This window comes from Bombina bombina, chromosome 1 (genome assembly GCF_027579735.1).
Source record: "Bombina bombina isolate aBomBom1 chromosome 1, aBomBom1.pri, whole genome shotgun sequence".
NCBI lineage: Eukaryota > Metazoa > Chordata > Amphibia > Anura > Bombinatoridae > Bombina > Bombina bombina.
The window spans coordinates 1,096,541,722-1,096,670,810 of NC_069499.1; the positions used below are offsets into that span (position 1 = coordinate 1,096,541,722).

At 39.5% G+C, this 129,089-nt stretch overlaps 1 protein-coding gene across 3 annotated transcripts; it reads right to left on the minus strand.

Annotated features, from left to right (window-relative positions):
• Nucleotides 1-42,646: 42,646 nt before the first annotated feature.
• Nucleotides 42,647-121,612, minus strand: CENPQ (centromere protein Q). 3 transcript variants are annotated; one of them, XM_053693782.1, is made up of 9 exons: nt 121,432-121,612; nt 120,906-120,999; nt 119,059-119,161; nt 92,849-92,957; nt 86,729-86,797; nt 59,801-59,930; nt 43,089-43,202; nt 42,945-43,010; nt 42,647-42,854 (listed from the first exon to the last, which is right to left on the minus strand). In XM_053693782.1, the coding sequence occupies exons 2-9, from the start codon at nt 120,969-120,971 to the stop codon at nt 42,726-42,728; spliced, it is 786 nt and encodes a 261-aa protein (XP_053549757.1). In that variant the 5' UTR covers nt 120,972-120,999; nt 121,432-121,612; the 3' UTR covers nt 42,647-42,725. The 3 variants fall into 3 exon arrangements, with proteins under 3 accessions (XP_053549757.1, XP_053549775.1, XP_053549767.1); XM_053693800.1 differs by lacking the exon at nt 121,432-121,612 and adding an exon at nt 121,316-121,355; XM_053693792.1 differs by lacking the exon at nt 121,432-121,612 and adding an exon at nt 121,199-121,250.
• Between the last annotated feature and the right edge of the window lie 7,477 nt (nt 121,613-129,089).

Genomic DNA, 129,089 nt, shown 5'->3' on the forward strand with positions numbered 1-129,089 from the left:
AAATATACATACATATCAGCCTGATACCAGTCGCTATTACTGCATTTAAGGCTGCACTTACATTACATCGGTATCAGCAGTATTTTCTCAGTCAATTCCATTCCTTAGAAAATAATATACTGCAACATACCTCCTTGCAGGTGAACCCTGCCCGCTGTCCCCTGTTCTGAAGTACCTCACTCCTCAGAATGGCCGAGAAACAGCAAATGGATCTTAGTTACGACCGCTAAGATTATATACAAACTCAGGCAGATTCTTCTTCTAATGCTGCCTGAGAAAGAACAACACACTCCGGTGCTGTTTAAAATAACAAACTTTTGATTGAAGAAATAAAAACTAAGTATAACAACCACAGTCCTCTCACACGTCCTATCTATTAGTTAGGTGCAAGAGAATGACTGGGTATGACGTAGAGGGGAGGAGCTATATAGCAGCTCTGCTTGGGTGATCCTCTTGCACTTCCTGTTAGGGAGGAGACATAATCCCATAAGTAATGGATGACCCGTGGACTGACTACACTTAACAGGAGAAATAGTACGCACCGGTACCATTTAAAATAAAAAACTTCTTGATTGAAGAAACTAAAACTAACACCTCACTTTACCATGTCTTCCTAGTATAACACAGGCAAAGAGAATGACTGAAGGGTGGAGGGGAAGGGGAGGGGCTATATATACAGCTCTGCTGTGGTGCTCTTTGCCACTTCCTGTTAGCAGGAGGTTAATATCCCACAAGTAAGGATGAAATCCGTGGACTCGTCATATCTTTGTAAAAGAAATTATACTTTATAAATACAAATTTGAATAACAGATAGGAACTAAAAAAATATATTGATCTTGGCCCCTGTAAGATTTGCAATTATAATGGCACATATATAATACAAAAATATTTTAATAGTTTATAAAATTCATGAACATCAATAATTTTATATAACAATTTCTACACATTTGATGCTAGATTTAATGTGATATAAAATATATTCAATAAAAGTTAATGACACCGGTGTCCAGATATTATAAATCTATTAAAACACCTATTAAAAATACATTCCTAAACTTGCAATATAAATTATAAGCGGAATTTCATATCCAACCGCAAATACACATTCCCAATTGGTTAAATCCTGGGCGGCTAATAATGACACTGTAAAACCTTAGACTTTATTTAGAAGCAGTAACTTAGCGCTATATTATATAGTCTCTAAATGCGTAATTCGTGAATTCATCCGTTGGTAAGAGTGATAGTTAACAAGTGTATAAATCTCTCTTAATAATGGGTACGTTGATATATTCAACCCTGCTTTTTAAAAATTATTTAGGGTATACGCTATGTCTTGATTATCAAACCAATTTGAGTTTTGCAGCAATCTTTAGCTTATACAGTCCTCTGATATTGGACCATTTCTTCCAATATGAGCAGTGTTAATATCCGATTGTAGTTTATGGATACGAAGTTACTGATGTGTTCGCAATAGTTACAGACCTCAAGTGTCTCTTCTGAAAGTGTTACAATTGTTGTAGTCACCCCTCTGGGTGCAAGTGATGTGACTTGTATTCACACTGAATAGTACTCACTGTTTCTTCGGCGTCCTCGCCGGACCGATAACTCTCTTCAGTCAGTGGATGATGCGTGTATCTTTTGCCCAATCAAGATCGCTGCAAAACTCAAATTGGTTTGATAATCAAGACATAGCGTATACCCTAAATAATTTAAAAAAAGGACTGCTCAAATAAAAGGGTTGAATATATCAACTTACCCATTATTAAGAGATTTACACACTTGCTAACTATCACTCTTACCACACATTTAGAGACTATATAATATAGCGCTAAGCTTGGGGGTGGAGCCGGCAGCTGCAGAGATGGCAGCATAACTCCGGAGCTCCGCTGTAAAGGCCCTTATATCATTAAGAATCCTCATCATCCTTGCTCCTAAACTCTCCTACAACATTCCCCAGCACCTTTCCCACCATGCCTATCTCATCCTCTTCCCCCTTCCCACCTATCCTTTCTCCTTCCTACCCACCCCTCTGACCTACCTACCTCACCTTCCCCACTTCAGGATTCCTAATCAATATCATTTAAAATATGTCAAATTTACAGGGCACTTTATGGTACTGCCCCCAACTTACTCTCAGTTATGACCTATGATAGGCAGAGAGATTTTTTGTTTTTTGTTAATATGTTAATGTTTTTCATGGTTTACAATGTTATAACGTATGTTATGAGATACTGTTTAAGTTATCACCTGTCAAATGAATGTTTTTCTCCTGCAGAGATGTGCTCACATATTTGTAAGATACATATATGTAATGGGCTCTATATGACCTCATACACACAACCAGACAACATACCCCAGCAAACACACCATGTCGCCCAAAATTAAGAACGATGAAACTCGTAAACTAACCCTTCTCACACAAAATACTAAGGGACTCAGCTCACCCCACAAATGATCTAAAGCCCTTTTAGACCTTTCAAAAAGACAGGTAGACATCTTATTCCTACAAGAGACTCATTTTAAGAAAAACAAGGAACCCAAATATTTTGGGAAAACATTCACCACTCACTATCACAGCTCCAACACCTCAAAAAGAGTTGGAGTTAGTATTCTACTGCATAAGTCTCTTCCCTTCACCCATATCCAAACCTCTAGAGACACTGAAGGCCGATTTATTGGCCTAGTGGATCTACTTTATGTCAGACCTATCACCCTGGTAAATATTTACGCCCCAAATGTAAAGCAAGCCCCTTTCTTTAAACAAATATTTAACCGCATTGTAGACATCGCAAAAGGACCTATCTTTGTTGCGGGGGATTTTAATGTCCCCATTCACCCTACTAAGGACAGCTCCAACCCCACAATAGTGATATCAAAAAAGGTCACTAATGTATTATGGACAGGTTTGAGAAACCTTAACCTCCACGACACCTGGCGTTTTATCCACCAGGACGCCCGAGACTATACCTTCTTTTCCCATCCTAACAGAACATATAGTCGCATAGACTACATTTTCACCAATCAACCAGCCCTAGCCTTAGTCAATAGATGCGTTATTTCCCCCACATCATGGTCAGACCATTCGGCGGTAAAACTAAACATATCATGGACAAACACCCCACTAACATCATATACGTGGAAATGAGATAACTCCCTTCTTAACAACCCAGACACAATTAAGAAACTCACTAGCACCATTGAAGAATATTTTAGACTGAATATCCCCTCAACGATCAACAAATATATAATATGGGAAGCACATAAGTGCGTGCTCAGGGGCGAATTAATTAAATTAAAGGCTCATTTCCAAAAACTACACCGACAACAATATAATGAGCTATTAGATACCTTTGCCCGACTGGACTTGGCCCACAAACAATCTCCTACAAACCCTGATATACTGACTGACTTACAAAACGCTAAACAAGCATTAGATGGCTTCCTACAAATAGAATACCAGATGCTTCGCGCAAAAACTAACAGCATGTTTTATTACGAAAGCAACAGGTCGGGCAAGTTATTAGCAAGAGCCTTGAAAAAAAAGAGATTGAAATCCTATATTAACGAAATACAAACACCTAATTGCCCCCACACCCTAAAAACTACTAAAGAAATTCTACAATCCTTCCATGACTATTATTCCACCCTATATAATATTCAAAGAAATGCACCCTCTCAAGGCGCTACCCCAGATCTGATCTCTTATATCTCCAGTGCACATCTGCCCACTATAACAACTGATCAACTTAACACCCTCAACAAACCCATTACCCAAACTGAACTCCTCACGGCCATAAAATCACTTAACAATGGGAAAAGCCCAGGGCCGGATGGTTTCACTGGAAAGTACTATCACACCTTCTCTTCTCAACTCTCCCCTTATCTCACTCAACTATTCAACAAGGTAACGGACACTAATCCATTCCCCCAATCCATGCTAGAAGCGCAAGTAGTAGTGATCCCAAAGCCAGGTAAACCCCCTACAACGTACGCTGATTTTCGCCCAATCTCCCTTCTTAACAGACATCAAACTTTATGCAAAAATATTGGCCACCCGCATCAACTTAATACTCTCAACAATTGTACATATTAATCAGCCCGGTTTCACTCCTCTTAGAGAGGCTAAAGATAATACGACCAAGATTCTATTACTAATGGAACACGCAGTTCACAACCATATCCCCTCCATGTTCATTTCTATGGACGCGGAGAAAGCCTTTGATAGGCTAAACTGGCAATTTCTGAAGGAGACACTTACACAATTCGGCTTTGACTCAATCTTCACTGGAAAAATATTCTCCCTTTATAACAGCCCCCAAGCCAAAATAAAGTTGAACGATACCTTGTCCCAACCATTTTCAATCACAAACGGAACAAGACATGGATGCCCCCTCTCCCCTATATTATTTATCCTTGCAATGGAGGTTCTAGCATCACATATTAGACACAATACAGACATACAGGAGTTCACAATTGCTCACCAGGAATATAAAGCTACCTTATACGCTGATGACCTCTTTCTCACACTAACGCGACCCCATAACTCCCTTCCCCCCCTTATTCAAACACTACACTTGTACGGCAATTTTTCAAACTTCAAAATAAATATTACCAAATCAGAATTGCTCCCACTTGGATTACAGATGGAGGAAATCACTGCAATACAAGTACTCGTACGCATACAACCGACCGCTATAAAATACCTCGGTGTGTATATCTCCCACCATACACAAGTCACACTGGACACCAATTACAAAGCCATAGCCGACTCAATCCAAAATACACTGCGCTCCTGGAGCAATAAACCACTCTCATGGTTAGGCAGAATTAATTCAGTCAAAATGATTCTTCTCCCCAAATTACTATACCTCTTCCAAACCCTACCGATCCCAATCCCCAAATCTGTAATACACAACCTTCAAAAATCCTTTATCTCCTATATATGGCAACACAAAAGACCTCGGATAGCTACTGCCACTCTCTATCGCCCCAAAGAATTGGGCGGCCTCGGGATCCCAAACCTTACCCAATATAGACTGGCTAGCTTCTACACCAGAATAATACACTGGTGCAGACATTCTGTTCACAAAGAATGGGTTCTTTTAGAACACTCGTTATCGCATACTTCACATCTTGGCAGCAAGTGCTGGCTACATCCCTCCAAAAGAAACTTACCTACATATCTACCAACAATCACTAGAGAAACTTTAAAATTATGGGACACATCCATAAAACAATATAACCATATCTCAACTGTACCCTCTCCACTAACACCCCTTTGTGAAAATCCAGATTCTCCAATACCATTCCCCACCCTCACAACTCAAACACCTCACATTATAAACTCCTCTCCCTGCCTTACAGTCATTCAAAACGGGAAAATCAAACCCTTAACCGAACTCGCCCCCATCCTGGCTTAAATACCATCAACTAACAGACTTCCTTGTCAAACACCCACATAAGCTACTACTTTTTCGCTCCCATACGGGTTTCGAAAGCAGCTGCATTTATGACACCCTACACAGGGGCTTTCTATCTTTTACATACCAATTACTTATGCAGCCGAGCAGCATGTCCCTCCCCTCGTACACACAAAAGTGGGAAACAGAGATTGGCATTACACAAACCCCTAAGGAATGGCAAAAAATCTTCTCCTGCATGACAAAATCTTCCTCATCCATATATGTAATGGAAATGAATGTTAAGTTACTATATAGATGGTACTACACACCCCACTGGCTTCACACCATTTTCCCTACACACTCACCGGAGTGTTGGAGAGGTTGCCAAAACATTGGCACCCCCACACACATCTGGTGGACGTGCCCAACAGCCCAAACATATTGGGAAGCTATCAGAGTCGAATTCGAAAAAGTTTTATCTCTAAGTCTCAAGCTCGACATCTGGTTTTTCATCTTTTTAAAAATTTACCAAAATAACTTGCAAACTCCGACTAGCTCTACTGACTATCATGACAAACTCAGCAAAACGACTAATTCCCAAAAACTGGAAATGCAATACATTTCCATCTATCCAGGTCTGGAGAGAAACAACCACTCAGTCTCTCCAACTAGAAAAATATCGCTTTACTCGTAACAAACAAATAGCCGACTATCACTCGATATACTTTTTGTGGGAAGAATATCTTAATCAGACAACCCCCCACACTCAAAACCACCACCCGAACATCCACTTCTTAAACTCACACTCACTGACTAGCCCTTAGCTGACAGACTAGACGCCTTCTCTTATTACCTTAACTTGGACAGAAAGTAATTTCAAGAGCCCGATAATCACTGACACAACAGTTTACGCCTCTGCAGGAACCATGTACGTATGAATATGTATTTATACATCCATTTGAATTGTTTATTGTATTTTCTCATTCACTTAATTGAATTAATTTCTCTCTTACCTAGTTTAAATAACTTACCTATGCAATCTAAATTAGTTCATTGAACGATAAATATACCCACAACTCATATATGTCGAAAAAATGTATCATGTATATGGAATCATTGTTACCACACTGTTGCATATGTAACTGTTTTAATTCTGCGTTGTATGCAGTGATTTTATGTTCAATAAAGCTTTTGAAAACAAACAAAAAAAAAATAAAAAAAAATAATATAGCGCTAAGCTACAGCTTCTAAATAAAGTCTAAGGTTTTACAGTTTCATTATTAGCCGCCCAGGATTTAACCAATTGGGAATGTGTAATTGCGGTTAGATATGAAATTCCGCTTATAATTTATATTGCAAGTTTAGGATTGTATTTTTAATAGATTTATAATATCTGGACACCGGTGTCATTAACATTTATTGAATATATTTTATATCACATAAAATCTAGCATCAAATGTGTAGAAATTGTTATATGAATTATTAATGTTCATGAATTTATAAACTATTAAAATATTTTTGTATTATATATGTGCCATTATAATTGCAAATCTTACAGGGGCCAAGATCAATATCTTTTTTAGTTCCTAGCTGTTATTCAAATCTTTATTTATAAAGTATCATTTTTCACACAGTAGGCCATAAGGCGCCACCCACACCCTACATATTAGCAATTCTTTGTTTTTTTGATTGCACACTGTGAGAAGTACGATCAGTGGGTAGGCCAATACTGTGCTCTTATAGTTCAGTAGACACAACCGTTGTTTACTAATGCGTTATACACAAGCAATAGCGTAATAATAAAATGCACTTTTGTGTTATACATAAGCAGTAGAGTAATAATAAAATGCACTAATGTGTTATACACAAGCAATAGAGCAATAATAAAATGCACTAGTGTGTTATACACAAGCAATAGAGCAATAATAAAATTCACTATTGTGTTACAGTATACACAAGCAATAGAACAATAATAAAAGGCTGCTAACTAGATGTTTCATCCTGCAAAGGGGTTATAGTTAAAGTCCGCTTCAGAACAGCAATAAAATACTGGGACCTAGATGAACACAATGGCAAAAGGTATGTGCCTAGTCACCAGCTAGCTCCTAGCAACAGCTTTGGTTGCATTTTTGTTTTGCTGTTCCTGAGCCTACCTAGGTATGCTGTTAAACTAAGGACATAAAACAGGTTGTGATCTGTGCATATCATAAAAAAGGGCTAATTAAGTAAAAATAGTTTGCTTAAAAAAAATGTTTAAAAATTGCTGGCAAGTATTTTAAAATAATTTTAATAAATAAGCAAATTAATTACATAGATAAGCTGCCAGGGGCAGCCATCTCCACCCCCCCTCCCCACATATCAGTGTTTAGACACAGGCATTTTATTTCAACTGAGTTCACAGCTTCTAGGCATGCTCCAGCAGATAATCACTATTCACTTTTGCATTCTACCAAAACAATAGATATAGAGACAGCCATAAAAGGAAAGTGTGGGGGGAGTTAGAGCTTTAAAATTCAGAAAAAGAAAGGGTTAATGGTGAGGCACTGCAGTATAAATTTGCAAGTAAAGTAATTCCATTACATATTATTATATTTTGTCTCTATCCCAACTTGTTTTATGTTCTTTTAAGTTTCATGTCCCTTTAATGTTTAGAGTCATCTTCTACTGACCATAGTTTAGCTCTGGTTTTGTGCTGCAATGTACCCACATAGGAACTACAAGCTGATTGATTTGCAATTTCGAATAGGCTAAATAAATCTAGTAAGTACTTCATATGTTATATTGCGTTAATTGCAAGGTAAATTTGCTACAAATAGTATGTTTTAACAATATTTTGACATAGTGCACAAGACACATGCACACTCCAGAACATGTCTCAAAATGGTCTTGGGAATACCAAGTGATCAAAAAAAAAAAAGGTGTTTAAAGGGACAGTCTAAGCCAAAATAAACTTTCATGATTCAGATAGAGCATGTAATTTTAAACAATTTTCCAATTTACTTTTATCACCAATTTTGCTTTGTTCTCTTGGTATTCTTATTTGAAAGCTTATCCTGGGAGGTTCATATGCTAATTTCTTAGACCTTGAGGCCCACCTCTTTCAGATTGCATTTTAACAGTTTTTCACCACTACAGGGTGTTAGTTCACGTATTTCATATAGATAACACTGTGCTTGTGCACGAGAAGTTATCTGGGAGCAGGCACTGATTGGCTAGACTGCAAGTCTGTCAAAAGAACTGAAAAAAGGGGCAGTTTGCAGAGGCTTAGATACAAGATAATCACAGAGGTTAAAAGTATATTATTATAAATGTGTTGGTTATGCAAAACTGGGAAATGGGTAATAAAGGGATTATCTATCTTTTAAAACAATAAAAATTCTGGTGTAGACTGTCCCTTTAACATTGAATGCTCTATATGAATTATGAAGTGTTATTTTGACTTTACTGTTCATTTAAATAAATTACAAATATATGGGACAGATAATCTAAACATCTGCGGCTCAGACGTGTTTTTTCTCGCTGACCCTCACATGGGCTGCCCTGGTGAAATTATATTTAAATACGAGTTCGTTCCTGTGAGTGGGGAGATGTCTCCTATAGAAATTAATGGAGCTTCCTGGAAAGGGAAACCTTGTTGGGTAGAGCGAAGCTAGCACTGAGAAGGGGGTGCATTTTAAAAATTAAATCCTGTATAAAAAACAAATCACCTTATGCTGCTTTCTACATATAGCATCTTACAATCACCTCTTTTTCAAATGCATGTGTTTTACTATTAAGCTATTAAGTATTTTGTCACTAGTTTGCGAGACAAAACAGATAGATCTTTTGGGTGGAAATGTTTAGATTATTACACTGGGATTTGAGAGAAAAAATTCATATACTCCAATGTTCAGCCCTTTTTACGATAAAACAACAATTACGCTTTGTCTTTTGTACATATAAATTTTGTATGTTTTTTGCACATCCAGTTTACTTAAATTGTGATTTACGAGCTGCATATTTAATATAGTTTATACCTGTGTAATTTACATACAAATTTTTAACATTTCTGTTAAAGGGACAGTACACTGTAAAATTGTTTTTCCATAAATGTATTTTAAATGACTTGTTATACCAACTGCAGAGTATAAAATATTTGAGAAATTGCATTTTTGGATTTTTTGTGTGTATCTGAAGTAGCTGTTTTTTTGCTTTGAAACCACAGCCTATTACAATGGGTTGAGCTTCAGGTAATATCAGATCTCATTATGTTATCACTTTTATGTACACAGACTTGCTTCCTTATCTTATATTTGTCTGAAACACCAACTCAATACATAGAGAGAACAATGGAAAATTATCATTTTATTACTTAACTATCATGCCCCCCACTGAGGGTGTAATCTCTTCTGCTGGCTGTGTTTACTTAGGCTTGTCAATAGCGTATACGCCAGTATCAAAACTTTCAGTATAGGTTGGGAAACCACAAGCTAAATCAGCTATTTCAAATGCTGAAATATGAGTAAAGGAGCTACTTGCAACCAATTTAATACACTCTAGCAGGTAAAAAGGATCATTGGGAATAATTTAAAGGGGAGAAAGTTTTTGGGTGAACTGTCCCTTTAAATACGATTTTTGGTGAACAATTTTGTCACTATTTTTCATGCACCTTAACAATACAATTTTGCATATTTTTTTTAATGGTTCAGTCACTCGTTTTGTATGTTTTTTTTTTTTTAATTACGATTTTCATTGTGCACTTTTGTAATGTCTGCATCTGCTTCCCATATGAAAATGCAGTATACGCCCCTTAATTAGACACCTTGTTTTCACAGTAAAAAGTGGCTTTAGATCATTCCACCAGGGAAGATAATCTCACCAGCATTGGGCACTATGAAACTAATTTTTATGATCATGAAAAACAGAATTTATGCTTACCTGATAAATTACTTTCTCTTGCGGTGTATCCAGTCCACGGCTTCATCCTTTACTTGTGGGATATTCTCATTCCCTACAGGAAGTGGCAAAGAGAGCACACAGCAAAGCTGTCCATATAGCTCCCCCTCTAGCTCCGCCCCCCAGTCATTCGATCGAAGGTTAGGAGAAAAAGGAGGAACCATAGGGTGCAGTGGTGACTGTAGTTTAAACAAAAAAAAAAAAAAATAGTTACCTGACTTAATTGTCAGGGCGGGCCGTGACCTGGATACACCGCAAGAGAAAGTAATTTATCAGGTAAGCATAAATTCTGTTTTCTCTTGCAAGGTGTATCCAGTCCACGGCTTCATCCTTTACTTGTGGGATACCAATACCAAAGCTTTAGGACACGGATGAAGGGAGGGAACAAGACAGGTACCTTAAAAGGAAAGCACCACTGCTTGTAAAACCTTTCTCCCAAAAATAGCCTCTGAAGAAGCAAAAGTATCGAATTTGTAAAATTTGGCAAAAGTATGCAGTGAAGACCAAGTCGCTGCCTTACAAATCTGTTCAACAGAAGCCTCATTCTTGAAAGCCCATGTGGAAGCCACAGCTCTGGTAGAATGAGCAGTAATTCGTTCAGGAGGCTGCTGGCCAGCAGTCTCGTAAGCCAACCTGATGATGCTTTTTAGCCAGAAGGAAAGGGAGGTAGCAGTCGCTTTCTGACCTCTCCTCTTACCAGAATAAATGACAAACAAAGATGATGTTTGTCTAAAGTCTTTAGTTGCTTGTAAATAGAATTTTAAAGCACAAACTACATCAAGATTGTGTAGCAGGCGTTCCTTCTTTGAAGATGGGTTAGGACACAGAGAAGGAACTATTATTTCCTGGTTAATATTCTTGTTAGAAACAACCTTAGGAAGAAAACCAGGTTTGGTACGCAAAACAACCTTATCTGCGTGAAACACCAAGTAAGGTGAATCACACTGTAAGGCAGATAATTCTGAAACTCTTCGGGCAGAAGATATAGCTACCAAAAACAAAACTTTCCAAGATAATAACTTAATATCTATGGAATGTAAAGGTTCAAACGGAACCCCTTGAAGAAGTGAAATAACTAGATTGAGACTCCATGGCGGAGCCACAGGTTTATAAACAGGCTTGATTCTGACTAGAGCCTGAGCAAACGCTTGAACGTCTGGTACCTCTGCCAGACGCTTGTGTAAGAGAATAGAGAGAGCAGATATCTGTCCCTTTAAGGAACTAGCCGACAATCCTTTCTCCAGTCCTTCTTGGAGAAAAGACAATATTCTGGGAATCCTAATCTTACTCCATGAGTAACCCTTGGATTCACACCAACAAAGATATTTACGCCATATCTTATGGTAGATTTTCCTAGTGACAGGCTTTCTAGCCTGAATCAGAGTATCAATAACTGACTCAGAGAAACCACGCTTTGATAGAATTAAGCGTTCAATCTGCAAGCAGTCAGACGCAGGGAAACTAGATTTGGATGCTTGAATGGACCCTGTATTAGAAGGTCCTGCCTCAATGGCAGTGTCCATGGTGGAACAGATGACATGTCCACTAGGTCTGCATACCAAGTCCTGCGTGGCCACGCAGGCGCTATCAGAATCACCAAAGCCTTCTCCTGCTTGTTTCTGTCGACCAGACAAGGGAGAAGAGGAAATTGAAGGACCAAGGCGCTGCTAGAGCATCTATCAATACCGCCTTGGGGTCCCTGGACCTGGATCCGTAGAGAGGAAGTTTGGTGTTCTGACGGGACGCCATCAGATCCAATTCCGAAGTGCCCCATAGCTGAGTCAGCTGAGCAAAAACCTCCGGGTGGAGTTCCCACTCCCCCGGGTGGAAAGTCTGACGACTTAGAAAATCCGCTTCCCAGTTGTCCACTCCTGGGATGTGAATTGCTGAGAGATGGCAGGAGTGATCCTCCGCCCACCTGATTATTTTGTAGACTTCCTTCATCGCTAAGGAACTCTTCGTCCCCCCCTGATGATTGATGTAAGCTACAGTCGTGATGTTGTCCGACTGAAATCTGATGAATTTGGCCGCAGCTAGTTGAGGCCATGCCTGAAGCGCATTGAATATCACTCTCAGTTCCAAAATGTTTATCGGGAGAAGAGACTCTTCCCGAGACCATAGACCCTGAGCTTTCAGGGAGTCCCAGACTGTACCCCAGCCTAACAGACTGGCATCGGTTGTTACAATGATCCATTTTGGTCTGCGGAAACATGTTCCCTGAGACAGATGATCCTGAGACAACCACCAGAGAAGAGAGTCTCTGGTCCTCTGGTCCAATTGTATCTGAGGAGACAAGTCTGCGTAATCCCCATTCCACTGTTTGAGCATGCACAGTTGCAGTGGTCTGAGATGTATTCGAGCAAAAGGGACTATGTCCATTGCCGCTACCATTAATCCGATTGCCTCCATGCACTGAGCTATAGATGGCTGAGGAGTGGAATGAAGTACTCGGCAAGTAGCTAAAAGCTTTAACTTTCTGACCTCCGTCAGAAATATTTTCATTTCTACCGAATCTATTAGTGTTCCCAGGAAGGGAACCCTTGTGGACGGGGACAGAGAACTCTTTTCGATGTTCACCTTCCACCCGTGAGACCTTAAAAAGGCCAGTACAATCTCCGTGTGAGCCTTGTCTCTGGGAAAAGACGATGCCTGAATTAGGATGTCGTCTAGATAAGGTGCTACTGCTATGCCCCGCGGTCTTAGCACCGCCAGAGGGGAACCTAGCACCTTTGTGAAAATTTTGGGAGCAGTGGCCAAACCAAAGGGAAGAGCCACGAATTGGTAATGCTTGTCCAGAAAAGCGAACCTGAGAAACTGGTGATGATCTTTGTGGATAGGGATATGTAGGTACGCATCCTTTAAATCCACGGTAGTCATATATTGACCTTCCTGGATCATTGGTAAGATCATTCGAATTGTTTCCATCTTGAAAGATGGTACTCTGAGAAATTTGTTTAGAATTTTTAGATCCAGGATTGGTCTGAAAGTTCCCTCTTTTTTGGGAACCACAAACAGGTTTGAGTAAAAGCCCGTTCCTTGTTCTGCAACTGGAACTGAACATATCACTCCCATCGTGAGTAGATCTTCTACACAGTGTAAGAACGCCTCTTTCTTTGTCTGGTCTGAAGACAGACGAGAAATGTGAAACCTTCCCATTGGAGGGGAGTCCTTGAATTCTAGAAGATATCCCTGGGTAACAATCTCTTCTGCCCAGGGATCGTGAACATCTCTTGCCCAAGCCTCAGCGAAGAGAGAGAGTCTGCCCCCTACCAGATCCGGTCCCGGATTGGGGGCTACCCGTTCATGCTGTCTTGGTAGCAGCTGCAGGCTTTTTGGCCTGTTTACCCTTGTTCCAGCCCTGGTAAGGCTTCCAGGTTGCCTTGGGCTGTGAAGCGTTACCCTCTTGCTTTGCAGCTGTAGAGGCTGAAGCCGGACCGCTCCTGAAGTTACGAAAGAAACGAAAATTAGCTTTGTTTCTAGCCTTAAAGGGTTTGTCCTAAGGAAGAGCATGGCCCTTTCCCCCGGTGATTTCTGAAATAATCTCTTTCAATTCTGGCCCGAAAAGGGTCTTCCCCTTGAAAGGGATATTTAACAATTTAGATTTTGACGACACATCGGCCGACCATGACTTGAGCCAAAGCGCTCTGCGTGCCATAATGGCGAAACCTGATTATTTTGCCGCTAACTTAGCTAATTGCAAAGCGGCATCCGTGATAAAAGAATTAGCCAGCTTCAGAGCCTTAATTCTATCCATAATTTCGTCGTATGAGGTCTCCATCTGGAGCGACTCCTCCAGTGCCTCAAACCAGAAAGCCGCTGCAGTAGTTACAGGAATAATGCAGGCAATAGGTTGTAGAAGGAAACCTTGTTGAACAAAAATTTTCTTAAGTAAACCTTCTAATTTTTTTATCCATCGGATCTTTAAAGGCACAGCTGTCTTCAATTGGTATGGTTGTGCGCTTAGCAAGAGGGGGGGACAAAAGGGACACCTGGTCTATCCTACTCCCTAGTAACAATATCCGCAACCCTTTTAGGGATCGGAAACGCATCAGTGTATACAGGGACCTCTAGGTACTTGTCCATTTTACACAATTTCTCTGGGACCACCATAGGATCACAATCATCCAGAGTGGCTAATACCTCCCTAAGCAATACGCGGAGGTGTTCCAGTTTAAATGTAAACGCTAATGAATCTGATTCTGCCCGCTGAGAAACCTTTCCTGAGTCAGAAATTTCTCCTTCAGACATCAAATCCCTCACCGCCACTTCAGAGTGTTGTGAGGGTACATCAGATAAACCTCCCAAAGCCTCTGACTGCTCATAATCTGTTCTTAAAACAGAGCTATCGCGCTTTGAAGGAAAAACTGGCAGTTTGGATAGATATGTCGCAAGGGAATTATCCATTACTGTCACTAATTGTTGTAATGTAATAGGGGCCAATGCACTAGAGATACTAGGCATCGCTTGCGCGGGCGTAACTGGTGGCGACACATGGGGAGAGGAAGGTGGCTATCCTCGTTACCTTCCGTCAAAGAATCATCTAGGGCTTCATTTTTAAGTGACACAATATGATCTTTAAAGTGTATAGACACATTAGTGCACTTGGAACAAAATTGTAGAGGGGGTTCCACCATGGCTTCTAAACACATAGAGCAAGGTCTCTCTTTAGTGTCAGACATGTTTAACAGACTAGTATTATTCACAAGCAGGCTTGGAAACACTTTATTCAAATAAAATTTACAATTTGAAAAAAACGGTACTGTGCCTTTAAGAAATAAAAAGCGCACACAATTTTACCAAACCGTGAAAAATGATCCAATTTTTACCACATGAGCCTAAGGCTTTGAAATGATTGCACAACAATTTTCAGCCCAATTAACCCCTTAATGCCCTTAATGCCCAAACCGGAGCAACTTAAAGCTGACAACCGGTTAATAAACTACAGCACCTTGCCACAGCTTACTGCTGTGGCCCTACCTGCCCCTTGGGATTAGTTTTGTGGAAAACAAGCCTCTTTGAAGTCCTCAAGCAGTGTTTGGACCCTCCACGTGAAGCTGCATGAACTGTCTGCAATATTAACTGCGCAACTGAGGCGCAAAATTTAGGCCCCCTCCTCCTCCACTCCGGAGTTGTGGGACCTTCAAAATCCCAAATAGGTGTCTAAACATATGCCATGTGGAAGATAACCCCATAAAACACACCAAAGTGCATAAAAAACGTCTATAATGAGTATTTTTTCCTATTAAATAATTGATTGCCCTGTAACAGTGTCCACCAGCCTATTGAGCCCTGTTAAGTAAGCCTTCCTTCTATACTGAGTCTCAGAACATAGCTTACCTTCCCCACATGGGGATTCTTGTCAGTCTACTAGCATTACTGAGTCTTGTCTAGAAAAAGATGACTGAACATACCTTACAGCAGTTAAGCCTGCAAACTGTTCCCCCCAACTGAAGTTTTCTGGTACTCCTCAGTCCTGTGTGGGAACAGCAATGGATTTTAGTTACAAAATGCTAAAATCATTTTCCTCTCAGCAGAATTCTTCATCACATTTCTGCTATAGAGTAAATAGTGCAAACAGGCACTATATAAAAATAACAAACTCTTGATTGAAGATATAAAACTACAAATCTAACACCACATTCACTTTACCCTTCCGCAGAGTGGCCCTGCTGTCAGAGCCGGCAAAGAGAATGACTGGGGGGCGGAGCTAGAGGGGGAGCTATATGGACAGCTCTGCTGTGTGCTCTCTTTGCCACTTCCTGTAGGGAATGAGAATATCCCACAAGTAAAGGATGAAGCCGTGGACTGGATACACCTTGCAAGAGAAATGTTCTTTTTTTCTTTCAAAATGTATTACATTATTTCCTATGTTGAGTAACCTTGTTTTATTTAAATATATTTTTGCATGAAAAAAAATAAAAAATTAATTGGTTTAATTGTTCTTCAGATGCATGAGGGTTTCACAGTCACACTGCTCAGCATTGAAAAAAGATTAAAGAACATAAATGTAATTATTCTCTAATTTAACCACCTTCATCCATTCTTGAATTATTCTATTCTATGCAGATGATTCACTAAAGCTCACTCAAACCAGAGAAGGTAACAATTCTTTTATTGGCTAGAATTTCAGATTAGGGCCTTGATCGAAATCTATCAGCAGCAGGTTTTTCAGCTTGAAATGGTTACTTTTCAATTCAACACAATCACAATAGCCCTTCCAGATGGTTAAAGGGACAGTCTACACCAGAATTTTTATTGTTTAAAAAGATAGATAATCCCTTTTTTACCCATTCCCCAGTTTTGCATAACCAACACAGTTATATTTATATATTTTTTACCTCTGTGATTATCTTGTATCTGAGCCTCTGCAAACAGCCCCTTTTTTCAGTTCTTTTGACAGACTTGCAGTTTAGCCAATCGGTGATAGCTCCCAGGTAACTTCACGTGCATGAGCACAGTGTTATCTATATGAAATTCATGAACTAACACCCTCTAGTGGTGAAAAACCTGTTAAAATGCATTCTTAAGAGGCGGCCTTCAAGGTCTAAGAAATTAGCATATGAACCTCCTAGGTTAAGCTTTCAACTAAGAATACCAAGAGAACAAAGCAAAATTGGTGATAAAAGTAAATTGGAAAATTGTTTAACCCCTTAATGACCGGACCATTTTTCAATTTTCTTACCCTTAATGACAATGGCTATTTTTACATTTCTGCAGTGTTTGCGTTTAGCTGTAATTTTCCTCTTACTCGTTTACTGTACCCACACATATTATATACCGTTTTTCTCGCCATTAAATGGACTTTCTAAAGATACCATTATTTTCATCATATCTTATAATTTACTAAACAAAAATGATAAAATATGAGGAAAAAATGGAAAAAAACACACTTTTTCTAACTTTGACCCCCAAAATCTGTTACACATCTACAATCACCAAAAAACACTGATGCTAAATAGTTTATAAATTTTGTCCTGAGTTTAGAAATACCCAATGTTTGCACGTTCTTTGCTTTTTTTGCAATTTATGGGGCAATAAATACAAGTAGCACTTTACTATTTCCAAACCACTTTTTTTCAAAATTAGCGCTAGTTACTTTGGAACCCTGATATCTGTCAGGAATACCTGAATATCCCTTGACATGTATATATTTTTTTTAGAAGACATCCCAAAGTATTGATCTAGGCCCATTTTGGTATATTTCATGCCACCATTTCACCGCCAAATGCGATAAAAAAAAAAAAAAGTTCACTTTTTCACAAATTTTGTCACAAACTTTAGGTTTCCCACTGAAATTATTTATAAACAGCTTCTGCAATTATGGCACAAATGGTTGTAAATTCTTCTCTGGGATCCCCTTTTTCAGAAATAACAGACTTATATGGCTTTGTGGTTGCGTTTTGGTAATTAGAAGGCCGCTAAATGCCGCTGCGCACCACACGTGTTTTATGTCCAGGAGTGAAGGGGTTAATTAGGGAGCTTGTAGGGAGCTTGTAGTGTTAATTTTAGCTTTAGTGTAGTGTAGTAGACAACCCCAAGTATTGATCTAGGCCCATTTTGGTATATTTTATGCCACCATTTCACCGCCAAATGCGAGCAAATAAAAAAAAAACTTTACATTTTTCACAATTTTAGGTTTCTCACTGAAATTATTTACAAACAGCTTGTGTTATTATGGCAGAAATTGTTGTAAAAGCTTCTCTGGGATCCCCTTTGTTCAGAAATAGCAGACTTATATGGCTTTGGCGTTGCTTTTTGGTAATTAGAAGGCCGCTAAATGCTGCTGCGCACCACACGTGAATTATGCCCAGCAGTGAAGGGGTTAAATTAGGTAGCTTGTAAGGAGCTTGCAGGGTTAATTTTAGAGATCAGCCTCCCACCTGACACATCCCACCCCCTGATCCCTCCCAAACAGCTCTCTTCCCTCCCCCACCCCACAATTGTTCCCGCCATCTTAAGTACTGGCAGAAAGTCTGCCAGTACTAAATAAAAGTTTTTTTTTTTTTTTAATAAAAATAATAAAATATTTTAGTTGTGATGAACCCCTTCCTTAGCACCAACCTCCCTGACCCCCCCCCTCCAGCTCTCTAACCCTTTCCCCTACTTAATTACCGCCATCTTGGGTACTGGCAGCTGTCTGCCAGTACCCAGTTTGGCCCCACAAACCAAAGTATTTTAATTTTATTTTTAACTTTTATTTTTAATTATTTCTGTAGTGTAGCAGCCCCCCCACAATACCCCCACCGCCTCCCCCTCCCAGATCCTTTTATATGGAAAAAAAAATTTTTTTACTTTTTTTCCCCCTTCCTAACTTCATTGGTGTCAGTGTGGCTAATGCGTGCACGTGCACACCCCCGTGCACGCGCGCACACGCTCCCTCCTCCCACCCGGTCAAACGGCACCATCGGCACCATCGCTACCAGTGCAGAGAGGGCCACAGAGTGGCTCTCTCTGCATCGGAAGCTTGTAAAGGGGTATTGCAGGATGCCTCCATATCGAGGCATCACTGCAATACCCTCAGAGCTGCTGGAAGTGGTTGTGATCACTTCCAGCACTCTGTTAGACAACTGACGTACCAGGTACGTCCATTGTCATTAACTGCTTGTTAATGCATGACGTACCTGGTACGTCAGTTGTCATTAAGGGGTTAAAATTACATGATCTATCTGAATCATGAAAGTTTATTTTGGACTAGACTGTCCCTTTAACCACACTTGTAAACAGGTTTTCAGATCCACAATAAAGTGCTATTTCTCCTATGGAGCTTAAAATTTCTTGGCGATCACTACACTTTTTTTATTTCACTTTCAACAGTTTTTCTCTCAAGTCCAAACTCGTTCATGAGAGCGCCTTTCAAAGTGCCTGCACCTACATTAATGAAACTGTAAACTAGAACATACACTTGTCACCGTGAGTTCCATAATGTAGGCACAAGAACTATGAAACACACTCATGTGAACGAGATTGGACTTTGCCTGCAAGAAGGAACATCCCCTATAAAAAGCATTCAATAAGGCACAATCTCATTTACGGATTTCTTAGTAAGATACAATGTAGCAAGGAAGCAAGAAGAAGTGTTTTGCACAAAAACTCAGTCACCGTTTTATCAGTTTTTTAAAATAATGTTGAATAAAAAAAAGAAAAAAAAAAAAAAAGATGCATTTAGATTGATTAGCAGTGGTGCGGATGGAAACGGATTGCAATAGTTAAGTATGAAAATCGCAATTAAACTATCTCTTGTAAAAAAAATGGATTTTAATAACACCATTACTGTTAGTGACAAACACAATAGTGCTAGTGGGACTTTTAATCAAAAGTTAAAAATAAAAACAAGCCATGTATAGATGTTGGGTACTGCCTATACCTATGGCATTCGTATGGTTACTGAGTGTTAAGAATGTATTGTAGGGCTGCAACTAACGATCAGGGATAGGCAAGGTGTCCGTACACGGACACTGGTGTCAGTGACTGGCCCTTGCAGTGTCCGCCACCCATTTTGGGGAGGGAGGAGTAGGACAGATGAATGCTGGTCCTCACTCCTCCTTGACCCAAGCGGCGCCATGCTTAGTAGCAGGAAATTGAAGGAAGAAGCAAGCTGCCTGCAGTCAACTAACCATGAGTCGTGACCCATCCCAATTCCTTGATCTGTGCGACAGCGTGGTGCTGTTGTCTGTGTGTAGAAGATCGCTGCCTACTCTGACAAACCTTACGTAAGTAACCTACCATGATGATCATGCAATTAACATCAAGGTAGGTGGGTTTGGTCAGGAGTTGCAGACTCAATATAACCACAAAAAATAAAAGGTAATACCTCAAGCAGTCTTTATATAAATGTTATTTTAAACTTGTTTGATTAGATGATTAATTTGACAGCAAAGTTTCGCTCTCCTGACTTATAGAAACATAGAATATTTTTCTGAAGATAGGAACCATTCGGCCTACCTAGTCTGCCCAATTCTCTGAATACTTTCATTAGTTTCTGGCCTTATATCTAGCATAACCTTATGCCTATCCCATGCCTGTTTAAACTACTTCACTGTCTCTACCACTTCTGCTGGATGGCTATTACACCATGTATTCACTACCCTCTGTATAAACAGAGTGTTTTTTGATGTTTTTAATTTGAAATGTACCTTGGTGTCCTTCACTAACGTCTGTACTTTGGAAAATGTCCGCCACAGCCTTGGTCCGTGCCTTTCCCTGCTAACGATTATTTTCATAAATGAACATTATACCATTTGTAAAAAAGTATAATTTTGATGAACAAACATACTCTGTTTGGTTTAACAGAGTATTAAAAAAACCTGCCTTACTGCAGAAATACAATAGTTAAACTTTTTATCTTACCAGTTCACTGTACAACTGTACAGTACACAACACAAACTACTTTAAATTACACAACAACTTACAAACTTTTAAAAACTTAGCAGAGCACATGTATTCTGAAAAAAAGTGGAGTATCACTGTTCCAGAAACGCTGCATTAGAATACAAAAATGTTAACGTCCACGTGATCTGGACTAAGGCTGGCTCTCTTTTTAGAAGTTATGTTGCCTGCTGCAAAGAAGAGTCGCTCTGATTGTGTGGAGGTGCCTGGTATACACAAGTAGGATTTTGCTAGTTTTGCCAAGGCAGGATATTTTTCTTCGTTACCTTTCCACCAACTCAAAGGGTTTCCTTCCTTGGCAAGGGGCTTCTCTGCAAAATAAGCTTGGACTTCAATCCTAACTTGTATATTAATGTCCTCCTCATGTTGCCCCTCAATAGCCTCCTCTTCACTGCTGCCCCCAGACTCAAGGAGTGAGTCAAGTAGAGATGCTGCAGATGTTGATGGCTCAGCAACTGTACTTCCAGGCATAGTGGTATTTTGCTGGCACACCATCTCTCTTCTTACAGCAAGCGCCTCTGTCTGCACTTTTGCATGTACAGTTATAATTTGCTCTGTTGTTAAAAATTTCAGTCGTCTAAATCTTGGGTCCAGGGTAGAGGCAAGGATTACAGAATTTGGGACCTGTTGAAAAAGGATCCCCTTCCATCTGGTTTGGCGCTGGTCTGCTGCAGTGGCTTGGAAGTTCTTCAGTGCATGTGACTCAAAAGAAGCCCCTTCACAAGCACAGGCACAGAAGACAGAGTGACATATTCTTGGCCACTCATGTATACAGTAGCACACTCAAATGGCTTGAGAGCAGTGGAGAGTTCTTCTAGGATACTCCACTGATCTGGTTTTAGGTCCAGATAGTGTTTGACTCTTTGAGTGACTGATGGATCTGATAAAGCTGCCGTTACCGGCCACCTTTGCTCAATGAGTCTCTCGACCATATAGTAAGTGCTATTCCACCTTGTGCTAACATCTTGAAGAAGCTTGTGCTCAGATGTTCCCATTTGCTTCTGCTTCTCCTTCAACTTGCTGCTGGCGAGTTCACTTTTTTAAAAATGTTCTACTAGTCCTCTTGCAGCACTGACGGCTCTCTCGATTCCAGAATTTTTTAATGCAGCATTGATTACCAGCTGCAAGGTGTGACCAGTGCAGCGGATACTGGTCCATCCATGCTTCTCTCCTAGGATGTTTGCAGCAGCCACAATATTTAAACCATTGTCATGCACAATGGCAATAATTTTTTGTGCTGGAATTTGAAATTTTGCAGCAACCTCCTCCAACCATTCTGCAATGTTTTTTGCAGTATGCCTGTCTTCTAAAGGCATGGTAGTGAGGCAGATAGAATGCATTTGATAGTCATCCCCAATGTAATGGCATGTAATGCCAAGGTAAGCCTCAGTTGCTATGCTTGTCCATATGTCCGCAGTTAGGGCAATTCTGCTTTCATTAACAGCAGCGCTGATGGCACCCTTTACAATTTTAAGTGCCTCCTGGTACTTCCTCTCCACCAGTTTTGTAAAATGAGTTCTTGACGGAAGCGTATATCCAGGGTTTAGTACACTGACCATGTTTTTAAAACCTTTGTCTTCGACCATGGACAGTGGCCGCATGTCAGTGAATAGCATTTTAAAAAAAGAGTCTGTTATAACTGATGCTTGTTGTGGAGTGAACGGGGGGTTTTGCTGCACAAACTCTGTCATGGTGCGCTGTTTCTTTCTGAAAAAATCATAGATATGTATGAATATCATATGATCATCATGATTATTGACTGTCAGTAACTGTCTATGCAGAAAAAGCTAGTTCTGTCATTGTGTAACTAATTATAACTCAATATCATTTTGGTTTAACTTACTGTCCTGATGTTTCGCCTTCCTCAGTGAAACCCACGTGTTTTCTTTTCATGTGTTCATGCATCACTGTGGTGCTTCCGTGCCACATAAGCTCTGTTTTGCAAATTCTGCAGGTGACCACCTTCTTTGCGGCATTAAGCGTAAAATGCTCCCATGCTTTAGAAGACTTGGGTCTCACACTTTTTTTCCCACTGTCACAGCACACTCTGCCATATTTTTTTTTTTTTTTGGGCAGCTGGAGGAAAAAGGGAAGTAAATGTGACGGTCGGTCTGCAATTTAATTAAGTTGTATAATAAATATATTATTATATTAATAAAAAAAAACACTTTTTTTTTTAGAGGGTCACTAAAGTCAAAAAGTAAAAGTAAACTTAACTTTAGATAGAGCATGTTGAGAGTGCCATAAAACATGTAGAGATCTGTGCATATCTTAAAAAGGGCTAATTAAGTTAGTAAAAATACTAGTAGTTTGCATATAATGTTTAATTGTTGGGAACTTGGAAGTAAAAACAATTTATAAATAAATTAAATAATTTTCAAAAATAAGCAAAAAAATACTTAAAAATAGGCTAGCCATGCTGTCTAGACACTAGTGTGCTCCACCCCTCTTATCAGTGACTGTTGACACAGGCATTGTATTAATTCAACTGTCAGTTTAGGCATGTGCTGGAGCAGATAATCCCTTCATTTGTGTATAGTAACAAAACTATAACAATAGCAATACTAATAATTTAAAATAGTAAATACAGCCATAAAATGAATTGTCACTTGTGTGGGGTGTGTGTGGGGAGTTAGAGGCTAGAGCTCAGCTCAGCTGTATTCCAGTTTGAAATTAAAAGAAAGGGTTATGTCGACTTGGCGAGGCACTATAAAATTTGCAGCGCAGGTAAAGTAATTAATCATTTTGTATAACAAACTAACTAATGCATTGCAGTCACAATGTCATATATTTTTTTCTCTATCCCATTCACAACTTCTTTGTTTTATGTCCCGTTAAGACACTTATTTGTGGTTTGTTTCCGTGTACTACTTCTTCTAACACTTTCAGTTTTCACACTTAGGCCTAGATTTGGAGTTCGGCGGTAGATGGGCTGTTAACGCTCCGCGGGCTTTTTTCTGGCCGCACCATAAATTTAACTCTGGTATCGAGAGTTCAAACAAATGCTGCGTTAGGCTCCAAAAAAGGAGCGTAGAGCATTTTTACCGCAAATGCAACTCTCGATACCAGAGTTGCTTACGGACGCGGCCAGCCTCAAAAACGTGCTCGTGCACGATTCTCCCATAGGAAACAATGGGACTGTTTGAGCTGAAAAAAAACCTAACACCTGCAAAAAAGCAGCGTTCAGCTCCTAACGCAGCCCCATTGTTTCCTATGGGGAAACACTTCCTACGTCTGCACCTAACACTCTAACATGTACCCCGAGTCTAAACACCCCTACCCTTACACTTATTAACCCCTAATCTGCCGCTCCCGCTATCGCTGACCCCTGCATATTTGTTTTAACCCCTAATCTGCCGCTCCGTAAACCGCCGCAACCTACGTTATCCCTATGTACCCCTAATCTGCTGCCCTAACATCGCCGACCCCTATATTATATTTATTAACCCCTAATCTGCCCCCCTCAACGTCGCCGACACCTGCCTACACTTATTAACCCCTAATCTGCCGAGCGAACCTGAGCGCTACTATAATAAAGTTATTAACCCCTAATCCGCCTCACTAACCCTATCATAAATAGTATTAACCCCTAATCTGCCCTCCCTAACATCGCCGACACCTACCTTCAATTATTAACCCCTAATCTGCCGAGCGGACCTCACCGCTATTCTAATAAATGTATTAACCCCTAAAGCTAAGTCTAACCCTAACACTAACACCCCCCTAACAAATATAATTTACATCTAACGAAATAAATTAACTCTTATTAAATAAATTATTCCTATTTAAAGCTAAATACTTACCTGTAAAATAAATCCTAATATAGCTACAATATAAATTATAATTATATTATAGCTATTTTAGGATTAATATTTATTTTACAGGCAACTTTGTAATTATTTTAACCAGGTACAATAGCTATTAAATAGTTAAGAACTATTTAATAGTTACCTAGTTAAAATAATAACAAATTTACCTGTAAAATAAATCCTAACCTAAGATATAATTAAACCTAACACTACCCTATCAATACATTAATTAAATAAACTACCTACAATTACCTACAATTAACCTAACACTACACTATCAATAAATTAAACACAATTCCTACAAATAAATACAATTAAATAAACTAGCTAAAGTACAAAAAATAAAAAAGAACTAAGTTACAAAAAATAAAAAAATATTTACAAACATAAGAAAAATATTACAACAATTTTAAACTAATTACACCTACTCTAAGCCCCCTAATAAAATAACAAAGCCCCCCAAAATAAAAAATTCCCTACCCTATTCTAAATTAAAAAAGTTACAAGCTCTTTTACCTTACCAGCCCTGAACAGGGCCCTTTGCGGGGCATGCCCCAAGAAGTTCAGCTCTTTTGCCTGTAAAAAAAAACATACCATACCCCCCCCCCAACATTACAACCCACCACCCACATACCCCTAATCTAACCCAAACCCCCCTTAAAGAAACCTAACACTAAGCCCCTGAAGATCTTCCTACCTTGTCTTCACCATCCAGGTATCACCGATCCGTCCTGGCTCCAACATCTTCATCCAACCCAAGCGGGGGTTGGCGATCCATCATCCGGTGGCTGAAGAGGTCCAGAAGAGGCTCCAAAGTCTTCCTCCTATCCGGCAAGAAGAGGACATCCGGACCGGCAAACATCTTCTCCAAGCGGCATCTTCGATCTTCTTCCATCCGGTGCGGAGCGGGTCCATCTTGAAGCAGGCGACGCGGATCCATCCTCTTCTTCCGTTGTCTCCCGACGAATGACGGTTCCTTTAAGGGACGTCATCCAAGATGGCGTCCCTCGAATTCCGATTGGCTGATAGGATTCTATCAGCCAATCGGAATTAAGGTAGGAATTTTCTGATTGGCTGATGGAATCAGCCAATCAGAATCAAGTTCAATCCGATTGGCTGATCCAATCAGCCAATCAGATTGAGCTTGCATTCTATTGGCTGTTCCGATCAGCCAATAGAATGCGAGCTCAATCTGATTGGCTGATTGGATCAGCCAATCGGATTGAACTTGATTCTGATTGGCTGATTCCATCAGCCAATCAGAAAATTCCTACCTTAATTCCGATTGGCTGATAGAATCCTATCAGCCAATCGGAATTCGAGGGACGCCATCTTGGATGACGTCCCTTAAAGGAACCGTCATTCGTCGGGAGACAACGGAAGAAGAGGATGGATCCGCGTCGCCTGCTTCAAGATGGACCCGCTCCGCACCGGATGGAAGAAGATCGAAGATGCCGCTTGGAGAAGATGTTTGCCGGTCCGGATGTCCTCTTCTTGCCGGATAGGAGGAAGACTTTGGAGCCTCTTCTGGACCTCTTCAGCCACCGGATGATGGATCGCCAACCCCCGCTTGGGTTGGATGAAGATGTTGGAGCCAGGACGGATCGGTGATACCTGGATGGTGAAGACAAGGTAGGAAGATCTTCAGGGGCTTAGTGTTAGGTTTCTTTAAGGGGGGTTTGGGTTAGATTAGGGGTATGTGGGTGGTGGGTTGTAATGTTGGGGGGGGGGGGTATGGTATGTTTTTTTTTTACAGGCAAAAGAGATGAAATTATTGGGGCATGCCCCGCAAAGGGCCCTGTTCAGGGCTGGTAAGGTAAAAGAGCTTGTAACTTTTTTAATTTAGAATAGGGTAGGGAATTTTTTATTTTGGGGGGCTTTGTTATTTTATTAGGGGGCTTAGAGTAGGTGTAATTAGTTTAAAATTGTTGTAATATTTTTCTTATGTTTGTAAATATTTTTTTATTTTTTGTAACTTAGTTCTTTTTTATTTTTTGTACTTTAGCTAGTTTATTTAATTGTATTTATTTGTAGGAATTGTGTTTAATTAATTTATTGATAGTGTAGTGTTAGGTTAATTGTAGGTAATTGTAGGTAGTTTATTTAATTAATGTATTGATAGGGTAGTGTTAGGTTTAATTATATCTTAGGTTAGGATTTATTTTACAGGTAAATTTGTTATTATTTTAACTAGGTAACTATTAAATAGTTCTTAACTATTTAATAGCTATTGTACCTGGTTAAAATAATTACAAAGTTGCCTGTAAAATAAATATTAATCCTAAAATAGCTATAATATAATTATAATTTATATTGTAGCTATATTAGGATTTATTTTACAGGTAAGTATTTAGCTTTAAATAGGAATCATTTATTTAATAAGAGTTAATTTATTTCGTTAGATGTAAATTATATTTAAGTTAGGGGGGTGTTAGTGTTAGGGTTAGACTTAGCTTTAGGGGTTAATCCATTTATTATAGTAGCGATGAGCTCCGGTCGTCAGATTAGGGGTTAATAATTGAAGGTAGGTGTCGGCGATGTTAGGGAGGGCAGATTAGGGGTTAATACTATTTATGATAGGGTTAGTGAGGCGGGTTAGGGGTTAATAACTTTATTATAGTAGCGGTGCGGTCCGCTCGGCAGATTAGGGGTTAATAAGTGTAGGCAGGTGTCGGCGACGTTGAGGGGGGCAGATTAGGGGTTAATAAATATAATATAGGGGTCGGCGGTGTTAGGGGCAGCAGATTAGGGGTACATAGGGATAACGTAGGTGGCGGCGCTTTGCGGTCGGAAGATTAGGGGTTAATTATTTTAAGTAGCTGGCGGCGACGTTGTGGGGGGCAGGTTAGGGGTTAATAAATGTAATACAGGGGTCGGCGGGGTTAGGGGCAGCAGATTAGGGGTACATAAGTATAACGTAGGTGGCGGTCGGCAGACTAGGGGTTAAAATATTTTAATCGAGTGGCGGCGATGTGGGGGGAGCTCGGTTTAGGGGTACATAGGTAGTTTATGAGTGTTAGTGTACTTTAGGGTACAGTAGTTAAGAGCTTTATGAACCGGCGTTAGCCCAGAAAGCTCTTAACTCCTGCTATTTTCAGGCGGCTGGAGTTTTGTCGTTAGAGCTCTAACGCTCACTTCAGAAACGACTCTAAATACCGGCGTTAGGAAGATCCCATTGAAAAGATAGGATACGCAAATGGCGTAGGGGGATCTGCGGTATGGAAAAGTTGCGGCTGAAAAGTGAGCGTTAGACCCTTTAATCACTGACTCCAAATACCAGCGGGCGGCCAAAACCAGCGTTAGGAGCCTCTAACGCTGGTTTTGACGGCTTCCGCCGAACTCCAAATCTAGGCCTTAGTTTCTGGGGAACAAGATCAGACTAACAATGAATGTGCACAGGTGGGCACTGGGTAGGAGTAGGTGTTTATTTAATAATCAATCATGACTGCAAGGTGGGAGGGATTTAATTGGATGAGATTTTCAAATTAGATTTTTTTCTGTTAATATTTAATATTAATTATTATATAATGTCATCATGATCATAACATAATTTAATTAATATTAACTCAGCTGCAGCTGGCTGCCAAGTTGACATTACATGATGATATTACAGTTCAGTTTTTTTTTTTTTTTTATTACAGTTGCAGTGCTAACAGACATAACCTCTGGTGGTCTCACTGTTTGATTTTACAACACTTCCTGTGACTGCTTCTGTAACAGGTGTTAGGAAGGATAGCACAGGGGTGTGAGGACTGAGGAGATCGCAGGCACCGGGTGGCATGGAATGGGAGGGGCTAAGGTGAGGGTCCGGATCAAGTAACTTGCTGGGAGGCGGAGCCAAGAGTATTAAGACATAAGCTCTGGTCTCAGTGTTTTTGTATGATTGTGCTTCTCTTGGCTAAGTTGGCTTTGAGATTGTTAGTTAGAAAAAAAAAAACACACAGTGAGACCAGAGCTTATGTCTTATCTCCCCTTCCCTCCCAGCAAGTTACTTGATCCGGACCCTCACCTTAGCCCCTTCCATGCGACACAGTGCCTGCGATCTCCTCACAGCTCACACCCCTGTGCTATCCTTCCTAACAGTTATGGAAGCTAGCAGGCACAGGAAGGAGTGTTGTAAAATAAAACAGTAAGACCAGCCACCAGAGGTTATATATTATTATTTTAGCAAGCAAGTTTTACTTGATCCGGAGTCGGACCCTCACCTTAGCCCCTCCCCTTCCATGACCCAGTGCCCGCGATCTCCTCCTGTGCTATCCTGAATCCCTTCCTAACCTAACAGTTACAGAAGCAGTCACAGGAAGGAGTGTTCTGTAAAAAGTTAACAAATAGTGAGACCACCAGAGCTTATGTCTAAATCCCCTTGGCTCCCAGCAAGTTACTAACTTGATCCGAAGTTACCCTCACCTTAGCCCCTCCCCTTCCATGCAACCAGTGCCCATGATCTGCTCACACCCCTGTGCTATCCTAATCCTTATCCTTCCTAACAGAAGCAGTCACCGTGACAGCAGTGATCTTTTCTTTTAAGTACTATAGCAGCTGTGGTTGTCTGTTAAGATTAGATCTCATAGGGTGTGAGGAGATCGTGGGCACTGGGTCGCATGGAAGGGGAGGGGCTAAGGATCAAATAACTTGCTGGGAGCCAAGGGCAGAAAAGAAATAAGCTCTGGTGGTCTCACTCTACAATTTTACTGTGTTTCGTAGAAAAGCATAAAACAGGCAAAAATAACACATGACGTGACATTCATTCAAACCGCTGCCTGTAATAAACAACTAACTTTAAGCAGCCAGCCGATAATATCTCCCTCCTCCATCGCCCCTCTCATCAGTGTGCATTGCAATTGTCTGCGCTACAGCTGCCTGTAAAAAAAACAAAATTTATGCCTACCTGATAAATTTCTTTCTCTTGTGGTGTATCCAGTCCACGGGTTGATTAATTACTTGTGGGATATTCTCCTTCCCAACAGGAAGTTGCAAAGAGGACACCCACAGCAGAGCTGTCTATATAGCTCCTCCCCTAACCCCCACCTCCAGTCATTTGACCGAAGACAAGTAAGAAAAAGGAGAAACTATAGGGTGCAGTTAAAGTGCCTTAAAGTGATAGGGCGGGCCGTGGACTGGATACACCACAAGAGAAAGAAATTTATCAGGTAAGCATAAATTTTGTTTTCTCTTGTAAGGTGTATCTAGTAGAATGAGCTGTAATTCTTTCAAGAGGCTGCTGGCAAGCAGTCTCATAAGCTAACCGGATTATGCTTCTCAGCCAAAAAGAAAGAGAAGTTGCCGAAGCCTTTTGGCCTCTCCTCCTCCCAAAGTAGACAACAAACAATGCAGATGTTTGACAAAAATCCTTAGTAGCTTGTAAATAAAACTTTAAAGCACGAACCACGTCAAGATTGTGTAACAGACGTTCCTTCTTTGAATGAACAACAATTTCCTGATTGATATTCTTATTAGATACTACCTTAGGAAGAAACCCAAGTTTGGTACGCAAAACTACCTTATCTGCATGGAAGATCAGATAAGGGGAATCACACTGTAAGGCAGATAGCTCAGAAACTCTTCAAGCCGAAGAGATAGCTACTAAGAACAGAACTTTCCAAGATAAAAGCTTGATATCTATGGAATGCAAAGGTTCAAACGGAACCCCTTGAAGAACTTTAAGAACTAAATTTAAACTTCATGGCGGAGCAACAGGTTTAAACACAGGCTTGATTCTAACTAAAGCCTGATAAAACACCTGAACGTCTGGAACATCTGCCAGACGCTTGTGCAAAAGAATAGAAAGAGCAGAAATCTGCCCCTTTAAGGAACTAGCTGATAATCCCTTTTCCAATCCTTCTTGGAGAAAAGATAAAATCCTAGGAATCCTGACCTTACTCCATGAGTAACCCTTGGATTCACACCAATGAAGATATTTACACCATATCTTATTATAGATTTTCCTGGTGACAGGCTTTCGAGCCTGAATCAAGGTATCAATGACCGACTCGGAGAAACCACGTTTTGATAAAATCAAGTGTTCAATCTCCAAGCAGTCAGACGCATAGAAATTAGATTTGGATGTTTAAATGGACCTTGGAGTAGAAGGTCCTGCCTCAGCGGTAGAGTCCATGGTGGAAAGGATGACATGTCCACCAGATCTGCCTATCAAGTTCTGCATGGCCACGCAGGTGCTATCAAAATCACTGAAGCTCTCTCCTGCTTGATCTTGGCAATCAGACGAGGGAGGAGAGGAAATGGTGGAAACACATAAGCCAGGCTGAAGGACCAGGGCACTGCTAGAGCATCTATCAGTGCTGCCTGGGGATCCCTTGACCTGGACCCGTAACAAGGAAGCTTGGCGTTCTGACGAGACGCCATCAGATCCAGTTCTGGTTTGCCCCATAGTTGAATCAGCTGGGCAAATACCTCCGGATGGAGTTCCCACTCCCCCGGATGAAAGGTCTGCCGACTTAGAAAGTCCGCCTCCCAGTTCTCTACTCCTGGGATATGGATAGCTGAGAGATGGCAAAAGTGAACCTCTGCCCATAGAATTATCTTGGAAACCTCCATCATTGCCAGGAGACTCCTTGTTCCCCTCTGATGGTTGATATAGGCTACAGTCGTGATATTGTCCGACTGAAATCTGATGAATTTGACCGCAGCTAGCTGAGGCCAAGCCTGAAGAGCATTAAATATCGCTCTGAGTTCCAGAATGTTTATCGGAAGGAGGGCTTCCTCCTGAGTCCACGAACCCTGAGCCCTCAGGGAGTTCCAGACTGCGCCCCAGCCCAGAAGGCTGGCATCTGTCGTCACTATAGTCCACTCTGGCCTGCGGAAACGCATTCCCCTGGACAGATGGACCCGAGATAACCACCAGAGAAGAGAATCCCTGGTCTCTTGATCCAGATTTAACAGAGGAGACAAATCTGTGCAGTCCCCATTCCACTGATTGAGCATGCAAAGTTGCAGTGGTCTGAGATGTAGGCGGGCAAACGGAACTATGTCCATTGCTGCTACCATTAGGCCGATCATTTCCATACACTGAGCCACTGACGGCCAAGAAGTGGAATGAAGAACACGGCAGGAAGTTAGAAGCCTTGATATCCTGGCCTCTGTCGGAAAAAATTTCATTTCTACTGAATCTATCAGAGTTCCTAGGAAGGAAACTCTCATGAGAGGAGAGAGAGAACTCTTTTCTCTGTTCACTTTCCACCTGTGAGACCTCAGAAAGGCCAGAACAATGTCCGTATGGGACTTGGCGATTTGAAAAGTCGACGCCTGTATCAGAATGTCGTCTAGGTAAGGAGCCACCACTATGCCCCCGGCCTTAGAACCGCCAGAAGGGACCCTAGAACCTTTGTAAAGACTCTTGGCGCCGTGGCTAACCTGAAGGGAAGAGCCACAAACTGGCAATGCCTGTCTAGGAAGGCGAACCTGAGGAACTGATGATGCTCTCTGTGAATCGGAATGTGGAGATAAGCATCCTTTAAGTCCACGGTAGTCATATATTGACCCTCCTGGATCATAGGAAGGATGGTTCGGATTGTCTCCATCTTGAAGGATGGGACCCTGAGAAATTTGTTTAGAATTTGAAATCCAAGATTGGTCTGAAAGTTCCCTCTTTTTTGGGAACTATAAACAGGTTTGAATAGAAACCCTGCCCCTGTTCCTCTCTTGGAACTGGGTGGATCACTCCCATAACCAGTAGGTCTTGAACACAACGTAAGATTGCCTCTCTCTTTATCTGGTTTGCAGATAATTGAGAGATGAAATCTCCCCTTTGGAGATGAACCTTTGAATTCCAGAAGATATCCCTGGGAAACAATCTCTAGTGCCCAGGGATCCTGGACGTCTCTTGCCCAAGCCTGGGCGAAGAGAGAAAGTCTGCCCCCCAACTAGATCCGGTCCCGGATCGGGGGCTACTCCTTCATGCTGTCTTAGAGGCAGCAGCAGGCTTTTTGGCCTGCTTCCCTTTGTTCCAAGTCTGGTTAGGTCTCCAGACTGGTTTGGACTGGGCGAAATTTCCCTCTTGTTTTGCATTAGAGGAAGCCGAAGCTGCGCCACCCTTGAAGTTTCGAAAGGAATGAAAATTATTCTGTTTGGTCCTTAATTTATTGGACCTATCCTGAAGAAGGGCGTGACCTTTTCTCCGGTAATGTCAGAGATGATCTCCTTCAGGCCAGGCCCGAATAGGGTCTGTCCTTTGAAGGGGATGTTAAGAAGCTTAGACTTTGAAGTAACGTCTGCTGACCAGGACTTAAGCCATAGCGCCCTACGCGCCAGAATGGCAAAACCTGAATTCTTAGCCGTTAGCTTGATTAAATGAAAAACGGCGTCAGAAATAAAGGAATTAGCTAACTTAAGAGCTTTAATCCTGTCTAAGATATCATCTAACGGGGTCTACACCTGTAGAGCCTCCTCAAGAGACTCGAACCAAAAAGCCGCTGCAGCAGTAACTGGAGCAATGCATGCAAGAGGCTGGAGAATAAAACCTTGATGAGTAAAAATTTTCTTAAGGAGACCCTCCAATTTTTTATCCATAGGATCTAGGAAAGCACAACTGTCCTCGACAGGGATAGTTGTACACTTAGCTAGGATAGAAACAGCTCCCTCCACCTTAGGGACCGTCTGCCACGAGTCCCGTATGGCGACATCTATGGGAAACATCTTTTTAAAAGCAGGAGGGGGAGAGACCGGCACACCTGGTCTATCCCATTCCTTAGTAATAATTTCCGAAAATCTCTTAGGGACTGTAAAAACATCAGTGTAAACAGGCACTGCAAAGTATTTGTCCATTTTACACAATTTCTCTGGAACTACAATGGGGTCACAGTCATCCAGAGTCGCTAAAACCTCCCTGAGCAATAAGCGGAGGTGTTCGAGCTTAAATTTAAACACTGTCATTTCAGAATCGGACTGAAGTAAAGCCTTCCCTGAATCTGAAATGTCAATCTCAGATAGAAACTCCCTTGCACCGGCTTCGGAGCCTAGTGAGGGTATATCGGACACAGCTATTAAAGCGTCAGAAAGCTCTGTATTTGTTCTAGCCCCAGAGCTGTCTCGCTTTCCTTGTAACCCTGGCAGTTTGGACAATACCTCTGTGAGGGTAGAAGTCATAACTGCCGCCATGTCCTGTAAGGTAAAAGAATTAGACGCGCTAGATGTACTTGGCATCACTTGGGCGGGAATTATAGGTTCTGACACATTGGGAGAGTTAGATGGCATAACCTCCCTTTTTTCAGTCTGAGAATTCTCTGGTGATAAATCTTTAAAAGCCATAATATGGTCTTTATAATTAATAGAAACTTCAGTACATTTTGTACACATTCTAAGAGGGGGTTCCACAATGGCTTCTAAACATATTGAACAAGGAGTTTCCTCTATGTCAGACATGTTTAACAGACTAGTAATGACACCAGCAAGCTTGGAAAACACTTTAATAAATGTGAAACAGGAATTAAAGAAAAACGGTACTGTGCCTTTAAGAGAAAAAAATTAGCACTTAAACTGCAAAACAGTGTTAAAATGTAGTAAAGTCTTCGAAATGTTTACAGTGTGTGTAAGGGACTAAAGCAACATCACACCCACTTGCAAATGGATGATTAACCCCTTAGCCCCCAAACCGGATTTAAAAAACACGTCAACCACCGGTAAAAGACAGTTAAGCACCTTGCCACAGCTCCGCTGTGGCTCCTACCTGCCCTCAAATGCGATTAGGGAAGAAATAAGCCCTCTATAGTGGTCCTCAGATGCAAGAGGACTCCTCTAGGGAAGCTGGATGTCTCAGTCTGAAAGGAAACTGCGCAACTAAAGCGCGAAAATAGGCCCCTCCCACCATGTACTCTATGTCAGAGGGGCCTTAAAGAAATACTCCTAGGAGTATCTGACTAGCCATGTGGAAACTAGGCCCCAACTAAAGACTTATCACCCTCAAAGAAAAAAACATCCCATTTATGAGACATGTAAACTTTTTGTCACTAATGTTTTGTCACTAATTAATGAGTATTAACATGAGTATTACCCTATTGTGTAAGCATGATCCCAGTCATTGTAAAATCACTGCATCTAGCTTACCTCAAATACACAAGGTTCTGTCAGCATTTTCTAGAACTTATCCTTTCTCTAGAAATAAAAGTACTGAACATACCTCAAAGCAGGTAATCTGCAGACCGTTCCCCCAACTGAAGTAATCCCATACTCTTCAGTTATGTGTGAGAACAGCAATGGACCTTAGTTACATACCGCTAAGATCATCAACCTCCAGGCAGAACTCTTCTTCTAATTTCTGCCTGAGAGTAAAACAGTACAACGCCAGTACTGTTTAAAAATAGCAAACTCTTGATTGAAGGTAAAACTACACTAAGTCACCACATATCTCTTTATACTTCCTATCTTGTAGAGAGTTGCAAAGAGAATGACTGGAGGTGGGGGTTAGGGGAGGAGCTAAATAGACAGCTCTGCTGTGGGTGTCCTCTTTGCAACTTCCTGTTGGGAAGGAAAATATCCCACAAGTAATTGATGAACCCGTGGACTGGATACACCTTACAAGAGAAAACAACTCAGCAGCCAGCCGATAATATCTCCCTCCCTCCTCCATCGCCCCTCTCATTAGTGTGCAATTGTCTGAGCTACAGCTGCTGTAATAAACAACTTTAAGCCAGCCAATAATATCTCCCTCCTCATCAGTGTAAAAGCTCCAGTAGTAGTAGTTATTAGTTACCCACTTTGCAGCAGATGAAATAAGTCAGAAGTGAAGTCTATCACACACACTTTTCACTTCCCTCTTCCCACACGTCTTCTATTAAAGTTCTCTTCAACGCTCAGAAATACACGCCTTCTCAAGCAGCCCAACTAATCGATAGATCAACTAATCGATAATGTAAATCGTTGACAACTATTTGCATTATCGATTATTATCGACTTTATCGATTAGTTGTTGCAGCCCTAATGTATTGTGATGAGGTTAATGTCACACATGAAAATGAGTAATTATCCTTGCAGAGTCAACAAAGAGGTTACTTGAATAGAGCATTACTGTAACATTGAAAGGTGTGAATAGATTATTGTATGCGTCAGTTTGGGGAGACCTCCCAGTTTCTATTCCAAAAAGGAGCTACTTAACACACGAAAAAGTCATTTTCAGGAGCTATTCAGCTCAAAACTACTTCACAGTGATGAGGTTTTACAAACAAAAAAGATATAGCATTGTGATCACTTGAAACACTTGGCTCCTAATTCGGTAGGAAAGCAAAAAAAATTTTTGGGTGCAAATCCCTGATAGATTGTGATCGATGCCTAGGAATCAGGAGTAATATTTAAAAAGAACAGAAAACAGGGAAATTTCTATCTATATTCTACACCAGTACTTCTCAACACCGAAAATCCCTATAAATCTTAAAATCTGCAATAGCTCCCTAATCCTAATCAATGTCTCATCAGAGATACATAAACCAGTAATTCCACATACAGAGGGCAGATATACCAGTAAACCCATATACATTAAAGGGACATGCTACCCAAATTTTTTCTTTCATGATTCAGATAGAGCATGCAATTTTAAGCATCTTTCTAATTTACTCCTATTGTCAAATTTTCTTTATTCTCTTGGTATCTTAATTTGAAAAGCAAGAATTTAAGTTTAGATGCCGGCCCATTTTTGGTGAACAACCTGGGTTGTCCTTGCTGATTGGACAGCACCAATAAACAAGTGCTGTCCATGGTTCTGAACCACAAATTGGCTGGCTCCTTAGCTTAGATGCCTTCTTTTTCAAATAAAGAAAGCAAGAGAATGAAGAAAATTTGATAATAGGAGTAAAACATAATTTATGCTTACCTAATAAATTCCTTTCTCCTGTAGTGTAGTCAGTCCACGGGTCATCCATTACTTATGGAATATATCTCTTCCTAACAGGAAACTGCAAGAGAATTACCCAGCAGAGCTGCTATATAGCTCCTCCCCTCACATATCATACTCAGTCATTCGACCAAAGCAGACGAGAAAGGAGGAACCATAGGGTACAGTGGTGACTGGAGTTTAATTAAAATTTAGACCTGCCGTAAAAACAGGGCGGGCCGTGGACTGACTACACTACAGGAGAAAGGAATTTATCAGGTAAGCATAAATTATGTTTTCTCCTGTTAAGTGTAGTCAGTCCACGGGTCATCCATTACTTATGGAATACCAATACCAAAGCTAAAGTACACGGATGAAGGGAGGGACAAGGCAGGAACATTAAACAGAAGGAACCACTGCCTGAAGTACCTTTCTCCCAAAAATAGCCTCCGACGAAGCAAAAGTGTCAAATTTGTAAAATTTTGAAAAAGTGTGAAGCGAAGACCAAGTCGCCGCCTTGCAAATCTGTTCAACAGAGGCCTCATTTTTAAAGGCCCAGGTGGAAGCCACAGCTCTAGTAGAATGAGCTGTAATCCTTTCAGGAGGCTGCTGTCCAGCAGTCTCATAGGCTAAGCGTATTATGCTACGAAGCCAAAAAGAGAGAGAGGTAGCCGAAGCCTTTTGACCTCTCCTCTGTCCAGAGTAAACGACAAACAGGGAAGAAGTTTGACGAAAATCCTTAGTTGCCTGCAAATAGAATTTCAGGGCACGGACTACGTCCAGATTATGCAAAAGTCGTTCCTTCTTTGAAGAAGGGTTAGGACACAGAGATGGAACAACAATCTCTTGATTGATATTCCTGTTAGTAACTACCTTAGGTAAGAACCCAGGTTTAGTACGCAGGACTACCTTGTCTGAATGAAAAATCAGATAAGGAGAAACACAATGTAAGGCAGATAACTCAGAGACTCTTCGAGCCGAGGAAATAGCCATCAAAAACAGAACTTTCCAAGAAAAAAGCTTGATATCAATGGAATGAAGGGGTTCAAATGGAACGCCTTGAAGAACATTAAGAACTAAGTTTAAGCTCCACGGCGGAGCAACAGACTTAAACACAGGCTTAATCCTAGTTAAAGCCTGACAGAAAGCCTGAACGTCTGGAACTTCAGCCAGACGTTTGTGTAGAAGAATAGACAGAGCAGAAATCTGTCCCTTTAACTAACTAGTAGATAAGCCCTTTTCTAAACCCTCTTGTAGAAAGGACAATATCCTAGGAATCCTAACCTTACTCCATGAGTAACTCTTGGATTCGCACCAATGTAAATATTTACGCCATATCTTATGGTAAATTTTTCTGGTAACAGGCTTCCTAGCCTGTATTAAGGTATCAATAACCGACTCCGAGAAGCCACGCTTTGATAGAATCAAGCTTTCAATCTCCATGAAGTCAGCCTCAGAGAAATTAGATTTGGATGTTTGAAAGGACCCTGAATTAGAAGGTCCTGTCTCAGAGGCAGAGACCACGGTGGACAGCACGACATGTCCACTAGGTCTGCATACCAGGTCCTGCGTGGCCACGCAGGCGCTATCAGAATCACCGAAGTTCTCTCCTGTTTGATCTTGGCAATCAAACGAGGAAGCATCGGGAATGGTGGAAACACATAAACCATGTTGAAGACCCAAGGGGCTGTCAGAGCATCTATCAGCACCGCTCCCGGGTCCCTGGACCTGGATCCGTAACAAGGAAGCTTGGCGTTCTGACGAGACGCCATGAGATCCTGATCTGGTTTGCCCCAACGACGAATCAGTTGAGCAAAGACCTCCGGATGAAGCTCCCACTCCCCCGGATGAAAAGTCTGGCGACTTAGAAAATCCGCCTCCCAGTTCTCCACGCCTGGGATGTAGATCGCTGACAGGTGGCAAGAGTGAGACTCTGCCCAGCGAATTATCTTTGAGACTTCCAACATCGCTAGGGAACTTCTGGTTCCCCCTTGATGGTTGATGTAAGCCACAGTCGTGATGTTGTCCGACTGAAATCTGATGAACCTCAGAGTTGCTAACTGAGGCCAAGCTAGGAGAGCATTGAATATTGCTCTTAACTCCAGAATATTTATTGGGAGGAGTTTCTCCTCCTGAGTCCATAATCCCTGAGCTTTCAGGGAATTCCAGACTGCTCCCCAGCCTAGAAGGCTGGCGTCTGTTGTTACAATCGTCCAATCTGGCCTGCGAAAGGTCATCCCCTTGGACAGATGTGGCCGAGAAAGCCACCATAGAAGAGAATCTCTGGTCTCTTGATCCAGATTTAGTAGGGGGGACAAATCTGAGTAATCCCCGTTCCACTGACTTAGCATGCACAATTGCAGCGGTCTGAGATGCAGGCGCGCAAATGGTACTATGTCCATTGCCGCTACCATTAAGCCGATTACTTCCATGCACTGAGCTACTGACGGGTGTGGAATTGAGTGAAGGACACGGCAAGCATTTAGAAGTTTTAATAACCTGGCCTCTGTCAGGTAAATTTTCATCTCTACAGAATCTATAAGAGTCCCTAGAAAGGGAACTCTTGTAAGTGGTAATAGAGAACTCTTTTCCACGTTCACCTTCCACCCATGCAACCTCAGAAATGCCAGAGCTATCTCTGTATGAGACTTGGCAGTTTGAAAACTTGACGCTTGTATCAGAATGTCGTCTTAGTACCGCCAGAAGTGATCCTAGAATTTTTGTAAAGATTCTTGGAGCCGTAGCTAATCCGAAGGGAAGAGCTACAAACTGGTAATGCCTGTCTAGGAAGGCAAATCTCAGATACCGGTAATGGTCCTTGTGAATCGGTATGTGAAGGTAGGCATCCTTTAGATCCACTGTGGTCATGTACTGACCCTCTTGGATCATGGGAAGGATGGTTCGAATAGTTTCCATTTTGAATGATGGAACTCTTAGAAATTTGTTTAGGATTTTTAAGTCCAAGATTGGCCTGAAGGTTCCCTCTTTCTTGGGAACCACAAATAGGTTTGAATAGAATCCCTGCCTGTGTTCCGTCCGCGGAACTGGGTGGATTACCCCCATTAGTAAGAGGTCTTGTACACAGCGTAGAAACGCCTCTTTCTTTATTTGGTTTGCTGATAACCTTGAAAGATGAAATCTCCCCCGTGGAGGAGAAGTTTTGAAGTCCAGGAGATATCCCTGAGATATGATCTCCAACGCCCAGGGATCCTGGACATCTCTTGCCCAAGCCTGGGCGAAGAGAGAAAGTCTGCCCCCCACTAGATCCGTTTCCGGATAGGGGGCCCTCTCTTCATGCTGTTTTGGGGACTGGTTAACTTTCCAGCCCTGTCTGTAACGAGCAACAGCTCCTTCCTGTTTTGGAGCGGAGGAAGTTGATGCTGCTCCTGCCTTGAAGTTACGAAAGGCACGAAAATTAGACTGTTTGGCCTTTGATTTGGCCCTGTCCTGAGGTAGAGCATGGCCCTTACCTCCCGTAATGTCAGCAATAATTTCTTTCAAGCCGGGCCCGAATAAGGTCTGCCCTTTGAAAGGAATATTAAGCAATTTAGATTTAGAAGTCACGTCAGCTGACCAGGATTTAAGCCATAGCGCTCTGCGCGCTTGGATGGCGAATCCGGAGTTCTTAGCCGTAAGTTTGGTTAAATGCACAACGGCATCAGAAACAAATGCGTTAGCTAGCTTAAGTGTCTTAAGCTTGTTGATTATTTCATCCAATGGAGCTGAGCGAATGGCCTCTTCCAGAGACTCAAACCAGAATGCTGCCGCAGCAGTGACAGGCGCAATGCATGCGAGGGGCTGTAAAATAAAACCTTGTTGAACAAACATTTTCTTAAGGTAACCCTCTAATTTTTTATCCATTGGATCTGAAAAGGCACAACTATCCTCCACCGGGATAGTGGTACGCTTAGCTAAAGTAGAAACTGCTCCCTCCACCTTAGGGACCGTCTGCCATAAGTCTCGTGTGGTGGCGTCAATAGGAAACATTTTCCTAAATATGGGAGGAGGGGTAAAAGGCACACCCGGTCTATCCCACTCCTTGCTAATAATCTCTGTAAGCCTTTTTGGTATAGGAAATACGTCAGTACACACCGGTACCGCATAGTATCTATCCAACCTACATAATTTCTCTGGAATTGCAACCGTGTTACAATCATTCAGAGCCGCTAATACCTCCCCTAGCAATGTGCGGAGGTTCTCTAGCTTAAATTTAAAATTGGAAATCTCTGAATCCAGTCTCCCTGGATCAGATCCGTCACCCACAGAATGAAGCTCTCCGTCCTCACGTTCTGCAAACTGTGACGCAGTATCTGACATGGCTCTCATCTCATCCGCGCGCTCTATCCTTAACCCAGAGCTATCGCGCTTGCCTCTTAATTCTGGCAACTTAGATAATACTTCTGTCATAACAGTAGCCATGTCTTGCAAAGTGATTTGTAAGGGCCTCCCTGATATACTTGGCGCCACAAAATCACACACCTCCTGAGCGGGAGGCGAAGGTACTGACACGTGAGGAGAGTTAGTCGGCATAACTTCCCCCTCGTCGTCTGGTGATAATTTCTTTACATGTAAAGATTGACTTTTATTTAAAGTAGCATCAATGAAATTAGTACACAAATTTCTATTGGGCTCCACATTGGCCTTTAAACATAGTGAACAAAGAGATTCATCTGAGTCAGACATGTTTAAACAAACTAGCAATGAGACTAGCAAACTTGGAAATACTTTTCAAAATTAATTTACAAGCAATATAAAAAACGTTACTGTGCCTTTAAGAAGCACAGAAAAACTGACACAGTTGAAATAACAATGACCAAAATAGTTATAGCAACCAAATTTTCACAGTAAATGTATTAAGTTAGCAAAGGATTGCACCCACCAGCAAATGGATGATTAACCCCTTAGTACCCAAAAACGGATAACAATTCTATAATTAACGTTTTTCTCACAGTCAAATACACTGCCACAGGACTGCTGTGCCTGATTACCTCCCTCAAAATGGATTTTGAAGACCCCTGAGCTCTCTAGAGACGATCTGGATCATGGAGGATGAAGTAGACAGATTGTGACTGAATTTTTACTACGCAAAAAAGCGCTAAAATAGGCCCCTCCCACTCATATTACAACAGTGGGGAAGCTCAGAAACTGTTTCTATGCAGAAAACAAAAATGGCCATGTGGTAAAAATCATGCCCTAATAAGTTTTATCACCAAGTACCTCACAAAAACGATTAACAAGCCAGTAAACGTTTTAAACATACATTTGAAAGTTATGTATTATTATTAATAAGCCTGCTACCAGTCGTTTTTACTGCAGTTAAGGCTCATACATTATTTCAGTATTAACAGTATTTTCAGAGTCAATTCCATTCCTTAGAAAAATACATTCAGTGTACACACACACACACATCAGCCTGATACCAGTCGCTATCACTGCATTTAAGGCTGAACTTACTTTACAATGGTATCAGCAGTATTTTCTCAGTCAATTCCATTCCTCAGAAAATAAATTACTGCACATACCTCATTTGTTGCAGGGGAGCCCTGCATGCTATTCCCCTTCTCTGAAGTTACCTCACTCCTCAGATGAGAAACAGCCAGTGGATCTTAGTTACGTCTGCTAAGACCATAGAAAAAAACCCAGGCAGATTCTTCTTCTAATGCTGCCTGAGAATAAACAGCACACTCCGGTGCCATTTAAAAATAACAAACTTTTGATTGTAGAAATAAACTAAGTTAAAAAACACCACAGATCTCTCACAGCTTCCTTTTTAGTTAGGCTGCAAGAGAATGACTGAGTATGATATGTGAGGGGAGGAGCTATATAGCAGCTCTGCTGGGTAATTCTCTTGCAGTTTCCTGTTAGGAAGAGATATATTCCATAAGTAATGGATGACCCGTGGACTGACTACACTTAACAGGAGAAATTAGAAAGTTGCTTAAAATTACTTGCTCTATATGAATCAAGAAAGAAAAAAATTTGGGTTCAGTGTCCCTTTAAGTAGGCATTTTTCAAGCAATTACATTTGTCTGAACAAAATACATAAAATGAGAATCACCTGTAATAAGTAGGAGGGAAACTGGGCACCAGCAACAAATGAAGAGTAGATAGACACAATGAAAAGGTGTAAACTGAAAGGGAGAGCCATGTAAAAAAAAAAAACAGGTGTACACAGACCATAGGTTTTCAACAAAATGAGATATTTAAAACACACTGCAAAGGTAACAATAAGTGAAAAATGCCACACATATAAAGGTACTGTACTAACCAAAAAATAAGTTGTTTAATCAATAGAATTATATTAAATAAGTATTTATTATTGAATAAAAGTGTATTACACGATTTGAAAGAGAGAGGTTTCTGCTAAGCTTATGATTATAGTTTATCCGTTTCAGCATAGGATTTCTCAATAAGCCTTCGTAAGTCCTTTGCAGCAGGCGTTGATTCTATCAAACAAAGTTCTTTCAATAGCAAGTTGGGGTTCTTCAACAACTGAACATTTTCCTAATTGAAAAAGAACAACAAAAAAACTCAACACATCAAATAATGTACCCTTTTTTTTTTCTTATTAGAACAAAGAGAAAATCAACTTACCTGAGTAGTTACTGTCTCAAAGGATGTTTTTGGAATTTGTAGAGCATCAGAGTTCAAACTCCCGTCCTGCCAAAGAGACATGGTAAGACTAGCAAGTTTCTCAACACATGTAATGCACATTCACATAAAAAAATGCATAAGCACCTCCAGTTGCTGCTCTTCCTCTAACTCTGGTCTCAAATGGTCAAGCTTTTCTTGCAGAGGCACAATTTCCTCTTCTATTCGTTGTGTGGTCTCCACAGCTTTCTTAAGCTCATCCTATTTCAGAGGAATACATTCAAATAAAACAAAGCTTTGCCACAGTAATCAAAGTCACATCTGGAACCCAACTTATATAAAAACATTTGTGTGTTCATAGCTAGACACACCCCTTGCAGTTCCATATGTAGCCTGTACTCTGATAATCACTTCCATCTGCTCCTAGAATCCATTGCAGTATAATCAGGACTTTGAAAATGCTTAAGGTTAAAGCCTTCCCTTACTATATAGTGGGGATCTGTCCCTTTAAAGAGTTTAACTCTAGATGAGGCTACACACCACACACTAATTTTTACAATACAAAAGTATCACATTATTCATTTCTATTCACACAGGTAGTTTTAAAACCATGACATTCTGAAAACATAATTTATGTAAGAACTTACCTGATAAATGTATTTATTTCATGGTGGCGAGAGTCCACAAGCTTGTTACTGATGGGATATACATTCCTACCATGAGGAGGCAAGGTTTCCCAAACCTCAAAAGCCTATAAATACCCTGCCCATCTCACTCATACCTCAGTTTAACGTATAGCCAAGAGGTGAGGTGTTTAAGGAGTAAAAGCATAAAATAAAGGAGCAGGAAAAAAGATGTTGTTATAAAAAATAACCCAAAAATAAAGAAAATTGGTTGGCCTCTCACCACCATGAAAGAAATTAATTTATCTGGTAAGTTCTTACATAAATTATGTTTTCTTTCATATAGGTGGCGAGAGTCCACGAGCTTGTTATTTATGGTATATAATACCCAAGATAAAGAAGTCTATGAGTAACTAAAAAACAAAATGTATGCTTACCTGATTAAAATTTATTTCCGGAAATGGTGAGTCCACGGCTTGAGTAATTACCGTTGGGAATATCACTCCTGGCCAGCAGGAGGAGGCAAAGAGCACCACAGTTAAACTGTTAAGTATCACCATGGACTCACCATATCCGGAAAGAAAGAAATTTATCATCAGGTAAGCATACATTTTGTTTTTCTTTCCTAAGACATGGTGAGTCCACGGCTTGAGTAATTACTGTTGGGAATATCACTCCTGGCCAGCAGGAGGAGGCAAAGAGCACCACAGTTAAACTGTTAAGTATCACCATGGACTCACCATATCCGGAAAGAAAGAAATTTATCATCAGGTAAGCATACATTTTGTTTTTCTTTCCTAAGACATGGTGAGTCCACGGCTTGAGTAATTACTGTTGGGAACTAATACCCAAGCTAGAGGACACGGATAAATAGGGAGGGACAAGACAGGCAGTCCTAAACAGAAGGCACCACTGCTTGAAGAACCTTTCTCCCAAAAGAAACCTTAGCCAATGCAAAAGTATCAACTTTGGAAAATTTGGAAAAAGTATGTAGAGAAGACCAAGTTGCAGCCTTGCAAACTTGTTCCACAGAAGCTTCCTTTTTGAAAGCCCAAGAAGAGAAAACAGCTCTTGTGGAATGAGCTGTAATTCTCTCAGGAGGCTGCTGTCCAGCAGTCTCATAAGCCAAATGAATTATACTTTGTAACCAAAAAGAAAGGGTAGTAGCAGTAGCTTTCTGACCTTTACGTTTCCGAGAAACAGACAAAGAGGGCAGAGGACTGGTGAAAATTCTTAGTCGCTTGTAAGTAGAATTTAAGAGCATGTACAACATCCAAATTGTGTAACAAACGTTCTTTGGAAGAAGAAGGATGAGGACACAGAGAGGAAACAACAATTTCCTGATTGATATTTCTATTAGAAACAACCTTAGGAAGGAAACCTAACTTAGTACGAAGAACCGCCTTATCGGCATGAAAAATAAGAAAAGGGGAATCACACTGCAGAGCTGAGAGTTCCATGACTCTTCGAGCAGAAGAGATAGCAACAAGAAACAAAACCTTCCAAGATAACAGCTTAATGTCTATGGAATGCAACGGCTCAAAGGGAGCCAGCTGTAAAACTTTAAGAACAAGGTTAAGGCTCCAAGGAGGAGCAACAGACTTAAAGACAGGCATGATTTTGACCAAGGCCTGACAAAGAGATTGCACATCTGGCACATCCTCCAAAACTTTTTTGTAGTAAAACTGATAAAGCAGAAATCTGACCCTTCAGGGTACTGACTGAGAATCCCTTCTCCGGGCCTTCCTGAAGAAAAGATAAAATTCTAGGAATTCTAATTCTACTCCAATAGTAGCCCTTGGATTCACACCAATAACGATATTTACGCCATATCTTATGGTAAATCTTTCTAGTAACAGGCTTGTGAGCCTGAATCGTGGTCTCAATGACCGACTTAGAAAAACCACGAACCGTACCTTGGAAGCTTGGCGTTCTGATGGGACGCCATTAGATTTAACGCCAGCACCCCCCATTTGAGGACTAAGCTGGAAAACACCTCTGGATAGAGCTCCCACTACCCGGGATGAAAAGTCTGTCTGCTCAGAAAATCCGCTTCCCAGTTGTCTACTCCTAGAATGTAGATGGCAGCAATTGTGGGTCTCTGCCCACTGAAGAATCTGAGTAACCTCCTTCATGCTAAGGAACTCCAAGTTCCTCCCTGGTTATTGATGAAAGCCACAGAAGTTATGTTGTCTAACTGGAACCTGATAAACTGGGCTGAGAACAACTGAGGCCAAGTCAATAGAGGGTTGTAAATCGCCCTCAACTCCAAGATGTTGATGGGAAAAGCAGACTCCTCCCAAGTTCAAAGGCCCTGTGCTTTTAACAAGTTTCAGACTGCTCTCCAGCCCAGCAGGCTGGCTTCCGTGGTCACAATCACCCAGGAAGGTCTCTGAAAGCATGTGCCCTGAGACAGATGTTCCTGAGAAATCCACCACAGAAAAAAATCCCTCGACGACTGATCTAACTCTATTCTCTGAGATAGATCCGCATGGTCGCCATTCCATTGTCTGAGCATGCACAACTGGAGAGCTCTCAAATGGAATCGAGTAAAAGGAATGATGTTCATGGAAGCCACCATCAGACCGATTGCCTCCATACATTGAGCCACTGAAGAATAAGCAACAGCCTGAAGAGAGAGGCAAGAGGAAACTATTTTGTTTTTCCTGACCTCAGTCTTCATCAATAGAAAATCTATTATGGTCCCTAAGAACACTACTCTTGTAGCAGGGGAAAGGGAGCTTTTTTCCAGATTCACATTCCATCTGTGTGAGATTTTGTTTGTTGAAAAGATGGCGCCTGAACCAATATGTCGTCCAGGTAGGGTGCCACAGCAATTCCACAAGAACAGATTACTGCCAAAAGAGCCCCCAGAACCTTTAAAAAAATCCTGGGAGCCGTGGCTAGACCAAATGGAAGGGCCACAAACTGGAAATGTTTGTCCAGAAAGGCAAATCTCAGGAATCTGTGATGGTCCCTGTGAATAGGAATATGAAGATACGCATCCTTTAGGTCCATGGTTGTCATGAACTAACCCTCTTGTACTAAAGGAAGAATGGAGCGTATAGTTTCCATCTTGGAGGATTGAACTTTGAGAAACTTGTTTAGACACTGCAAGTCTAGATTGGGACGGAAAGTTCCCTCTTTTTTGGGAACCACAAATAGGTTGGAGTAGAACCCGAGACCCTGTTCCTGCAATGGAACTATCACTCCCAGGGAGGAAAGATGTTGTATACATTTCAAGAACACCTCTCTTTATCTGGTCTGCAGATAATCTTGAGAGAAGGAATCTGCCTCTGGAAGGAAAAGTCTTGAATTCCAATTTGTAACCCTGGGATACTATGTCCACAGTCCAGGGATTTGGGACATCTCGTATCCAGGCTTGAGAGCACTGAGAAAGTCTGGCCCCACCTGATCCGATCCTGGATCGGGGGCAAACCATGCTGATTTGGAATCAGCTGAGGGTTTCTTTGATTGTTTCCCCTTGTTACAAAATTGATTGGGTTTCCAAGAAGACTTGGATTGTTCCTACTTGGAAGAAGGGGAAGACTTTCCTCTGAATTTATGAAAGGAATGAAAAATTACTCTGACATACTTTAAGCCTATTCTTCTTATCTTGAGGTAGAAAAGACCCCTTTACACTCGTAATATCAGAGATAATTTCTGTCAAACCGGGTCCAAACAAGGTTTTGCCCTTGTAAGGAATCGCCAGAAGCTTGAGTTTAGAAGGAACGTCCGCAGACCAGGATTTCAACCAGAACGCCATTCGGGCTAGGACAGCGAAGGACTAGCTCCTTGCCTGTAAAATGGCATCTGCAATAAAGGAATTGGCCAACTTAAGAGCTTTAATCCTATCTTGAATTTCATCCAAGGAAGTCTCTACTTGAAGAGAATTAGACAAGGCGTTGAACCAATAAGATGATGCACTAGTCACGGTGGCAATACACACCGCAGGTTGCCATTGGAGATCTTGATGAACATATATCTTTTTCAAATAAGCCTCCAATCTTCTTGTCCATTGGATCTTAAAAGAGCAGCTATCCACAATAGGAATAGTGGTTCTCTTAGCCAGAGTGGAAATGGCCCCTTCAACTTTGGGTACAGTATACCAAGGGTCTTTAATGGAGTCGTCGACAGGAAACATTTTTTTAAAAATGGGAGACGGGGAAAAAGACACCCCTGATTTCTCTCATTCCTGTGAGATAATCTCACTAGCACAGTCTGGCACAGGAAAAACCTCCGAAGTGGAAGGTTCATCAAAGAAACTATTAAGTTTACTAGATTTCTTAGGAGTGACAATGAAAGGGTATCGGAGTCATCTAAAGTAGCTAAAACCTTCTTTAACAATACACAAAGTTCAAGCTTAAATCTGAAGGATACCACCACAATCTCAGAAGAAGAATTATACTGTCCAAATCTGAGATTTCACCCTCAGAAAGAGAGGACAGACACCTTACTTTATGAATTTCTAGATTTTCTCTTGCGTTTTCCCTGTAATCTGGGAATGGCAGCTAATGTCGCAGATATTGTTGAAGATACCTGGGCAGCAATTTCTTCTTTTAAATAAACTCCACTAGGAGTTATATAGAGGAACTGCAGGGCACTGCATGTGACGCCATTGAGGCTTGGGACGTACCGGGAGAAAGCTGAGGTATTATTTTAACAGCATGATCCTGAGAGACATTAGGCTAAAAAAAATTACCTTTATTTTGCAAGGTTTTCTTGACACGTGAAGAACAAAATTGCATAGGAGCTGCAATTTGTGCATCTAAACATGATAAGCATGAATTCACGAGAGCAGGCTTTTGCTCCATATCAGACATGTGAAACAATAAATAAACTTGTACAGATAAGTTTCAAAGATTTTAACATTCAATTAAAATAAGCTGAGGAAAAAATACACTTTAAATTTTATCCCAAATTAGTATCGATCCCCAGCTAAAATTATGTGAGAAAAGTTAAGAAAAAACATTTAATAAACATCAAATAAACTTCTAAAATACCCCTCAGGCAACCCCACACCTCAATTATTGAGGTGCCTTACCCTAACCAATTAAGACAGGATCACCCAGAAATGGAGAAAAAAAAATTACTTTTTCTTCAGAAACGTTATGAAGTAAAGCCGGTCATGTGACCGCAACTGCCGTTATGTTGTCTGACTTTCAAATTACTGCTGTGACACAGAGAGGCACTAAAAATAGCTTTCTGGTACACAGAGTACCAGAAATAACAGTTTTTTCAAGCCTTACAGTTTAAAATGTTGCATCATTTTATTTTAAAGCAAAGGGGAAATGAATAAGCTGCTGAAATAGAAAATTCAGCTTTACTTTCAGTTTAAACTTCTATTGTTTTATCAAGTAAATATGTGTCAGAAAATAAATCCTAATAAAAACACATTTTACCCTTTCTTTTTAAAAGAGTTTAAATGTTAGTCTCAGACATGCTAAAGTGCCTGCTTCATGCCCCAGTGTAACCCATACAACAGGATTATCTATGCCCCAATAAAAAAAGCAGTGTCTTTTAATTTGTTAAGTGCATGGTCTTCACAACTAGAAGAAAAAGCACTTACCTGCTCCGCTGTCCGGCATGTAGACAGTTACAAGGTATGAGAAGACACAGTTCTTCACAGAGACCTTTGAAAAAGAAAGAACAGAGTAGCCAGCTCTGGCTTTCTAAACTAGGGCAGCAATTGTTAGGAAAATGCAGTAAGTACTTCTTTACAAAGTTTCTAACTGCTTTAAAGCCACCACTACCGACTGCAAGGAATGATGTGGAATACGGCAATGCCCCAATACTTGCTTGTAGATGAAATCAAAAATTTTCTTCAGACACCTAAACTTCACCTCCTCCATACACCAAAGGCAAAAAGAATGACTGGGGGTTGTGGGTAAATGAGTGATACTTAACAGTTTATCTGTGATGCTCTTTGCCTCCTCCTGCTGGCCAGGAGTGATATTTCCAACAGTAATTACTCAAGCCGTGGACTCACCATATCTTAGGAAAGAAATAAAGGGAGGGCTAAAATAAAAACAGCCATTTTCACTGAGAAATGAAATCCAAAAGTAATGTTTGTTTGTTTTTTTAAATTAAAAAAAAAAAATTAAAAAGAGACAGTCAAGTCCAAAACAATCTTTCATGATTCAAATAGGGCATGTAATTTAAAACAACGTTCCAATTTACTTTTATCACCAATTTTGCTTTGTTCTCTTGGTATTCTTAGTTGAAAGCTAAACCTAGGAGGTTCATATGCCAATTTCTTTTTGCATTTTGAGTTTTTCACCACTAGAAGGCATTAGTTCATGTGTTTCATATAGATAACATTGAGCTCATGCACGTGAATTTACCATGGAGTCAGCTCTGATTGCCTAAATTGCAAGTCTGTCAAAAGAACTGAAATAAGGGGGCAGTCTGCTGAGGCTTAAATACAAGGTAATTACAGAGGTAACATGTGTATAATTATAACTGTGTTGGCTATGCAAAACTGAGGAATTGGTAATTAATGGATTATCTATCTTTTAAAACAAAAATTCTGGGGGGGGTGGAGCCAACAGCCATGTAGAGAAGTCGCATTTGCTTTGGGCTCTGACCACAGTCTACAGAAATAAAGGATAAAAACCATGAAACTACCTTTATATGGTATACCATCTGCGCTCAAGAACGGCAGGGAGGTGGATAAAACCTTTGCTTTACTCGTTGGGACCAAGTATCCTCTATAACCTACACATAACGGAACTGAACTTTGAGGCCTAGATGATATCCACGTGGATAGTTTCTACTAAAGGAGATACAGAACTCTGAAACCTTTTTGGCAACTGACCACTGCTACCCCAATATAAGATCAAGCTAAGCTGCAGCGGTACCATTGGGGTCTCCCGTAATATGGCTTGCCAGATGATTACTCCGCAGCTATTTGCATCTCTCCTACAAACTATTTCAGCCCGCCTAGATTATCATCACACAAGCTGTATAGCCGTGCTGCGGGCTTCAGTCAGCTCTCCCTACCCCTTACCCACAGAAGCTTGCCCTACTAAAAGCCCCTCAGATGCCTCGAGACCACCGCACAAACTGCAGAGAGAGCATGGACTCCGGGAGGTCCTGAAGTGGAGCTCAAGGTCGGATAGTGGAGCTCAAAGTAATACGCACGCGGTGAACATACCAGCTATGAGGAGGGAGCCGCAGAGGCCTAGAAAGACGCAGGCAGCCAAGACTGTTGCTGGAGCGTTTCAGAAGTCACTTCTATACAGCCGCGCATCTGCTCAGAAGCTGGGAAAACTTGGAGCGGTTGTCAGCAGAACGGCAAGATCACTACTGCAGCATACAGTGTGGGTGGGTGCTGGCAGGAGGCTGCGGTCCATAAAAGGTTGCTTTTCCCTCAGGGTAGATATGGGTCATCGGTATAGGAAAACAAGGCTTCCAAGGGATGCAGAAGGCATATCCCTCCAGGGCAGACAGCGGAAGATGAGTACTAAAAATGACAGGCACTTGGGTTCCATGGTGGCACCTCGATATAACGGGGTTTGGATGGCCTATAACCCTGCACAAGGTACTTTATACAAACGGCCTATTCTAGGACTCCTGTGGGTCCAGCAGCCGCTAGTGGATAAGACATTTCTCTCCCACATTTCTAAGACTGTAATCGGCTAGATCTGTGTTCTCTTTCTCTCTACATACCAGGCTGTTGCTCTTATATGAGACTTCACCCCTGGATATATAGAGAGAAACTACAGCATCTGATTGTACTTTCATATACTACATTAATGTTACCAAAGACACCGGACAGAGACTTTCTAGTTCCTTATTTGTTTTTTACATTAGCATAAATCCCCAAGTTATCTGTAGATCCCTAACATGAAGAGATCTAATCCCCTATTGTTATACTTGTATTTACTCTTGTACTTAGATGTCCTCTTACATTTATAGGGTGTTACAATGCTAATGTCAATAGATCCGAACTGCTTACACAAGCCCTTCAATTGATAGGCAGGCTTATCTTTGGTATATGAGTGTTCACATGTATTGTTTTTTTTCCCTCTATAATGCATCTAGGGCACTCTAATTGTTGTATGTCTGTTGCAAATTTATAGCCTGTGTCTGAGCCTGAATAGTGGCTATGTTTTATTACTGCTTAGTACTAATTTTCTCCAAAGGATCTAATTGCAATGTTTCTGTATTGTTTATGTTTTACTAATCTCTACATATCTACACACACCCACAGAGGGAGTAATGTCTTACCCTACTTAAAAGGTCCTGCAGCCTGCACATTTTGCAAGTCTGACTAAAAGTACTAACTTGGAACTAATTTAACCTGGCCAAAACCTGCTTATATTTCATATCCGGACTTATCTCCTACCACTATTGGTGTTGGAGTTTAGTTGGCGGTTTAGATGGCACACTTACTTTAATTAGTATGCGAATCGCAGACATGGGCACTCTATGTGATTCTGCTTCCTTGTTACCACTAGTGGGAAAGAGGGAACGTCGTTAAGGCCCCCAGCCATGTCATGATGGTTGTATTTGAAAATAGCAGGCAAGACTTTACGTACTGTACGGTGTTATCCACATAATGCATATATTTGATAGACCATTTAGCTATGATATCTTTTCCTTCTTGGGGTCCTTGTTTAGACCGCTATAGATAGCGACAGACATGTTCGGGTAATCCCATAATATACACTCTAGATAAGAAGCACTCTGCCACTACCTAACCTCAGCTAATACTTATAGGGGGTCTTTAAATTTAAATTGAAAACATTCCAGTAATCTACCCCCTCTATAATACAGCCCCTGGGGTCATGTAAAATATTAAGGAGCGCCATCCATGCATTTTGTATGGTGCCAAGTTAGACACCCTAGCATAATTTGTTTCTCTCAAGATTGTGGTTTCAAGATCTTAGAATATACTCATGGGGAATTTCCTCTATAAAACTTATATTATATGTTCACGACTACTAGACAAGTCTACTGAACCCATATTTATAACCTAGCCATCCCACCATCTCAGGTCCCCCAGAGGATCTGAGCTCACAGTAGAGTGATTCACTCTTAGACTAGCAATTTAGTTATGGCACCCATATTTTAATACCCCCACCCTATATCACTTGATATGTCATCCGCTCGTTCTCTACTACACAACTCCATCTGGGGTGCGAATAGTGTGTTCGGCCCCCCTCCCCCCCCTCTACAACTACAGATATAACTTCCTTAACCCTATAAATATACATAGCACATGAGAGGTATAAAAACAGCCCCCTACTTGGGTCACTATTCTATTCACACCAATAGCACACATGGTCCAATGAATAAGTCCTTCCTAGTCACAGTTGGCTCCGCCCTCCTTACTTTATCCTTCCCCTCCCCTTCCCATTATTCGAGTGGCTCTTGCCCACTGCTACACCTCTTCCTTCCCGTTCTCTACTACCTACTCAAGGTCATTTACAATGCTAAATCCCCACACCATGATAAGAATTCCTACTTTAGTCATTTTATAGGTGTGGAGATCAGACTCCAAGCATTAAAAAATACAAAATGAAGTTATACCTTAGTTTGCCCAAACATATATTCGACACCCCTCTAGATGTAACATAGATCTCCACTCATTAAGACCGTCTTTGTAATGTCACTGCTGCTATGTTTATCTCTACAAGCTCTAATATTGACTCTCTTGGATACTGGGAACAGTTATCCCACTACTAGATGCATAGATAACTTACATGTTACAATATTATGTGTCGCACTCATGTTAATTTTATAGGTGGGCAGACTTTGTGTTTTGTATTGTGTATTGTTTTTCTTTTTGAAACTTCAATAAAAAAATCTTAAAAAAAAAAAAAAAAAAAAATTCTGGTGTTGACTGTCCCTTTAAATCATAGAATCAAATGGAGACAGCTGCCTGAAGTACCTTTCTACCAAACGCTGCTTCTGAAGAAGCAAAAACATCAAAATGATTACATTTATCAAAATGTAGTAAAGGTAGGCAATGAAAACCAAGTAGCCGCTTTGCAAATTTGATCAACTGAAGATTCATTCTTGAAAGCCCAAGATGTGGCAACTGATCTTGTAGAATGATGTGTAATTCTCTGAGGCGGAGACTGGCCCGCCTTCTAATAAGCTTTGTGAATTAAAAGTTTTAACCAAGATGCTAATGAAATCGCAGACAGACAGACTAGAAGTCTGTCTGAAATACTTAGTAGCGTCTACGTAGTATTTCAAAGCTCTTACTACATCCAAAGAGTGTTAAGATCTTTCAAGAATAGATTTAGGATTAGGACACAAAGAAGGAACAATAATTTCACTATTAATGTTGTTAGTTCAAAATTTGAAAGAAGTCCGCAAAACTGCTTTATCTTGATGGAAATTTAGATAAAGAGACTCACAAGAGAAAGCAGACAATTCAGAAACTCTTCTAGCACAAGAGATAGCGAAGAGAAACAACAGTAGTTTAATGTCCAAAGAATGCATAGACTCAAAAGGAGGAGTCTGTAGTATCTTTAATACCAGATTTAGACTCCAAGGAGAATAAATAGATTTAATGACAGGTTTAATATGAATTAAAGCTTGGACAAAACAGTGACTATCAGGAAGATTAGCAATCTTTCTGTGAAATAAAACAGAAAGAGCAGAGATTTGTCCTTTCAATGTATTGGCAGACAAACATTTATCCAAACCATTCTGAAGAAACTGGAGAATCCTAGGAATTCGAAAAGAATGCCAGGAATAATCATGAGAAGAGCACCATGAAATTAAGTTTTCCATACCTTATGGTTAATCGTCCTTGTGACTGGCTTGCGAGCCTGAATCATAGTGTTAATCAGAGTCAGAGAAACCTCTATAACTGATGACTAAACGTTCAATTTCCATGCCATTAAAGGGACATGAAACCCAATTTTTTTCTTTTGTGATTTAGAAAGAGCATGTCATTTCTAATTTACTTCTATTATCTAATTTGCTTCATTCTCATGATATCACTTGCTGAAAAGCATATCTAGATATGCTCAGTAGCTGCTGATTGGTTGCTGCACATAGAGGCCTTGTGTGATTGGCTCACACATGTGCATTGCTATTTATTCAACAAAGAATATCTAAAGAATTGAGCAAATTAGATAATAGAAGTAAATTGGAAAGTTGTTTAAAATTGCATGCCCTATCTGAATCATGAAAGTTTAATTTTGACTAGACTGTCCCTTTAAGTTTAATTTTAGATAATTCTGGATCTGAAATGAACTGCTGAGCTAAACTGCCCAACAAAAAAGTAGATGCAGCAGCAACATCAGCCATAGATACAACTGGTCTAAGAATATAGCCAGTATGTAAATACGCCATTCTATAATAAGATTCAAGCTTCCTATCTAAAGGGTCTTTAAAAGTAATGCTGTCTTCCATAAGAATGATAGTACGTTTAGCAAGAGTAGAAACAGCCCGATTAACCTTAGGAACTGTTTCCCAAAGTTCCAAATTAGCAATAGGTAAAGGATACAATTTTTTAAACCTAGAAGAAGGGTTAAAAGAGGTTCCAGGTTTAGACCATTCTTTTGCAATCACATTAGAGATAGCGTTAGGAATAGCAAAAACTTCAGGAGTAATAACAGTAGTCTTAAATACAGAATTTAAACGATTACAAGTTTTATCATCAGGAGTTTGAGGATCTGAGTCCCTGGCGGCGTAGTGTGTTACTGATGGTAGCCTTTGTTACGTTGGTCCCAGCTCTCTGCAGGTCATTCACTAGGTCCCCCCGTGTGGTTCTGGGATGTTTGCTCACCGTTCTTGTGATCATTTTGACCCCACGGGGTAAGATCTTGCGTGGAGCCCCAGATCAAGGGAGATTATCAGTGGTCTTTTATGTCTTCCATTTTCTAATTATTGCTCCCACAGTTGATTTCTTCACACCAAGCTGCTTGCCTATTGCAGATTCAGTCTTCCTAGCCTGGTGCAGGTCTACAATTTTGTTTCTGGTGTCCTTCGACAGCTCTTTGGTCTTCACCATAGTTAGTGTAGTTTGGAGTGTGACTGTTTGAGGTTGTGGACAGGTGTTTTTTATACTGATAAGTTCAAACAGGTGCCATTAATACAGGTAATGAGTGGAGGACAGAGGAGCCTCTTAAAGAAGAATATACAGGTCTGTGAGAGCCAGAAATCTTGCTTGTTTGTAGGTGACCAAATACTTATTTTCCACCATAATATGCAAATAAATGATTTCCAAATCAGACAATGTGATTGTCTGGATTTGTTTCCACATTTTGTCTCTCATAGTTGAGGTATACCTATGATGAAAATTACAGGCCTCTATCATCTTCTTAAGTGGGAGAACTTGCACAATTGGTGGCTGACTAAATACTTTTTTGCCCCACTGTATATAGAACTTCAAAAGGTTCACTGTGTAAGTCACGTCTGCTCATTTTTCGGTTTATATGTATGAATGGTGCGTTGCCTTAGAAAAACTCCTGTGGGAAATTGCCATATATGTGGTGAGGGGCGCGTTGGGTGCTCTAGCGCGTTTGGTATTATCCTTACTGTTCTGTTATTTAGGTTTGGTATTCGTGTTCTTATCGGGTTTTTTTGGAACCTCAGGGACCTTTGTCTCTGGGATATGCACATACATGTCTTTTTTTTTTAGGCATGGATTATTTTGGCTGAGATTCACCTATGGGTGTTCTCTTTCCAAGAACCTATGGAGGTCCAACATACTATTTTTTAAAATTTTTGACCACTGGGTAACTGATGTATATTATCATGCTCTATGCATTTTTTCCTTTGCAAATGATGAATAGAACTGACTCCCCAGTGGAGAAAGACATGCAGTTTACTTTGGGTGATATAGACCACCATAGATGTGAAAGTTTGATCCCTTTTCTTTTTTTCTTCTCCCTCTCTCTCTCCCCCTGTCCTTCTCGCCTTTGATACGGTTAGTGTATAGTATAGATGTCGCCTAAGTTAGTCACTTGGAATGTGGGAGGGATACACTCACCGATAAAAAAGAAAGGCTATCCTGACACACTTCCATAGACTGAACACAGACATCGCTTTCTTATAGCAGACGCACCTGACTGATAGCGAACATGACAAGTTGAAAACAGACTGGGTTGTAACATTTCCTATGTTTCTCACAATACCTCGAGCAGGGGACTGATTATACTATTCGGTAAAAAACTTGCAATAGATATCATAAAAACATATAAAGATCCAGAGGGCAGATACCTCATTAAATTGGGCTCTCAAATATTCACCCTCTGTAACATCTACGCCCCTAACCAGAAGAGCTCAGTTTTTTGGACTTAAATTATACATACTCTCAGCAAACTTGGATACTCGTATCATATTGGGTGGAGATTTTAATCTAGCTCCTGATCCTGTGTGTGACAGAATGAGAGCGCCAGGAGCTCCCCCAGAGGGCAAACGATTCAAATAGAAGGGAAGGTTTGAGACCCTGTGGATAGGGATTTTTCTTGTCTCACAAAAGCTAAGGCCTCCTTGTCTAGGATTGAGCTCTTCATGGTCTAGGACTCTATTATATCGTTAGTCCAGCGGGACAAGATTCATGATATTTTATTGTCGGATCATGCTCCAGTTGAGCTCACACTCCGTTCTTGCAGACAACCTCCTAACAGGAGCACTCTGAGATTTCCGGCCTATCTAGATACCTCTAAACCTTTTAGGCAATTTCTAATGCAATCTTGGAATGATTTTTATACTGATAACATGATACACTTGGACAGTCCTCAGTTGTTCTGGTGTTGGAGGAGAGGAAGCCACAGGAATGACTTGTCAGAGGCCTTCCTGCTATCTTTGGATGCAGAGAAGGCCTTTGACCGTGTAGAATGGGATCACCTATTTGACACGGTTCCATATCACCAGACCATTCCTTCGCACTATACAAAATATATACTCACACCCTATGGCCAGTATTCTAACTAATGGGATTTTTTCGATGGATATCGCGAGGCACGAGACAGGGTTGCCCTTTGTCTCCTTTACTTTTTGACCTGGCTCTGGAGTCTCTGGCCATTAAGCTGCAACAAATCTTTCCTGGGCTCTCGGTACATGGAAAATCCCAACAGATGGCACTTTATGCCGATTATATGCTATTATTTGTGGAAGGCCCCTCCAAACATGTTCCCAATATCTTACAAACAGTACAGGATTTTGGCACATTCTCGGGGTACAGGGTCAATGCGGCTAAATCGGAGATCTTATGGCTAAACAAGCATACAGACAGTCATACGAAGTATCCTTTTTCTGTAGCAGAGAACAAGCTCAGATATCTTGGTATACATTTACTTTGGAATCCGCATTGTCTATATGATATAAACATCTCAAAACATTGCACTGCTCTCTGTGGCCAACTTCAAGAATGGAACTCTCTTCCGCTATCCCTTATGGGATGAGTAAGCCTCATAAAAATGGTCACTTAACCACGCATATTGTACCCCATGCTTATGTTGCTATTCCTGATCAATAAGAAAGATCTTGGAGCCCTGAATCAGGCGGTTAAGAGATTCATTTGGTGTGGGAGCAAACCCTGCATTGCAGCTAATTTTTTACAACACCCATACGGAGAGAGTGGCTTAGGCATCCAGAAATTGTAAGCTATATAATTGGGCTGCTTTGATTAGAATTGTCCTAGACTGGCAATTGGGGACTTCTCATTTTGGTGACATTGACTTGGAAAATGCGGTTCTAAATGCAATTGACATATCGTATGTACCTTATCTTAAACCAGGGGACTATTCACCTCTCTTGAGAACCTCTATTCTTTACACGGGTCCTCTAGCAGCGTGGTGGATGGCCCATAAGTTTTCTGGGGGCACTGCATCCTTCCCCTAAACTGATTCCCCTGGTTGGTAATCCAGATTTCCCGGCAGGTACGGACACTTTGCCCTTTCTTCAGTGGAAGGAAAAGGGAATTAGAGTAGTTGGGGATCTTTTGGACACACAGCCAAAACATTCGACAATCTGAGCACTAAATACTCCATCCCAAACAAGCAGTTTTATGCATATCTGCAAGTACATCATTATATTGCTACTCTTAAACAAAATGACCCTAACTTCTGGAACTCATCGCTATTTGCTACACCACAGACAGCTTTTGTGGCGGGTAACTTCTTGTAACTGACACGCAGGTACGAGTTCTGGATAAGTGGACAAGGAGAGGTATGGACGCATCTCTTACATATACATACAACAAAGTTTGGACTTAAAAAAAGAAACATTAAGTATACCCCTAGGCGAGGCACTGTCACGCTACGAATAGGTTGCTAACATTATTCATGCTTTTGGCCAGGAAGTGCATACTATGTCTATTGCGAGTAGAAAAGCCCCAACCATCACTCAAGTTCAAACGCAAACTGTATAAACTACTATTCACTGAACAGTTCGATGTAAAACTTGATGTAGCGCATAGACTGCAATCCTTTCTGACTAAATTGGGACCTTTCCTATGTACACAAAATCTGGTGATAATAAAACAGATACTAGGACCTTTTCGCACAAACAGAAATACTTCTGTCTGCATCTCTGAGGGGGGTACTGGACAACATTGTACGACACAGATGGGGATGGGAATAATAGGGATGACTGTGAAATTCTAATCACCCAAATACTGTAATCTAATACAAATGAGCATTGTACTTACACATAGACTCATGGGCCTCTTGACGCTCTTAGCCCATAGGGGTGGGGTGGGGAGAGAGTGGAGGGACTATGTTCCCCCATTTTTTTTTTCTCTTGTGCTGGTCCCAGAGACACGAGAGGCTCCTACTAAAGTTCCTTAATAAAATTGCCCCCATGATGCACATGATTAGGTAGTGTTCAGTTTTAATAAAATAAAAAATAGACAGAGTCAATATGCCTTATTTTTGACTACCAATTCAGCTCAGACAAAATAAAGGATAGAAAATGCATATGAAATTTTAATGTTTATATCCAAAAACACAAGTTGTAAATGTGCATAGTGATGTGATTGCATTTACTTGCTGCGTTGTCATACCACTGTACAATTTAATGTCTTGTTGAATGTTGTACTCTTTCCTGATCTCTCTTAATAAAAAAGAATTAAAAAAAACAAACAAACATGTAAATTTATTTTTTTCTAAATATGCAAGTATAATGTATACTTAAAACAAAAGCTCTCAAACACCTCAACACAGGTCTCTAGTAGAAAAGCAGGATCAGAAATTAGAAAGCTGATTTAAAGAAAAACGGGTCAACGTAACTCCTTTCTATTAAAAAAACAAATCCACTCACCTCTAAAGATTTCAAAGCAGCTTCATTAGCTTCCATCCTATTTTGTTCATCAGCCAAATCTCTGCGTAGGTGCTTCAGATTTCCCAGTTTGGTAGAGGGGGCCTTCATTTTCTTGCACTGTCTAAGAAGTCTGTTTTACATTATATTAGTTATTAGTACTTTACCTACTAAATGGATAGTAAATAAAAAGGAAATGTATGCTTACCTGATAAATTTATTTCTTTTACGATATGACGAGTCCACGGATTTCATCTTTACTTATGGGATATCACCTCCTGGTCAGCAGGAGGAGGCAAAGAGCACCACAGCAGAGCTGTATATATAGCTCCTCCCTTCCCTCCCACTCCAGTCATTCGACCAAAGTTAGGAAGAGAAAGGAAAAGCCAAGGTGCAGAGGTGACTGATGTTTAATAAAAATAAAGACCTGTCTTAGAAAATGACAGGATGGGCCGTGGACTCGTCATATCGTAAAAGAAATAAATCAGGTAAGCATACATTTCCTTTTCTTTTACAAGATATGACGAGTCCACGGATTTCATCCTTACTTATGGGATACAATACCAAAGCTATAGGACACGGATGAAAGGGAAGGACAAGACAGGAACCTAAATGGAAGGCACCACTGCTTGAAGAACCTTTCTCCCAAAAAACAGCCTTGGACAAGGCAAAAGAATTTGGAAAATTTGGAAAAAGTGTGAAGAGACGACCAAGTTGCAGCCTTGCAAATATGTTCAACAGAAGCATCATTTTTAAATGCCCATGATGAAGCCACAGCCCTAGTAGAATAAGTCGTAATTCTTTCAGGAGGCTGCTGTCCAGCAGTCTCATATGCAATAACGGAAGATACTCTTCAGCCAAAAAGAAAGAGAGATAGCCGTAGCTTTCTGACCCTTACGTTTTCCAGAAAAAACAACAAATAATGAAGATGAGTGACGAAATACTTTAGTCGTCTGCAAGTAAAACTTCAGGGCACGGACCATGTCCAAGTTATATCACAGACGCTCCTTCTTAGAAGAAGGATTAGGACATAATGAAGGAACAATAATTTCCTGATTAAACAACCTTAGGAAGAAAACCAGGTTTGGAACGTAACACTACCTTATCGGAATGAAAAATAAGGTAAGGAGAATCACATTGTAATGCCGAGAGCTCAGAGACTCTGCGAGCAGAAGAAATAGCAACCAAAAATAAAACTTTCCATGATAACAACTTAATATCTATGGAATGCATAGGTTCAAACAGAACCCCTTGAAGAACCTTAAGAACTAAATTCAAGCTCCAAGGAGGAGCAATAGGTCTAAACACAGGCCTGATTTTAGTCAGAGCCTGACAAAAACATTGAACATCCGGAATATCTGCATCCGGAATATCTGCCAGACGTTTGTGTAGCAAAATAGATAAAAGCAGAAATCTGTCCCTTTAAGGAACTTGCTGATAACCCTTTCTCCAATACTTCTTGGAGAAAAGATAAAATCCTAGGAATCCTAATCTTACTCCATGAGTAACACTTGGATTCGCACCAATAAAGATATTGACGCCATATCTTATGGTAAATCTTTCTAGTAAGAGGTTTACGTGCCTGGATCAAAGTATCAATGACCGAATCAGAGAACCCTCGCTTAGATAAAATCAAGCGTTCAATCTACAAGCAGTCAGCTGCAGAGAAATTAGATTTGGATGATGAAAGGGTCCCTGAATGAGAAGGTCCTGCCTCAATGGAAGCTTCCACAGCGGCAGAGAGGACATGTCCACCAGATCAGCATACCAAGTCCTGCGAGGCCACGCAGGAGCGATGAGAATCACTGAAACCCTCTCCTGTTTGACTCGAGGAATCACCCGGGGAAGGAGAGCAAACGGTGGAAACACATAAGCTAGGTTGAACGACCAAGGCACTGCCAAGGAATCTATCAGTTCGGCCTGAGGATCCCTGGACCTGGATCCGTATCTCGGGAGCTTGGCATTCTGGCGAGATGCCATAAGAGCCAGCTCCGGTCTGCCCCATCTGAGAATCAGGTTGGCAAAAACCTCCGGATGGAGTTCCCATTCCCCCTGGATAAAACATCTGTCTGCTCAAAAAATCCGCTTCCCAGTTGTCCACTCCTGGGATGTAGATTGCTGACAGATAACAAGAGTGAGCTTCCGACCACCGAATTATCTTGAATACTTCTGTCATCGCTAAGGAACTCCTTGTTCCTCCCTGATGATTGATGTAAGCCACAGTCGTGATGTTGTCCGACTGAAATCGGATGAATTTGGCCGAAGCCAACTGAGGCCAAGCCTGAAGCGCATTGAATATTGCTCTCAACTACAGAATATTGATGGGAAGTAGAGACTCTGACCAAGTCCACACACCCTGAGCCTTCAGGGAGTTCCAAACTGCACCCCATCCTATCAGGCTGGAGTCCGTTGTCACTATCACCCAAGAGGGTCTGCGGAAACATGTCCCTTGGGACAGATGATCCGGCGACAACCACCAAAGAAGAGAGTCCCTTGTCTCCTGATCCAGATCTATTTCAGGAGACAAATTTGCATAATCTCCATTCCATTGTCTGAGCATGCTCAGTTGTAGAGGTCTGAGATGAAAACGAGCAAACGGAATGATGTCCATTGCTGCCACCATCAATCCGAGGCCGAGAATTGGACTGAAGGATTCGGCATGTATTCAGATCTTTAACTTTCTGACTTCCGTCAAAAAAGATCTTCATGGATAGATAAGAGTCGAATAGAGTTCCCAGAAAGGGTACTTGTGTCTGAGGAACTAACAAACTCATGTCCAAGTGTACCTTCCACCCGCTGGTCCCTAGGAAGGAAAGTATGATGTCTGTATAGGACTTTGCTAATTGAAATGATGACGCCTGGATCAGAATGTCGTCCAGATAAGGCACCACTGCGATGCCTCGCGGTTGTAGAACCGCCAATAAAGACCCCAGAACCTTAGTGATGATTTTTGTGAATAGGAACATGAAGATAACCATCCTTTAGATCCATGGTAGACATAAATTGACCCTCTTGGATCAATGGAAGAATGGTACAAATAGTTTCCATCTTAAAAGGTGGAACTCTGAGAAACTAGTCTAGACTCTTGAGATCTAAGATAGGTCTGAAAGTTTTCCTCTTTTGTGGAAACCACAAATAGAATTGCATACACCTGTCCCTGCTCCAGAATCGGAATGGGACAAATTACTCTCATGGAGGATAGGTCTCTTAAACAGCAAAAGAACGCCTCTCTCATAATCTTCTACAGACAATCGAGAAAGAAGAAACCTTCCTCTGGAAGGAGAATTTCTGAATTCCAGCTTGCATCCCTGAAACACCATCTCTAATACCCAGGGATCCAGCCATCTCATATCCAAGCCTGGGTGAGGAAAAGCAGTCTGCCCTGTGGCCCCCAGGTAGATATGGCTTGCGAAGAAACACCTTCCTGTATAGAAGAGGAAGGTGGGTTTCCCTTAAAACCTTGAAAGACACGAAAAATACTCTGTCGACCCCTCTGAATGGATCTTCTTATCCTGAGGGAGGGAATGACCCTTACCTCCCGTGATGTCAGAAATAATCTCCTGCAGGTCAGGCCCAAACAGGGTCCTCCCCTCGTAAGGAATAGCCAAAGGCTTAGAATTAGCTGACACATCCGCAGACCAAAAGTTCACCATAAGGCTCTGCGCGCTAAATAGGAAATTAACTCTTAATTTCCACCACATTGGTAAGCTGCAGAAAAACGTCCGTAACAAAGGAATTAGTCAATCTAAGAGCTTTAATTCCATCCTGAATCTCTCCAAAGAAGTCTCAGACCTAAGAGATTCTTCCAGGGCGTCAAACCAATAAGCAGTCGTAGTCGGGACCCTGACAATGCAGGCCGCCGGTTGTAAAGGCAACCCCTGATGGCCATAAAAACAGCTAAGGAGACCCTCTAATTTCCCTAAGGACCTTGAGTCACAACTATCCTCAAAAGGGATAGTAGATCGTTTAGTCAAGGTGGAAATAGCTTCCTTCCACCTTAGAAACCGAGCAAATAGCGCACACATAATGGCGTGTATCAAAGAACCGCCCATCGTGGGCGTATCGTCTTAAGCACCCATGCGGCTAATAATGTAATAAAAATGAAAGTTAGTTCTGAAAACTAAATGAAAACTTAAAATTCCTGTCGGCTTCACTTGAAAAGAAGCCGTAGCAAACACAAGTACCTCTCAGGAAAGGGGACATTGTATACATTTAGGTACAGATTGAACCCCTTATCCCTGGCGTGCGAAAGCAGGTTAACTACTACTACTACTCCCACAGCCTATTTTATGCTTTTCATAGCAAAATAACTATTGGGAGTCCGGAATATACTAAAATTCCACCCATACACAACAGTTCCAGCGAGCTAGGAAAACCCACCTTGTCGGCTAAGAACTAAGTAGAAGCCGCTGGGGTTTAGAAATAGTGAAGACATGTTGCTTTTAAATACATGGCTGCCCATGAAAAAACTAACCCCCATGTCAGGGATATGTTTTCAAATAAAAAGTGCCAGCTCCTTTCTGTATATATGTATAGGGAGTTCCCAAGATTGAGACCCATGGATCCCAGCTTGTCTGTTTTCTGAGTCACCAGAGGGGTTTTACCAGCAAATAAAGCTTAGCACTTACCTTTAGAAGGCTGGCCGGCAGCAAGGCATCTCACCCGGCTTGTGAAGTTCTCTTCTCCCCTTCACATTGGCCTGTGGAAACAAAAAGTACTGAGCATTTTCTTCCCTCAGACTTTGTACAAACAGGGCAGCATACAATCTATGGGAGGCACTGTGAGAATAAAGTCCCACAAGTTCCCATGGCTTGAAAGCCACCAAATGCTTCTCTTATGTTATTGAAGAGACTGATTTGGTCTAGCCTACACCCCAGAACAAAATAATACACTGTGGTATTACATAAAAAATAATAAACACTTGATTGAAGAATCTATAACTAACACCTCACTCTGCCTCTTCCTATCACTAACACAGGCAAAGAGAATGACTGGAGTGGGAGGGAAGGGAGGAGCTATATATACAGCTCTGTTGTGGTGCTCTTTGCCACCTCCTGCTGACCAGGAGGCGATATCCCATAAGTAAGGATGAAATCCATGGACTCGTCATATCTTGTGAAAGAAAAAGGGCTAACACAACAAATCTTATTTAAAGGGAGATAATAGTGGAAACTGAAACATACAGCAATTCATTTCAGTGAAGGAAACACAAGTGCACACAGCTTATTGGCAGTTAGTCCCTGCACATCAAGCTTGACAAAGGGACAGGTGCCCCCAAAATGTTGCTGTCTTTTTTAATAAAGCTTTTTTTACCTATGGAAAGTGTGCAGTTTTGCAAGAATACTTCTAACAATGTTATACACTGTTCAAAAATTGCTGCCATATAGTGCTCCAAAAGTGTATACGTTTGTTAAAATCATTCCTACAAAACTGTTCTAAACATGTGAACTCTAACTACCTAGGTAGCTCTATAACAAAAGGATACAATGAAAATGAAGTACACTGTATAACAGAAGTAAATTGGATTTATTTATTTTAGGCTCTATCTGAATCATTAAAGAGGTGCTGCTATAGAAAAACAAAGACAGAAAAGTGGGCAACTAGGTTTGTTATTGGCTGTACAGTAAAAAAACTAAACAAACAAACTAACATGAGAGGCAGCTTGTGGGGTTCATGAATTATCTGGAATAAAAAGTACATTTTTAAAGAAACTAGAGAACGTCTATGTTAATACATATCACCTTCATTGGTCATATGCTCTAATAGCTTGCAAAGTTCTTAATCAGGGTTTACCAACAATATAAACAAACACTGTAACTTTAAATAATGATCTAACCTTTCAAATATATCATATATACATATGATGTGTATATAGAGCTGTTAATCTGTAATGACAGCCATGTATATTTTTGTTATATAGTTTCTTTACCACATAGTGGATCTTGTAGTAAATCACATTCAACCCTATAACTTGTAAACGTAAATTCTTCTAGGACTTGTATAATAGAAAATGCCTGAGATCCTAATCTTTATAAAGACTGTAAACAAGATTTATTAATAATGCATCCTGGCCATTGCTTTAATTAGTGCAACTACTTGTAACTTTTAAAAATAAATAAAAGTATATATTTGCCCCCTTAGGTGTGTATAAGTGCCAGGCCAGTTTCTGAAAAAGTTTCCGATTGGCTGCACAACACACTTTATAATCATTGTAAAAAAAAACAATCTTACATTTACTGTCCCTTTTAAGATGTCTATTGCATGTTCTTTATTCCTTCCACAATCTTAAAAGGGACATTGTACAATAGATTTTTCTTTGCATGATTTTTTTTTAGATTATCCATTTATATTACCCATTAGAGTTTGTTTTTATAACATTTATAGTTTTGATTATTTTTAATTAACATTGTGCTTATTTTCAGACTCCTAAGCAAGCCCCAAAGAATCAGATGTAGACTGAAATCTACAGATTCCTGTTTGTTCCTGTTTGTGTAATGGGTGTTAAAGGCAGGGGAGTGTGCTCTTCCTGCTTTCTCAACCTCTTTCACTGGGTATCGCAGTCTAACCTAACAGTGCTAAACAGTTAAATTCTAAGTAAGTTTTTAAAAGGTTTTATACTGGATTTTTATATCAGTGTCTGTGCATATTCCTCTTTATAGTAGTGTCTATTATTACATGCAGTTACAGTGGGTATTGAAAATAATCAAATTTTGTTGCTTTGCATCTTGAAATAAAGACACAGTTTTTGTTTACCCAGTTGTAATTACTCAGTGCAACTTATAACATCCAAGTGAAAGATATAACACCAACATGTCAGGCAAAAATAAAGACAATTTAAAAACAGAATCACTGAATTGGAAAAAGGATCACCCCTCCTAAAATTACTTGTAAACTCAATCAGATGTAGCTAATCACCTTCTCAATGGCACACACAAAGCCATTTGACAGTCAACTGTGATCAGCTGTGGGCATATAGATTAGCTCAGCATGAAAAGAGCTTTCCTGGAGCATATCAGTCCCTGGTAGTGCAACTGAAGCAAACAATCAATAATGGGTGGCAAGGCACTGTCAAAAGATCTCCGGGATAATGTTGTGGACAGGCACAAGTCAGGAGATGGATACAAGAAAATATTAAAGGCTTTATCAATGCCTAGAAGCACAGTGAAGTCTATTATTAAGAAGTGGAAGGTATTTGGTACAACACAGTCCCTCTCTAGATCAGGACATCGCTCCAAACTGGATGAAAGAGCCAGGAGGAAAATGGTAATAGAGGCTACCAAGAGGCCCACAGAAACTCTGAAGCAGTTACAGAAATTTATGACAAAGAGTGGTCATTGTGTGCATGTGACAACAATATCACAAATTCTCCACATATGTGGCTTGTATAGGAGGGTTGCAAGAAAAAACCCACTCCTCAAGAAAGGTCACATGCAGTCACGACTGAGCTTTGCCATAACACACCTTGGAGATTCTGAGGCCACATGGAAAAAGGGTTTTATGGTCAGATGAGACTAAAATGGAATTATTTGGCCTCAACACCAAACAATATGTCTGGATGAAATCCAGTACAGCTCACCATCCAAATAACACCATACCTACAGTAAAGCATGGAGGTGGTAATATCCTGTTACGGGGGTGCTTCTCTGCAGCAGGCACTGGAGCACTTGTCAGGCTAGAAAGAATAATGGATGGGGCAAAATACTGTCAAATTCTTTAGGATAATCTGCTGCCCTTTGCCAGGAAGTTGTCAATGGGAAGAAGGTTTACCTTCCAACATGACAATGACCCAAAGCACACAGCAAAAATGACCACACAGTGGTTGAAGGAGAAAAAAGGTGAATGTCCTTGCATGGCCTAGTCAGAGCCCAGACTTAAACCCCATTGAATATCTGGGGCATGACTTGAAGACTGCAGTCCACAAACGGTCACCATCAAATGTAACGGAACTGGAACAGTTCTGCAAAGAAGAGTGGGAAAATATTGCAGTCTAAATGTGCAAAGTTAGTAAAGACATATCCCAACAGACTAAAGGCTGTAATTAAAGCAAAAGTTGGTTCAACAAAATACTGACACAAGGGGGTGATTCTTTGTCCAACCCAGTGTTTCTGTTTTTGAATTGTCTTTAATTTTGCCTGACATGTTGGTGTTATATATTGGATGTTATAAGTTGCACTGAGTAATTACAACTGGATAAACAAAAACTGTCTTTATTTCAGGCTGCAAAGCAACAAAGTGTGATTATTTTCAAGGGGGGTGATTCTTTTCAATACCCACTGTATATGAACATTGGTGTATACTTTCCTTTCAAAAGCACTAATAAGTGGATGACAACAAAACTGCATTTACTTTACAGATTAGGTACAACTGATATTAAACCCATGTTTAATCAGGGTTTGTAAAATGCATTAGGTATTTCGCTATCACAAACAGATGTGGGAGTTTGCTCTTAGCAGCCAATAAACAACCGATGTTAACAATTTACTATTAGTTTCAGTTTAAATAACTCTTTCTGTAAGTTTTTCTACAAAAATATGTTACAAAGAGAGAGTACAATACTAATCAGCGCTTAGTCTCCATACCACAATAGTTTTTAAAACTCTAATATCATCCATAGATCGTACTTCTTACTCTATATCTATATACAAATAAAGTGATAAATTGATAAATCACTAAGGGCAGTGTATTCAAAAAAGACAATGCTGTCCGTATATAAATATAATGTCCGTGTTTGTATTAGTCCTTAATAGGAACCAAATAAACAGTACCTTTGATGGTAATCAAACCTTAGCTGACAGTAAAACGTTCTGATGCAAATGGCATCCACAGTAGAATATAAAGATGACAAAACTTATCCGATTTGGAGATGATAATAAGATCCGCCTCTGCAGCTCTCTGTAAACCAAGCCTTTCTTGCCAATGGTTGTATCACAAAAAAGACAGATTCAAGTGCAGGTTTATTTGACAGCCTGCATACGCAAAGTATAAAATGTACTTACAAGAAATACATGATTTATATGCCCTTTAAAAAAAATTGTGTCCACGGAATGTAGCAGAACAAGACAAACAGGCAGCTGAAGATCGTCAGTAGCATACAAGTACCAAATGCGGGTTTGTCCGGAACTCCCGTACACAACTGCCGTGCTCGGATCGCCTGTACCGCTTACAGTGTGGATGTGTCCTTGTAAAGGAGTCACATACGAAATAACCCGTTTCTTCCGATTCTCGCCGGGCTTTTTCAAGAGGATTTTAAAAGTTATATTGTTTTCCCGGTTTCATCTCCCTTATAACCCGTATGTTTGGGTTAGCTCCACCCTCGGAGGCACGACCAAAGACAATCTGTCATTGGTTCAATGTTATCCAATAGGTAAGTACCTCCAGAGGGTGTGTGTGCTTGATTCCCATTCAATATCCACATTATCACTACAATCTTAAACATATAACATGACATCATCATCTTGTGGCGAGGTGACACTTCCCAGCTGGATGATTTTGTCATACATATGAATAATAATACATATAATTTGAAATTTACCAAACAAATATCACGCACATCAATAGAATTTTTAGATCTGGTACTATATAATGAACTGGACAAGAAGGGGTTAATTAGCACTCATTCCTATAATTATAGTAAATATGTTGATACAAATTCAACTAATAGTTGAGAAGATAGATAAGTTAAAACTTATTATTTATTAAACCACCATTAAAATGTATTTGAAATTACAACTGGGATAAATCCCTATTACATTACCATTGTGCTCCACACACACACATATAAATTACCAACTGCAATGTACCGAGACAATGAACACAAATTCAGCCACCCCCCTGTATTCCTGGCCAGTAACTGGATACACTGGCTTCAGGTGACAGGGATGGCTACAATACTGTGTTCGAGTTCCTTGCAGAAAATTTACTTGTTAAGTGGAGTATCAAAAGATAAAGACAATTAAAAACAAACACCATTCAAACTGGCATGCTGCGCACAAACGCGTTTCGGCCGAGTAGCGGCCTTTCTCAATGTGCAAGATAGAATTGACAAGACGAGTGTCTCGCTAACGGTTCCTTAAATACCTATTGTGTGAGTAATCTATCCAATCATAACGCGTGTTTTGTACACGCCCATCTCCTGGCGAATCACACGCGAACTTGTATAAACATGCTGGTAGATAAAACTCGATTTCCAATTGGCTGCAAGTAACCAACTGTTTGTCCAATCACTGATCGTTAGCTGTACTTAGTGAATGTTACTACGATCATTGTGTTTACAAAGGTATTGTAATAACTTAGCTGAAATCACTCTATTGATCTACCGATTCTACGTGCACCCATATTTATTATTCCTTAAGCTAACATCTATCTTTCAGAAAGTGTTAAGCGCTACGATACATGATATTCATATACACATTATGCCTATAACTCACTGATTTATAGTGTAACATTTGCTAAGTATTAGATATATTCCTAATGATTGCTCCAATGAATTCCACACGTTGAACATTAAACTGATGTGTACATAATGTAAGAGTAATGAGCCCTTACTTATTCCACTTCTATAACATGGGTTTTACTACATCGTTCTATATAATAGCTTAAAAGGAAAAGGAACAACATTTATGCATAAAGCAACTAGATAGCTAGAGGGCAACGCTATACTTGTCAGATCTAACCTACATAGTGGTATTCCGCGATGTTAAGAAACATTATGGACAATATGAATAATGTCGGCATTGTGCACATCATGATAACTTCTAAAGAAAATTTCTGGGTGCACGTTAGAAATCGGTATTATTAGAGGCCACCAAAAGGTGTGTCATTATATTTCAAGGAATTTAGAATTGAAATAATAATATAATAGAATTATCACAGGAATGCCCAAAAATTGTTGTTCTCATTCATGCCATTAGGCATGACAGTATTTAAATTAAATATCCATCTTGCTTCTTTCTTTAACAAAATTTGTTCCATATCCCTACCACGAATGCCTGGGCGTATTGTTTCCAGTCCCCAGCATTGAAAAGTATTAGTTTTCCCTTTATGATGATGTAAAAAATGCCTGGCAACACTGGTAATTTGTTTACCCTTTTCGACATCCTTTGCTGCATTCCTGATATTACTGAGGTGTTCAGTTATTCTAACCCCCATTTGTCTGGTAGTCATGCCTACATAAAAACAATTGCAGCTGCAAGATAGACAATAGATTACATTTGATGTTTTACAAGTAATATGGTTCTGAATGGTCCATTTTCTATTAAATCTGTCCATCATTGATTTCTTTTTAACCATGTATACACAATTTTTGCAGTTGCCACATGCTATAGAGCCCTTATAAATCTGGGCTTTTTTGGCATTTCTATCAAAATGGCTAGATGTTAGTTGATCACTTAGATTACTAGCACGTCTGTAGGTACACATTGGTGTTTGTGGGATAATGGAATTTAGTTGTTCATCCAGTTGTAGAATGTGCCAGTGTCTTGATAGTATATTAGACACCTGTTGGCTTTGACTACAATATGTGGAGATGAATCTTATGGGATTAGAGTTTTCCTCTGTTGTTTTTTTGGGTCTTAAAAGTTCCTGTCTGTTTCTATACAATGCTTTCTGATAGGCTCTCTTTAGAGACTTTCTAGAATAACCCCTCAAAAGCAACCTCTCTCTTAATTCATTGGCTGCCTTTTGGAAAGATTCTAATGATGAAGAATTTCTATGGATCCTCAGATACTCCCCAATAGGTAAACTCCTAATTGTATTAGGGTGATGGAAACTATTCGCATTGAGGATATTATTTGTAGCCGTGGGCTTTCTAAAGGTTTCCGTCTCTAGACCATTATTTAATTTTTTAATGGTTAAATCTAGGAATTCTACCATTTGATCATCATATGTCATGGTCAAATACAGTCCAAAAGGGTTATCATTAAGGATAGAAATGAATTCATTAAGTAATTCTATTGTTCCCTCCCATACAAACAAGATATCGTCTATATACCTGGACCAGTGGGTGATATACTTGCTAAACAGTAGAAGATTGTTGTGAAATACTAGTTTCCTCCCACCAGCCCAGGTATATGTTAGCATATGTGGGGGCGCATGATGTCCCCATCGCCGTTCCACACAACTGTAAATAAAACTTTCCATCAAAAACAAAATAATTGTGTTCTAACACAAACTCCAACAAATTGATGATGAACTATTTGGTTTCATTTGTGAGATCTTTGTTTTTGGACAGGAAATGGGACACTGCTGTGCAACCCCAATTTTTATCTATGCTTGTATACAGAGACTCCACGTCACACGTTACCAGAATTGACTGTGGTCTTACAGTTAATGTATTCATTTTATTCAGTATGTGCATCGTGTCTCTAGTATGGGAGGGCAAAGCATCCACTATATACCTAAGTCTTGCGTCTACATATCTACTGGCTTTTTCAGTCAATGACCCAATACCAGAAACAATGGGTCTTCCCGGTGGGCATTCCTGATTTTTATGGATCTTAGGTAATAGATAGAGTGTTGCTATTGTGGGGTGTTTAACATCTAGATATTGTAGTTCTTTTTTATCAATAATGCCTTCAGCAGCTGCTGAATAAATACATTTTTTATACTGCTTAAGAAAATCCTCTGTTGGATTTCCAAAGAGATTTTTATAGTTTTTTTGGTTGTTGAATTGTTTTTTAACCTCAGTAGTGTACATTTCAGTGGGCCATATCACTATTTTACCCCCCCTTGTCACTCTGTTTAATTTGGACCTCCGTCCATTGTTTCATTGATTTCAGTGCCAATTTTTCTTCTTCATAAAAATTATCCACTAATGTATCTGATTCAGGGGGAATTGCCAATATGTCTTTGCACACTAGATTGAGAAAGGTTATGGTGTTATGTGAAGTACTTGGTGGAGGTATAAACTGTGATTTAGTCTTTAATATATCACGCCACTTCGTATCATAAAAGGGAGTTAAGATCTTTTATTGCTGTAGCATCATTCTTATCTAAACCTTCTATTTCTGAATTGGAGGAAAAATATTTCCTAAGTAGTATTTTCCTTGTAAACATCCTTGATGGTCTCAAACTTGTCAAGTGTGGCTTATAGGCATAATGTGTATATGAATATCATGTACCGTAGCGCTTAACACTTTCTGAAAGATAGATGTTAGCTTAAGGAATAATAAAACATAATTTATGCTTACCTGATAAATTCCTTTCTCCTGTAGTGTAGTCAGTCCACGGGTCATCCATTACTTATGGAATATTTCTCTTCCTAACAGGAAACTGCAAGAGAATTACCCAGCAGAGCTTGCTATATAGCTCCTCCCCTCACCTATCATAGTCAGTCATTCGACCAAAGCAGACGAGAAAGGAGGAACCATAGGGTACAGTGGTGACTGGAGTTTAATTAAAATTTAGACCTGCCGTAAAAACAGGGCGGGCCGTGGACTGACTACACTACAGGAGAAAGGAATTTATCAGGTAAGCATAAATTATGTTTTCTCCTGTTAAGTGTAGTCAGTCCACGGGTCATCCATTACTTATGGAATACCAATACCAAAGCTAAAGTACACGGATGAAGGGAGGGACAAGGCAGGAACATTAAACAGAAGGAACCACTGCCTGAAGTACCTTTCTCCCAAAAATAGCCTCCGACGAAGCAAAAGTGTCAAATTTGTAAAATTTTGAAAAAGTGTGAAGCGAAGACCAAGTCGCAGCCTTGCAAATCTGTTCAACAGAGGCCTCATTTTTAAAGGCCCAGGTGGAAGCCACAGCTCTAGTAGAATGAGCTGTAATCCTTTCAGGAGGCTGCTGTCCAGCAGTCTCATAGGCTAAGCGTATTATACTACGAAGCCAAAAAGAGAGCGAGGTAGCCGAAGCCTTTTGACCTCTCCTCTGTCCAGAGTAAATGACAAACAGGGAAGAAGTTTGACGAAAATCCCTAGTTGCCTGCAAATAGAATTTCAGGGCACGGACTACGTCCAGATTATGCAAAAGTCGTTCCTTCTTTGAAGAAGGGTTAGGACACAGAGATGGAACAACAATCTCTTGATTGATATTCCTGTTAGTAACTACCTTAGGTAAGAACCCAGGTTTAGTACGCAGGACTACCTTGTCTGAATGAAAAATCAGATAAGGAGAATCACAATGTAAGGCAGATAACTCAGAGACTCTTCGAGCCGAGGAAATAGCCATCAAAAACAGAACTTTCCAAGATAACAACTTGATATCAATGGAATGAAGGGGTTCAAATGGAACGCCTTGAAGAACATTAAGAACTAAGTTTAAGCTCCACGGCGGAGCAACAGACTTAAATACAGGCTTAATCCTAGTTAAAGCCTGACAGAAAGCCTGAACGTCTGGAACTTCAGCCAGACGTTTGTGTAGAAGAATAGACAGAGCAGAAATCTGTCCCTTTAACAAACTAGTAGATAAGCCCTTTTCTAAACCCTCTTGTAGAAAGGACAATATCCTAGGAATCCTAACCTTACTCCATGAGTAACTCTTGGATTCGCACCAACCTAAATATGTACGCCATATTTTATGGTAAATTTTTCTGGTAACAGGCTTCCTAGCCTGTATTAAGGTATCAATAACCGCCTCCGAGAAACCACGCTTTGATAGAGTCAAGCGTTCAATCTCCATGCAGTCAGCCTCAGAGAAATTAGATTTGGATGTTTGAAAGTACCCTGAATTAGAAGGTCCTGTCTCAGAGGCAGAGACCACGGTGGACAGGACGACATGTCCACTAGGTCTGCATACCAGGTCCTGCGTGGCCACGCAGGCGCTATCAGAATCACTGAAGCTCTCTCCTGTTTGATCTTGGCAATCAAACGAGGAAGCATTGGGAATGGTGGAAACACATAAACCATGTTGAAGACCCAAGGGGCTGTCAGAGCATCTATCAGCACCGCTCCCGGGTCCCTGGACCTGGATCCGTAACAAGGAAGCTTGGCGTTCTGACGAGACGCCATGAGATCTAGATCTGGTTTGCCCCAACGACGAATCAGTTGAGCAAAGACCTCCAGATGGAGCTCCCACTCTCCCGGATGAAAAGTCTGGCGACTTAGAAAATCCGCCTCCCAGTTCTCCACGCCTGGGATGTAGATCGCTGACAGGTGGCAAGAGTGAGACTCTGCCCAGCGAATTATCTTTGAGACTTCCAACATCGCTAGGGAACTTCTGGTTCCCCCTTGATGGTTGATGTAAGCCACAGTCGTGATGTTGTCCGACTGAAATCTGATGAACCTCAGAGTTGCTAACTGAGGCCAAGCTAGGAGAGCATTGAATATTGCTCTTAACTCCAGAATATTTATTGGGAGGAGTTTCTCCTCCTGAGTCCATAATCCCTGAGCTTTCAGGGAATTCCAGACTGCTCCCCAGCCTAGAAGGCTGGCGTCTGTTACAATCGTCCAATCTGGCCTGCGAAAGGTCATCCCCTTGGACAGATGTGGCCGAGAGAGCCACCATAGAAGAGAATCTCTGGTCCTTTGATCCAGATTTAGTAGGGGGGACAAATCTGAGTAATCCCCGTTCCACTGACTTAGCATGCACAATTGCAGCGGTCTGAGATGCAGGCGCGCAAATGGTACTATGTCCATTGCCGCTACCATTAAGCCGATTACTTCCATGCACTGAGCTACTGACGGGTGTGGAATGGAGTGAAGGACACGGCAAGCATTTAGAAGTTTTAATAACCTGGCCTCTGTCAGGTAAATTTTCATCTCTACAGAATCTATAAGAGTCCCTAGAAAGGGAACTCTTGTAAGTGGTAATAGAGAACTCTTTTCCACGTTCACCTTCCACCCATGCGACCTCAGAAATGCCAGAACTATCTCTGTATGAGACTTGGCAGTTTGAAAACTTGACGCTTGTATCAGAATGTCGTCTAGGTACGGAGTCACCGCTATGCCTCGCGGTCTTAGTACCGCCAGAAGTGATCCTAGAATTTTTGTAAAGATTCTTGGGGCCGTAGCTAATCCGAAGGGAAGAGCTACAAACTGGTAATGCCTGTCTAGGAAGGCAAATCTCAGATACCGGTAATGGTCCTTGTGAATCGGTATGTGAAGGTAAGCATCCTTTAAGTCCACCGTGGTCATGTACTGACCCTCTTGGATCATGGGAAGGATGGTTCGAATAGTTTCCATTTTGAATGATGGAACTCTTAGAAATTTGTTTAGGATTTTTAAGTCCAAGATTGGTCTGAAGGTTCCCTCTTTTTTGGGAACCACAAATAGATTTGAATAGAATCCCTGCCCGTGTTCCGTCCGCGGAACTGGGTGGATTACCCCCATTAGTAAGAGGTCTTGTACACAGCGTAGAAACGCCTCTTTCTTTGTTTGGTTTGCTGATAACCTTGAAAGATGAAATCTCCCCCGTGGAGAAGTTTTGAAGTCCAGGAGATATCCCTGAGATATGATCTCCAACGCCCAGGGATCCTGGACATCTCTTGCCCAAGCCTGGGCGAAGAGAGAAAGTCGGCCCCCCACTAGATCCGTTTCCGGATAGGGGGCCCTCTCTTCATGCTGTCTTGGGGGCAGCAGCAGGTTTCTTGGCCTGCTTGCCCCTGTTCCAGGACTGGTTAACTTTCCAGCCCTGCCTGTAACTAGCAACAGCTCCTTCCTGTTTTGGAGCGGAGGAAGTTGATGCTGCTCCTGCCTTGAAGTTACGAAAGGCACGAAAATTAGACTGTTTGGCCTTTGATTTGGACCTGTCCTGAGGTAGAGCATGGCCCTTACCTCCCGTAATGTCAGCAATAATTTCTTTCAAGCCGGGCCCGAATAAGGTCTGCCCTTTGAAAGGAATATTAAGCAATTTGGATTTAGAAGTCACGTCAGCTGACCAGGATTTAAGCCACAGCGCTCTGCGCGCTTGAATGGCGAATCCGGAGTTCTTAGCCGTAAGTTTGGTTAAGTGTACGACGGCATCAGAAACAAATGAGTTAGCTAGCTTAAGGGTTTTAAGCTTGTTCATAATTTCATCCAATGGAGCTGTGCGAATGGTCTCTTCCAGAGACTCAAACCAGAATGCCGCCGCAGCAGTAACAGGCGCAATGCATGCAAGGGGTTGTAATATAAAACCTTGTTGAACAAACATTTTCTTAAGGTAACCCTCTAACTTTTTATCCATTGGATCTGAAAAAGCACAGCTATCCTCAACGGGGATAGTGGTGCGCTTAGCCAAAGTAGAAACTGCTCCCTCCACCTTAGGGACCGTCTGCCATAAGTCCCGTGTGGTGGCGTCTATAGGAAACATTTTTCTAAATATAAGAGGTGGTGAAAAGGGCACACCGGGTCTATCCCACTCCTTGTTAACAATTTCTGTAAGCCTTTTAGGTATAGGAAAAGCGTCAGTACACACCGGTACCGCAAAATATTTATCCAGCCTACATACTTTCTCTGGAATTGCAACTGTGTTACAATCATTCAGAGCCGCTAATACCTCCCCTAGCAATACGCGGAGGTTCTCAAGCTTAAATTTAAAATTTGAAATTTCTGAATCCCGTTTACCCGGATCAGACCCGTCACCCACAGAATGAAGCTCTCCGTCCTCATGTTCTGCAAATTGTGACGCAGTATCAGACATGGCTCTACAATTATCAGCGCGCTCTGTTCTAACTCCAGAGTGATCGCGCTTACCTGGCAATTTAGACAGTACTTCTGTCATAACAATAGCCATGTCTTGCAAAGTGATTTGTATGGGCCGCCCTGATGTACTTGGCGCCACAATATCACGCACCTCCTGAGCGGGAGGCGAAGGTACTGACACGTGAGGAGAGTTAGTCGGCATAACTTCCCCCTCGTTGTCTGGTGATAATTTCTTAACATATAAAGTTTGACTTTTATTTAAAGTGACATCTATACATTGAGTGCACAAATTTCTATTGGGCTCCACATTGGCCTTTAAACATAGTGAACAAAGAGATTCATCTGAGTCAGACATGTTTAAACAAACTAGCAATGAGACTAGCAAACTTGGAAATACTTTTCAAAATTAATTTACAAGCAATATAAAAAACGTTACTGTGCCTTTAAGAAGCACAGAAAAACTAACACAGTTGAAATAACAATGATCAAAAATAGTTATAGCAACCAAATTTTCACAGTAAATGTATTAAGTTAGCAAAGGATTGCACCCACCAGCAAATGGATGATTAACCCCTTCGTACCCAAAAACGGATAACAATTATATAATTAACGTTTTTCTCACAGTCAAATACACTGTCACAGGACTACTGTGACTGATTACCTCCCTCAAAATGGATTTTGAAGACCCCTGAGCTCTCTAGAGACGATCTGGATCATGGAGGATGAAGTAGACAGATTGTGACTGAATTTTTACTGTGTAAAAAAGCGCTAAAATAGGCCCCTCCCACTCATATTACAACAGTGGGGAAGCTCAGAAACTGTTTCTATGCAGAAAACAAAAATGGCCATGTGGTAAAAATCATGCCCTAATAAGTTTTATCACCAAGTACCTCACAAAAACGATTAACAAGCCAGTAAAACGTTTTAAACATACATTTAAAAGTTATGTATTATTATTTACAAGCCTGCTACCAGTCGCTTTTACTGCAGTTAAGGCTCATACATTATTTCAGTATTTACAGTATTTTCAGAGTCAATTCCAGTGCACACACACACACACATCAGCCTGATACCAGTCGCTATCGCTGCATTTAAGGCTGAACTTACTTTACAATAGTATCAGCAGTATTTTCTCAGTCAATTCCATTCCTCAGAAAATAAATTACTGTGCATACCTCATTTGTTGCAGGGGAGCCCTGCATGCTATTCCCCTTCTCTGAAAGTACCTCACGCCTCAGATGAGAAACAGCCAGTGGATCTTAGTTACGTCTGCTAAGACCATAGAAAGAAACCCAGGCAGATTCTTCTTCTAATGCTGCCTGAGAATAAACAGCACACTCCGGTGCCATTTAAAAATAACAAACTTTTGATTGCAGAAATAAACTAAGTTAAAAAAACACCACAGATCTCTCACAGCTTCCTACTAGTTAGGCTGCAAGAGAATGACTGACTATGATAGGTGAGGGGAGGAGCTATATAGCAAGCTCTGCTGGGTAATTCTCTTGCAGTTTCCTGTTAGGAAGAGAAATATTCCATAAGTAATGGATGACCCGTGGACTGACTACACTTAACAGGAGAAATATGGGTGCACGTAGAATCGGTAGATCAATAGAGTGATTTCAGCTAAGTTATTACAATACCTTTGTAAACACAATGATCGTAGTAACATTCACTAAGTACAGCTAACGATCAGTGATTGGACAAACAGTTGGTTACTTGCAGCCAATTGGAAATCGAGTTTTATCTACCAGCGTGTTTATACAAGTTCGCGTGTGATTCGCCAGGAGATGGGCGTGTACAAAACACGCGTTATGATTGGATAGATTACTCACACAATAGGTATTTAAGGAACCGTTAGCGAGAAACTCGTCTTGTCAATTCTATCTTGCACATTGAGAAAGGCCGCTACTCGGCCGAAACGCGTTTGTGCGCAGCATGCCAGTTTAAATGGTGTTTGTTTTTAATTGTCTTTATCTTTTGATACTCCACTTAACAAGTAAATTTTCTGCAAGGGACTCGAACACAGTATTGAAGCCATCCCTGTCACCTGAAGCCAGCGTATCCAGTTACTGGCCAGGAATACAGGGGGGTGGCTGAATTTGTGTTCATTGTCTCGGTACATTGCAGTTGGTAATTTATATGTGTGTGTGTGTGGAGCACAATGGTAATGTAATAAGGATTTATCCCAGTTGTAATTTCAAATACATTTTAATGGTGGTTTAATAAATAATAAGTTTTAACTTATCTATCTTCTCAACTATTAGTTGAATTTGTATCAACATATTTACTATAATTATAGGAATGAGTGTTAATTAACCCCTTCTTGTCCAGTTCCCCCCCATCCTATTTATATTATTAAATTTAAGGGTTAACACCAGGGAATATCATATCCCTTTTTCCTACATAATAATCATCACAGTGCCAAGACTTTCCCTTTTTCTTTGTACATGTTACTTGGTGGGTAAACCACTTTTTCCATAGTTTTTGTGCACGTGATCTATACATATTTCTAACCACTAACTACCCATGGCAGGCTTTGATTTAGGAGCAGAAATGCTTCAATGGTCGGAAGATATTAAAAAATTAACAGTTGACTTAAAAAGTAAAAACACAATTGATAACACACAAATAGGGGAATGGTTATTATCTTTAAAAAATCTCAAACGTATTGGCAAACGCCAAATCAAAAGACAATGGAACATAGGAATGTTTAATTTCTATGAGGATAATCAAGTAATACCTAGGGGCCTAAGGCTAAAAATGTTTCCTTCATTCCAAGATTTAAAACCAACATTAAAGTCTAAATGGGAAGATCCACTGTCTGAGTGCTCATTTAAACTTATAGGATATTTGATAGAGCACGAAATGGACAAGTTGAATGAATTGAATGAAGAAGTAACTAAAATAGGCAGTGAACTTAAACAATATGAGTCCAAAGGAGACTTTCAGAAATCCTATACTAAGACTAAAGAAGAAGTAGAGAGGTTTGCGAAATACATTGCAAATAAAAAAGAGAAAAAAATTGACAGAGACTTGACTGATTATGCAAATAAATCTGTTTACTCATGGAATACTAATAAATCTTGTAATATAGATTCAGACTATTCTGACAGAGACTGTGAAACCACAGATGGTGATAATTCTGAGGATGATCTTAGACCTAAACCTATTCTACGTAGGAGAATTACCCCACATAACAACACTGGAGATATCCCTTTAGGCGTAGAATTCGAAGAGGTAGAGGTAAACAAACCCAGAACAAGAAAGCAAGTCAAATTCAATAAGAAATCATTCCCCAAAAAGAAACAAGTCAACAAGAATTAAATATAATTAATCTATCTGACAAAATTTAAACTGAGACTCAGATTTCAGTTTTAAAAAAAGGCCTGTCATTCGTTCCAACAGCCACACTTGACAAGTTTGAGACCATCAAGGATGTGCATTTGTTTACAAGGAAAATACTACTTAGGAAATATTTTTCCTCCAATTCAGAAATAGAAGGTTTAGATAAGAATGATGCTACAGCAATAAAAGATCTTATCTCCCTTCTAGAAGAATCTGAAAGGGATCCTAAAGAGACACTATATAGTGATACAAAGTGGCGTGATATATTAAAGACTAAATCCCAGTTTATACCTCCACCAAGTACTTCACATAACACCATAACCTTTCTCAATCTAGTGTGCAAAGACATATTGGCAATTCCCCCTGAATCAGATACATTAGTGGATAATTTTTATGAAGAAGAAAAATTGGCACTGAAATCAAAGAAACAATGGACGGAGGTCCAAATTAAACAGAGTGACAAGGGGGGTAACATAGTGATATGGCTCACTGAAATTTACACTACTGAGGTTAAAAAACAATTGAACAACCAAAAAAACTATAAAAATCTCTTTGGAAATCCAATGGAGGATTTTCTTAAGCAGTATAAAAAATTGATTTATTCAGCAGCTGCTGAAGGCATTATTGATAAAAAAGAACTACAATATCTAGATGTTAAACACTCTATTACCTAAGATCCATAAAAATCAGGAATGCCCACCGGGAAGACCCATTGTTTCTGGTATTGGGTCATTGACTGAAAAAGCCAGTAGATATGTAGACGCAAGACTTAGGTATAAAGTGGATGCTTTGCCCTCCCATACTAGAGACACGAAGCACATACTGAATAAAATTAATACATTAACTGTAAGACCACAGTCAATTCTGGTAACGTGTGACATGGAGTCTCTGTATACAAGCATAGATAAAAATTGGGGTTGCACAGCAGTGTCCCATTTCCTGTCCAAAAACAAAGATCTCACAAATGAAACCAAACAGTTCATCATCAATTTGTTGGAGTTTGTGTTAGAACACAATTATTTTGTTTTTGATGGAAAGTTTTATTTACAGTTGTGTGGAACGGCGATGGGGACATCATGCGCCCCCACATATGCTAACATATACCTGGGCTGGTGGGAGGAAACTGTAGTATTTCACAACAATCTTCTACAGTTTAGCAAGTATATCACCCACTGGTCCAGGTATATAGACGATATCTTGTTTGTATGGGAGGGAACAATAGAATTACTTAATGAATTCATTTCTATCCTTAATGATAACCCTTTTGGACTGTATTTGACCATGACATATGATGATCAAAAGGTAGAATTCCTAGATTTAACCATTAAAAAATTAAATAATGGTCTAGAGACGGAAACCTTTAGAAAGCCCACGGCTACAAATAATATCCTCAATGCGAATAGTTTCCATCACCCTAATACAATTAGGAGTTTACCTATTGGGGAGTATCCGAGGATCCGTAGAAATTCTTCATCATTAGAATCTTTCCAAAAGGCAGCCAATAAATTAAGAGAGAGGTTGCTTTTGAGGGGTTATTCTAGAAAGTCTCTAAAGAGAGCCTATCAGAAAGCATTGTATAGAAACAGACAGGAACTTTTAAGACCCAAAAAACCAGAGGAAAACTCTAATCCCATAAGATTCATCTCCACATATTGTAGTCAAAGCCAACAGGTGTCTAATATACTATCAAAACACTGGAACATTCTACAACTGGATGAACAACTAAATTCCATTATCCCACAAACACCAATGTGTACCTACAGACGTGCTAGTAATCTAAGTGATCAACTAACATCTAGCTATTTTGATAGAAATGCCAAAAAAGCCCCGATTTATAAGGGCTCTATAGCATGTGGCAACTGCAAAAATTGTGTTTACATGGTTAAAAAGAAATCAATGATGGACAGATTTAATAGAAAATGGACCATTCAGAACCATATTACTTGTAAAACATCAAATGTGATCTATTGTCTATCTTGCAGCTGCAATTGTTTTTATGTAGGCATGACTACCAGACAAATGGGGGTTAGAATAACTGAACACCTCAGTAATATCAGGAATGCAGCAAAGGATGTCGAAAAGGGTAAACAAATTACCAGTGTTGCCAGGCATTTTTTACATCATCATAAAGGGAAAACTAATACTTTTCAATGCTGGGGACTGGAAACAATACGCCCAGGCATTCGTGGTAGGGATATGGAACAAATTTTGTTAAAGAAAGAAGCAAGATGGATATTTAATTTAAATACTGTCATGCCTAATGGCATGAATGAGAACAAGAATTTTTGGGCATTCCTGTGATAATTCTATTATATTATTATTTCAATTCTAAATTCCTTGAAATATAATGACACACCTTTTGGTGGCCTCTAATAATACCGATTTCTAACGTGCACCCAGAAATTTTCTTTAGAAGTTATCATGATGTGCACAATGGATTATTTCACACTTTAATTACATAATATATAGCATGTAATAAAATAGAACTGTAAGGATACTTCAAAGGCATGGTGACAGATGCAAGACTACTTGAATTTCAATGCTAACATCTTATCCTTTATTTTGATTTTCATTTTTTGTCTTGCAATATGTGGCAATAAAATATCTAGGTATTTTCATGCCTTCAATAGCCTCATGCATAAGATAGCCTAAACATAAGGGTTTATATGACTATTATCATCGCCGACATTATTCATATTGTCCATAATGTTTCTTTACATCGCGGAATACCACTATATAGGTTAGATCTGACAAGTATAGCTTTGCCCTCTAGCTATCTAGTTGCTTTATGCATAAATGTTTTTCCTTTTCCTTTTAAGCTATTATATAGAACGATGTAGTAAAACCCATGTTATAGAAGTGGAATAAGTAAGGGCTCATTACTCTTACATTATGTACACATCAGTTTAATGTTCAACGTGTGGAATTCATTGGAGCAATCATTAGGAATATATCTAATACTTAGCAAATGTTACACTATAAATCAGTGAGTTATAGGCATAATGTGTATATGAATATCATGTATCGTAGCGCTTAACACTTTCTGAAAGATAGATGTTAGCTTAAGGAATAATAAATATGGGTGCACGTAGAATCGGTAGATCAATAGAGTGATTTCAGCTAAGTTATTACAATACCTTTGTAAACACAATGATCGTAGTAACATTCACTAAGTACAGCTAACGATCAGTGATTGGACAAACAGTTGGTTACTTGCAGCCAATTGGAAATCGAGTTTTATCTACCAGCATGTTTATACAAGTTCGCGTGTGATTCGCCAGGAGATGGGCGTGTACAAAACACGCGTTATGATTGGATAGATTACTCACACAATAGGTATTTAAGGAACCGTTAGCGAGACACTCGTCTTGTCAATTCTATCTTGCACATTGAGAAAGGCCGCTACTCGGCCGAAACGCGTTTGTGCGCAGCATGCCAGTTTGAATGGTGTTTGTTTTTAATTGTCTTTATCTTTTGATACTCCACTTAACAAGTAAATTTTCTGCAAGGAACTCGAACACAGTATTGTAGCCATCCCTGTCACCTGAAGCCAGCGTATCCAGTTACTGGCCAGGAATACAGGGGGGTGGCTGAATTTGTGTTCATTGTCTCGGTACATTGCAGTTGGTAATTTATATGTGTGTGTGTGTGGAGCACAATGGTAATGTAATAGGGATTTATCCCAGTTGTAATTTCAAATACATTTTAATGGTGGTTTAATAAATAATAAGTTTTAACTTATCTATCTCCTCAACTATTAGTTGAATTTGTATCAACATATTTACTATAATTATAGGAATGAGTGCTAATTAACCCCTTCTTGCTCAGTTCCCCCCCATCCTGTTTATATTATTAAATGTAAGGGTTAGCACCAGGGAATATCATATCCCTTTTTCCTACATAATAATCATCACAGTGCCAAGACTTTCCCTTTTTCTTTGTACTATATAATGAACAAAATATTATCTCGGTAAAAAATTTCAGAAAACCGACTGAAAGAAATAGGTACATAGAGGCATCTAGTGCACACAAAAAGTGCTGGATTAATAATTTAACTTATAGTCAGTTCCTTAGAATCAGAAGAAACTGTACACATATGCATAATTATGAAGAAGCAGACATTTTAGAGACGTTTCTTATAAAGGGTTATGATCTAGGTAGAATCAAGGAAGCTCAAAATAAAGCACAATTAAGTCAAAGAAAGAAATTGATACTACCAAAATAGACTTATTCTATCAAGGACAATAAGAATGAAAACCAGTGCATAAGATTCCCCACTACATATAATGAGGGAGCAGTTGCCATCAGAGGTATCCTTAATAAACACTGGCCTCTTTTAAAAGCAGATCACTTGCTCAGACCACTCTTGGAAAGTAAACCAAATATAACTTTCAAAAAAGGTATGAGCCTAAAAAACCTCTTAGCTCCAAGTAAACTAAAAACTAATAATAAACATCAAGAGGGAAACTGGCTCCCTAATTGGAAAGGAACTCTAAAATGCTCTAAATCTAGGTGCAGCATGTGTCCACATATCAATAAATCTATGTTTTTTTAAAAATTCCAACAAAACAGAAACTTTTGAAATTGGTTTTAAAAGCAATTGTGAATCCACATTTGTGGTCTATCTTTTGGAATGTGGGTGTGAACTAATTTATGTGGGCCGCACCAAACGCCAGATTAGACGTAGAGTTTATGAACATGTATATAACATCAAGGAAAAGTTAATAAAACACAATGTGGCAAAGCACTTTATGGACCAACACAGTAGTAATCCTGTCTCTTTAAGGGTACAGGTCATTGGTTGGGTACCACTGACCAAGCATAATACACTTTTAGAATTAAGAAAACTTGAGACTTATTGGATTTATAAGCTCTAGAGTCTGCATCCTCTAGGTCTAAATATCGATATTGATGTGGCTGCGTATATGTAATGTGGTGATTTTTCTAGCACACTAGTATAGTCATTTTTTATATATTTATCGAATGTATATAGAAACAGTGTATCCACATTTAAAATGTGTTTATTTTACCAATTAATTGAGCATTTTAACATTTGTTTTTAAGGTAGAAACAACATTTTGTTTTTAATTTATTTGGAGCGTTTATCATAGTCAAATGTCAATTCAGTATTTGTTAGTTTGCGAATTTTGAATTGTGTATTTTTGCCCATTTTAACCAGTAAGTATTAATTATATGTTAAGGTAGAAACAACATCTTGTTTTTAATTAATTTTAAGAGTAGTTGAATGTTAATTTAACATTTGTTAGTTTGCAAATTATGGATTGTGTATTTTTGGCCCATCTTAACTAGAATGTATCAATTACATGTTATATGTTTAAGATTGTAGTGATAACGTGGATATTGAATGGGAATCAAGCACACACACCCTCTGGAGGTACTTACCTATTGGATAACATTGAACCAATGACAGTGTCTTTGGTTGTGCCTCCGAGGGTGGAGCTAACCCAAACATACAGGTTATAAGGGAGATGAAACCAGGAAAACAATATCACTTTTAAAATCCTCTTGAAAAAGCCTGGCGTAAACCCGGGAGAAACGCGTTGGGGTTACTTGGTATGTGACTCCTTTACAGGGACACATCTACACCGAGCACGGCAGTTGTGTGCGAGAGTCCCAGACAAACCCGCATTTGGCACTTGTATGCTACTGACGATCTTCAGCTGCCTGTTAGTCTCGTTCTGCTAGATTCCGTGGACACAATGGTTTTTTAAAGGGCATATAAACCATGTATTTCTTGAAAGTACATTTTATTCTTTGCGTATGCACGCTGTCAAATGAACCTGCAGTTTAATCTGTCTTTTTTGCGCTCTGTTTTCTATGTGCTCACATTTTGTCTACAAAAATATGTATTTAATTGCTGTTCTTTCATATGCATGACGGATGCTATAAATGTCCCTTTAACAATGCATTTACCACAACATTTTCCCTACAAGAAACATCACTTAAATCTCTCTATTTCTTCTTTAGTACCATCCTCACACAATCAGATTACCTCTGTTTGAGGGATGTAAGTAGCTCTTGTATAACTTGACGGCCAGGAATCTTTCTGCTCAAAACTGACCTAGAAAAAAATAAAAAAAAGGTTTCATTATCCTCAATTTATATATTACTAGCATTTTCTTTACTCTTACACAATAAGAGTATAAAGACTACATAAGAATGAGGGGGGGAAGCATAAAGTAAAAGTAAATAGAATTGCAAGAGTCATTACTGCCTAGAGAAAAATATAGCAGGATGACTACTAGGAGAAAGTTGTATAGGCCAAATCAATATTTTTTAAATATAAGTTTCAGTTATAGAAATTAGCTCATTCTGAAAATAAAGGACCAGTAAATACTGTAGATTTGCATAATTAACAAATGCATAATAAGAAGACAATGCAAAAGCACTTAGTCTGAACTTCAAATTAGTAATTTTTTTCCTGACAATTTTCAAAATGTCTATTTCCACTCCCCCTGTATCATGTGACAGTTATCAGCCAATCAAATATGCAAATACGTATGTTCTGTGAATGCTTGCACATGCCCAGTAGGAGTGACATTTTGTTAATGGAAGTAAAATTGGAAAGTTGTTTAAAATTGCATGCTCTGTCTGAATCACAAAAGCTTAATTTTGACTTAAGTGTCCCTTAACTCCTCAAGGACCAGGACCCTAACAGAAATAGAGCCTTGTTTTGTTTGTTTTTTATTTAACTATCAAAACTAGGGGGGGGGGGGGGGGGGAGCTAGCGGCTGAAGTGAGCGGTCATGTTTTAGCGGAGCTCCGTCTCAATATTAAATTCGCACAAGCATTTTGGCCTTTTTTTCCCCATTTAAAAACTTCTTTTTCCCCACCTATCTGGACTACTAAGGATAGCCGTTACCAGAGATTGACGATTACCAACTACGTGGTCAAGAAGACCTGCTACAGACTGAGCACGGCCGCACCCGATCGGCCTAGCAGGGCAACCAAGAGCCATATTTAGCCTTGGAGAGTACTACAAGGTGCTTCCAATATTGAGACATAACAGCCTTTTACTGCAGCTGGCCGGTTAAACATCTGACAAAAGTCCAATCTGTTAACCCAGCAGACCACAGTAAACCCGCACCATGGCAACAGGTGGATCACCAATTGACGACTAGTCGTAGGCCTGATTAGACACGAGAAAACTGTAAACAACATGGAAGATCTTTCGCAAGCGCTACTTAGACTTGTAACAGAACTAGAAGCAACGATGCTTCGAGACCTGGACTCTTTGTGGCACCCGAGGCAACGCTACCCACAGCACGGCAAAAACTAGCTCCTAGAAATGAAGAGATAACATGCATCGACATAACCACGAGGGATGTGGTAGATCTGCAAACACAGTTTGCGGAGGATCTAACTCAAATAGTTAAGGATTATGTGGATATGCAAGGAGGCCCACAAAATAACCCAGCTCACCAATGCATTGAATGGAGGTCGGAAGCAACGAGCCATAGCTGTTTGATTACAGAGGGTCAATCACCTGTCTGGATGAACCTTGCAGAGGAGATCCCTAAATCTTTGCCAGGAGAAGTACGATATGTCACATCAGCCCCTCTAGCAAAGCTGTTATCCCAAGAGGCCTAATCTACAGTTAGCAATGCAGCCCTCTGGATCTTTCTTCGGCCAAACGCTCTGGAACACCGAAGTGGGGTAGGATACCCTACCTCACCTGAAAGTAACTATATCACTCCTTTCATATAGTAACTTACACAGTTTGTTTTACAACTCAATCTCACCAGGAACTATTAATGAAGGCAGCAATGTCAGAAGTCCTAGATCTCTAAATCTATATGAGACAGTTGCCTTGTTTTCAGTTAGCTATCTAAAGTTGACACCTTACATTATGCAATTTAAATGTTTATATCGCAACTATAAAGGCTCTCTAATTAGCCCTACATGGAGCCCAACCTATTATGGAGTAGCCTAACTACGATAGCAAAAGATTTTGTCTTTTGGAATAATAAATAATATGCTGAAAATATCAGTTACCCTACCTCCAGTGTTTTAAATGTGCAACTGTATATGCAACTGTATATGAATACTAGTATTTTTCAGCCAATCGGAATTCGAGGAACGCCATCTTGGATGACGTAATTTAAAGGAACCTTCATTCGGCGAGTAGGCGTCGGTTGAAGAGGATGGATCCGCGTTGGCTGGAAAGAAGATGGCTCCGCTCCGGATGGATGAAGATAGAAGATGCCGCTTGGATGAAGATGTCTGCCGGTCCGGATGTCCTCTTCTGCCCGGATAGGATGAAGACTTCTGCCGGTCTGGATGTCCTCTTCTGCCCCATCGGATGAAGACTTCGGCCCGGCTGGGTGAAGACGACTCAAGGTAGGGAGATCTTCAGGGGGTAGTGTTAGGTTTATTTAAGGGGGGTTTGGGTTAGAGTAGGGGTATGTGGGTGGTGAGTTTTAATGTTGGGGGGGGGGTTGTATTTTTTTTTACAGGCAAAAGAGCCAATTACTTTGGGGCATGCCCCGCAAAAAGCCCTTTTAAGGGCTGGTAAAAGAGCTGATTACTTTTTAATTTAGAATAGGGTAGGGCATTTTATTATTTTGGGGGGCTTTTTTATTTTATTAGGGGGCTTAGAGTAGGTGTAATTAGCCTAATATTCTTGTAATCTTTTTTTATTTTTTGTAATTTAGTGGGGGGTTTTTGTAATTTAGTTTAGTTTATTTAATTGTATGTAATTGTAGGTAATTTATTTAATTAATTTATTGATAGTGTAGTGTTAGGTTTAATTGTAACTTAGGTTAGGATTTATTTTACAGGTAATTTTGTAATTATTTTAACTAGGTAGCTATTAAATAGTAAATAACTATTTAATAGCTATTGTACCTAGTTAAAATAAATACAAAGTTGCCTGTAAAATAAATATAAATCCTAAAATAACTACAATATAATTATTCGTTATATTGTAGCTATATTAGGGTTTATTTTACAGGTATTTAGTTTTAAATAGGAATACTTTAGTTAATAAGATTTAATTTATTTTGTTAGATTAAAATTATATTTAATTTAGGGGGGTGTTAGGGTTAGACTTAGCTTTAGGGGTTAATACATTTATTATAGTAGCGGCGAGGTCCGGTTGGCAGATTAGGGGTTAATATTTGAAGTTAGGTGGCGGCGATGTTAGGGAGGGCAGATTAGGGGTTAATACCATTTATTATAGTGTTTGCGAGGCGGGAGTGCGGCAGTTTAGGGGTTAATACATTTATTATAGTGGCGGCGAGGTCCGGTCGGCAGATTAGGGGTTAATAAGTGTAGGTAAGGTAGCGGCGACGTTGGGGGGGGGCAGGTTAGGGGTTAATAAATATTATGTAGGTGTCTACAATGTTAGGGGCAGCAGATTAGGGGTTCATAGGGATAATGTAGGTGGCGGCGATGTGCGGTCGGCAGATTAGGGGTTAAAAATATTTATTATAGTGGCGGCGATGTGGGGGGACCTCGGTTTAGGGGTACATAGTTAGTTTATGGGTGTTAGTGTACTTTAGAGCACTGTAGTTAAGAGATTTATATAACGGCGTTAGCCCATAAAGCTCTTAACTACAGCCTTTCCATGGGCGTTAGGAGTCTTGTCGGTAGAGGGTCTACCGCTCACTTCAACCAAGACTCTAAATACCAGCGTTAGGAAGATCCAATTGAAAAGATAGGATACGCAATTGGCGTAAGGGGATCTGTGGTATGGAAAAGTTGTGGCTGGAAAGTGAGCGTTAGACCCTTTCCTGCCTGACTCTAAATACCAGCGGGCGGCCAAAAGCAGCGTTAGGACCCCTTAACGCTGCTTTTTTTACGGCTAACGCAGAACTCTAAATCTAGGCGATAGTTTCCTATACCAAAGACTATACTCCCTAGAAAATGTATAGTCCCTTAAAAGATAACAACAAAATTATCAAGGGGTAGACCATTGGTCTTTGACCCACATTTCACCTACTGCGAGCACCAACATATTAGAATTTGCTTCTATCTCGTCAAATATATCCTTTATTCCCTTATTCTAGATAGTACTGTTCCCAATTACTTATACTCCTTGCATTTATGATCCTGGACTGACTTTTAAGTAAAATGGGAAATAGCTTGATTATAATATAAATGAGGTTAAATAATAAGTATATATGCTAGATACTTATATATAGAGGTAAGTCTACCCAGGAGTGTTTTACTTTATACCTATGTTATAATAATGAGAGGGGCTGTATAGACAGATATACCATTGCAGTAGCGCATACTTGTATCCTACATTACATTGTAACCTTGTTTTATTTTTCTGTACGTGTAATAACCTCAATAAAAATATAATTAAAAAATAAATAAAATAAAAAAACTATCAAAACAACATATATATTTTTTTTAGTAGACAACCCAAAGTATTGATCTAGGCCCATTTTGGTATATTTTATGCCACCATTTAACCGCCAAATGCGATCAAATAAAAGAAACGTTAACTTTTTCCACAAACTTTAGGTTTCTCACTTACTTATTATTTACATACCGCTTGTGCAATCATGGCACATCATATAGATCTCTAAATCTATATGAGACAGTTGCCTTGTTTTCAGTTAGCTATCTAAAGTTGACACCTTACAATATGCAATTTAAATGTTTATATCTCAACTATGAAGGCTCTCTAATTAGCCCTACATGGAGCCCGACCTATTATGGAGTCTCCTAACTACGATAGCAATAGATTTTTTCTTTTGGGATAATAAATAATATGCTGAACAATATCAGTTACCCTACCTTCAGTGTTTTAAATGTGCAACTGTATATGCATATTAGTCTAGACCTGATTGTATTCATAGATTTTGACGATTGTGGTTATAGGGGAAAGGGATTATATACAATGGCTATTGTATGTACCAAGACCAGCTTTCACATATTTCTCTGCAGCAGTTCTGATGCGCTGTCTATGGCCGGGACAGAGTAGCTAGACTACTGGTAATATATGAGACACACTAAAATTGTTCTCGAGTGCCCTATAATCCCCTATCCTGACTTTTACATGCTATTTCTTCCAAAATGTATATACACATTTAGCGTACTAAGAGACATTACTGGTCACCAAACTCAGTTTATATTCAATAAGGTCTGGCCCTCTATAGTAGAATGCTATGTTATCAAATAAAAGAAACAACTTTAACTTTTTCACAATCTTTAGGTTTCTCACTGAAATTGTTTACATACTGCTTGTGCAATCATGGCATAAATGGTTGTAAAATGGTTCTCTGGGATCCTCTTTGTTCAGAAATAGCAGACATATATGGGCCGCTAATTGCAGTTGTGCACCACACGTTCATTATTCCCAGCAGTGAATGGGGTTAATCAGGTAACTTGTAAGGTTAATTTTAGCTTAAGTGTAGAGATTACCCTCCCACCTGACACTTCCCCCTACCTGATCCCTCTCAAACAGCTCTCTCCGCTCCCTCACCCCCCCCCCCCCGTCACCCCCATTTTAGGTACTGGCAAACAGTCTGCAGTTTTAGACTTTTTTATTTTTTTTATTTTTTTATTATTAATAATTTCTTCAGTGTAGGATTACCCCCTTACCTTCCCACCTCCCTAATCTCTCCCAAGAAGCTCTCTAGCCCTCCCTCCTCTAACTAATTTCCACCATCTTAGGTACTGGCAGTTGTCTGTCAATACCCAGTTTTCTATCATTTTTTCTTTAGGTTTTCTGTAGTGTAGCTAGCTGCCCCCCTCCCTCATTCACCACACCACCCCTCCAAGATTGTTTCCCTTACCCTATCTTCTCCCTCTCCACTCTAGGACTCCCCCAACTCTATTCCCCCTCCATCCCGATCTTAGAATTAATTTTTACTGTAGCGTAGTGGTGCTATCCGTTCCCGCCCCTCCCTCCCAGCGATGGGCCGCCCACCCACATCCCTCCTAACCCTCCAACACCGATCGACACCACCACTACTACCCGATGCAGAGAGGGACACAGAATGTCTCCCTCTGTATTGGTTACTCAGCAAGTCTATTTCTGCACTGCCCCACTCATGGTGCAAAAATTATGTCATAAAAGGAAGAATACATAAAAGAAAAAGAAAATAACACATTAATAGTAGAACTGTATCCATATATTATACAAGGAAGTACTTACAACATTGCAGTTTCAATGCAACACTGAATATGCTCTATAACAGAAGTTGTTAATGGTTTCTGCTCTGCTGTCTGAGTTACACGGATAGATTTTTGTGGTGGTTCATGACCTGTAATAGATGAGAGTGAACCATCAATAAGAGTAAAATCTCTAATTATCTAATTAAGTGCTGACTGAAAAAAAAAAAAAAAAAGTTAAAAAGTGTGCATATATATGAAAGTGAGATGTGTAAGTTTACAGTCATTTCCATGGCTTGGACCAATTTACACAAATGAACATGAAACATTTTCTACCATTCTTTCAAAATAAAACAAACTGAAAATATTTTGAGTGAAATTGTCAGGTTAAAGCGATTTAAATTAATACTGAAGTAGCAGGAAATTCATCTTTGTGTCCAGCTCCTAATTAAAGGCAAATTAAACCCAATTTTTGTCTTTCAATTTACTTCTATTATCTAATGTTTAGATCTCTTATTATCCTTTGTTGAAAAGCATATTGCAGAACTATGCCTTGTCATTGGCTCACCAGATAGGTTCAGCTAGCTCCCAATAGTGCACTATAGCAAATTTGATGATAGAAATAAATTGAAAAGTTGTTTAAAATGATATCCTCTATGTGAATCATGAAAAAAATAGGGGTTTCATATCCCATTAAACCCCAATCCGCTTATGTGATAAAGGCAATTTCCCACAACTACTGGTAATCAGAAATGCCTCTAAAAACAAAGTTTCAGCAAAGAACATAATTTATTCTTACCTGATAAATGTATTTCTTTCTTGACACGGTGAGTCCACGGATCATCTTAATTACTGTTGGGAATATCACTCCTGACTAGCAAGAGGAGGCAAAGAGCACCACAGCTGTTAAAGGGACAGTCTACACCAGAATTTTTATTGTTTTAAAAGATAGATAATACCTTTATTACCCATTTCCCAGTTTTGCATAACCAACACAGTTATAATAATATACTTTTAACATCTGTGATTATCTTGTATCTAAGCCTCTGCAAACTGCCCCTTTTTTCAGTTCTTTTGACAGACTTGCAGTCTAGCCAATCAGTGCCTGCTCCCAGATAACTTCACGTGCACGAGCACAGTGTTATCTATATGAAATATGTGAACTAACACCCTCTAGTGGTGAAAAACTGTTAAAATGCAATCTGAAAGAGGTGGGCTTCAAGGTCTAAGAAATTAGCATATGAACCTCTTAGGTTAAGCTTTCAACTAAGAATACCAAGAGAACAAAGCAAAATTGTGATAAAAGTAAATTGAAAAATTGTTTAAAATTACATGCTCTATCTGAACCATGAAAGTTTATTTTGGCCTAGACTGTCCCTTTAAATACCACTTCCCCTACCCACAATCCCCAGTCATTCGACCAAAGGGAAAGGAGAAAGGAAGTAATCTAAGGTGCAGAGGTCTCTGAAGTTTATAAAAAAGCAAACGGTCTGAAATAAGTAATAATAAATAACTGTTGGGAACCAATACCCAAGATAGAAGAAACGGATGATAAGGGAGGGACAAGACAGTTAACCTAAACAGAAGGCACCACTGCTTGAAGAACCTTTCTCCCAAAAGAAGCCTCTACTGAAGCAAAAAGTATCAAATTTGTAAAATTTTGAAAAAAGTATGCAAAGATGACCAAGTCACAGCCTTGCAAAGCTGATCTACAGAAGCTCCATTTTTGAAAGCCCAAGAAGATGAAACAGCCCTTGTGGAATGAGCCGTGATTCTCTCAGGAGGCTGCTGACCAGCAGTCTCATATGCCAAGTGAATAGCACTCCCCAACCAACAAGAAAGAGAAGTAGCCGTAGCTTTCTTACCCTTACGCTTCCCAAAAAGACAACAAATAAAGAAGAAGACTGGCAAAAATCCTTAGTCGCCTGCAAATAATATTTCAATGCAGGAACCACATCCAGGTTGTGCAAGAAACGCTCCTTATGAGAAGGATTAGGACACAAAGAAGGAACAACAATCAATTGATTAATATTCTTATCAGAAACAACATTGGGAAGAAAACCCAAGGCAGTACGCAGAACTAACTTATCAGAGTGAAAAATAAAAGGCGATTCATACTGCAAGGCTAAAAGCTCCGAAACTCTTTGAGCCGAAGAAATAGCCACCAGAAACAAAACCTTCCAAGATAACATCTTAATATCCAAAGAATGCATAGGTTCAAACGGAGCCTGTTGAAGGACTCAAGAACCAGATTAAGACTCCAAGGTGGAGTAGTAGACTTAAACACAGACCGAATTCTAACCAAGGCCTGACAAAAAGAATGAACATCTGGCACATCCGCCAGGCGCTTGTACAATAAAATAGATAAAGCAGAAATTTGACCTTTCAGGGTACTAGCAGATAAACCTTTCTCCAAACCCTCCTGGAGAAAAGACAAAATCCTAGGAATCCTAACTCTACTCCACGAGTAGCCTTTGAATTCACACCAATACAAATCTTTACACCAAATCTTATAATAAATCTTCCTAGTCACAGGCTTACGAGCCTGAATCATGGGCTCAATGACTGACTCAGAAAAACCACGCTTAGAAAGAATCAAGAGTTCAATCTCCAAGCAGTCGGCTTCAGAGAAACGAGATTTGGATGAAGGAAGGGACCCTGCAGAAGATGCCAAGGTGGAAGGGAAGACATCTCCGCCAGATCTGCAAACCAGATTCTGTGAGGCCACGCCGGAGCAATGAGAATCACCGATGCCCTCTCTTGTTTGACCCGAGCAAGAAGAGCAAACGGAGGGAACACATATGCCAGACTGAAAGTCCAAGGAACTGCCAGAGCATCTATCAGAACAGCCTGAGGATCCTTTGACCTCGACCCGTACTTCAGGAGCTTGACATTCTGACGAGATGCCATGAGATCCAACTCCGGGTGTCCCCAACTGAGAATCAAGCTGGAAAATACCTCTGGATGAAGTTCCCACTCCCCCGGATGAAAAGTCTGTCTGCTCAGAATATCCGCTTCCCAATTGTCCACCCCTGGAATATGGATAGCAGACAGACAACAGTTGTGAATCTCCGCCCACCGAATAATCTTGGCTACCTCTATCATGGCCAAGGAACTCTGAGTTCCTCCATGATGATTGATGTAAGCCACTGACGTTATGTTCTCCGACTGAAACCTGATAAACTAGGTTGAAGCTAGCTGAGGCCAGACTAGAAGAGCATTGAAAATTGCTCTCAGTTCCAAAACATTTACTGGAAGAACCGAGTCCATAGACCCTGAGCCCATAATGAACCCCAGATAGCACCCCATCCGTGATTACAATCACCCAGGCAGGTCTGCGAAAGCAAGTTCCCTGAGAGAGAAGATCCTGAGAAAACCACCAAGGAAGAGGATCTCTGGACATCTGATCTAGAACAATCTTTGGAGATAGATCCGCATAATCCCCGTTCCACTGCCTGAGCAAGCATAAATGAAGAGGTCTGAGATGGAACCGAGCAAACGGAATGATGTCCATGACTGAAACCATCAGACCAATAACCTCCATGCACTGAGCCACTGACGGCCGAGGAAGGGACTGAAGACACGTATTGGAAATCTTTGACTTTCTTGCTTCTGTCAGAAATATTTTCATCTCTAGAGAATCTATAATGGTCCCCAGAAATACCACTCTTGTAGCCAGAATTAAGGAACTTTTTCCTAAATACACCTTCCAACCGTGGGAGCGCAGAAAAGACAACAACTACATGTGGGAGTTTGCTAGTTGAAAAGATGGAGCCTGAACTAGAATGTCATCCAGATAAGGAGCCACTTCAACACCCTTCAATCCAAGCACCGCCAACAATGCTCCCAGGACCTTTGAAAAAAATTCTGGGAGCTGTTGCCAGACCAAAAGGAAGAGCTACAAACTGAAAATGTTTGTCTAGAAATGCAAATCTTAGGAACCTGTGATGATCCCTGTGAATGGGAATATGCAGATATGCATCCTTTAGATCCACTATGGTCATGAACTGACCTTCCTGAACCAAAGAAAGAATGGAACGAATAGTTTCCATCTTGAAAGACTGAACCCTGAGAAATTTGTTTACACTCTTGAGAACTAAAATAGGTCTGAAAGTACCCTCCTTTTTGGGAACGACAAAGAGATTGGAATAAAAACCCAGACCCTGTTCCTGAACCGGAACTATCACTCCCATGTCGGAAAGATTCTAAACACAACGTAAGAACGGCTCCCCTTTTATCAGGTTTACAGATAACCTGGAGAGAAGAAACCTGCCTCTCGGAGGAAAATTCTTGAACTCCAGTTTGTAACTCTGGGACACGATATCTACCACCCAGGGATCCTGAACATCTCGAATCCAAGCTTGAGCAAAGAAAGAGAGTCTGCCCCCACAAGACCCATTCTCAGATCGGGGGCAGACCCTTCATGCTGATTTTGAGTCAGCAACAGGCTTCCTGTACTGCTTCTCCTTATTCCACAACTGATTTGACTTCCAAAATGGCTTGGACTGTTCCTGCTTGATGGAAGAAGAGGAAAATTTACCAGAGAAGTTAAGAAAGGAACGAAAATTACTCTGCCGACCCTTCTGTTTCTTTCTTTTATCCTGAGGCTCCCGTAATATCAGAAATAATCTCAGCCAAACCTGGCCTAAACAAGTTCTTACCCTTGTAAGGAATAGACAAAAGCTTAGACTTAGAGGACACATCCGCAGACCAGGATTTTAACCATAAAGCTCTGCGAGCTAAAATGGCAAAACCAGAAATTTTAGCTCCCAACTTTATGACCTGTAGAGAAGCATCTGCAATAAAGGAATTAGCCAACTTCAAAGCCTTGATTCTATCTTGAATTTCTTTAAGAGGAGTATCTTGCTGAATAGAATCAGACAATGCATCAAACCAATATGCCACAGCACTAGTAACCATAGCAATACATGCAGCCGGTTGCCATTGATACCCCTGGTGTATAGAAATCCTTTTAAGCAAAGCTTACAACTTCTTATCCATAGGATCTTTAAAGGAAGAGCTGTCCTCAATAGGAATAGTGGTCCTCTTGGTCAGAGTGGAAACTGCTCCCTCCACCTTAGGAACTGTGACGGATCCCCGGCTACCCCAACGGAGTAGCTCCGCCAAACGGGTCCTTCCTCTCCCTGGAACAAGCGGCTATGTAGCCCAGGCAAGTGATTGTAGCAGGAGCCCACCCAAATAACTAGACATACTAGCATTCAGGTGAAACAGGAACACACTTTATTGAGCAAAACACACATCTTTTATACACACACTTATCTTGATAAGAACAGAAGACAATGCCACAGTTTTCCCGCCATTCCCGCCCCTCGAGACAGGCTGACGCCTGCTATAGCAGCCATGGTCCTCCAGATTCTCAGTAGCTAGGGGTGGCAGTTTTCAAGGTGATCCCGGGGGAGAACTTCCAGGGTGTCGTTTTAAAGCTCCCGGTCCCCAGAATCTACAGTCCAAAAAGCGACATGATCCGTGGCTGGGGACTGGAGTTATGCTGGTTTAAACGTCCACCTGGATGTCCAGGGAGAAGAGGGGTTACAGGGGGAACCGGAACCCCCGGGTTCCCAAGGGAGCTCCCTTCCGGCAATCACTCCACCTCTGGGCCACCCTGAGAGGCAGCAAATCCCAAAAGAGCGGAGCTCTGGGACAAAGGGCCACTGGAGCGACCTGGGTCAAAGGGCACCGGTAATCTTGGGGGATGCGGCCGACCGGTAGTTCCAGGGGCCCGGCCGGCCGAAGGGGAAAGTGGCGGTCAGTAATTATCTCCTCCAAGGTGACAGTCCATATAGACAATAACCAGGAACAAAGGGTCTGGGGAATCGCGGTTGCTCTGAGGAGCCAGAAACCGCTAAGAAGCAACAGGGGTGAGGTTGTAGAGGGTAGGGGTTTAACCCTTGCAGCCAGGTATCCATGACAGGAACCATCTGCCAAAATTCCTTAATAGAATCAGCAATAGGAAACATCTTCCTAAAAATTGGAGAAGGGGTAAAAGGAATCCCAGGCTTCTCCCATTCCCTTGTAATAATATCTCAAACACGATCTGGTATAGGAAAAACTTCCACAGAGGAAGGGACATCAAAAAACTTATTAAAGGGACAGTCTACACCAGAATTGTTATAGTTTTAAAAGATAGATAATCCCTTTATTACCCATTCCCCAGTTTTGCATAACCAACACAGCTATATTTATATACTTTTTACCTCTGTGATTATCTTGTATCTAAGCCTCTGCAAACTGCCCCTTTATTTCAGTTCTTTTGACAGACTTGCAGTTTAGCCAATCAGTGCTGGCTCCCAGGTAACTTTACGTGCATGAGCACAGTGTTATCTATATGAAACACATGAACTAACACCCTCTAGTGGTGAAAAACTGTTTAAATGCATTCTGAAAAGAGGTGGCCTTCAAGGTCTAAGAAATTAGCATATAAACGTCCTAGGTTAAGCTTTCAACTAAGAATACCAAGAGAACAAAGCAAAATTGGTGATAAAAGTTAATTGGAAAATTGTTTAAAATTACATGTCCTATCTGAATCATGAAAGTTTATTTTGGACTAGACTGTCCCTTTAAGTTTACTAGATTTCTAAGGAATAACCATGACTGACGCCTCAGAGTCATCCAAGGTAGCCAAAACCTCCTTGAGTAACAAACTGAGGTGCTCCAGCTTAAACCCAAAGGAAACAACCTCAGGTTCAGAAGAAGGATTTACTCTATCAGAATCTGAGAGCTCACCCTCAGATGCTACTGAAGTATCTTCCTCCTCAGACTTATGAGAAGAAACACTAGACACAATTGCAACAGAATCAGAAACCTTATATTTAATCTTGCGCTTCCCATGTAACATAAGAAAAGCAGACAAAGTCTCAGATACTGCTGAGGATATATGGGTAGCCATATCCTGCAAGGAAAAAAACAACCTGAGACGAAACACAGGGCACTGCAGAAGATTGGGACGTATGAGGAGAGAGTTGCGGATTAGCCAAAACAGGAGACTCCTGAACAACATCCGCCCTAGACAATGAAGGCACAGAATCAAAAAGGATATCCTTGTAATGTAATGTTCTCTCAATACAAGAGGAACAAAAAAGGGATAGGAGGCTCAACATTAGTATTTATACATGGAGAACAAGCAACAGCTTGCAGGGCCTCTTGGTCCATCTTATTCCAAAGGAAAAAAAAACCTTAATCAATAAAAAAAATTCTAAGTTCAAATCAGAATTTTAATGAAAAAAAAAATGTTACTGTCCCATTAAATTTTAAACACACTTTTCTTTCATGTAATTGGCAAGAGTCCATGAGCTAGTGATGTATGAGATATACAATCCTACCAAGAGGGGCAAAGTTTTCCAAACCTCAAAGTGCCTATAAATACACTCTCACCACACCCACAATTCAGTTTTACAAACTTTGCCTCCTATGGAGGTGATGAAGTAAGTTTGTGCTAAGATTTCTACGTTGATATGCGCTTCTCAGCATTTTTGAAGCCTGTTTCCTCTCAGAGTACAGTGAATGTCAGAGGGTTGTGAAGGGAGTATCACCTATTGAATGCAAAGGTTTTCCTCACGGGGATCTATGTCATAGGTTCTTTGTTATCGGTCATAGAGATTCATCTCCTACCTCCCTTTTCAGATCGACGATATACTCTCATATTCCATTACCTCTACTAATAACCGTTTCAGTACTGTTTTGGCTATCTGCTATATGTAAATGGGTGTCTTCAGGTAAGTATGTTTTCATTACTTAAGACACTCTCAGCTATGGTTTGGCACTTTATTTATATAAAGTTTTAAATATATGTATTGTACTTATATTTGCCATGCTTCAGGTTTCAGTATATTTCCTTTTGCAGACTGTCCGTTACATATCTGGGAAATGCATTTTTTAGAAAAAAAATTCTTACCTGGGGTGTAGTCTTTTTTCAATTGACTGTCATTTTTCAAATTCGTGGGCAGAATTAGGCTCGTGAGGGCGCAAAACGCTAAAGTTTATTGCGTTATTTTTGGTGCAAGATTTGTTTGGCGCGAAGTTACGTTCGTCGACGCAAATTCGTCATTTCCGGCGTCTTAGTTGACGCCGGGTCCTTTCACAATGTTGCGTCATCTATGACGCAAGTGTGTCATTTCCGGACGTTTTTGGTGCCCAAAAATATTTTTCTGTTTGTTGTGCGTCATACTTGGCGCCAAATATTTTCATTATTTTAGACCCCATTCCTATTTGCCTCTTGCCTTTTTTTATGTCAGAGGGCTATTCTGCATTTTTTCCCATTCCTGAAACTGCCATATAAGGAAATTGATAATTTTGCTTTATATGTTGTTTTTTTCTCTTACATTTGCAAGATGTCTCAGTCTGATCCTGTCTCAGAATTCACTGTTAGATCCCGGCTGCCTGATAACAGTTCTACCAAAGCTAAGTGCATTTGTTGTAAACTTGTGGAGATTATACCTCCAGCTGTGGTTTGTAATAGTTGTCATGATAAACTTTTACATGCAGAAAATGTATCCATCAGTAGTAGTTCATTACCTGTTGCTTTTACCTGTTTCTTTTAAAGATCATTTAAATAGGAAACTTGAATCTTATCTAAGGAAAGCTTATTTATATTCAGGTCATCTTCTTAGGCCTGCAATTTCTTTGGCTGATGTTGCAGCTGCTTCAACTTTTTGGTTGGATACTTTAGAGCAACAAGTATCGGATCATGATTTGTCTAGCATTGTTAAGTTGATTCAACATGCTAATAATTTAAATTAGTGCTGCCATTTTTTATATTATCAAAATTGATGTTAAATCTATGTCTTTAGCTATTTTAGCTAGAAGAGCTTTGTGGCTCAAATCTTGGAATGCTGATATGAATTCTAAGTCCAGATTGCTATCTCTTTCCAAGGTAATAAATTATTTGGTTCTCAGTTGGATTCAATAATTTCAACTGTTACTGGGGGGGAAGGGAGTTTTTTTGCCTCAGGATAAGGGTAAATCTAAAGCTTTTAACCGTTTTCGTTCCTTTCGACAAAATAAGGAACAGAAATCTAATCCTTCCCCCAAGGAATCTGCTTCCAATTGGAAGCCTTCTTCAATTTGGAATAAATCTAAGCCATTTAAGAGATCAAAACCAGCCCCCAAGTCCGCATGAAGGTGCGGCCCTCATTCCAGCTCAGCTGGTAGGGGGCAGATTAATTTTCAAAGATGTTTGGATCAATTCGGTCCAAAATCATTGGATTCAGAATATTGTCTCTCAGGGGTACAGAATAGGATTCAGAGTGAGACCGCCTGTGACACGATTTTTTCTCTCACGCATTCCGGTAAATCCAGTAAAGGCTCAGGCTTTTCTGAAGTGTGTTTCAGATCTGGAGTTATCTGGGGTAATCAGGCATTTCAGGAACAGAGTCTGGGGTTTTATTCAAATTTATTCATTGTCCCAAAGAAAGAAAATTCATTCAGACCAGTTTTGGATCTAAAGATTTTGAATTGATATGTAAGAGTAGCAACCTTCAAAATGGTGACTATAAGGACTATTCTGCCTTTTGTTCAGCAAGGGTATTATATGTTCACAATAGACTTACAGGATGCATATCTTCATATTCCGATTCATCCAGATCACTATCAGTTCCTGAGATTCTCTTTTCTAGACAAGAATTACCAATTTGTTGCTCTTCCTTTTGGCCTAGCGACAGCTCCAAGAATCTTTTCAAAGGTTCTAGGTGCCCTACTCTATGTAATAAGAGAGCGGGGTATTGCGGCATTTCCTTATTTGGACGATATCTTGGTACTCGCTCAGTCTTTACGTTCTGCAGAATCTCACAAGAATCAACTAGTGTTGTTTCTTCGAAGACATGGTTGGAGGATCAATTTACCAAAATGTTCTTTGATTCCTCAGACAAGGGGTAACCTTTTTAGGTTTCCAGAGAGATTCAGTGTCCATGACTTTGTCTCTAACAGACAAGAGACATTTGAAATTGGTTGCAGCCTGTCGGAACCTTCCGTCTCAGTCATTCCCTTCAGTAGCTATGTGCATGGAAGTTTTAGGTCTCATGACTGCAGCATCAGACGCGATCCCCTTTGCTCGTTTTCATATGAGACCTCTCCAGCTTTGTATGCTGAACCAATGGTGCAGGGATTATACAAGGATATCACAATTAATATCCTTAAATCCCAATGTTCGACTTTCTCTGACTTGGTGGTTAGACCACCATCGTATAATTTTAGGGGCCTCTTTCGTCCGTCCAACCTGAACTGTGATCACAACAGATGCGAGTCTTTCAGGTTAGGGAGCTGTTTGGGGATCTCTGAGTTTGGAAAGAGGCGAGATTACCAATCAATATTTTGGAACTCCGTGCGATTCTCAGGGCTCTTCAGTTTTGGCCTCTGTTGGAGAGAACCGTTCATTTGTTTTCAGACAGACAATGTCACAACTGTGGCATATGTCAATCATCAGGGTGAGACTCACAGTCCTCAAGCTATGAAAGAAGTATCTTGGATACTTGTTTGGGCGGAATCCAGCTCCTGTCTAATTTCTGCGGTTCATTTCCCAGGTATAGACAATTTGAAAGCGGATTACCTCAGTCAGACTTTACATCCGGGAGAATGGTCTCTCCATTCAGATTTTTTTTCTCAAATTGTTCAGATGTGGGGGCTTCCAGAAATAGATCTGATGGCATCTTATCTAAACAAAAAACTTCCCAGGTACCTGTCCAGGTCCAGGGATCCTCAGGCGGAAGCAGTGGATACATTGACACTTCCTTGGTTATTTTCCCGCCTCTAGTTCTTCTTCCAAGAGTGATCTCTAAAATCATCATCGAGCAGTCGTTTGTGCTGCTGGTAGCTCCAGCATGGCCTCACAGGCTTTGGTATGCAGATCTTGTTCGGATGTCCAGTTGCCAAACTTGGCCACTTCCACTAAGGCCAGACCTTCTATCTCAAGGTCCATTTTTTCATCAGGATTTTAAATCATTAAATTTGAAGGTATGGAGATTGAACGCTTAGTGCTTAGTCATAGAGGTTTCTCTGACTCAGTGATTAATACTATGTTGCAGGCTCGTAAATCTGTTTCTAGAAAGATTTATTATCAAGTTTGGAAGACTTACATTTCATGGTGTTCTTTTCATAAATTCTCTTGGCATTCTTTTAGAATTCCTAGAATTTTACAGTTTCTTCAGGATGGTTTGGATAAAGGTTTGTCTGCAAGTTCCTTGAAAGCACAAATGTCTGCTCTTTCTGTTTTATTTCACAGAAAGATTGCTAAACTTTCTGATATTCATTGTTTTGTGCAGGCTTTGGTTCGTCCTTGGAGTCTTAATTTAGTTTTGAAGGCTTTACAGGCTCCTCGACCTATGAATTCTTTGGACATTAAAGTGATGGTAAACTCCCTTGTGGGTAAATACCAGATTTCTAATCTTTAATATAACATTAATCAAACCGCATAAAAATTAATAATTGTTTATACTTGCTTTTAGCATATTAACACATATTCCCAATCCGTTTCAGCGCTGCCCCTCTGATTCCTTACACAAAATCTATGTGAGTCTATTGCGGTGCTGCCCGCTCTGCACTTCAGAGCAATTGCACGCTCCCGACATGGATATTATTACCGCATGCGCAGTGGTTTAAATGATATGTACCAGGTAAACAGTGAGTCACGAGATTCAATGGTTACTTAGTGCCATATGAAGCAAAACAGTGATGAGAACGTGTGAGCGAGAGATCGGTCCCTTAGAAAACAAGCAACTTCTATTAAAATAGTTATAAATCAGTAAGTCTATTACTATTTTATATATTTATAAATCAAATATGCGTAGTTATAAATTATATTTAAAAAAGGGGGGCGGAGCCAACTACAGAGGAGTCAAGACGCATATCTTATGTGCTCCTGTAGAATTTATGAACATATAGCTTAATAAGAGCACAAAACTTATATTTTCGGGTTAAGTTCTGGACTTATACTTAAGAAAGAAGTGAGCTGCCTACTGGAAGACTGGTTAGATGAGGTTTTAGATATTTACTACGATAAATTTGATCTGGGCCTGTATCATCTAACGCGACCACGAGGTAGGAGTGGTGTTTACTCTATACCCATAGCCTGCCTTACACAGAGCCATCTACTATCAAAACGAATATGGCAATCTCTTATGAAATGGTGCTGAGGTGTCTAGAGGATTTGGAGGAGAGGATGTGCTCCAACTTTATTGACTTAACGCTGATAATCAGAGATCAGCTTGGAGGAGGCGTACGTTCGGATACTAAACAGACGGCAGGTATAAATGCCTATCAGAATGGTGAGACCGCCTTACTAGCCGAAAAGGCACTGACTACTGAGACGGGAGCCGAATCTACGGTACAAGCTGTGGCAAAGCAGCTGATTGTCCCCGTGGGGCAGATAATGTGCACGGCACAGGCTCATGTGGAGTTGCCTCTGCATGAGTCTCATCTGTACGCAAACTCAGGCAACACTTTGGAGAGGAGCTTTCCAGCTCCACTTGGGAAAGATAAGCAGTGGCGGGACAAAAGGTCGCTACCCCCTAACTTCGCACCGCTGTTTGGAGGACTGCATCTTTATGAGGAGGACCCATGTACGGGTATTAGAGAGGCTGCAGCCCCTTTGGAGCTCGTAGCAGAAGCTTACAGCGATATACCTCTGGCGGTAATATCTAGCACAGGACGTTTGGCGGCCATTTCAGCTGGGGTCATTCAAGGAGCAGGTAACACTGTTTTGAAGCTTGGCGCGGCAGTGATCCTATCGATACCTAAGACCATACCCTCCAGCCCAGAACATCTACTAGGGGACACTACAAACACAACCTTGGGCCTAGCTGGTTATGTGTTGCATCGGAACGCTACTTTCACCTCCATGCTTAGCAGCTCCCTGTTCCCTTTTGCTTTTTCCCTCATTTTCTGGACTCATCATCACCAACGCACCTATTTTACAAAACTGTGGAATACAATCCGCAAGTCGAAGTCACAAGACCTTTGCAATAAATGCGGTATAGGATGAATTGGGAAATTTGATTGTTCTGTTTCCCTTATATACAGGACTCTTAAGGACTGATTTGTGTCTAAGGTTTTACTACTCCAAGCCTTTATTATATTCCCCCTACAACCAGCACACATTGATAACAGGTGAACCCCCCCTGTCACATTGTTTAATTTGTTGAATCCACTATAAGACAGTTAGCATTTCCTAAACGCATTAGATTATTAGTTTATAAAGTTCAATTACCTAGTGGAATGGTCCTCCTAATAGCTAGTATGTATAGACCTAAATGTAAATAAATGTTCTGAGATATTGAGACCTTGATATGTTTTATACCTCATAGTACTGCTATAGGTATTATTTTCTAAATGACACTGGCTATTAAGCCCTTTATTCTTCATAACAAAATTATACTGACATCATTGCTGATGCTATATGTATCTAGTGCCATGCTTGATACCCCCTATGTCTTTTTAATAGGGGAAACAAAAAAAAAAAAAAACGTTGGGGTTTGCCAATATTCATGCTCTTCACCTAAACCTTAATGTTTATTGTTTTATGGTTTAACAAGCTTGACACTACTATTTGAATGTTATATATGTGTACTAGGGGGGTAGATACAAGCTTGCAGTCCTTACAAAACTTTATGCGTAATCGCAGTATATATGGCAAATTATCCCTGGTATATTTCATAGCTATATATGAGACGGCAAACACTTATATTGAATGTTAAATGTTTAAAGTTATTTTTCCAACTTTGCAGGTTCCTCAATGTTTTCTGCTGGCTCATATGACAGCACAGCACAGTTTATTATTGTTATAAATGGCCTGTATTATATGCTACTCACTACACGCTCAATAACAAGTATGTTTTGCATTATTTCAAACTTGTACAACTATGCAGATTTGAAATGCTTAAGGGTTAACAGCTGTGCACATTTTCATTTATATTATTTACGTGTCAAATTTGTTTTATTCAAGGGTGCTAGTACTACCCCCTGTACTACTGGTTAAAGGCTTCTAATGTACAAGGTTAATGTTTATGGTACAAGGTTAATGTCTATTTCCTATAAATAGCTGTCCATGTCCATTGTCTAGCTAAACTGAGAGATATAGTTAGTTGAAATATGTTCACTATTGATCTACTGAATGGTATTAACCTGAAGGCTCCTAGCTAATCTATGTATGTCTGGTAGGATCTCTCACTTACTAAATCCCTCACTAACATATATGTTATTTTCTGGCATTACTCTCTAAATGCTAAAATAACTGAGGGGTTACTTCGCTACCTCCTCTTCCTCACAGATTCTGAAAAGGGTTCTCTATATCACATATGCCTTGCATTCCCCTACACTAAACACTTAATTTTTCAGGAGGAGCAGAAGAGATTTCTGCTTTCTGATGGGGGATAACCCTTTCCTATACACATTTTTGTGACTAGGGGAAATCATTTTTTTATCTTTATAATTAATACTTCTGCATCCCATTCTTTCTGGCTATGATATATTTTACTATTTAGCCGCAAAGCCAAAACAACAAGCTGACCATTAGATAATATTCAAGCTGGGAGAATTTTCTTTCTAGGACTAATCCATTCAGTTATTAGTTACGGATTCCCTTCAGTAGTATAATTAACGATCCCTCCAGTCAAAAGTCTACACATATGGTACTAACACCCCGATCATATCATTTTTCTTATATGCCCTTTTATTCATAGCGACTAAATGTCACATGTTCTTTTTCAACCCTGTGATTTACCCCTAATCTCTCAGAAATCATCTTGAAGGTTCCGTTATATTTCTTTTGTAACCCTTTCATATGGCTCCGTCCCCCCCCCCCCCCATACTCTCCTATATTTGACAAGCGGTGCTTATCCGCTGAATTTTCTACCCCCCCCCCTTATATTTTTGAAAATAAAAACTTCAGTTGATAATTTACTCTTTACATTATATGTATGGGACCATAAGTGTCCAATACATTCACTATCTTTCCTCTAGACAACATTTGCTTTTACTGGTCCAAATGTGGCCGCTTGCGCTTATGAGGAAATAATTGAAGAATATAAGCAATAAAAAATAAAATAGAGGTTCTTCATTTATACCTAGTTTTATACCACATTGTTATTTCATGTATAAGAATAACTATTGTATATGTGACACTGATGTTGTATTTTTTATTTTTTTTCTTATGTTGTATGGTATTTTATACATATTGTACTCACTAGCATAACCTCAATAAAAAACTTTTTTAAAAAAAAAAAAAATTATATTTAAAAAATATGATTACTTTGGCGTGCCGTGTTGAAGTGTCAATCAATGTATGCAAAAACATGAACATGCAAATCGTCACGGAATTTAAACGTTCCTGATTGGAGGAGCATATTGTAAGAAGAATGCTATATTGCACAGGTGTATAGCGGGTTCCTTAGAAGTAAGCCTAACGACAAGCTTACTGATTGGACAAAAAACAAACAGAGAATATGACATCACAGGGGGCTGGAGATGGATCGCATAAGAATGTCATAGTAATAAAAGGATTGTAAGTAATTACAAATATACTTGATTTGATAATATTTGGTGTGTCACATTGATTAAATTAATTGATGTTAATTAACTATTTACATAAAATGGAGTTTACCATCACTTTAAACTACTTTCTTGGAAAGTGTTGTTTCTTTTGGCCATCTCTTCTGCTAGAAGAGTTTCTGAATTATCTGCTCTCTCTTGTGAATCTCCTTTTCTGATTTTTCATCAGGATAAGGCAGTGTTGCAGACTTCATTTAAATTCTTACCTAAGGTTGTGAATTCTAACAACATTAATAGAGAAATTGTTGTCCCTTCCTTGTGACCTAATCCTAAGAATTCTTTGGAGAGATCCTTACATTCTTTGGATGTGGTAAGAGCTTTGAAATATTATGTTGAAGCTACTAAAGATTTCAGGAAGACTTCTAGTCTATTTGTTATATTTTCTGATTCTAGGAAAGGTCAGAAGGCTTCTGCTGTTTCCTTGGCTTCGTGGTTAAAGTTTTTGATTCATCAAGCTTATTTGGGGAGAGTGAAAGGGGCTTTCGGTGTATGATGTCACGCTGTACATCCTGACCAAGGAGCACGCTGAGCAAGGAGCAACTGCAGCTCTGTGAGATTTGAGGAAGAAAGAGCGTTTCCCAGCGTGACTCAAACAAACACCATTGTCATCTTTGTCCTAGGCCTGGGTTGCAACTGGCCGGAAAGAAAACACCTTGCGAGGACACAGAGATTGTCCTGAAGCCTCTGATAAAGAGCCGTGGGTTGGATCCCTTGGCAGTTCGTTACACACGGATCTGAGTCTCTGAGACGCGCACAGGATCTGCGGTACTGGCCCTACGGAACAGAATAAGGCAGCTCCAAGAATACACTGTGGACCCTGCTTGAACAATCCCTGTCTTCTTACAGACATATCAGTGAGAAGGGGGACAGCCTACAGGGTTGGTGTGGTTGTAACTGGCAGCCGGAAAATACAGAGTCTGCTCTGAAGAGAAGTAACCTGACTCAGGTAGGGCCGTACCATTTTAAGTCTGCAGCGTGTATGCCTGCTGTGTGGGACACTTAGAGGGCACCCAGAAGAGGGGGCATAAGAGGGGAAGGAAAAAACCCTTAATTTTAAACACCCTAGATGTTGATGCTCAAGTGAATGACTCATATTATTGAGTATCAGGCAATGTTTTATCTATGACAAACTAAGAGGTGTGATAAGGGGCAATACAAGCCTTCCCTCTTTGTATTATACCTCTGAAGAAACAGGTGGGCAAGATATAAAGAAAAAGAGAGGTTGTACATGTGAAAGATTTTGGGACTATATTGGGACTAATATGGAGATCTTTCTATGATACTTATGACCTAACACCTATGCCGTCACTGTTAGGGACTGTTGTAAATGCTTTGGTAATTTAACTGGGAGAAAAAAACATTTATAAAGCCGGCAGCAAACAAAGCATAAAAACGCCATACAGAGACATTTACAGTTATTCACAGTCTCTTAAAAGACACTTCAAAAAATTATGCCACCTTCCTTTAAAAGAAAAAGGGGAATTCTATAAAAGGCTGGAGAAGGGTTGGAGGCAGAGTTTGAATAAAGATCTGAGAAAATTGGAAATCCTATGGGAGAGAAGAGCAGTGTCTTAACTATATGAGAAGGGCTGGGACTTTTTTTATTTTCTTTATATATACATATATGTTGCTGCATATTCACTTGTACCCTAATCTGCTTCATTATACTCGTAATGCTAGATGAACCAGTTAAAAAGAAATAGAATTATTGGTGTCAGTAGAATAACGATAATTAATATCTTAGAAGGGATACACAATAGTTTACTGCTGTATGTGTTCTACTAAGTGAATTATTTCAGAAAACTATATGTAAAATATTTTTAGAGTATAAATGCAAGTGTTGGTCTGAAATTAACTTACTATTTATAAGATCTGTGCAATAAGTTGAAAGTACATTGTGTGGAATATTATCTGGAATATATATATAATCTTTGAGCGAAGGGTGAAATAGCAGTTTTTCTCATCTTGTTACACCTGGTATATGAGATAGTTGATTAAGGGCATTATGGGGCTATTCTGTTGTTTGGTAGACTCAAATTGTAATTAACAGTTTATAGATTATTCTGAAAGTAAGATATTTTGAATAATATCTGCAAATAATCTCTGTGTAAAGGGGCAAATAGTAGATTTTCGCTGATATCTCCTTTGGTATATGAGATAGTTGTTTAAGATGCATTACGAAGATATCCTGTTTTTTGGCAGACTCAATTCTTAAAAAAAAAAAAAATTCAACACTACATAGATTATCCTGCACTTTTTCACTATATTGTGTGTTTCACTTAACCTTTTGAGAAAAGGGAAAGAAAGGAGGGAAAGGGGGCGGGATCTGTCTTTAGTAAAAGGGGGGGGAAGAAAAAAAAAAAAAAGGGTAATTTTGGTCACCTAGAAATACACCTGAATAGTTTTCACTAGTTTAACTTTTCACTAATCACTTATGGATAGATTTTTATCAAATAAATCACCTGCAATGCCTGCCAAAAATAGAGATAAAAGGGTAGCAATGAGGAATAGCGTAGAGAACAGTTCAGAAGTTAGGATGGAGGCAGCTGGAATAGGTATTAACTCTGCGGATATAATTGAAATTTCAAAGCAAGTAGCAAATTTGCTATTACCTCAATTTGAACAGATCAGACAAGATGTTACTTTATTAACAACAGAAACTAAACAATTTATTGCAAGAATTACAGAGGCTGAAAATAGGATTTCGGAGATAGAAGACACACAGGTTATTGAAGAACAAAATTTACAAACGCATAGTGAGCAGATCTTAGATATGCAGAGAAAGATTGAGGAACTTGAAGATAGGTCCCGTAGGAATAACCTTAGGGTTATAGGGGTACCTGAGATTATCGCCTTTCAAGACTTAATTAATTTTGCTTCTATTATTTTACCTCAGGCTTTAGGAATAAATACACAAGAAAGAGCGATACCAATTGAAAGAGTACATAGAACAGGGTTTTTAAAATCCCCCTCAGAACGGCGTACATAGGAGACCTATCATGATCAAATTTCTGAATTTCCAAGACAAGACAGCCATACTTTGAGCTTATAGAGGGGTTAATAATCTGGAAATAGCACAAAATAAAGTGTTGCTATTTCAGGATTATTCAGCTCAGACTATGATTAAAAGGAAAGAAATGGTCCCCTATTGTACAAAATTGATAAACGCAGGCTTTTTAGCTAGAATGATATATCCCGCTAATATAAAGATTATCTCCGAAAATAAAATAAGTTTACTCAGATCAGGACAGGAAGTGCTAGAATTTTTACAAAAAAATTGCGTTGGAAATTGTAATTAAAAAAGGCAATGGAAATTGCAAATAATTGTTTTTATAAAAAAAGGTTCTTTTTTTTTCTCCATCCCCTCTGGTTTGAGACAGTGTGATAATTATTAGTGATGGCCAATGTTAAAATAATATCATGGAATGTGGGGGGTATAACTAGTCCGATAAAACGGAAACGTATCCTAGCTGATATCAAGAAGAACAAGGCAGATATAGCTCTGATTCAAGAGACACATCTTTCCAAAACTGAAAATGAGAAGTTAAAAGTAAATTGGGTACAAGAAGTAATAGCTACACCTTGTACATCTAGAAAAAGGGAATATCGTAATTTGGAATATCAAATTCTATACAAAGATATAGACCCCAAAGAAAGATATACAGGTGGCTCTCGGTTTACAACGGTTCAATTTGCACCGTTTCAGAATAACAACCTTTTTTTTCCAGTCATGTGACTGCTATTGAAAAGCATTGAGAAGCAGTGCATTGATTAAAATAGCCAGTAGGTGGAGCTGTCCGCTTGTGTTGCAGCAAAGCCAAGCAAGCTGAAATTAATCAGTTTAACCAGACCTGAACTATCAAGCAGATTTCAAAGGAACAAGATCTTCCTGTCTATAAATCAGTCCAGATTGGAATGCATAGAAAGAACTGTTTGCAGAAAAATGCAAGTGAAGTCTGTGTTGTGTGATTATTTTATTGGGTTTATAATGCTGTTTAGCAAATGTTTTTGTTAATTTAACTTAGTTTAATTATATATTCTGTGTTGTGTGATTATTTTATTAGGTTTATAATGCTGTTTAGTTTAAAAATAATGTATTAGGTGTTACTTACGACAATTTTGAGAGGGGCCTGGAACCTAACTCCCTCACTTCCCATTGACTTATATTATAAACTGGGTTTCAATTTACAACGGTTTCGATTTACAACCATTCCTTCTGGAACCTAACCCCGGTGTAAACTGAGGGATACCTGTATTATAATCAAAAATCAAAATATCAGTTAGAGACAGAATTTTTGTAATATGTAATGTATATGGACCAAACAAGGCTGATCCAATCTTCTGGTTAGATTTAAGAAACAAACTCTACGAATTTATGGATTTTAACATAATCATAGCTGGTGACTACAATATGGTATTTAATAATCTAGATAGATTGAGAACCGCAGATATGAATAGCAGAAATAGGATAACAAATAAATCACTTAAGAAGATTCGTAAAGATCTTAAACTAACTGATGTATGGCGACTCTATAAGTCACTATCTAGAATTGATTTTTTTTTTAGTCTCAGCAGCAGTGCTTGGATTAAACCCTGAAGCTGAGATTGGTGACTTTACAATATCAGACCACGCTATAATTTCACTTAAAGTACATTGGGGGGAAGGTTCTCATGATATAGCTAGAGCATATATCTTTCCAAGATACCTTGCGTCTAATTTTAAATTTAAGAACTGGCTGATTCAGGAATGGCATACATATAAGCAAGTCAACCACACATATATAAACAAAGAGGAAACTTTTTGGGAAGCAGCCAAAGTAGTGTTATGGGGGGATATAAGAATGTATGTCGTGAAGCAAAGGAAGGAAGTTAATAGAAAAGAAATTGAATGTTCAAGTTACTTAAAAAATAGGTATAATACATATATTAGCACTCCTAACAAAGAGAACTGGGATAGATACATTAGAGCAGAATGGGAAATAGTAATGGAACAGAAAAATACCTTAAAAGATCTTAGATACAGAGCTAGATTCCACTGATTTGGGGATAAAATTGGCAAGCTGTTAGCAAACTGTGTCAAGATTAAGGGGAAACAAAATCCTATTAAAAGTATTAAAGTGGGGGACAAAAATATTATAGAACCTGATAAGATAAGAGATGAATTTTTCATTTTTTTAAAAAATCTATATTCCTCCTCAGAAGTAAGCACAACAAATAAGTCTATATTTTGGCAGGATATCTCTCTCCCGCAGATAAACGCAGAAAGCTTACAATTATTAAATTTGACAATTTCTCTTTTAGAGGTACAATATGCTATAGACAATATAAAACTTAATAAGGCGTCAGGACCGGATCTGTTACCGGGAGAATTCTATAAAATATTAAAAGACCAGATTGCCCCCAGCTTGATGAATCTTTTTAATAACTATCTTATCAAAGGAGTTCCATCAAGATATTTTGCAGAGTCATTAACAACACTTATACTCAAAAAAGGGAAAAACCCTGAAACTATAGATTCTTACAGACCCATTTCATTACTGAATGCCGATTATAAACTATTTACAAGCATATTGGCCAAGAGACTCAAAAAAAACTATTGATCCTTTAATAAATATAGATCAAACTGGATTCATGCCCAATCGTAATCCATCAGCTAATCTACGTAAGGTATTTCTATTACTAGATGCTTGTGCGAATATATCTAAAAATGAGAGGGAGAAAAGGCCATTACATAACTCGGCTATATTATCAATCGATGCCCAAAAAGCATTTGATTCGATAATATGGGACCATCTTTTTGTTACTCTAGGACAATTTGGGATCAAGAATCAATTTCCAGAATGTATTAAAGCTATGCATAGTAAAGCATCATCGACCTTATTAATTAATGGAATGAGAACAAATAGCTTTGAACTAGCAAAAGGGACACGTCAAGGCTGTCCAATCTCCCCACTCCTCTTTAACTTGGCAATTGAGCCCCTAGTAATTAAGCTTAGAGACTTGCTGGAGGGAATGTGTTTGGGGAATCAGAAATTCAAACTCCTACTATATGCTGATGATTTGCTTCTATTCATTAACCCCTTAATGACCACAATATACCCTGTATGTCACTGGTCGTTAAGGGTTTTTTCAGGACATAATAGCACAAGTCTAGCAAGAACACGCTATTAATGCCCTCCCTCCAGAAGGCTTTGTGGAATAGAGCAGTCTCAACGCTGGTGGCAAGACCACGGTATAAAACAATCAAGTCCCAAAAAAAGGCCAGCGACATACAGGGTACGTCGCTGGTCCTTAAGGCGTTAAAGATCATAGATCTGAAGTCCCTAAGGTTTTAGAACTTGTACAGATATTTAGCTCTATATCCGGCTATCAGATTAATGAAGCAAAATCTGAATTATTTTGGATTTTGCAAGATATTAAACGGGAGATATTGACGCCATTTAAGGAAATAAATACCCAATTTACATATCTGGGTATAAATATATGTAGTGACTCGAAACTATGGTATAAAATTAACTATACTCCTACAATTAGTAAAGTAAAATGGGATCTAGAAAGCTGGGCAAGACTGCCGCTATCCCTTACTGCCAAAGTTAATTTAATTAAGATGATAATAATCCCTAAAATCTTATATCTCATGCATAATATACCAGTTTTGATGCCTAAAAAGGATATTGAAGAGATTTATACAAATTTTAGATGGTTTATATGGGGAAAAGGACGTAGGAAAATAGCACTGAATACGTTAATGCAGGCCAAATATACAGGTGGACTCGCACTCCCTTCGCTTGAGATATATAACAATATCTGCCTTGGAAAAGTGGCATTGGACTGGTTTACGCAAGGTAACTATATTGCATCATTAGTGGCAGAGGAATATATAGCATCTCCATAATCTTTACAAGGGCTTTTGTATTGCCACCCAAAGAATTTACCAGTTAACATAAAAAAATACTCGACTATATATGTTATTATTAAAGCTTGGTATCACATATGTAATTGGCTAAAAGTAGATCACTCAGTCTCTAATCGATTACCGATAGTTGGGAACACCTTTTTTGTAGAAGGAATCAATAACAAATTATTTAAAGTATGGGCCAATAAAGGCCTAAAATATATATTTCAATTAAAAGACCCTGGAGGTTCCAATATTCTTTCATTTGCAGAGGTTAAGCATCAATTTGACCTAGTTAATTCAGATTTCTATGCGTACTTACAAGTACGACATTGGTATAATTCAATAATTAGGAGACCAAATCATACATGGATAAATACTGGTATACATTCGGGCATAATCTTATATTCAGCTGGTATTCATTCTTTAAAATATTGGCTTAAATTGATATTAGAGCAGCTAGGAGAGGAGAATATTCAATGGATGGTTTCCTCTTGGTCCCCAGAGGTTCAAGACTTAAATAAGGAAGATATCATTAGAAGTATTCAGAAAGTAGAAAACGCCACATTGGCAGCGAGTTGGCGAGAAAGCCATTTTAAATTGATAAATAGGAGTTATATTTCACATGCCACTTTAATTAAATGGTTCCCTAATTCACAGCACTGCTGTGCTAGATGTGCCAACACTAGTGCCGACATATTACATATGTTCTGGTCGTGCCCCAAAATGCAATAGTTCTGGGGCAAGATAAGCCATTGGTTAAGTAAAATATTACAGGTTCCATTCAAATTAGAGAAAAAACTTTTTTTTTTTGGTCGACCCAGATAATCATAGGCAACTAAATGTGCGGTTTATTAACTGTACGATTCTAGGAGGCCGCTATGTGATTCTTAAAAATTGGAAAGATAAAAAAGCCCCCATCAATCCAATCTAATACATTTAATGATGAAGCAAGCTGTAATGGAACAATTTGACTGTACCGCAGGTTCTGAACAGCGTATAAAGAAATATTCTAACAAGTGGTATAGTTTCATAAAGACCTATGATAAAAATACTCAAGCTCAGTTTTTAGCTCCATTCCTTACATGCAACTATGTGGATCGTCTATTGGAGAGGATTTAGAAATGAATCACTAAATATTAAACCTATGGAGGGGAGGGTGAGAGAAACTCCCTTTTTTTTCCCCCTTTATATGTTATGTTTTGTGTTATGTTTTAACTGCAATTGCAAGCACGCCAAATTGTAATTATTAGTATGATTCTAGATACAACCCTGTGTAAGGACTAGTTCACTTGGATTAGGTGGATAAAGCCTAATCGAATATAGGTTAAGTCTGGAAAATAGAGTTAGACTAGGGATGTAGATAAATTGTATTGCTTTATTGTTTTTTGGGGAAAGTCTCTATGTGATGATATAATGTGCTTACTGAAGTATTATATTTAATTTTTATACAGAAGTTTGTATGTATAATTAACGCTATTATTTAACATAGTAATTTGACGCAAGTAGGTAAATGGCAATACGGTTCATAATATGTAAGCAAGAGGATATATTACTAGTTGGCAATATGATGAAAATAGGAAGTCTTTTTTGTTAAGGATTGATATAAGGATTTGAACTTTTAGTTAATGTTAAAAACTGAAGATTCTGTACAATATATATTGCTTTCTTTGTTTTATTGTCTGGTATGATTTTGAGTGCACATCCTCTAAAGCTCTAATAAAATTTAAATTAAAAAAAAAAAAAGCTTATTTGGAGTCGGGTCAAGCCCCACCTCAGAGAATTACAGCTCATTCTACTAGATCAGTCTCTACTTCATGGGCTTTTAAGAATGAAGCTTCAGTTGATCAGATTTGCAAAGCAGCAACTTGGTCTTCTTTGCATACATTTACAAAATTTTACCGTTTTGATGTATTTGCTTCTTTGGAAGCAGTTTTTGGTAGAAAAGTTCTTCAGGCAGCTGTTTCAGTTTGATTCTTCTACATATGATTTAAGTTTTTTCCTTTCATTTATGAGAATAAACTTATATTTTGGGTTGTGGATTAATTTTTTCAGCGGAAAATGGCCGTTTTTATTATTTATCCCTCCCTCTCTACTGACTCTTGAGTGGAGTTCCACATCTTGGGTATTGATATCCCATATGTCACTAGCTCATGGACTCTTGCCAGTTACATGAAAGAAAACATAATTTATGTAAGAACTTACCTGATAAATTAATTTCTTTCATATTGGCAAGAGTCCATGAGACCCACCCTTTTTATGGTGGTTATGATTTTTTTGTATAAAGCACAATTATTTCCAAATTCCTTTGTTGATGCTTTTTACTCCTATCTTTATCACCCCACTACTTGGCTATTCGTTAAACTGAATTGTGGGTGTGGTGAGGGGTGTATTTATAGGCATTTTGAGGTTTGGGAAACTTTGCTCCTCCTGGTAGGATTGTATATCCCATACGTCACTAGCTCATGGACTCTTACCAATGTGAAAGAAATTAATTTATCAGGTAAGTTCTTACATAAATTATGGGGGGGGGTTTCTTCTTTTTTTTTTAAACTAGAAAATCCTTAAATAAACTGCACAATAAATCTTGCAGCAACAAATTTTCACAAAATTAATGCAAAAAGAGACAAACGTTAAAGTCCCTGAAATTCAGACAGAAACTTAAATATAAACAGAGCAACAGCTCCACAAAAAAACAACAGGCAACCTCCACACCTCACCAAGCTCTGCTGAGATGCCTACCTGACCTCCTTGCTGTCAGAAAATGATCCGGACCCCCATACAGCCACACGGAGAGAACAATGAACCACCTCTGAGGAGCTATGCAACAGAGCTGCAACATCCAGAAACAACAGGAAACAGCTAAAAGGGCGCCAAAAACGCTCTTGCTATCTCAGATAAGTCCGCCTATTGTGGGCATGGCCTAACAAACCTCCCGATAGCCATTAATACACAAACAAAAAACATGTACACCAAAGTGAAAACATAATAAACTGAGCCAAACATCCCCAGTGCCTACAAAACTGCCATACAATAAACCGTTAACCTAGAAGGCTGATTGTATATTTAGAGAGGAATTAACTGTCAAAGTGCCAAAATCTCCTATATCAAAACAGGGAAAGAAATAGGGACTTAACTCAAAAATCTGTCCGGCAGCAGGACAGCTCATTCACCTGTGGAAAAAAAGAAAAGGCTGAGTAAACTTACTCAAACTTTCAACCAAGGGCAGCATGAAATTACTTGGGAGGCCCAGTGGGGAATATACCCCACAAGTTCCCAAATGCTTAAAAGCCACCACTTGCTCTACTGAAGAGATTGACATGGACTACGGCTAAACCCCAAAGAAAACCAGAGCAAACTTGCTCTTCTTAAAAAATAACAAACTCTTGATTGAAGAATCAGACACCTAACTTTACCCCTCCTTGCAACTGATACAAGCAAAGAGAATGACTAGGGATTGTGGGTAGGGGGAGTGGTATTTAACAGCTTTTGCTGTGGTGCTCTTTGCCTCCTCCTGCTGGTAAGGAGTGATATCCCCAACAGTAATTAAGATGACCGTGGACTTATTGTGTCATTAGAAAGAAAAACACCCCCCCCCAAGAATACAAAAAAACAGTAAACATCTTAAAAAAAAACAATATTTTATATGTCACAATTTAAAGGGCAATAATAGTAAAAAATAATAATAATAATGACATGCTCTAATTCTGGACCTTTACCATAATATCCAAATTTTGACACTAAAATTTGTGAAATACAAATGTAAACATTGGTATGTAAATGGAATAATGTTGGACCCATACCTTGTGCTTTATTTGGCTGTTGATCATCATCGGTGATGCTTCTACGCTGTGTTTTACTGGGCCTCTGATCCTCATTAGAGCTTTGCTTTTTGCTCTTTGTGGTCTGAGGTGAAGAATAAAATTTACATGTTTTTAGAAGTGTATCTTCACAGGTTGTTAAAGGGACAGTCTACTCCAAAATTGTTATTGTTTAAAAAGATAGATAATCCCTTTATTACCCATTCCCCAGTTTTGCACAGCCAACATGGTTATATTAATATACTTTAATTAACCGCTGTGATTATCTTGAATCTGAGCATCTTCTGACAGCCCCCATCACATGGCTATTTATCTTTTGAATTCCATTTTGGCCAATTAATGCAGTGTCATCCACAACCCCTGGGCATGAGCACAATGGTATCTATATGGCACACATGGATTAGCAGTCTCTTGTGAAAAGCTAATAAAAAAAGCATGTGATAAGAGGCTGTCTGTAGTGGCTTAGAATCAGGAAGACATTTAGAGGTTTAAAGGTTATAAAGTATATTAATATAACAATGTTGGTTGTATAAAGCTGGGGAATGGGCAGTAAAGGCATTACCTATCTTTTTAAACAATCACAATTTTGGTGTTGACTGTCCCTTTAAGCATCTTAATGCATTTTGAAAGAGTTCTACAAAAATCTTATTAAAGAGTGGAAATTGATCATGCATTTAAACACACACACACACATATATATATATATATACAAACAATTATGATACTTACTCACCAGTGTGACAGATCTAAATAAACCAACATACCTGAAAAATAAGCTTAAAGGACATGGCACAGACTCTAACAGGCTGGGCATATGTAAAAACTACAGGACCACATGTGAGGACTGACATGTACTATTGTATTTGTAAAACTTCTGATTGACTGCTATGTAAAAGAAAACTATGTATGTGTGCGTATATATAGATCAGACATCCCAACCTGCAAAAACTAATTTCAGGGAGGTGGCTTCTCCCGCTACTGTGCCGCCACCCCCCCCCCCTCCCAGTTATATATTGGACACCTTGAAACCCTAAATAAGATAGAGACTTATCATTAAAGTAGCTTCCCACTAAAGTCACATTAAAAAAGTAGCTTTATTGCACAACCACATACAACAAACCTAATTTCCAGTGATCGTACGCATGTTGAATGCTTAAAAATTTTAGAATACGAAGTTTAATTACGTGCAGTAAATAAGGTAGTATTTGTGTTTATTTTATTAAAATCAGTGGGGGCTTTTTGGTTACTGGTGTATGCTTTAAGGGTTCTATAACGTCCCAGCAACTAAAGGCATTCCTTAAAGGGACAGTAAACTTTAAAAATAATGTTATATAATTCTGCACATAGTGCAGAATTATATAACATTATATTAGCCAAACATTTATAAAACATAATTTCCCCTATTAATTTAAAAAAAAAACGCTGTTTCACAGACCCGCTCTCTGCTGAGCGGGTCTGTTATATTTACTCAGCGCATCGGGCCAGCTGTATAGTCACAGCCCGGCCCGACCGCGCCATAAGACTAAGTGCAGCTCGCGCCTGGGCCACATTGGAGTTTCAGGCAGATTGCATTCCATTTGCTGGCATCAGGGAGCCGCTATTACAATCAGGGAGACTCCCTGAATCAGGGAGAGTTGGGATGTCTGTATAGATACACATTTGTTTAATGAATGATCCTACAAAACTGATGGGTCAGGTTGCATTCATTAATGGAAAATTAGGGTTATGTGAAGACACTGATTATACTTGTTTTACGAAGGGCACCAAAAAAGTGACAGGAATCAGTGTTATTATGTAAACATTATAAATATCGATTGTAATAAACTGACTTTCTTCCGAACTCCTGTAGTTGTGGTTTCCTTTCTATTATTCTTTGTATTTTTTCTCTTTGCCATTACTTCTGTCTCCTGCGCTCCAACCTATCTGCAAGAGACAAAACAAATCATACTGTTGGACGATGAGGATAGCAATATTTAAAAAGTCTAAGTGTGATCAGCTTTGAAACAATGACGATTTACTGTTGATGATGTAAGATAACACATACTTAAAAATCGTTGTTTACTATAAAATAAACCCCACTGTCAACTAGTTACGTTCAAAACCCTATAAATAAATAAAATACTTGAAAAAGCACCCGCCAAAGCAACATTCAATATGTTCATCTACATAGGCTGATAGCGCCCATGTGAGGATGAACTCGCATAGGTTGCTGGGACTTGTAGTCCTAACCTTCGTTTACCATAAATATCTCAAATTATAACTGCGCTTCATAAAATCTGTTGTGCATGGAAAACTTTCTATTAAAATCGCTGAACTTCTAACAGCTCTCACGATCGATGGTAAACCATGAAGTACCTCATCACTACAGGTCAGGAACCATAATTCCCCGACGAGGGTGGGCGTGACGCTTTTTACAACCACTGGACGCATTCATGTCACGCTGGGGCTTGAAGTCTTATTAAGTATTTCTCAAAGCTGCCAGGCACCAATAGGACTACCAGTCCCACAATTCCTTAGATTCAAGCTCTCCATTGGTCTCTGCAGCCCCTCGCTCATAGCTGCTGGTATGGTTGAGACTAGATTCTATCCCTCTAAAGGACATTGTCCTTTCTGAGAATGGAATTTAGCTCACTCAGTGTGAAAAAGCTAAATCCCATACTGCTAAAGGACATTTTGCCCCCTAGTGGTCATGTCCTGTATAGGGATGGGAATTAGCCCGCTCACAGTGACAAAGATAGATCCCATACTGCTAAAGGATATTTTTGCCCCCTAGTGGTCATGTCCTGTATAGGGATGGGAATTAGCCTGTTCAAGTTGACAGAGCTAGATCACATATTGCGAAAGGACATCTTGCCCCCTAGTGGTCAGGTACTGTATAGGGATGGGAATTAGCCCGCTCACAGTGACAAAGATAGATCCCATACTGCTAAAGGATATGTTTGCCCCCCTAGTGGTCATGTCCTGTATAGGGATGGGAATTAGCCTGTTCACAGTGAAAAAGATAGATCCCATACAGTTAAAGGATATTTATGCCACTAGTGGTCATGTCCTGTATAGGGATGGGAATTAGCTTGTTCAAGGTGACAGAGCTAGATCACATACTGCTAAATGACATTGGCCCCCTAGTGATCAGGTCCTATAGGGATAGGGACAGAGCTAAATCACATACTGCAAAACATGTTGCCCATATACAGTTTGCTTATACTGCTGTTTATTGTCCCATCTCTTATAGTAACTGTGTTATAAGATAGGTATTTCAGTGGCATTTTAGTACAGAATGATAACTTTTTATTATACTAATATGCCCTATTAAACTTCAAACCTTAAAAGATTCCTCCAGAAAGGACAGAGTGAAGCAGGGCAGATAGTAAGCAAATCAGGGCATGGTCAGGTGGTCCTCAGCAAAACAGGACATTTATAAGGGCTGGGAGAGCTGCAGCAGGGACTTCAGGTTATTTTGCCCCCTCATCAATATGACGCATAGGGATTATAAGTGGTGAATTCTCTGTAATGACCATAGAAGCCGCTAACATTTACACATTAAATAGAAGACAAGTGGATGAGACAACCCTGGAGTTCTTCAGGCTTTAAAGGAACATGAAACCCAATTTTAAACAACTTTCTAATTTACTTCTATTATCTAATTTGCTTCATTCTCTTGGTATCACTTGCTGAAAAGCATATCTAGATATGCTCAGTAGCTGCTGATTGGTTGCTGCACATAAAGGCCTTGTGTGATTGGCTTACACATGTGCATTGCTATTTCTTCAACAAAGGATAGCTAAAGAATTGAGCAAATTAGATAATAGAAGTAAATTGGAAAGTTGTTTAAAATTGCATGCTTTATCTGAATCATGAAAGTTTAATTTTGACTAGACTGTCCCTTTAAGGGCTCCATTTATTAAGTAGTGTGATAACTGCTGCTTTTTACAATATCCATCACCTCTGAGTTGACAGAGAGAAATCACCCTGAGCACGCTTGCTTGGGGTGATTGACAGGCCCTTCCCTGCGGGAAGGGGGTGTCAGTACACACTCGGTAAATTTTGGTACATACAAATAGAGGACATACAGATTCAAGTTTAGAACCCTGTCCACACGGCCAATAGTACACCTGGCCCTTTGTCTAAACGATCATTTCTCAGCTAAACCCCATTATTCTTTGTATGTATTTAGAAGGTATTAGTGTTTCAATGACATATACTGTATGCACCCCATGCACCAGCAATCAGACACCACCCTGCTCAGAGAGACTGTGGCATCTTGTATGAAATAAATTGGGTCAATATTCAACAGGGCTCTGTCTTTAAAAAGGTGCCATGTTTAAATCTTTGTGTATAAGGCATAAACAGCATATGTGCATATGCTGCTGATATAGTGATGACAGAAACATTATTTTGTTAATACAAGTCTATTGTAAAAAAGTGTCTGTGAAAACCAAAATGCATCACTGTAATGTGTCTAATTGTATGCTAGCAGGTAATGGAGTTGTGCCTTGCATGGTTTCACTATTTTTTTATTCTACCCTTGTATTGATAAGACCAGTAATGCATCACTGTAATGTGTCTAATTTTATGCTACCAGGTAATGGAGTTGTACCTTGCATGGTTTCACTATTTTTTAAATTCTACACTTGTATTGATAAGACCAGGATATCATATAACTTGTATTGATAAGACCAGGATATCATATAACTTGTATTGATAAGACCAGTATATCATATAACTTGTATTGATAAGACCAGGATATCATATAACTTGTATTGATAAGACCAGGATATCATATAACTTGTATTGATAAGACCAGTATATCATATAACTTGTATTGATAAGACCAGTATATCATATAACTTGTATTGATAAGACCAGGATATCATATAACTTGTATTGATAAGACCAGTATATCATATAACTTGTATTGATAAGACCAGGATATCATATAACTTGTATTGATAAGACCAGTATATCATATAACTTGTATTGATAAGACCAGTATATCATATAACTTGTATTGATAAGACCAGGATATCATATAACTTGTATTGATAAGACCAGTATATCATATAACTTGTATTGATAAGACCAGGATATCATATAACTTGTATTGATAAGACCAGTATATCATATAACTTGTATTGATAAGACCAGGATATCATATAACTTGTATTGATAAGACCAGTATATCATATAACTTGTATTGATAAGACCAGTATATCATATAACTTGTGTTTAGAATGTTCTCTTCGCCAAGTTAAAATCCCTTCTACATGTTTATTGAGATTATGTATTGATAAGACCAGTATATCATATAACTTGTATTGATAAGACCAGTATATCATATAACTTGTGTTTAGAATGTTCTCTTCGCCAAGTTAAAATCCCTTCTACATGTTTATTGAGATTATGTATTGATAAGACCAGTATATCATATAACTCATGTTTAGAATGTTCTCTTCACCAAGTTAAAATCCCTTCTACATGTTTTTGAGATTATGTATTGATAAGACCAGTATATCATATAACTCATGTTTAGAATGTTCTCTTCGCCAAGTTAAAATCCATTCTACATGTTTATTGAGATTATGTATTGATAAGACCAGTATATCATATAACTCATGTTTAGAATGTTCTCTTCGCCAAGTTAAAATCCCGTCTACATGTTTATTGAGATTATGTATTGATAAGACCAGTATATCATATAACTCATGTTTAGAATGTTCTCTTCGCCAAGTTAAAATCCCTTCTACATGTTTATTGAGATTATGTATTGATAAGACCAGTATATCATATAACTTGTGTTTAGAATGTTCTCTTCGCCAAGTTAAAATCCCTTCTACATGTTTATTGAGATTATGTTCCTAGCACTGACTTAAAGGGATAAAAAAACATTTTTTTTTTCTTTCACGATTTGGATAGAGAATCCAATTATAAAGAAATTTCCAATTTACATCTACTGTGATATTTGCTTAATTGTCTTGGTATCATTTCTTGAAGGAGCAGCAATGCTCTACTGGGAACTGGGTGAGCCAATAACAAGAGGCATATTAGTGCAGCCACCAATCACCAGCTAGCTGACAGAAGTGAATTGCTGCTCCTGTGTACCTAGATATGCTTTTCACCAAATGATACCAAGTAATGAAGCAAATTAGTTAATAGAAGTAAATAGGAAAATTGTTTATAACTGCATGTTCTGTCTGACTTGTCAGTTTACTCTTTCATTAATATCAGCCCCATTTGAATCATCAGACTATAGCAGCAGTAAGGCAGCTTTTCCCAATAAAGGCCACAAACCAAACAATACTGTAAGTTTATTTTTACATTTCTCTACATATAAACATGTGATTGGTTTGTCCATTTATATTTTGATAGCTAAGTTTGCTTGTGTATAGAGTCTATAGTATGCTTGTGTACAGTGAGTCTATAGTATGCTTGTGTAGTTACTCTATAGTATGCTTGTGTATAGAGTCTATAGTATGCTTGTGTACAGTGAGTCTATAGTATGCTTGTGTAGAGTTACTCTATAGTATGCTTGTGTATAGAGTCTATAGTAAGCTTGTGTACAGTGAGTCTATAGTATGCTTGTGTAGAGTTACTCTATAGTATGCTTGTGTATAGAGTCTATAGTATGCTTGTGTACAGTGAGTCTATAGTATGCTTGTGTAGAGTTACTCTATAGTATGCTTGTGTATAGAGTCTATAGTATGCTTGTGTACAGTGAGTCTATAGTATGCTTGTGTAGAGTTACTCTATAGTATGCTTGTGTATAGAGTCTATAGTATGCTTGTGTACAGTGAGTCTATAGTATGCTTGTGTAGAGTTACTCTATAGTATGCTTGTGTATAGAGTCTATAGTATGCTTGTGTACAGTGAGTCTATAGTATGCTTGTGTAGAGTTACTCTATAGCATGCTTGTGTATAGAGTCTATAGTATGCTTGTGTACAGTGAGTCTATAGTATGCTTGTGTAGAGTTACTCTATAGCATGCTTGTGTATAGAGTCTATAGTATGCTTGTGTACAGTGAGTCAATAGTATGCTTGTGTAGAGTTACTCTATAGTATGCTTGTGTACAGTGAGTCTATAGTATGCTTGTGTAGAGTTACTCTATAGCATGCTTGTGTATAGAGTCTATAGTATGCTTGTGTACAGTGAGTCAATAGTATGCTTGTGTAGAGTTACTCTATAGTATGCTTGTGTATAGAGTCTATAGTATGCTTGTGTACAGTGAGTCTATAGCATAGGAGCACCAAAGGCTAAAGTAATCTATCAGGGCTATAAAAGAAACCTGCAACAGATAATGTTGCAGTGGGCCACTTAAAGACAAAATATACAAAAAAAATGGTGGCCTATCTAACAAATAAACATTTGTTAGATAGGCTTGTATTCTTCATTGTCGAGTTAATTCCCTTGGTTATGGTTTTTGCATTTGTTTTTACTTTTACAGGCTGAGCATATCCTGGTCCTGTGACCACTATTTGTTATACCTAGCTGTTCCGCACCACCAAGGCTGTTGCAGCACTATTAAGGACACCATTTTAGGATATTATCTCAGTAAATTCTAAAGGACAATATTCAGGATCCTTTCACTTATATGTTCTAAGAACAGACTGTCACTGGGATTATTAAAGACACTCATCAGAGACGCTTTTTGTACACTATTTTTGCATTTTTCAATTAATCATTTTTTGCCCCAAGAGGGGCGTTTATTCACTTGGGTACCCACTTGACTGTATTATTGTACATTGTATATCTGCCAATGTCTGTTATTTATTTGTAACTCACTATATCTGGCACATAATTTGCACCTTAAGGTGGCACACACTTATCACAGGTCCTAAGTTATCTGCTTATGCTTAGCCAGATTTAGTAAACTGTATAAATATTTCTGTTTTTTTTATATCTGCTACAATTAAATATGTTTTTATATCTGCTACCAATATTTATTTGTTAGATAGGCCACTATCTATTTGTTAGATAGGTCACCATTTTTTGTATCTTTTGTCTTTAAGTGGCCCACTGCAACATTATCTGTTGCAGGTTTCTTGTATAGCCCTGATTACTTTAGCCTTTGGCCCTCCTACTCTGTCACTTTTTCCCACGTAATTCGCTGGGTCTTTTGTTAGGAGGTCCCTTTATAGTGAGCTTGTTTTCTTTTCCGGGCGTAGTCAATTACCCCTGTCGTTTTTTTTACAGTGAGTCTATAGTAGTGCTTGTGTATAGAGAGTCTATAGTAGTGCTTGTGTATAGAGAGTCTATAGTAGTGCTTGTGTATAGAGTCTATAGTAGTGCTTGTGTATAGAGAGTCTATAGTAGTGCTTGTGTATAGAGAGTCTATAGTAGTGCTTGTGTATAGAGAGTCTATAGTAGTGCTTGTGTATAGAGTCTATAGTATGCTTGTGTATAGTGCGTCTATAGTAGTGCTTGTGTATAGAGTCTATAGTATGCTTGTGTATAGTGAGTTTATAGTGATGCCGATGACAGTGTTGTAGGAACAGAGAAATATTTATTTTGTACAGAATAAATAAACATTTATAATAATTTCTACATCTTTGTTTATAGTCTATATTCTCCTCAATGTGTTATGGATCTAAGGGGGATTGTGATTGTTCAGGACAAAACTAAATATCCTCACAATGCATAATATGGAATCAAAGTATGAAAACACGTATTAAAGGGACATTCCAGTCAAAATTGAAATGCCCTCAGATGAATTACATCCTTGAATAGAAACATATTTGCAATATACATGTTTTGGCAAAAATGCTTCTAGTAAACGGTATGACTGTTTTAGTTTTAACATTTTTCTCTGCACGTGCATGTGAGGCATAGCTAGATATTCTCAGTTCAACAGTATTTTAAATACTGCAGCTGTACAGAGCATCAGTGGGGCTTGTATTACGTCAGCAATTAACATATTGGGTCATTACCAGATGGTACAAGCACCTTAGGCTCTCTGAGCAAGTGTTGTGTATAAAATGCTGGTGCACGGTGCATACTTAAATACACTTTTGAAACAGCTATACCTTTTATTAGAAGCATTTTTGCTAATACATCTATATTACGGAAATGCTTCTATTCAAAACTTGAATGCATCCATGCGGATTCCAATTTTGTCTGAAGTGTCATAAAATGCAATATATTTAAATTAATCAAAAATAATAAAAGGGACAGTCTACTTTGTGCCTCCTTATCTCAGTGCATTTTGAGTTTTTCCACAGCTAGACAGTGCTAGTTCAGGTATGCCATGGAAATAACATTGTGCTCAGTCCTGTGGAGTTATTTATGACTCATCACAGACTGGCTAAAATGTTAGTCTGTCAAAAGAACTGAAATAAGGGCCAGTTTGCAGAGGCTTAGATACAAGACAATCACAGAGGTAAAAAGTATATTAATATAACTGTGTTGGTTGTGCAAAACTGGGGAATGGGTAATAAAGGGATTATCTATCTTTATAAACAATAACAATTCTGGTGTAGACTGTCCCTTTAAAACAACTAATGTAAGAGTAAAGTTTTAATCTCCATAAAAGTAATGGTGCAGCCATATTAATAAATAATGACAGTATATTGTAAAGTTGTTTAATTGCACATTATTAAACATTTTATATCACAAAACTAGTGTTTAATGCATATTTAAAATGATATCACTGATAAAAGCATTTATTTCTAAAGACTTAGGAGCAGGGGTCAGTAGGAGTGAGTCTCAAATGACACTTGAGATACGACTCCAATTAGCTTCAACCAGGTAGAACAGGAACACAAATCTCATCAGGATTTTTCAGCAGGTGTATACTTGGTACTTTGCTGATATATATAACGCACATAACACACAGTTTATTTTATTCTTATAGAAGTGCATTTTCTGCTGAACAGACAAAAACTTGTACATCTTCTTTAGATCTGTGAAGAAGAAAAAAAATGTTAAACACAAATATAATATTCTACTACCTACCCTCCATACTTACAACCACCCACAAACACAACTTATTTACAGTTTATGAGAGAGTGACAGCAAAAGA

Coding starts and splice junctions, on each gene's coding strand:
- CENPQ (XM_053693782.1), bottom strand. CDS start 120,971: ATGGCAAAGAGAAAAAATACAAAGAATAATAGAAAGGAAACCACAACT. Junction 92,958..119,058: donor ACAGCCAAATAAAGCACAAG/GTATGGGTCCAA, acceptor CATCTATTACAG/GTCATGAACCACCACAAAAA. Junction 43,011..43,088: donor AGGAAGAGCAGCAACTGGAG/GTGCTTATGCAT, acceptor TCTCTTTGGCAG/GACGGGAGTTTGAACTCTGA.